Here is a 120,564-nt window from a genome sequence, read left to right as displayed (position 1 = left end):
ACCGTACACACAAACCTAACTCGCTGGACTGTTGTGAGGACCCATAAGGGAAGCATGTGACTCATGGAAGCAACAAAATATTAGCTCCCTTCTCACTCGCCCCTCTCACCTCTGCTGGAATATCCCCACCCCCACCCACCACCATTAAGGAAAACCTACAATTTTGCAAGAAGCCTTTGTGTCTCATTTGCTGTGGTTAGAAAATTCCACTGCAAGTGGTGAGGAAATTTCCTACCTGGAGCTACCCCTTGGGACTCCCAACCTTTTTGGAGCTCCCAACCTTTTCCTCTTCCCCCTCTACCTCCCCTTTTCTCTACACCCCCCACCCCCACCCCCACCGCCGCCTTTTCCCAGCTCACTCTGTCGCCCAGACTGGAGTGCAGTGGCTTGATTTCGGCTCACTGCAACCTCCACCTCCTGGGCTCGAGCAATTCTCCCATCTCAGGCTCCCAAGTAGCTGGGACTACAGGCGCATGCCAACACGCCCGGCTAATTTTTGTTTGTTTTTGCAGAGACGGGGTTTCACCATGTCGCCCAGGCTGGTCTCAAATTCCTGGGTTCAGGAGATCCTCCCACCTGGGCCTCCCAAAGTGCTGGGATCACAGGCGTGAACCACTGCGCCCGGCCCTGGGAGATTTCTTAGCTGTGACCCCTGCACCACATTCCAAAGCCCTCTGGGCCTCCACTTCTTCATCTGCGAAATGCAGGACAATAACAGTATCTTCCTAGCAGGTCAGTGTTAGAATTGATGGAGTTCACGCACCCGAAAGCCTGAGCAGAGAACTCGGCCTGAACTAAGCGCTTCATCCTCAGGGGCTAACTCTCAGGCAGACGTCGAGGCTGGAACCCTTAGAGCCTGGAGCTTTGTGGGAGACCCGCAGCGGCACCGGTTGAGCCGAGCTAAAGCCCAACATTCTTCCTACCTCCCGCGGCGAGCCACTCCCTGGGGGGCTATTATGCCTAAACACTGAGTAAACCGCGCGGCCCTCGGGGCGGTCGTTTCCAGCGCCCGGCGCCGCCGCGTGGCGAGTCCTGACCACCGCCTCCTCTCCTTCCCGGGCCCGAGGACACCCCGGGGGCATGGCGCAGGATCTGGGAACGCACGCTTGGGAGGAAAGGGGCCGCGATGGACCGATCCCCCAGGAAAAAGAGGACTGAGCACATGAAGCGAATCCTTTGGGCAGAGCCTTCTCTACCTCCGCCTTAGCATCGCCCAAAAGAGAGGCCTGGACTAGGGCCGAGGAAGGCTGGCGATTAGACTCTGGGAAGAACTTCCGCTCAGCGAGTCAGCAGCGCGGTCTTAGCCCGAGGCCCCGGGGAGGCCAGGTCCCTTCGTCCCCGAGGGCCGGGACAGGGAGGGCGCGTTCTGCCCCGAGGCCTGGCGTGCCCTGCCTGGCTCAGGCTGAAAAGAAAGAAAGCGCGGAGTCAGCCTGGGCTGCGGCGGGCGCGGGGTGCGCGCCTCAGCACTTTCTGTTGTCTTCCCCGCGGGCTGGGGCCACAGCGGCGGCTGCGGGAGAGGCCTCGGCTCCCCAGCGGAGACCAGAGCCGACCGCAGCCTGCCTGCTGACTCAGCGACCCCACCCCCGAGGGAAAGGGTGCGGGCAGGGGGACAAGGCCCAGGTATAAAGCTCGGCCCGCCCGGCCGCGCGCAGCCTCGCAGCCCGTCCATTTCCCTCGCGTGCCGCGCTCACCCACCCGGTGAATGCCCGCTGCTGGGGTGGGGAAGGGAGGGGAGCACGGGAAGACTGCGAGCCCCTGGCAGCCGGGTCCAGAGCTAGGCCGGGTCCAGCCCCCGCGTTCTTCATCCGCTACCCAGGTTGGGCAGGCTGTGTGTGGCTCGAAACGGGGCTCTTGAGACGCTGAGCGCGTGGTTCCACCCTTCCTGTCCGCAGCGGCATGAGCAGCGCCACCGCGCCGGGCCCGGCGCTCGCTAGCCTCACGCTCTGGGACGAGGAGGACTTCCAGGGCCGTCGCTGTCGGCTGCTAAGCGACTGTGCGAACGTCTGCGAGCGCGGAGGCCTGCCCAGGGTGCGCTCGGTCAAGGTGGAAAACGGCGTGTGAGTGATTGCCTGGCCGCGGCTGGGCTGGGTTGAGGGGCACTGGGCTCCACCGGCCTAGGCTCAGAGCCTCAGCCCCCTGTCCTGTGAGCCCTGGAGAGACCTGCCAACATGGGAAACCCCATAGCCTCCCCAAAATTCCCCACCCATCGCAAGATAAATCATGGGAAACTGTGTATTTTTGTGCTAGCTAAAGAGACACAGGCGAGAAGCGACCCCTTGAGGGTTCCTATGGGACCCCACCGTGAAGGGGTTTCTAGTGTACTTACACCCTTCCCAGAGTTTTTCTCTGTGCAAAATTAGAAGGCTCTGCACTTGGCTTAACAAAAGAAACCCAATCCCTTTCCCTGGCCCCACCCTGGTCTCCCAGAGCCCAGCTTTTCCCACCCTGCCGCCCCCTATCCCTGCCCCAGCTGAGGTCCCAGTTTCTGCTATGATATTCAGGAGGGGTCCTCCAATGTGTCCCCATGCAAAGGCCTAAACCCTTGAGGCAGGAGCACTGGGTCGGGAGATCTTCATAACCAGGAAAACTCTTTCCCAACCTGGGGTCCTTGAGGGGGAAGCCTGGGCGCCTCAAACCCCAGAAAGCAGCAGGTTTTGGACCTTTAGTTCCGAGAGGGGCTGGATTGTCATACAATGGGGGTGTCAGGGGAAGAGTTTGGGGTTGGAGAAAAACATTGTGCTTCTCAGTCTTTTCAATCATGGCCGGCAAGGGGGAGGGCAGAGAGGGTGCGGCTGCGGCAGATACCTCCCAGCTCTTCTCCTTTTCCAGTTGGGTGGCCTTTGAGTACCCCGACTTCCAGGGACAGCAGTTCATTCTGGAGAAGGGAGACTATCCTCGCTGGAGCGCCTGGAGTGGCAGCAGCAGCCACAACAGCAACCAGCTGCTGTCCTTCCGGCCAGTGCTCTGCGCGGTGAGCACAGCCCACTTCTCCTCCCCTGCCTCCTAGCTCCAGGCCCTGGCCTCACCATGGCACCTAGAAAGGCTGTTCAAGCCCTGCATGGGGGGTGTGTAAACAAACTCCGAGATGGGTGGTAGTAGCATTATTTCTCAGAATCAGAAGGGTGTCTTCAAGACAGTTGGGATTGTGGGCGTAGGCCCGGAGCCCAGAAATCATCACCACGGACAGCGCTGAGGCCATCCCAGTCCTGAGCGCCCAGGGTTCCCCCACATTCCATCGTCCACACGTGTGAGTGAGTGCCTCTGTCGTCACACAGCCATGTGAGGTCAGGGTGACTGCTGTTAGCCCCATACACAGGTGTGGAAACGGGGCTCAAAGGGACAAAGTGGCTTGCCCAGGGTCACTGAAAAGAGTCAGTCTCAGTGTGTTTGTGTGTGTGTTATTGTGTGTGTAAGCGTGTTGTTAATGAATCAAATACACCGAAAGAGAGGACCTCATTTTCCATTTGTGCCGACCTGGTTACTAGTAGGGCTGGGAAGTGGAGAGCAGAGGACCCAGCCCAGGCCAGCCCAATTCTTCTGTTCCAAGAGGCTGAAGAACCCTGCGGTGGGAAGGCCGGAGCCAAGATGCAATCAGTATTGATGCCCTGACATGTCTATTCTGATTCTACCACCCAGTACCTCTTAGCTGGGCACTAATCTGTGAGAGGCTGTGCGAAGGGGCTGGGCAAGGGATTGGGTAGTTAGTCAATGAGGACCTCAGGGAACTGTTTTGGTGAATGGGACAGATTTCTCTAAGGACCTCTGATTTTTCTCCTGCAAAATGGGCCCATGTCACAAGATGCTCTCTAGTCCTGACCTGAAAGGGTCTCTGGAAATCCTATCCCCCAATCACCTCCTTATCTCAAAGTCATGGGAGGGGCCAGGTTTGGGGGAGCCTCTGAGCGATCCATTTCCCAGACTGCCAGGGAGCTGATGGGGTGAGCTCTGGGAGTGCCTGTGGGTCCTAGACAGCTTCACAGCTTGTGTGGTGCAGTGGGTGGGGGAAGTGAGGCAGATGATGTATCCGTTAACCCTTTGGAAGCCCTGATCTTTCTGTCCTGACCTTGCTGTGCCTCAGAACCACAATGACAGCCGTGTGACACTGTTTGAGGGGGACAACTTCCAAGGCTGCAAGTTTGACCTCGTTGATGACTACCCATCCCTGCCCTCCATGGGCTGGGCCAGCAAGGATGTGGGTTCCCTCAAAGTCAGCTCTGGAGCGTGAGTTCTAGAACTGGAACCAGGGAGACAGAAGAGCAGGGAGGCAATGGGGACCAAGGAAGAGGGTGGAGAAAAGCGATGTGGAGAGGGCGCTAAGAGAGATATTGGGGACTTGGAGGCAAGGGGAGGTGAGATGATGGAGTCAGACTGGAAGGGAGGAAATGTGGAGGTCCTAGGAGAATGGGGGGCAGCGGGCAATATGGGCACAGATGAAGGGCTGGAAAACCTGAGGGGGTGGAGGAAATAGGGGGTGGATATAGAAGACTGGATGAGAACAGTGATAGAAAGACTGGAAGCACTGGGCAGGGGAGGGAGAGAGCCACGTAGAGAAAGTTGAAGCAATGATTTTGGAATTGGGGGTTGGGAGCTACAAAAGGGGGGCTGCTGGTGGAGAACATAGGGTGGGGGTGGGGTCAGAGCTTACTCCCCGCCTCTGTACCCTCACTGGCCTAGGTGGGTGGCCTACCAGTACCCAGGCTACCGAGGCTACCAGTATGTGTTGGAGCGGGACCGGCACAGCGGAGAGTTCTGTACTTACAGTGAGCTCGGCACACAGGCCCACACTGGGCAGCTGCAGTCCATCCGGAGAGTCCAGCACTAGGCTCCATGGCCCCAGACACCTTCCCTGAGGACACTCAATAAAGGTTCCTGAATCTTCCTGCCCCTCTTGCCTCCTTGGTGTCTTGCTTTGTGATCTCCATCCTCATCTTTCTGAAGGTCCCTCCCTGCCAAGCTGACCCTCCCCACAGTCTCCAGCATCCTTGGCTACGAAGCGTAAGCTGGCTGAGGTTGTGTGTGGGTAGGCTCTGGTGGGGCTGACAGCAAAGTGCTGGTAAGAATCTTAGCAATTCTGGCTGGGCGCAGTGGCTCATTCCTGCAATCCCAGCACTTTGGGAGGCCGAGACAGGTGGCTCACAAGGTCAAGAGATTGAAACCATCCTGGTCAACATGGTGAAACCCCGTCTCTACTAAAAATACCAAAATTAGCTGGGTGTGGTGGTGCACACCTGTAATCCCAGCTACTTGGGAGGCTGAGGCAGGAGAATTGCTTGAACTTGGGAGGCGGAGGCTGCAGTGAGCCGAGATCGTGCCACTGCACTCCAGCCTGGCGACAGAGCAAGACTCCGAAACAAACAAACAAAAACAACAACAACAAAAAAAACCTTAGCAATTCTGTTAAATGGCACCAGTCCCAAACCTCTCCTTGGTAAGGTCCACCACTATGGGCCCAGGGTACTGCTAGCTCAGATGGCACCTTTGCCACCTTGTGGGTGGGGTGGACACACCCCAGCAACAGGGCTCATAGCTGGATTGCAGCTTCCACACATCTCCTGGCCCAGGTACCATCATGCAGGGCAGAACTTCCTTACCATGCACTGAAGTTCTGGGCTTCCTCTGTAACCCCAGAGCATTTTCAACCTTTATCTTCACCCAGTTCCCTGCCCAGTCAGGGAAGCCTGAGCCTCCTGCGTTGTCCCATTTCCTCCATTCGCAGGAGGGGAGTTAGTGGGAAACCCCACTGCTTCCCAGGGCCTTCAAAGGGGGGACTTCCACCCTCTGAGCCCAGCCCCCAGACCCTTTGAACAATGACAATCCCTTGCAGTGGTGTTGAACTCCAGCATTTACAAAGCATCTTCGTATCCCCGCTCTCAGCTGCTCCATACCACCCCCTCTTCACTCTTCCTTTCCCTCCCTACCCTTCAGAAAACTGGTGAGCTGTAGAAGTCACCCCTCAGTTGCTAAGCCTGGGTTCTGGGCAAGTGGCAGGTGCCCATAGGCATGGCAGGGCTGAGTATGGTGGCAGCCATTAGAGCCTCTGGCACTAGTATGGGTTTTTTCCCAGTTCCCTCTTCGGTCCAGTTGGTGATGCCCCCCCAACCCCCACACAGACAGAGCCTCTCAAGATTCTTGGGACTGCCTTCATCCTGTCCTTCAGGGATTCTTGTGTTTTCAAGTCCCCAGTGGACCTATCAGTGGGGAAGGGTGGCTCTAATTATTGCCCCAGGCCAGGCAGGGCAGGACAATGCCAGGGAGCAGTCAGACTTGGGCCTGAAATCCCCAGAGGTTCAGCTGTGCAAAGTCAGGCAGCTGCTCCTTTGGGAAGAGCTCTGGACCATAAGTCAGAACACCTGGGACCCAATTCCCTCACCTTGTAAACTGGGGCTATTGGCCACTGTCCTGCCTGTCTCACAGGGGCTGTTGGGAGGATTCCATGAGAAACCCCTGCAAATGTTTGTGGTGTTATGGAAAAGCACTGGGGTAGTCAATGTAGGGACCTCCTTCCCCTACTTCCCCACTATGGATCCTAGGGTTGGGTCAGGGAACCAAGGGAGTGAGCTTTGGGTGGCGTATAAATTTTGCTTTACACTCGAATGGGCTCTAGAGTCCATGGCCCTTGTTGCATTCAATCCTCCTAATACTCTCCAATTTCATCTATTTTACCAAACTGGGGGTCCAAGGAGAAGCTTTGATGACATCACCCACTTAATTGGTGGCAAAACCAGGATTTGAACACAGAGTTCTTGGCCCTAAATCCAGGCTGTTAGGTGGAGGCTGAACTGAGCTGTGGCTAAAAGCCACAGGCCTCAGCAGAGCCCCAAACTTCTGTGGGCCCCAGAGGAACCTGGGGTTCCTGGCTGGTCATGGGCACCTCCCCATCCCCTTGTGGAATGGCAATATTTACAATAGCTACATGTATAGAATCTGTTCTAAGCCCTTCACATGTGTTATCTCATATAAACCTCATCATTCTGTATGGCAGGTACTATCATACCCATTTTATTTTTATTTATTTTTATTTTTATTTTGAGACGGAGTCTCGCTCTGTTGCCCAGGATGGAGTGCGTTGGCACGATCTCAGCTCATTGCAACCTCCACCTCCTGGGTTCAAGCAATTCTTCCACCTCAGCCCCTGAGTAACTGGGATTACAGGCACCTGCCATCATGCCAGGCTAATTTTTGTATTTTTGTAGAGATGGGGTTTCACCTTGTTGGCCAGGCTGGTCTTGAACTCCTGACCTCAGGTGATCCACCCTCCTTGGCCTCCCAAAGTGCTGGGATTACAGGCATGAGCCACTGCGCTGGTCCATACCCATTTTACAAATGAGGAGATGCAAGTACAGTACAGAGGCTATGTTACTTCCCCCAAAGTCACATAACCAGGAAATGGGAGAGTCAGGAGTTGAAACTAGAACCCAGGCAAACTGGCTTCAGAGCCCAGCAGGCCACTTCCCCACTGCTTGCTTTGGGGAGCAGGCAATGAGCAAAGGGAGATCTGGAATCTGCCCTTGACTGAGCTGCTCTCCCTACAGGGGTATCTGTGGTTGCTGGGAAGAATCAGCAAGATGGCTTCAGGAACTAGAAGTATGACTCTGAACTGGGCTCAGGTCTCTGGGTCTCCGTTTCCCCATCTGTGCAATGCAGAAGTCAGGGGAGCTAATATTTGCTGCAGCCTTTGCCAGCATGGACCTTCTAGGTTTTCTGGACCTAGAGGTCATGTTCTGCTCCCTACATCCATCTACAGCTAAGGAGTGGGGGTCGCAGAGGCAGTCTAAACTCGAATGCTTTCACCTTCTGGTCCTCCATTCATTCTGGGCAGGCTGGCCATCTGCAGAACCACATGGCACCAGCGCTCAGCAGGGTAGGGAGGGGATGAAGGGGAAACTGCCAAGGACTCTCCTGTTGGCTTCCCTAGCTGTACTTGCAGAAGGAGAGGATGGAGAAGATCAAGACTCAGGTGGGTGGAGATGACTGCCCCCCATGCACACATTTCCTGGTGCTCCACCCCCTCAGCAAATGACTTCTGGGTAAGACTGAGGGATAAAGCCTGTACTGTTGATCCTTGCCCAGCTCACAGCTGGGATATTTGGGTAGACCTCACTAGGACCCTCTCCTTTACACCTTAGCCTCCCACTGAGAGCATTAAGTGGGTGAATTTTGATGCCTCCCAGCTTTCCCAGCTCTTACCTCCTGCCCCTGGCTATTTTCTGTTCTTACCTCCTGCTCCTTGTTTTCTGTCCATAGTGGGTGGGGGAAGCAGAAAGAGGAATGAGAAGGAGAGGGATTGGGATCTTGATCCCAACTTCAAGGCCCTCACCTTCTGCGGAGCCCTGAGTTTGGTCCACAGGGAACATTCCAACCTCTAGTCTTTGCTCCCACCAGATTCCAGGTCCACATCCTGAAGGCTTCATCCCTGTCCCAGTAGGATCCTCCCAGGTCCTGGGATCCCTCTTTTTCCCTCCACACTCTGCCTCCCACTCTTCTCCCTGGCTCCTTTGCACCCTCCACGAGCAAAGATGAACACTCCAGAAGTTGCAGCAAATGAGGGTGAACATGGGCCCTGTAGAACCCCAGAAGTAGGAGTTTCCAGCCATCCTCAATCAGGCATCCCAGGACCAGGCACTTAGCAGGAGACCTGCCCATTCCCAGGCCTCCTCCACCCCTGGGCTCAAGCAATGAGAGAGGACTTTGAGAATACCAGTTTTGACAGTACCCGTTCCATACTGCAAGGCTGCAGAAGGTGGGCTTCTGGGCTGGAGCCTCATCTTCAGCCAGCATCCTCCTTAGCCTGCCTCTCCAGAGCCAGGAAGCCCCATAGGTACCCAGAGAGACTCCAGGCCACTTGGGAACCACATCAACATCTTTGCATGAGTTAGAAATAGGAATCCTTTTCTTGGAGTGGATTCCAGCCTTGTACAGTGCACAACCCTGTCTTAACCCCTCCACCTCTCCAGCCTCGTTCAGGGATAGCCAGAATGGGAGTAGTGGTGAGGGTGGGTGGCAGACTGGGAGGACAGGGGATGGGGAAGGATGGGAGTGGAATAGTTGTACAGGGAAGTAGCAGGGGGCTCAGGAACCCATCAGGGAAAGCCAGGACAGATTCTCAACATCTTTAGAGGCCTTCAGCAGTCCAGGCCACTACTAATTTGTGGGGACTGAATGAATGAGAAAAGGAAGGGAGGGAGAAGGATGAGAGGGAGAGAGAAGGCTGGAGGGGAAATGAGAGTCGGAGAGAAAAGCCTAGAATAGCCGGTAAAGAGAGACCTAGAAGGGGGCGGGGAGGACGGAAGAGGGGGCCACCCATCATAAGTTGCCAGGAGAGATGGCCCAGCACCAGGCCTGAGGCTTGGGGGCCCTAGAAAGGCAGGAAACGGGCCAAAGCAAGAAGGAGATAGGGAAGGGGTTCGGGTCTCTAGGGAAGAGCAGAGAGTGGGAGAAGAGGAGGAGGGAGCGGGGGTGCGGGCAGAGATAAAGGGAGCAACGGCTGCAGGGCCGGGCGCGCAGCGACAGGCGAGAGGGAGGGAAGCGGAAATTTAAAAGTGAAGATGCAGATAACGCAGCCTGGAGACGGGAACCCGGGTGGGGATAGAGGGAGGGAGGGGGAGGAGAGTGAGCGGCGAGTGGAGCGGGAGCCGACTGGAAGAAGGGCACTAGGGAGGGGGCTGTGGCTGCTGGGGTCCGAGGTGGGGCCGGGTACACCAGCCCCATCACTATTTGCAGAGAGTCAGGGAGGCGGAAAAGACACGCGCTCTAGGCTCCCATCAGGGCACATGGCCCGGGCCCATCCCCCGCGCGTCTCCCCGGCTGCGGGGCGCGGGGGGCTGCCGTGTGCGCTTGGCTGTGGCGCGGCGCGTTGGAGACTTTATTGCGATGGGACGATAAGAGGGGCGGGGGCGGGGTCCTGGGGGCCGAGGCGGCAGCGCTTTAATTAAAACGGAAATTGCGGCCCCTGGCCGCGCGGGGGCCGGAGGGTTCCAAGCGGCCCCTTAGCTGGAAGCGTTTCTCCAGGACCCCCCCGCAACCCCCGCCACGCCCGGGCTGCCCCCTCCCGCCAGGCCCTGCCGGACCCGGCGCCGTCTTCTCCTCCTTGTCACCCGCGGTCGCTTCGGGCGGGGATCGGTGCCACCGAGCGCAAAGCCTGCCTCGCCCCCCTTCCCCGTCCCCCCCATCTCCCACCGCCCAGTCCCCGGCGGCGATGAGACAGAGCGGCGCCTCCCAGCCCCTGCTGATCAACATGTACCTGCCAGGTACCAGGGACCAGCCGGAGGCTGGTGGCACCGGAACCTGGGGCGGGAAGTCTAGGCTCAGGCATGGGAAGAGAGTGCTGGGGTCCAGGGGAAGGAGAAGTGTCCGGAGATTCGGGTTGCATGGAGGGCCGATTGTAATTCAGGGCACTGGGGAGACCTAAAGGCAGATAGAGAGCTCTGGGTTTCAGTGCAGGGTCTAGAGGAGTTGAAATGAGCAGATTGGGAGCCTGGGGGCCAAGAGCCGGGACTCAGGGACCCGAAAGAGCCTGAGAGGGGAAGCAGGGGTCTCTGGCGTGGTGGAGTACTCTGTGGCCGAGCCGTACCAGAAGGCTGTGGTCCGCGGGCGTCGCCCCTGCGCTCTCACGGCTCCTCACCTTGCTGCTAAGAGCTTCAGGCCGGCCCTCCAGGCACCCTCCTCTTCTCTCCGCGCTCCAGCTCGGCTGGCGCAGTTCCCCGCTCGGCTTTATAAGGCTCCAGCCGGCCCCTTCGGAAAGCGGATTTCCTTTTTCCTGGACGCGTTTCCTGACTTGGGCTCTATGGAGGGGCTCCGCGCAGCGCGCCTGGACCAGGCTCCGGGAGGAGGAGCCGGGTGGCCCGGGCGCCCAGCCTCGCGCCTGGGGACCACAGCACCCCCCTTGAGCCTTGGCCCGGGGCCCTTTTGTCAAGCCCACAACTTCCGCCCGGGGTTCTCCTGATTCTTTTCTTCTGCTGCTTGCAGATCCCGTCGGAGATGGTCTCTTCAAGGACGGGAAGAACCCGAGCTGGGGGCCGCTGAGCCCCGCGGTTCAGAAAGGTGAGATGGCCGGCGCGCTGGGCGGCGGAGGCGAGGTTGGTTGGGGTCAGGGCACAGGCGGACAGTAGGTGGGAGCAGTGTGGACCTAGGGTTCACACTGAAGCCCGGAGTCCTGGCCTGATTGTGGGGAGGCCTTGGGAAGACAGTCACTTGGTTTTTGGCTCCTGCATCTCCTGAGCACCAGGAAAAGAGTTGCAGGCCAAGGCAGATGGAGAGGATCCCAGCCCCAGGCCCTTTTGCTGCTGTGTATGGTTTTCCAGGCTTTGGGGCAGGGGCTGGGACACTTAGCGTCCTTTCCCTGCTGGTAGTAGGAGCTCAAGGCCGCAGCACCAGCCGGCAATGGAACCGGGGGAATTACTCCCCAAACACAGCGGGCTTCCCAATCACTAGATCCTGGCTACTGCCACCTGCTTCACCCTCCGGCGCTGACTCACGCCGGCTGATCTCTGCTGGCCAGCTCTGCCAGACGATTGCAATTGATTCCCAGGTTCACCACCAGCGCTCCACGGGTAGTCGCTAAATTACCCTTTTGACGGCTGGCTCTTCAAGCAGCGTCTCCCCACAGTCCCCATCTCAGTCGTTACCCTAGATCTCACCAAGAGACAGAAACCACAAAAACGAGGTTGGCGACTCTTTTATCCAGAAGGAAACTATGCCCAACAGGAACGGTCATCCAAGCCGCTGAGGTTGCTCCGCCTTTGGTGCCAGCTGCACCTTTGTACCCAAACCTTCCCTTGCTTCTGACCCTAAAACTTAACTCTGGGGACCAGAAACCAGGAAGCTCTTTGCTGGGCTGGCTTGAAGGGATTGGGATTGAAATTATGGGGGAGGGTAGCGTCTGGATTCTAAGCCAGTGGCTGAAAAAGTAAGAGGGGTTCAAAAGACTACATTTGAGGCAGTAAGCAGACCACTTTGAGGAAAATCCGTTTTATTCTAAAAGGGAGTGGGGGTAATTGTATCGGGATTTTTCTCTGCCTGTCTGCTTGAGGCTCCAAGACAGGGGAGCAGGAATTCTGGGACCCCACTCTCTAACTACTCGCATATCCTGGAAAAACCTCCTTGCTGCCTCCAGCAACCGAATTCGGAGGGAGATCACACAAAGACAGGAGGAGGTTGGTAGCCAAGCACAACAGCTGCTCGGTCCGTTCCCCTCCTCAGAGTTGTTCATCAGGCCCCGAGAACGATGGCACCTTCGTAGGCAGGGAATCCCGCCTGTTCCGAAAATAAGAGGCCAAATTCTCAGGGCCAGCGCAGAGGCCTGCGCACCCGAAGGTGGCTAGGATAGTGAGCCCATGAGAGCTTGCCCCTCCTGTCACGTATAGGGGGCCATTGTTCCTACTCCTGTCGGATGTGGTGTCCCAGGGGAGCCAGCCACCACTCCACCTCAGGAGTAGCCTGTCCAACTACGTCTTTGGGGACTCGGGACTAGCTGGGCCTTGTCCAGCAGTGGTTGGGGTCGTCCTGCTGCACGCCTGTCCCTTCCCACCCCTGGATGTGGTCCAGCTGGGATGGGGCAGTCCAATCATTCTGCCCAAGGCCGCCCTGTACGGTTGTGCGGCTTTTCCCTAAATAAGGGCGCCCGGCTGAGATGGAGAGTGGCGGCGGATATCTGTCCTTGCTCGCCTTGGAAAGCCAAGTGCCTTGGTGCGCCGCTGCGCTCACGTGGGGGAGGCAATGTTTCCCCTTCCCCCCAACCCCCAAGTTCCACAAAACCGTGCATCCGGAAAGCTACGTGCTCTTCAGTGGAAGCCGCATTTCCATTGTGCAAAAGCGCGGTAAAGGCTACAGACCACTCTGCTGATCAGCCCCTCCCGGGCCGGCCTCTCCCGCCGAAAGCAGCTGCAGTTTGACTTGCACTTTTCCTCCCCCAGTGCCGGTTCCTGCCGGGGTGGGTCGGTTTCCCGCCAGCACTCTTCCCCAGTTCCCGCCTCCCCGCTCCCGCCTGTGGCTGACCGCCCCCCTCCCCACAGGCAGCGGACAGATCCAGCTGTGGCAGTTTCTGCTGGAGCTGCTGGCTGACCGCGCGAACGCCGGCTGCATCGCGTGGGAGGGCGGTCACGGCGAGTTCAAGCTCACGGACCCGGACGAGGTGGCGCGGCGGTGGGGCGAGCGCAAGAGCAAGCCCAACATGAACTACGACAAGCTGAGCCGCGCCCTGCGCTACTACTACGACAAGAACATCATGAGCAAGGTGCATGGCAAGCGCTACGCCTACCGCTTCGACTTCCAGGGCCTGGCACAGGCCTGCCAGCCGCCGCCCGCGCACGCCCATGCCGCCGCCGCAGCTGCTGCCGCCGCCGCGGCCGCCCAGGACGGCGCGCTCTACAAGCTGCCCGCCGGCCTCGCCCCGCTGCCCTTCCCTGGCCTCTCCAAACTCAACCTCATGGCCGCCTCGGCCGGGGTCGCGCCCGCCGGCTTCTCCTACTGGCCGGGCCCGGGCCCCGCCGCCACCGCTGCCGCCGCCACCGCCGCGCTCTACCCCAGTCCCAGCTTGCAGCCCCCGCCCGGGCCCTTCGGGGCCGTGGCCGCAGCCTCGCACTTGGGGGGCCATTACCACTAGACGGGGCGGTCGGGTGCCTGCGGCGTCGCCCGCACGCCTAGAGTCTCGCCCGATCCCATCTGCATCCCGGGGAGGGCCCGGGAGCCTCCGTCAACCGTCCTCTAATCCAGAGTTTACTCCACCTGTCGCACTTAGCAGGGGGACGGGACCGGAGCTCCCTCAATCCTTGTCTGGTACTAGATTTGCTCCTGTCCCACCCCGCAGTCCCCTGAGGAGGGCGATGTGCGCCCTCTTTCACTTTTTTTCTTCTAGGTCTCCAGGTCCCGGAGGGGATTTGTGGACCTCTCTTGTCTCCCCACCACTCCAGTGCATTTCCGCCTGGCTCCTAGAAGCCCCATTCAATATCACTTCTCTTTAACGAGTGCCAAATCTTTTCCCACTTTTGCTCTTCCCCAAGGAACTGCTCCCACCTCAGCACGTGGAGGCCTCTCACGGTCCTCCTTCCTGGGACCTGAGCAGGTTTGGTGAAAGCCACCGTCCTCCGTGACACACGGCCCCCTTCCTCCTGTCCCCACACTCCCAGGAGAAACTCCCAGTGTGTTTCTGACCCTTTCAGCCCCATTAAAGCTCCTGAGCTCTCCGCTGCCTCTTCTCTCTCTGTTCTTTGCTGCGCCAGAACCCGTGGTTAGGGGAAAGCAGGGAGAGGCTCATCTCGGGCCTGAGCAGAGAACTGCCAAGGAAAACGTCCCGAGAAGGAGGGTGGCGCGGGCTTGGGCGCCGCCCGCAGGCAGCGAGAGTCCTGGTTGGTGGGCTCAGCCCGAGGGAGTCGCCTTGCCTCATACCCACCCTGCCAGGCGACCCCAGCTCACCTCACTCCCGTCCAGTTGCCCTTCACCCCACTCTATCCCTACTTCCGTCCCAGCAGACACCTGCACCCCACCCTCCCCATCTCACTCACCCTTCCACCCACCCCTCACCCCACCCCATCCCAATAGGCACCCAACCCCCACTCCCACCCCACCCAACCCTCCCCATCTCACCCACCCTTCCACCCGCCCCTCACCCCACCCCATCCTAACAGGCACCCACATCACATCTTCCCCCTCTCACCCATCCTTCCACCCTCCCCTCACCCCATCTTATCCCAATAGGCACGCGCACCCCACCCCCTCATCTCACCCATCCTTCCACCCGCCCCTCACCCCACCCCATCCTAATAGGCACCCACATCACATCTTCCCCGTCTCGCCCATCCTTTCACCCGCCCCTCACCTCATCCCAACCTTCATCCCTCCTGGCTGAGCTTCACCCCACCTCAGCCTTCCCTCAGCCACCCTATTTCATCCCCTTCCCCAACCACCCTCCCCTCCTCATCCTACTCTCACTTAGACTTTCTCTCCCTATCCTTCACAAACCGTCCCCTCCCCCCAACATCTGTCGCCGTCTTTCTTCTGCTCGGCCTCCTCATTTGCAGAAGAAGGGGTCTCTCTCCCACCCGGCTCCTGCGCTAGCGGCTCGCAGCCTCCCCTCCGAGTCTAGCTCCTGCACCTCCTTCTCGCGGGCGGTGCGCGCCCTCTGCTGGTCGGAGGAGGGTACGCTGGGGAGAGCTTTGCACCTAAGCCGGGGAGGATTTTGTGCACCGCGCAGTGCAAACCGCACGTGCCTGGCCAGACTGAGGACTGCAGGACCCAGTCGTCTCCAGGTCTCCTTTGGCCTTCAGAGAGGAGGGTGAAAAGGGGAACGCTGCATCCCAGGTCTGACCTCTGGAAGCCTGGGAAGCGGGTCGAGTGAATTATTCTCCTGGCTGGGCCCCTTTCCTCACCACCTAGAGGCCCTTCTGAATACTGCGCCCTCCCACCAGGGCCACTGCCCTTAAGTTCTATTCGTTTTTAAACGCCTTCGCTTAGAGGAAAACAACACTGGGGAAGGTGCCTAAAGGGACAGTCCCCAACCTCAAGGCAACTGCTCCTCAAGGCAAGCCCCTGGCTCTCCTTTCCCCCTCTGTCCTGGCTGTTCTTTTCCACGCGCACACCTCTTCTTGGGCACAGGAAGGGGCAATGCAGGCGGGAGGCTGAGCAGTTGGGGGTGTGGGGTGGGCCTGACGCCCCTTCCCAAAGAATTTAGCCAGGGAAAGAGTCTTTATTCATTTTCATTTTATTTTTCGCTTTATTTTTTCTAGTTTTCCAAAGAACACACACTCAGCATAGAAAATTTGGAAACACACACCTAAGGCCTCCATGAACTATTGGTTGGATGAAGCGTGTAAAGACGCATGAAGGGGCCAGGCGCGGTGGCTCACGCCTGTAATCTCAGCACTTTGGGAGGCCGAGGCAGGCGGATCAGGAGGTCAAGAGATAGAGACCCTCCTGGCTAACACGGTGAAACCCCGTCTCTACTAAGAATACAAAAAATTAGCCGAGCGTGGTGGCGGGCGCCTGTAGTCCCAGCTACTTGGGAGGCTGAGGCAGGAGAATCGCTTGAACCGGGAGGCAGAGTTTGCAGTGAGCCGAGATCGCACCACTGCACTCCAGCCTGGGCGACAGAGCAAGATTCCATCAAAAATAAATAAATAAATAAATAAAAAGCCAAACCTATAGTCCTGTTACACAGACGCCACTGTTACTATTGATAATTTTTTGTCAAAATCCTCCCTTCCTCCCTTTCTTTTCTCAATGCCTTTTATTTATTTTTTTTTTTTTGAGGCAGTGTCTCTCTCTGTTGCCCAGGCTGCCAGGCCGAGTGCAGTGGTGGGATTTCAGCTCACTGCAACCTCCGCCTCTCGGACTGAAGTGATCCTTCCACTTCAACTTCCCGAGAAACTGAGACTACAGGCCTGTGCCACCATCCCCGGCTAATTTTTGTGTGTTTTGCAGAGGGGACGGGGTTTTGCCATGTTGCCCAGGCTGGTCTTGAACTCCTGGGCTCAAGCGATCCACCCACTTTGGCCTCCCAAAGTGCCTGGTTTTACAGGTATGTGCCACGGTGCCTGGCCGATGCCTTTTAAAATTTGATAATACCCTGCTTTCGTAGCTGAATAGAAAACAAGTATGTTCCACATCATTATGCCTGACAGGCCTCCCGGGATGGGAGAGTGGGCTGGTGCATTCATCAAGCAGTTGAGCCAGTCTGGCCTGGTGGTCCTCTGTGATTTGCACGGTGGCAATGAGGGAGGGAGTGCAGCATCAGAGAGCCTCTTTACAGCCCTATTTGCAGGGGTCAGGAAGCTGGGAGGAAGAAGAAACACACTGAGAAGATACAGCCAGGATCCAGAAAGATCTGGGTTGCTAAAAATTGTGGGCTGAATGTAGCAAAGTAAAATTTCTGGGTTTTGTTGTTGTTGTTTTGTTTTGTTTTTTGTTTGTTTGTTTGTTTGTTTGTTTGTTTGTTTGTTTTGAGATGGAGTCTCACTCTGTTGCCCAGGCTGGAGTGCAGTGATCTCGGCTCACTGCAACCTCTGCCTCCCGGGCTCAAGCGATTCTCCTGCCTCAACCTGCCGAGTAGCTGGGATATAGGTGCTTGCCACCACAGCCGGCTAATTTTTGTATTTTTAGTAGAGGTGGGGTTTCATCATGATGGCCAGGCTGGTCTCGAACTCCTGACCTCAAGTCATCCACCTGACTTGGCCTCCCAAAGTGCTGGAATTACAGGTGTGAGCCACTGCACCCAGCCACAAAGTAAAATTCCTTAGGAAGGACTGTGAGGCCCTGTTCTTACATCTTTAAATGAAACAACAGAAGTCAGAGTCTTGGCAAAGATGGGGCTCAGCAGAGCCTGTGTGTAAATGAGTAATGTCCTAGCCAATGTTAACGTTAAATCGGAACCTGTAGGGTGAAGTGCAGAAAAATCATTGTGATTTGAGGATGCATTGATGGAGCTGTGACACCTAAGATGAAGGAAGTGGTCCACTTGGTTTAATAAGTCTGCCCCCAGGAACATTGTGCACAGTGTTGCTTTCAGGAAGAGACCAAGTGGAGGACACACAGTGTAGTAGGCCCAGAAAGTGAAGAGGAAAAATGGTGGAAAGCCAACAACAATATGAGATGTTTCTGGAAAGTCAACTGGGAGAAAGGGGGATGGGAGCTGTCCTCATTTATTCAAAGTGCTGTCCTGAGAGAGAGGACCTGGATGCCTGTGACTAAGGGCAGTATTGGGACACGTGGTTGGAAGCTCCAGTAAAACAGATGTCACCTTGATCTAATGAAAAGCCTCTGCCATGGAACATGTTGGGTGAGTTCTCTGTCACCAGAGTGTTCAGCAGACCCTTCTGTGAGAAGCAGAGAGGGGAGGTGGACTAGGCGACTTCTCTAACCTTGAGATTCTTGGAATCCTGTGAAGGAGTCAATAAAGGGGGGATTTTAGTCATTGTTGGGGAGCTGGGGGAGATATTGTTAGATTAAGGGATCTTCTTACCTATGAAATTGCATCCTTAAAGCTCACCCCATTACTCTGTTCTTTCCTGTCCACATAGCCAGTTTGGGAGGCTAAGATATAGAACTGGGAACCAGAAATTCTGAGTTCCAGTTGCAGCTTGGCAACTAACTTGCTGTGTGACCTTCACATAATCACATCTCTTTTCTGGGATTTCATTCTCCTCTCATTTAAATAATAAGGCTAAACCAGAGATTTGCAAACTCTGCTCTGTGGAACTTTAAGGGTCAATTAGGTTCTCTCTGTTCCAAAAAAAAAAAAAAAAAAAGAAGAGCTGGAAAACGTCTATCCAAGATGACCTACAAGGTCGAACCCAATCTCAGAATGCAGTAGATGGGTATCCTCTTCTCCAGATTATCTCAGCTCTGGGAGCCCCTGGCTTTGTGATGTCTCCAAGCCCTGAGTTACTGTGGTCTTGGCAGGACTGTACTCCACCCAATCCCTGAAGAAGCCACAGTCTTACCACACTCAGCTTCCTGATGATCCAGGCCTGTCCTCATGGACCCTTAACCCCTTGGTCCTTGGCCCTCCAAGGTATTGATCCCACCATTGCTTTCCTCTGCCAATCCAGGGTCAAGCCCCTCTTGCATTTTCTGAAGTTCTGAGCCTTTTCTTTATCACCTCATTCAAGTCGCTAGTGAAAGTATGGTTCACTCCCCTGCCGTATGCTTGCACTACAGTTTACAAAATGCTTTCACACCCATGACTTTTTTGACCCCTCCAAGGTTAGGAAGACAGGGCAGGTATTGCTTTATCTGCTGGGAGGATAAATAAACGAAGGCCCCAGATGTTAAATGACTTGGTTGAAGTCCCAGGGCTTGTTCTAAGACCTGTATCTTCTTATTCCTCTGCCAGACCTTTTCCCACTGCTCCAGGTGACTTTTCCACAGTCCTGAGCAGTCACTGATCACTTTGTTTTTAGGATCATTCCCATGCAGGATGACACAGACCCATATCTCCTCCAGTAACATGCGCTCTGTGCGACTAAGCTCCACACACTATCACTTGCAGATGGAATTAGAAGCCCTGCTAACATGCAGCTTGAGGACATTCATGTCCATACTGTTTGGGACCTGCACAGTCACAGTGCAATGATGCCACTGAAGGCACTGAGACTCACAGAGCACTCTCCTATGCCAGCTCACGTGACCATAGACAGACATCATAATGGGCCACTGTGATGCACTTTTCTCAGAGCCTTCTGCTCTTCTGGCCTTCACCTTTCCTTTAATATGTCTTTGAAATGCACCAAAATGAACTTGTTTCTTTAGCTATTTATAATCCATGTCAAGTGGATCTGCTGATGATAAAAGTATGCCTTACCACTCATTGAACATGACTCTGCCAGGCTCTGCCCTATGCTAATGTTTTACAGGTGGTATTTCCTTTGACCTGGCTACAACCTTACCAGATGGGGATGGTTATCTCTGTTTTCAAATGAGGGAACCAAGTCTTGGAGAAGTGAAGTGGCTGGGCCAGCCCATGACCTGACAACTGAAATCCTTACCATCCCACTAGATCCCCTCTTGCTGGCCTTCCTGGATAGCTTCTTCCTCATGTAAACATGACCTGCTGCTTGCCCAGTACAGGTGCACACCGCCTACAATTGGTTATAAAGGACAAACTGACAGCTTGCCTTATGAGTGTCCTTGGTTAGGTCTCTGTTTGATAAGGAAGTACATTTTGTCCCTGATAAGAAATAGAGACTGTTTTGTTGCCCCAATGCCTTTTGCAAGCTTTCACTTTCCTAACTGAGGCGCTACAGGCTTGGAGAAGATCACTGTACTCTGAGGTGGGGTGGGGCTCTGATTATATATTGACTTGAGTGGCATTTCCTACTTTTGTTTGGTCAGCAGGATTTCTCCATGACACTCCTCCATCTTGGGATGATGCATGTCATGTCTAGAGGTGAATGGTTCAATGTCCCATTGACTGTGATGTTTCCTATTTCTTTTGTTTTCTTTGTTTAGAGATAGAGTCTCACTCTGTTGCCCAGGCTGGAGGACAGTGACATGATCATAGCTCACTGCAGCCTTGAACTCCTGGGCTCAAGAGATCTTCCCATCTCAGCCTCCCATGTAGCTGAGACTACAGGCACGCACCACCATGCCCAGCTTGTTTTAATCTTATTTTGCTTTTGTAGAGATAGGGGTCTCACTGTGTTGCCCTGGCTGGCCTCAAACTCCTGGCTGCAGATGATTCTCCCACCTTGGCCTCTCAAAGTGCTTGGATTACAGGCATGAGACACTGTGCCTGGATGAATCTTTCTTTCTTTCTTTCTTTCTTTTTTTTGAGACAGAGCCTTGCTCTGTCATCCAGGCTAGTGCAATCTTGGCTCTCAGCAACCTCCACCTCCCGGGTTCAAGTGATTCTCCTGCCTCAGCCTCCCATGTAGCTGGGATTACAGGCACCTATCACCACGCCCAGCTAATTTTTGTATTTTTAGTAGAGATGGGTTTTCACCATGTCGGCCAGGCTTGTCTTGAACTCCTGAACTCAAATGATCCTCCCACCTTGACCTCCCAAATTGCTGGGATTACAGGCATGAGCCACTGTGCCTGGCCCCAGCTAACTTTTTCTGTTTCTGAGAATTCTCTCCCACTGGATCCTGTTTGCTGTTTCTTTCCTAGCATACCCTTCTTTGAAAACAAAAGACAACATAGCTTAGTGGTTTGGAGCTTTGGGCTGGACTTCCAGGGTTTAAAAGCTCTGACACTTGCAAGCTATGTGACGTTATTCAAGTTACTTTACTTCTTTGTGCTTCAATTACCTCATCTGTAAAATGATAATATCCATTTAACCTACCTCATAGAGTTGCTATAAAGATTAAATAACGATTTAAGTACCTTGCTACATATATCAGTGCTTTCTATTAAACAAGCAGACAAAACAATCCAAAACAAAGCAAGCACCTGCCTCCTCTCCCTCTCATCCCCATCGGATGCCCTCCACATGCCCTGGAAAGGAACCTGGGCTTACTTTTCCATGCCAGCCCAGTCCTTGTCCTGGGCCCACATGGTGAACTTCACCAAGAACAAGCCTCTTGACTGGCTATGGCTCTGCAAACACTATCACATGAGTTGGACTCCTATACTCAGAACATCCTCCATTTCTTTATGAAGTAACAAAAGAGTGTATTAAATTTCAAATTATAAGATCTCAGCTAGCTACTAGCTATGTGACTTTAGGAATATGTCTACACCATTCTGACACTTAGTTTTCTCCTCTAAAATGTAGATAATAGTAATGCTTACTTCCCATGATTCTATGTAGACTATTACATGAAATTTGGAAGTGGGAAGTTTTCTTGTTACAGCAACTAACATTACCATAACTGATACCCATATTATATTTGATCTTTACAATAATACCCTGAAGTACACATTATTATTTTCTTCATTTTATAGATTACAAAACTGAGCCACAGAGGGATTAAGAAACTAGTCTAAAGTCACACAGTGAGAAAGGGCAGTGCAGGATGTGGACCTAGTTTGATTTCAGTGGCAGTGAATTCTCTTAACCACTAAGGATGTGAAAGAGGTTTATATGCTCAAGCCTCCTAGAAGTAATAATAATAAGGGCTGATACTTATTGAACCTTTATGTGCCAGGCACTATTCAAAGAGCTTTACATTCATTTAATTCTTACAACCCTCTGGAGTTGGCTCTAGTGTTATTCCCATTCTAGAAATTAGGAAAACTGAGGCACAAAATGTCAAATAACTTGCATGGGATCGCAGAGCTGCCAAGTGGTAGAGATGCATTTCAAGCCCGGGCAGCCCAGTTTTCACTCTATCCCCACCCCTTATTCTCTGATCTTCACTACTGGAAGAATGAGCAGATTCTGAGATTCTGAGAGGCCAAGGAAGTAGCAGAACTATATGCCCAAACCCCAGCTAAACCTCAAGCCAGGTGCTCTATTCCAGCATTCACCAGGGGTTCCAGACAAATAGCAAAGTGAGAAATGCATTTTAGAAGTCTTGTGGTCTACAGTGACCCTTGCAAATATCTCGAACAGCATGATGGAGTAGAAGGAACCCAGATGGGCGTGGCTTCAGACTCATCCTCTGCCTATTCCCTGTGAGACTGAGAAGGCTGCTTACTCTCTGTGAGGCTCAGTGACCTCATAAAATGGCAACACTGATCATACCTGCCTTGTTGGTTTGCTGCAAGGACAGAGCCTGTGCCTAGAGAGTCCAGCACAGAAAGCTGCTCTGTAACTGTCATCCCCCACACTGATTAGCCCAGAAGCAAAGACCCGCCTTGCAAGTTCATCCCATTTCCCACCAGTCTAATCCTCCAATTCTACACCCAGTTCTCCCTCCATGAGGCAGAGATGCTCTTTCCTTGAGATTCCTTCCTTCCTTGAGGTCAGAGAAGAAGGAAGTAACTAAAGGAGGCTGGAAGGCCAGACCTTGAGCATTAGGTTCCTTTTTTGGAAGAGGAGGTCAAGTTGCTTAGCAACACAGCAGGAGGTTGTCAGGGAGGCTTCAGGCAGCACTGTCCGTTTTTATCCTGCAGTATGGAGAGATCTGGAGCAACACAAGATAGGGAGATGGTTGGGAAAAGTGACAAAAGATCCCAGGCTCCGATGATAACCTCTTGGATTCAGCCTCCTTTCCTATGATCACCTTCCCAATCCCCCAACCTTTCCCCCTGGTTTTCTACTTTTGACACACAGTTCTAGGGCATCTTGCACACACATTTGTGCAATGGCCATGTCTATGATCATGAACATGAGGGCCAGACTCAGGACCACCTTGTATTTATTATATGCTTTACAACTTACAGATCACATCATAGACACAATTTCAGATGATACTTGCAGCAGCCTCATTAATCGTGGGAAAAGGCGAGGCATATGGCTCATGCCTATAATCCCAGCACTTTGGGGGACCAAGGTGGGCAGATAACCTGAGGTCAGAAGTTCGAGACTAGCCTGGCCAACATGGCAAAACCCTGTCTCTACTAAAAATACAAAAATTAGCTGGGCATGGTGGTGGGTGCCTGTAATTCCAGTTACTTGGGAGGCTGAGGCAGGGGAATCGCTTGAACCCGGAAGGCGGAGGTTGCAGTGAGCCCAGATCATGCCACTGCACTCCAGCCTGAACAACAGAGCAAGACTCCATCTCAAAAAATATATATAATATATATTCTTTTATATAATATATTACTATTATATATTCTTATATATAATATATTACTATTATATATTCTTATATATAATATATTACTATTATATATTCTTATATAATATATTACTATTATATATTAATATATAATATATTACTATTATATATTAATATATAATATATTACTATTATATATTAATATATAATATATTACTATTATATATTAATATATAATGTATTACTATTATATATTAATATATAATGTATTACTATTATATATTAATATATAATGTATTACTATTATATATTAATATATAATGTATTACTATTATATATTAATATATTATATATTACTATTATATATTAATATATAATATATTACTATTATATATTAATATATTATATATTACTATTATATATTAATATATAATATATTACTATTATTAATATACAATATATTACTATTATTAATATACAATATATTACTATTATTAATATACAATATATTACTATTATTAATATACAATATATTACTATTATTAATATACAATATATTACTATTATTAATATACAATATATTACTATTATTAATATACAATATATTACTATTATTAATATACAATATATTACTATTATTAATATACAATATATTACTATTATTAATATACAATATATTACTATTATTAATATACAATATATTAATATTATTAATATACAATATATTAATATTATTAATATACAATATATTAATATTATTAATATACAATATATTAATATTATTAATATACAATATATTAATATTATATATACAATATATTAATATTATATACACAATATATTAATATTATATACACAATATATTAATATTATATACACAATATATTACTATTATATACACACAATATATTACTATTATATACACACAATATATTACTATTATATACACACAATATATTACTATTATATACACACAATATATTAATATTATATACACACAATATATTAATATTATATACACACAATATATTACTATTATATACACACAATCTATTACTATTATATACACACAATCTATTACTATTATATACACACAATCTATTAATATTATATACACACAATCTATTAATATTATATACACACAATATATTAATATTATATACACACAATATATTAATATTATATACACACAATATATTAATATTATATACACACAATCTATTAATATATACACACAATCTATTAATATTATATACACACAATCTATTAATATTATATACACACAATCTATTAATATTATATACACACAATATATTAATATTATATACACACATTATATTAATATTATATACACACAATATATTAATATTATATACACACAATATATTAATATTATATATACACAATATATTAATATTATATACACACAATATATTAATATTATATATACACAATATATTAATATTATATACACACAATCTATTAATATTATATACACACAATCTATTAATATTATATACACACAATCTATTAATATTATATATACACAATCTATTAATATTATATACACACAATATATTAATATTATATACACACAATCTATTAATATTATATATACACAATCTATTAATATTATATATACACAATCTATTAATATTATATATACACAATATATTAATATTATATATACACAATCTATTAATATTATATATACACAATATATTAATATTATATATACACAATCTATTAATATTATATATACACAATCTATTAATATTATATATACAATATATTAATATTATATATATACAATATATTAATATTATATATATACAATATATTAATATTATATATACACAATATATTAATATTATATATACACAATATATTAATATTATATATATACAATATATTAATATTATATATATACAATATATTAATATTATATATATACAATATATTAATATTATATATATACAATATATTAATATTATATATATACAATATATTAATATTATATATATACAATATATTAATATTATATATATACAATATATTAATATTATATATATACAATATATTAATATTATATATATACAATATATTAATATTATATATATACAATATATTAATATTATATATATACAATATATTAATATTATATATTATATATATATATATGTAGTGGGAAGATGATCATGATTCCTATATAACAGATGAGGAAAACAAAGTCCCAAGATCCCACAGTGAGGAAATAGCAGAGTCCAGATTTGCTGCAAATCTCAGGATAGTTCTACTATACCCTGATGCATGGACATTAGTGCAGTCATTAGCAACGTGTGTGCATGCCATTCTTAGGGCCTAGTGTCCCAAGATGCATCTCCTCTCACTCCTGATCAGCAGGGGAATTGTGAAGGAAGGACTCAGCTGTTCTTCTCTGTTGGTTCCAACCAGCCTGGGGGGATCCCTGGAGTGGGAAGTCCCAAAAGGGGCCTGGCCTGCTGGCCCAAAGACCTAGACTCAAGAATGTTGCTATGTTAGGCCAGGCTGGCAAAAGTATCTACATACTGACAGCAGAAGCAAGTCCTCTGGCTGGCATTCTAAAGAGAGGCACGTGGGTCACACTGGGACCAAGGCCTGGCAGTAAGGAGTAAACACAGTCATCCAGGTCACAGGATAGCTCATGGGAGGCCCAGGCCTTCAGGGCTCCCCACTATCTCAGGGGCCAGCAAAGCTGGTTAGAGCACCCCAGGGCCCCATTCTGGACTCTGTCCCTGTCCTGGTCATTGTTTAGTCCCTGTTAATAGTTATTAATAGTGCTGACTACTATAGCAATAGTTCTTACCCTAACAACAGTAATATGTCATTCCTATCATAGGCACCTGATAGACACTAACCCAAGATCTTGTTCCGATCTGATAGATGAGAAAACTGAAATTCAAAGAGATTGAATTGCTGTCTTCGATTAGTAGCTAATATATGGTAGAGGAGAGACTCAAACCTCTGACTCATAGTCTTTTGTTCCGTGCATCACATCACACTAACTTTAAATGTCAGGGAGGAGAAAGGACCCCCAGGGGAACATTCAGCCACCTCCCACTCCTATATCCCCAAACTGCACATGCTCAGGACCATGTAGTCCAGCATGGCTCAGTTGGTGCTCTCTACAGGACAGGTAATTTGAATAATTATTTTGATTAAAATTGTATCAACTTCCAGAAAATGATTTTACATGACTTACCATATTAAAATGTACATAAAAGAAGATATTCAAATTTAAAAGACAAATTTAAAAAGCCATTGGTAAAATATGAGAAGTATTCTTATAAAAGGGAAAGGAAAGATGTCTTTTTTATCCCTTTTAATTTTGTCATCACTGCTACCACTGAACATTGTACTGGAGAGCCTAGACAATGCAACAAGACAGGAAAAGATATATGCTGTGTGTAAATATTGAGATGGAAGATATTAAAATTTCCTTGTTTACAGATGATATGACTGCCTACCTATAAAATCCAAGAGATTCAACTAGAACACGATTAGGACTAATAAAATTCCAGTAAGGTATAAGATCAACATACCAAAAATAAATAAATAAATAAATATGGCTCACCTATAACCCTGTAAAAAGAAGAAAAGGAATTGAGAATTGCAAGCTTACAACAGCAATACAGATATGCTCCCAGATCAACCTAATGAAAACATGAGAAACATCTAAATAAAGAAAGCTATAAATATTCACTAAGGAACTGAAGTAAGAAGACCTGAGTAAATGAAGAGACTGAGCACGTTCCTGGGTGGAATGACTCAATATTGCAAAATTGCCATATCTCCAAATTGATCTATCAAAGTGATGCAGTCCCAATTCAAGTCACAAAGGGATTTTATGGAAATTGACAGGCTTGGTTCTCAAGTTCTTCTGTACTGTGATTAAGAATAGACAAGACACGACCAGGTACTGTGGCTCATGCCTGTAATCCCAGCTTTTGGGAGGCTGAGGTGGGTGGATCATTTGAGGTCAGGAGTTCGAGACCAGACTGGCCTACATGGTGAAACCCTGTCTTTACTAAAAATACAAAAATTAACTAGGCACAGTGGTGCATGCCTGTAGTTCCAGTACTCGGGAGGCTGAGGCAGGACAATCACTTGTACCCGGGAGGTGGAAGTTGCACTGAGCCAAGATTGCATCACTGCACTCCAGCCTGGGTGACAAAGTGAGACTCCATCTCAAAAAAAAAAAAAAAAAAAAAAAAAAGACAAGACAATTTTAGCAAAAGAATAATGAGCATGCTGCAAAACTAGTTATTAAAGAAGTGGTTTGAAACAGCAGTAGTTAAGCAGATTAATGGAACAGAGTAAAGCCTCGAAATAGATTCATATGTGTGGGAATTTCATAAATAATAAGATGGTATTTACTGGGGGTAAAGGAAGACTGTTCAAAGATTGGCACAACTTAGTAGTCATTTGGGGAAAATAATTATATCTCTACCTCTCGCCACATACAAAGTTGAATTCCAAAATAGATTAAAGAATGAAATGAAGACACTATAAAAGCACCAGAATAAAATTCAAAGTGTTTTAAAATGCAAAGTAAAGCCAACCAAAAACCTAGCACAAATCAAGAACAATTGAAAAGAGAAGAGAGGCCAGGAGAGGTGGCTCACACCTGTAATCCCAGCACTTTGGGAGGCTGAGGCAGGCAGATCACCTGAGGTCAGGAGTTTGAGACCATCCTGGCTAACATGGTGAAACCCTGTCTCTACTAAAAAATACAAAAAGTTAGCCGGGCGTGGTGGCGGGCGCCTGTAGTCCCAGCTACTCGGGAGGCTGAGGCAGGAGAATGGTGTGAACCCAGGAGGCAGAGCTTGCAGTAAGCCAAGATCGCGCTACTGCACTCCAGCCTGGGCGACAGAGCGAGACTCCATCTCAAAAAAAAAAAAAAAAGAAAAGAAAAGATAAAACATCTAGGAGAAGTTAGTTACCATAGGTGTGTTCTAAAAATGTGTATTTGGTGGCACGCTTATTGGCAACCAAAGGTAAACATGCAGACTGTCACCCCTTTTAGTCCATTTATTCTTTTATTCTTTGTTCTAAGGAGGTAAGTGGGCAAAGACGTGACACACAAATGCTTATCATAACATTTATCATAATAAAAAAATGGCTATTACCTGAATAAACATCAGCTCTTATTTACTGAGAGCCTACCTCATGCCAGGCACTGTGCTAATTCTCGTTATTCAAAGGATATGAACAAGTTAGTGTGAAGAGAAAAATTTCCCCTAGCTTTATTATTTGAATAAAGGACAGTGGATCTTCTATGGCACTTATGAAAAAGATAGAGAAGTGTTTTTTAAATGCTCTTGGATGGATCCTTGTAAGAGTGTGCACATATGTGTGTCCATGCTCTGTGTGTGGGCATGCACCTTATATGTGCTTTGTGTGTAATAGACGCGGCTGCCAGGCTGGACAGGAGCTTAACTCCCCTTATCCAGCAAAGGACATTGTTAAACCCTAGGGATTTGGAAACAGCTTGGGGTTGGGGGAAGGAGCAAAGGGACTTTGGTGATGTGTGAGAGGGGAGTGGGGGACTTGGCTGCAGAAATGTGTTTCTCCTTTTCCAGACACTGTCCAGTGTCACTTTTTTTCCTGTTCCTCCTTCCTTATCTCTTTCTTTCCCTCTTCCTTCTCTCTCTCTTTCTCTCTCTCTCTCTTGCTCCCTCTCTATTTTTCTCTTTTTCTTTCTTTCCTTATAATTTTCTTCTTTTTTAGGTCATAATAATATATTTTCAGGAAGATAAATGCTATGAAGAAAATAAATTAGGGGCATGTGATTGAGGGTAACTGTGGGACAGATTGAGATGAATTCAGGAGATGATGATGAGAAGGAGGAGTCTATTAAGTCAAGATCTAAATAACAAGAAGGAGACCGCTGTTTAAATCTCTCTCTCAGAAATGGGATGATATGACAATGTTTTCAATCTCCTATTTCCATTTCATCGTGCCATTTTTGTCATGTTGATAAATGTATATTGATGTACAATTTTTTTTTTTTTGAGACAGTCTCACTCTGCTGCCCAGGCTGGAGTGTAGTGTGGCTCAATCTTAGCTCACTGCAAACTTCACTTCCCGGGCTCAAGTGATCCTCCCTCCTCAGCCCCCCAGTAGCTGGGACTACAGGCACAGCCACCATGCTCAACTAATTTTTGTATTTTTAGTAGAGACGAGGTTTCACCATGAGGCTCGTCTCAAACTCCTGAGCTCAGGTGATACACCTGCCTCGGCTTCCCAAAGTGCTGGGATTGCAGGTGTGAGCCACCGTGTCCTGACTGATGTACAATTTTTTTTTTTTTTTGAGACGGAGTCTTGCTCTGTGGCCAGGCTGGAGTGCAGTGGTGTGATCTCGGCTCACTGCAACCTCCGCTTTCCGAGTTCAAGCGACTCCTCTGCCTCAGCCTCCCGAGTAGCTGGGACTACAGGCATGCACCACCACGACCGGCTAATTTTTTGTATTTTAGTAGAGATGGGGTTTCACCATGTTGGCCAGGATGATGTTGATCTCCTGACCTCGTGATCCGCCTGCCTCGGCCTCCCAAAGTGCTGGGATTACAGGCTTGAGCCACCACGCCCGGCCTGATGTACAATTTTTAATGGTCCATAATATCCCAGTGAATATCACTTTATCACAATTTACTTAATCTCCTTCTAATGTTCATTTAGGTTGTATCCAATTTTTTATTATGATAAACAATAGTATGACAGGCATCTATGCATCAGATCTTTTCCCACTTATCTCCTTAGGGCAAATTTCTGGAAATGTGGTAGCTAGATCAAAGAGCATGCTGCCTTTCACGTTTTGATCCAGACAATCTCCCCGAAAGGCTAATTAGCATGTTCATTTTCCCATGCTTTCCCTATGGTTGGAATTTTCCATTTTGATAATCTGTGTCAGTGTAAGAGATGTAATATCTCATTGCTGCTTTGACTTGAATTTCTTTGGTCAATAGTAAAGGTAAGTATCTTTTTATTTGTTTATCATTTGCTTACATTTCTTTTCTTTCTGACTTTCTTTCTTTTTTTTTTTTTTTTTTTTTCCTGAGACGGAGTCTTGCTCTGTCACCCAGGCTGGAGTGCAGTGGCGCAATCTCAGCTCACTGCAGCTCCCAGGTTCAAGCAGTTCTCCTGCTTCAGCCTCCCAAGTATCTGGGATTACAGGCACACACCACGAAGCCCAGCCAATTTTTTGTATATGTGTGTGTGTGTGTGTGTGTGTGTGTGTGTGTGTGTGTGTGTATATATATATATAATATATATATATATATATATATTTTTTTTTTTTTTGAGATGGAGTCTCGCTCTGTCACCCAGACTGGAGTGCAGTGGCGCAATCTCGGCTCACTGCAAGCTCCGCCTCCTGAGTTCACACCATTCTTCTGCCTCAGCCTCCCGAGTAGCTGGGACTACAGGCGCCCGCCACTATGCCGGGCTAATTTTTTTTTGTGTGTGTGTTTTTAGTAGAGACGGGGTTTCACCATGTTGGCCAGGCTGGTCTTGAACTCCTGACCTTTTGATCTGCCCACCTTGGCCTCTCAAAGTGCTGGGATTACAGGCATGAGCCCCCACACCTGGCCTGCTTACGTTTCTTTTTGTGAATTAGTTGTCTCCAGTTTTAGCTATTTTTCTATGGAAAAATATATTGTGTTGCAAATACATTCTCTCCATTTGTCACTGGTGTTTCAACCTTGTTTTTATTGAAAGGATACAAAATAAGTCAATAACAAAAAAATTATCAGGTGGGAACAAATGCTATGAAGAAAATAAATTGGGTTATGTGATGAACTTTTTTCTTTTTCTTCTCTATGTCTCTGACATTCAAAAGCTTAAATGGAGTCTCAGATGAATCAGTCTGTTCCTTTAAGGTCTTTTTACTGCTAAAAAGACATTCTCCACCCACCCCAAGATACAATATAATAATAATAATAACAATAAATAATCCATATTTTCTCCAGGTGTTTTGTTTCCTCTTTTGGAATTAGGGTCTCACTCTGTCACCAAGCCTGGAGTGCCGTTGTGTGATCATAGCTCACTACAGCCTCAAATTCCTGGGCTCAAGTGATCCTCCCGCCTCAGCCTGCCAAGTAGTTAGGACTACAGATGTGTGCCACCATGCTTAGCTAATTGTTTATTTTTTGCATTTATTTATTTATTTATTTACTTATTTATTTATTGTTTTGAGATTGAGTCTTGCTCTGTTGCCCAGGCTTGAGTGCAGTGGTGTGATCTCGGCTCACTGCGACCTCCACCTCCCAGGTTCAAGTGATTCTCCTGCCTTAGCCTCCCGAGTAGCTGGGATTACAGGCATGTGCCACCACACCTGGCTAATTTTCATATTTTTAGTAGAGACGGGGTTTTACCATGTTGGCCAAGCTGGTCTCAAACTCCTGACTTCAAGTGATCTGCCCACCTTGGTCTACCAAAGTGTTGGGATTACAGGCATGAGCCACCGCGCCCGGCCAACTAGGCAACTTTTGTACCTCTCATCTACACTCCTATCCTGTGTGTGTAGATATGACCTTCTTTGTAGGTTTTGTGGCAAATGCTGAGAGGGAAGCTCATACTTTTTTTTTTTTTTTTTTTGACAGGGTCTCATTCTGTTTCCCAGGCTGGAGTGCAGTGGCGTGATCCCAGCTCACTGCACCCTCCACCTCCCTGGTTTAAGAGACTCTCCTGCCTCAACCTCCTGAGTCCCGAGTAGCTGGGAGTACAGGCACGCAACACCATACCCAGCTAATTTTTGTATTTTTAGTAGAGACAGGGTTTCACCATGTTGGCCAGGCTAGTCTCAAACTCCTGGCCTCAAGTGATCCACCCGCCTCGGCCTCCCAAACTGCTGGGATTACAGGTGTGAACCACCACTCCCACTCAGGTCATGTTCTTAAATAAGGGCCTTTGAAGTGTTAATCCTGCTGTCTTGAAGCCACTCACAGCAAACGTCTATATTTAAAGAGATCAGAAGTGCTACTTAAAGTGAGGTACCTAAAGAAGATCAGGCCCATACACCTGGCTTCCAGCTGTCCCTGATCATGATGATGTGACTGGAGGGGCTTCTTCAGCAGCCTCTGTTGCAGACATCTTCAAAAGGTGCCCATCTGGTTGCCTGGGGTAGGATCCCAGTAAGTGGAGACCACAGGATGTCCTCTTGAATACTGTTAGATGCTCTGGTTGCTGGGCACCCCGCCTGGCAGGCAAAGCAGTTACCATGACAACTCCCCCCACATGTCTGTGATTTTTTGCATTTCTGCTTTTCTAATAAGTAGCGAGGTATTCCAGGGACAGGGGAACATGGCTCCAAAACAGAATGTCCTCTGTTCCAGGAAGGGGGACAGGGAGGAAAGGAGTAGAGGTGTGTATATGTTATGATTCACCAGTATAAATGCATTTGTGTCCACTTCTGGGTTAAAATGTGTGCCTTTGGTTATGCGTCAGTGTACGCATCAACATGTGTCATGTGAAGGGGTGAATTACCGGTTATCTGTCCATTTGCTTTCCTGCCCTCACAGCTGCTCCTGTGCTGGGAGAGTCACTCCAGCCCTTTGCTTAGGGGAAGTGCTGAGTCATTGCTCCAGCTGGGTTTCTGTCTCCTTTCCTCCACCTCCATCTTTTCCTTAGTCCACCCCTCTTCCTTTCTGGTTTCTCTCTAAAATTCTGGTCCCCCTGCACCACCTTATCAGCAGCTTGGACTCACTTTCCCCAGGTTAACTCAGCGTCAGGAAAGAAGGTACCTTATTCTGTTTCTGCACTTACTCCCTCCTCCCCTTGCCTTCTCAGAAGACTGTTCTGGGTCTTTCTCCTTACAACTTCTCCCACTCAATCCCTGAGAAAACAGGACTCCCATAAGTCTGACCCAGGAGGCTAATTCTTCCATGTATTCTTGTTGATCCTTCTCTAGTCCCTCCCCTCCTAATAGGATTATGGCAGTGTTTCATGCCTTGGGGCATGTCAAAAGTGAGATTTAACTAAATGTTACTCACTGTGGCCTTTTTCTCATTCTACGTCTCCAGGTGCCAGACCACAAGTTCCTGGAGGGGTGTGTGTGTGTGCAGTAAAGGGTGGGTGCTGTGTCTAAGAGTTCAGGGGCAGTATCCGAAGGCAGGATGTTTGTTGGGGGTTGAGGGGGGCGTCTCTGTAGGGTCTCTGCTCTCTTTCCCATCCCCTTTAGGCTCCTCTAATTCAGAAATTCTAATCAAATAGCTAGTCTCACTAGCTAGTTCCAAATAAGGTGGACCAGGATTGTTTCCCCAGCCAGAGGTGGGAGAGTAGAGCGGCTGCCCAGCCCGCTCAGTCTGGTTGCTATGGCGACAGCCGACAGCCGCGGGGTGACCCAAGTGATCCTCCCTCCCTCCTCCCAAACCAAGAGAGATGACGGCACCGCGCTGACTGCGCCAAATTCCAGCCAATGGGCGGCTGCTCCCGCCTTCCGTTCCGCCAGCTCTCCCCCTCCCTCCGGGAACTCAATTCACAAATCTGGACTGGGGATTTCCGGCTCCAGGCTGGTTACAAGGGCGCTGGGCTGAGGCCAGGGGAATCGAGTCCTGTCGTCCCGGGAGGGCAAGTGGGGACCGACATTTTTGGGTTCTGGAGCCAGACTTCTGTAACTCGCCGCCAGAATAGATGACACCCTATTCCCAAATTATCCGGAAGACCTAGTTGAGGCCGAGTCTGCAACTCTTCCTGCCCCTACAAGCCCCGACCCCGCCCGAGCGCGCCATTCAGCACCACGGACAGCGAACCCGGGCCTCGTCTTGGCAGGTCCCCCCGGGTTCTTTCCGGATCTTCTCGGCCACGGCCAGACTAGGGTCGGAGCCGCGGGCACTCTGTTGAAGCCAGGCCTCTTTGGGCCAATGAAACAGTGAACAGGGCGCTTAGCCACGTGGCTAAGAAGGCAATGGGGACCGAGCAGGGATCTCAGGCTAAACAGCGCATTTTCCTTCCTGTTTCAATCCCAGAGAATGGCTTCCTTCTCCCCAGCTGCCCTTGTTTGCCCCTTCTTGGGGATAAAGGGCAAGGGTCTGAGTCTCAAGCAGAGATGGACCTCCCAAGACTCCTGAGTGGGCGTGCGACCAGGGCATCGTCGAAGCAGCCCCATGGTGGTTGGGGGATGAGGAGAAAAGTGTGGCAGACAGGCCCCACTTGGGAGTGGTGAACACAGACTTAGGCCCGACTGTACTCTTGACCGATATATGGTAGGGAGAGATGGGGAGGAAGGGAAAAATAGCAATAAGGACTAGCTAGTTCTGCCTCAATGGGTCTCATCACAGAAAGGGCACAACTCCGCTGTCCCCATCATTCGGTCTCTAAGTGGCCCGGGCATTAATGAGGAGCTAGGTCAGACAAGATGGAGGTGGAAGTGGGGGGATGGATTCAGCCTTATCACCAGGCCTCACCCTCAGCTGCCTCGCTTTGCTCTTTACTCTCTGTAAAATGGAAGCCAATGGCGGGGGTGGGGATGGGGAGGAGGAGAAGCTCTCAGGTACTTGATCTCCCCTACTAGAGCCCCATCTCTTGCCTTTCTGCTCTGTCTGTGACAGTTCCACTACCACTCCCACTCCCTCCCTCCCGGGGCCCAAAGAAAGACCGGCGCAAAACCATCTGCAGGCGCTTCCAGCGCTTTATAGTTCTTTCCGGGACAGACGGACAGACAGACAGTGCGGCCCGCTCTGTCGGCCCGCATCATTGGCACCTTGGACACGGCCCCAGGCCCAACCCAGTCCCTGGTACCCTACCGGGAGGATTCCGGTCCCGCCCCAGCTCAGCACCTCGGACAGTTCCCGGCCCAGCCTACCCCCCCTCCCCCCTCCCTCCGCAAACAACCAAATAAATTAAAAGGGGCAGTGGGGAGGGGCAACAAAAAAGCTAAGGATAAGGAAGCGGGATGTCCCTCCTCCAAGGTAAGAAGTTTTCTTTTCCTCCCACCTGTCCACTGAGGCGCCGCGGCCGGGGTGGTCTCCCAGGTTGATTTTGCCTCCAAACCTCAGCCTCCTGAAAGAAGCCGGCAGCCCCTTCCCCCACACCCCCCAGCTCCCAGCATGCAACACGTTGGAAAAGGTGGGGAGAGGCGGTGGGGGTGGGGCGAGGGACCATCCTGGTGGCTGTCTGGATGCCTGGGACTGCAGTTTCTCCTGGCACCTCAGTCGATCCAAATTAAAAACTAATATTCCCTTTGATCAGGGGAGAGGGGTGTGGTGACTCAGTCAGGAATAAAAAAATGCAAGTTGACACAAGTGGAGGAAGAAGGCAGACAGGAGAGAAGATGGTGACACATGACAGGAGCAACAAGAAGGGCAGATGGGGACACAGGTGCAGGAGGAGAAACAGGGGTCTACGGGGTACAGTCAGGCAAGGGGTAAGATGGAGATGCAGACACACAAACCCAAGGAACGGAAAATGGAAAGGCAGGGAGAGGGAGGAAGAAAGAGAGGAACAGGAGAGAGAGGGAGAGAGAGAGAGGAATGCAGACAGGAGGAAAAATGAAGACTAAAAAAGGAGGCAAGGAAATGGATAAAACCGAGGGGGAATGGACTGAAGGGAAGGGGAAGACCCGGGCAGAAATGGAGAAATGGGGGCGCAGACAGACGGGAAGAGTGAGGTTGGAGTGCCTTTCCCGCGCTCATCTTCCGTCCCCACTCCACGCCCAGCAAATCCAAACACCGCGGCCTCTGGTGTCCCGGTCTCCACTTTCCCCTGAGGGGCATGGGCGTCTCCTCCTCCGCCCAGCCGGGGCGCTGAGCGGCGGTAACAGCGGCGGTGGCTTTGTGGTCCCGGGGGGTCCGAGTGTGTGTCAGGGGCTGGGGCGGGGGATGGGCGCGGCCCCTGGGTATCCCTAGCGGTCCAGGTTCATAGTCCAGTGCTTGGTTCCGGCCGCGCAGCTGTCCCTGGCGGCCGAGGATGCGGCGGGCGCGCCCCCGCTCGGTGGGCCCCCGCCGCTGGCGGCGGCCTCGCCCTCGTTCTTGAGGTCTTGAAAGACCTGCGTGAAGAAGTGGGGGTCGGCGTTGAGCCGCAGCATCTGCGGGCTGAGCCGCTGGATGAGGCGCAGGCAGCGCTGCCAGAAGCGCTCCTTGTCGGGCTCCACGAGGAAGGGCTTGAGTGGGTAGGAGATCTCGTTGCCCATGTAGGAGTAGGCGAGGTAGAGGCAGGTGAGGAAGGCGGCCTGCAGCTCGGCGGCCGACGCCAGCTCGTCCCCACGCAGCGACTCGCGGCACAGCAGGTACACGAACACCAGGTTTGCAGGCGTAATGAAGGCCTGGTCTTGCCAGCCCTGCAGCAGCAGCGAGCGGTCCACACCGCGGAACCAGCCCACCAGCTCGCCCGGGCTCAGCTCCTTGAGGCGGTAGCAGCGTCGGCACACGAAGTCGCCCAGACAGCGCAGCAGCTCGCCGGTGGACGCCTGCACGATGACCCGCCGCGGCGAGCCGCCAGGCACCGGCGGCGCCGCCTGCGGGGCTGGGGGAGGCGGCGGCGGAGGCTTTCCCCCGCCCGAGCCCGGCGGCTGAGCGGCCGCGCTGCCCCCCGACGGTGGCTCGCAGGTGGCGGCGGCCGCGGGCACGGTGGGCACTGGCACCGCCAGGGGCTTGGCGGTACCGCCGCCGTCGGGGGGATCCCGGCCCTTGCGGAGAAGGTTCTCGCGGTTGCGTTGCTGGACCAGGGGGTCGGGGCCCGTGGATGCCGGCTTGGGTGTCACCTTCTTGCTGCCTTTCTTCTTCTTGGCGGACGCGGCCACCAGGCGCTTCCAGGTGAGCGCCGAGATGAGCACGGACGGCCGCTTGAGTCGGCTCTCGCCTTTGCCGCCCTTGCCCACTGGCGGCGCACCGTAGCCCCCCAGCGCCTCGTCCCCCGCGGGCGGCGCCTTCTTCTTCTCCTCGGGCAGCCCGCCGGGCCTCCGGCCCTTGGCCGAGGAGGCAGGCGAAAGAGACAGCACCGTGCCCATCCTGCAGAGCGGGGCCGGCGCCCAGGCCCCAGCGGGAGCCGCGGGCGGCGCCGCTGCTACTGCAGCCCCGGGGGACCCGGCGGTGGGGGGCCTAGCCCCGGCCCGGGCGCGCGGACTGGCGGGGGAAGGTGGCTGCTAGGCGGCTCCGCTGCTCTGAGCCTGAGCTGCGCCAGCTGCAGCGTCAGCCCCACCCCTTGGGCCCCTTTTTTCGCCGCGCCGTGCCCCGCCTCACGCGGCCAATCCGCTCCCGAGTTGCACTCCTGATGGGCAGCTCCAATGACCAATAGACTCTCGCACTTCTATTTCAAGTCCCGCCCCAATCCCCACCCTCTGCCCTGAGTCTTTTCCCTTCCCCCGAGCGGAGGAAGGGGAAGGCGGTGGTCGTCGTTCGAGTGGCCTCCTCAGGGTCAGAGTTGAGAAGGGGTGGTGGCTGCTCCTACCTCCTCCGGATCCTAGGGCCTCGACCAGCTCGTTCTGATGCACTGGGTCGCGGTAGCAGATAAACCATGGGAACAGCTCTCCTTCCCTCTGCCTTTGAATTTGTGTGGGGGGCCAGTGTGAGCAGTGAGTGCCCTCACCGGATGCCCAGGTCCCAGATGGGTCGCGTTGCACTGGCTCCTCCAATGTGACTGTCAGGTCTGTTTCCTCTTCGCGACCCCACCTCGCCCCCCACCCCCCAGGTCGCTATGGGGGCTGCAGCAGGCACATTTCTGCCCTGCCTGTTTGGGAGTCCTGGCAGAGCCTTCTTGCAGGTCACAACCCGCCTCCTTGGGAGTTCCAGCTTGAGGGGGAGACGGGGAGCAGCAAGGTCTCAAATATGCCCCTGAGGCTTCTGCTTGCCGTCCTGATTCTCTGCAACTGAGCCTGTGGGGCAGACCCTTGGCTCTGGTCCCTGGGAAGCTCCTCTCTGTTGGTTGTCCCCACTAACACACACAGATCTCATACTTGGGTGGATGATGGATAAGGTCGGTCCCTGGAGAAACGCTAGAAATTGGATCACTTGGTCTACCCAGTCTTGGATAGTGAACGGAGCCTCCTGTGTGGACGGAAGCCCAAGAGGTTTGGACCAACCTCCAGCCCAGCCCTGGGTCCAGGTTGAGGTGGGTTTCATCATTAAATGCTTCCTGCAGGTAAGGTTCCAGCTGTCCCCACTCCCAGGAGCAAGCTGTTAGGCTGGGTCCTGTCCACTTCTCTCTGGGTCTGTCTGTTCCCTCCTGAGTACCCATCAGCCCTTTGCCCTGGATTTTGGACTCCCCAGGCCTTACCTGCAGGTCTTGAGCACAGCTAGTTCTGGACCTATTCTGTCTGCCTTGTTAGATCATGTCCACCCTTCTTGGAGCCTGCTCTCTGTGGCTCCCCCAGCACAAGAGCCTTCAGGCTTCTTAAGTAAGTGGACCTTGTAGGTGCATATGGGTTCCATGTGGAGCCAAACCCCTGCCTATGTATTTCAGTAAATTCTAAGGATTGCCCTTGGAGTCACCTCCATGCTCCTCACAGACCACAAACATAGCTCCAAGGATCCACTGCTCTCAGGGTTGGTTTGTGCATATATGTGTGTGTGTGTGTCACTGCAGATAGGCTGTTCTAGAATCCACTTGGGCTGCAGTTCCAGCTACCAGAGGTACAGCATTTCCCAGCCATTCCACAGCCCCTGGTCACTCACACCCTCCTGGAGGCCTGTGGTCTGCCTGTCTCCATTCCCCTCCTCTTTACCACTGTGCACATGCAGCCTTGTACCTTCTCCCTAACTCAGCACCCAATATGCACTTTTTCAACAGGGTATCTCTGCTCCCTAGGATCTGATATTTATTTTCTTGCAGCCCAAGCTGACCTTCCCAAACTCATTCTCCTCATAGTTGTTGAAAGTGTTCCCTCTTTTCAGCTCCTGTAATTGGCCCCACTTCCTCCTACAAGGTGTTCTGAGTCACTCTTTATCTGCCAACCAAGGAATAGTCAGTTCACCTGTAGTTAAGGACAAGCCCTGTAGAGACTGAGTTGCACTGGCAGAAACACTGGGCATGTGGATCTAAATGGCACATGAGTCCTTCCAGCGCTGCTCCCAGGAGTCCCTCACTGGCATAAGGCCTATTGTTAAGGTCATTTAGGACCACGTCTTCTAAGCAGCACCCACAGAGTGTCACCACTGTGGTACCCTATTCCCGGCCCAGCTCTGACCTCCTATTGTCCTCTTGGTCAGAACCAAGAATTTCCTCCTCTGCTTCAGGGACCCCAAAGCAGGTGCCTCAGAGGGTCCTACTCCCCTTCCTCACTTTCCACCTTGCTCTGCCTCCAACCCTGTTTCTGGCTCACATGCTCCCCACCCTCCTGCTCTGGTTATCTCTCCGGAATCTCTGAGCTCCTTCCACTGGGCCAGAACCCTCTCTCAGAATGTCAAGCTCTTGAACTCCCACCTCCTCCAAGAAGCTTTTTTGATAGATTGGAAGGGACCTAATACTCTTTCTGACTTCAGCCTTTCCAGCCTCTTCCCATCAGCAACAGTGGCTACATAACAACTTGGATAAGGGCTGGGCTCTGGGTCTAAGATGTGCAAGATGGATATGGATGGAATTTTAAAGACAAGCAGACAAGCTAATCAAAGAGATCCAGAAAGAGTAACAACATTGCTGTTGTATATAAGCCGGTGGCATTGAGAGCTGAGAGGGAGGGTTATTATGTTTCTGCAGGGGAGACCAAGGGGAATAAGCCTACTGAAACCAGAAAGACTTCATGGAGGAGGTGGGCTTCATAGAAGGTTGGTGGCTTTCCCACATTTGCAAGTGTACTCTTCTGGTTAGGTTATGTTTGGGTTCATATTCTGAGATTCATCTATCTTCATTATAATAGTATCTCTGTGTTGCTTCTCATCTGTCCATCTCCCTTATGTTCCTCTGGGGCAGTGCTGGTTGTATCAGACTTCCTTAGATGGGAAAGCCCCTGAGGCCAGGCTCCTTGTCTGTCTTCATTGCTCTGTAGGTTACCTAGAACAGTGCCTATTCAGATAACTGGTTATTCCTGAAGGTTCTTTAAGGCAAATACTCTAGGCCCAGACCAAGAACTGGAGGGCCTAGACTGAGGTTTTAGCCTGGATAGGATCTGGCCTTATTGATGAGTGCATCCCATCAGATTCACCAGAGATGCTCCTCTCACTCACCCCACCTGGGCAGGTGGGCCCCATCTTTTAAGAGAACATCTCCGGACAATGCTGCTCATACTTTGCCTCCCTTTTGCTCTTCTTATCTCCCTTCTGAGAAGCCATAGTCTGGGAGGCAGGACACGGGAGTCCTAGTCTATGGCTGCCAGTTGTATGACCTTGGGGAAGTAATTTCAGCTCTCTGGGACTCGGTTTCATCATATTAAAATGCAAGGGTTCTATGGATTTGACTCTTATTATCAGATAAAAATGAATATTAAAAGAACAAGATAACATTTTAGGAAATGGACTAGAGGAGGATTCCTAAAGCCTCTTTCAACTCCACAGTTCTGATTCTAAACAAAATCTGTCCTGTGAATCTGTTTCACTCTCCAGCTCCAGCCCTGTCTGCTTCTCCCTAATCTGTTTCTGTCTGATGGGCTCAGTCTTTGTGTGCACAGCATCCATGTGAGGCCTGCACTTCTGCGGTTCACCCCAGGAGATGAAGGGGAGGAGAGCTTAGGCTCTCAGCAATGTAAATCTCCCTAGGTCCCTCCAAGCTTTAGAGGGGCCCCTGAAAGGTGAGAAGGCAAAGAAGAGGAGGGCAAGATGGCTGAGGCCCAGGATATCCCCAGTAAACATCAAAGGCCCCAGAAACCAAGGTCATTGCACCTCCCTGTAGGGGCCCCTACGAAGAGGCTAATGATGACACAGGTTCTTAAAACAGCCAGGATGGAGACCCAGCCTGGGCATCTGAGTGCCTGGATCCTGCTGCCCCCCCCCACCCTGGCACCCCCAACTCCCTTGCCCATCAGTCTCAGCTCCTGAGGTGTGCAGAGGGGGTGGGTATGCACGAGCCCAGACTTCTCTCCCTCTCCTGAGGACCTTACCCCAGGGGAGAAGTGGGTGGCTAAAACAAAGGAGGGGAGCAGAACCCCTCTACAGATAACAGTGGAGGGGGGAGGGGGTAAGCAGAGAGAAGAGAGGAATTGACAGAGGAGGTGCTGCTAGCTGTCAGGAGGGAGACCCAAATTCTCATGTCTTCCCATTTCGCAGGCTGTTTGCTAGAAGGACTTAATTAAGGAGCCCAAATATAGTTTCTTTTGAACAGTGAATAGGGCTGGGAGCACAGATGAGGAATGTGATGCTCTGGGGTGGGGAGAGAAGGGACCAACGCTGAGATGCTGGAGGGCCCAGAGTGAAGGGGACAGAGAGGACAGGGGTGAGCTGGTGACTCCTTTTCCCTGCCATAAGCTCTGCTGCTTTCCTTGATGGAAGGGGGGCCACTTCTTCCTTTCCCATCCTCTGTCCTGATCTCCCTCCAACTCCCTGGCTCCTGCCTTCACCTCCTTTACTGTCCCCTGAGAACAGCTCTCTCTGTCCAGTCCTCCCAGCACTCACCAGAAGCTTTAAGTCTTGGTTCACCTTCTGCCTCCACCAAGCCCCCTTTTTGCCTCCTCCCTTTCGTCCCCCACTCCTTCTCCTCCCAGGCCCCGCTGGCGCCCAGCATAGCACTACAGATGTAGGAGCAGATCAAGAAGGGTGGGGGTGGTAGCTGTTGCTTTTCTGGGATATTCTTAGCCTGTCTGGGGGCTGGAGCTGGAATCAGCGTTTCCATCTCAACCAGGCAGGTGGCTGCCAGAAACTGCCACTGTGACTGGGTCTTCATCTAGTTCCATATCCCTTATCCTGTCCCTTCCTCCTCTATATTGATTTCATCTATGAACACAGACCCTCTGAGAGTCCAGCCTTCCCACCCTTGTGCCCTGGATGGAATGTTTCCTCTGCCTATCAGGCATAGCCCCAGGAAGGTGTGCAAACCTCACTGGAGGCTCTGGGGGGAAAGAAGGGCCTTCGAGAACTCTAGCTCAGATGCTCCCTAGAGCAGAACACAGCCCTCTCCTCTCTGCCCCCAGGCCCTCTTCTTTCATCTGCCCCCAACAACCCCTGCATGGTACTCAGTCCCCAGACTGTATTCACCACCATGAAGGCCTTTCTTATCTTGATTTACAGGAGTCACTCAGGGGCCCTAGAGTTTCAGAAGCTGCCTCCTGAAAGCGGCTGAACCCTGGAGTCCAGGCCTCCTTTGGGCCAGAACAAGGGGCTCACTGACCCAGATCTCTCCCCACATCTTTTTTTTTTTTTTTTGAGACAAAGTCTCACTCTTTTGCCCAGGCTAGAGTGCAGTGGCATGATCTTCACTCATTCCTGGGCTCAAGGGATCCTCCCACCTCAGCCTCCCAAGTAGTTGGGACCACAGGCATGCATCACCAGGCCTGGCTAATTTTTGTACTTTTTGTAGAGATGGAGTTTCACCATGCTGCCCAGGCTGGTCTCTAACTCCTGGGCTCAAGCAGTCTGCCCACCTCAGCCTCAAAGTGTTAGGATTACAGGCATGAGCCACCTCACCCAGCCTTCTCAGATGCCTTTATCAGCAGAGGGAGGGGCAAAGAAGAAATCTCACTCATTCACAAATCGCACAAAAAATGTTTGTCACCTTAAGAGGGACAGACAGTGCATGGTCTCCTATGTGGGTTCTGAGGTCATTCGGTCTATGTTCAAATCCAGCCCCTCCACTTATGACCTGGGGCCCTTGGGGCAAGTTTCTTAATTCTTCTGAGGTCTATAAAAGTGGACCATCCAAGGTGCAGTAGGAAGAGATCACCATCCACAGCCGGGCTGAGGCTGAGAGCACGTACCAGATCAAGTATGAGGAGCTGCAGACGCTGGCTGGGAAGCATGGGGATGACCTGCGTTGTACAAAGACAGATCTCCCAGATGAACCGGAACATCAGCAGGCTCCAGGCTGAGACTGAGGGCCTCAAAGGCCAGAGGGCTTCCCTGGAGGCCGCCATCGCAGATGCTGAGCAGTGGGGGGAGCTGGCCATTAAAGATGCCAACACCAAGCTGTCTGAGCTGGAGGCCGCCATGCAGCGGGCCAAGCAGGACATGGCGTGCAGCTGGGTGAGTACCAGAAGCTGGCCCTGGACATCGAGATCGCCACCTATGGGAAGCTGCTGGAGGGCAAGGAGAGCCGTCTGGAGTCTGGGATGCAGAACGTGAGTATCCATAAGAAGACCACCAGTGGCTATGCAGGTGGTCTGAGCTCAGCCTACGGGGGCCTCACAAGCCCTTGGCCTCAGCTACAGCCTGGGCTCCAGCTTTGGCTCTGGTGCCGGCTCCAGCTCCTTCAGCTGCACCAGCTCCACCAGGGCCGTGGTTAGGGAGATCGAGACCCGCAATGGGAAATGGGAAGCTGGTGTCCGAGTCCTCTGGCGTCCTGCCCAAGTGAACAGCTGTGGCAGCCCCTCCCAGCCTGCCCCTTCTGCGGCTGCCCCGGAGTCCGGGAAGGAGGCCACTGTGCAGGGGAGCACAGGGAATGGGAGACCCACCTGAGGCTCAGCCCTAGCCCTCAGCCCACCTGCAGGGGAGTTTACTGCCTGGGGCATCTCCTTTGCCCATATCTCCAGCTACAAAACAATTCCGTTTTTTCCCCCCAAAATAAAACTTCAGCTAGTTCTACCAACTGGCCAAAAAAAAAGAAAATGGACTATCATCATAAGGTTGTAAGATTTTATTTAATCATGCAATGCTCAACAATGCTTGTATATCACATGTGCATGGTGTTCATAAATGTTAACAAATTATACTGTCATCATTATTTTTACAGAGCAGGAAAGCTTTGCCTGACCTGTGCCATTAGCATTTTTTTTTCTTATTAGAACATTTTTCATTAAAGGGCCAGGGTGGTACTATCATTTCTTTTTGTTTGGTTTCTGAAACCCAAATTTATATCTGTGATTTCCTCTCAGATACTGTGCTCATACCCACTGCTACTCAGACTGTTCCTGGGGGTGGTTTGATTTGCTTCCTAGGGTCATGAAGACCGACAGCATATTAGGCACTGGTCCCCTTTTCTGGTCCTGCTGCAGGCCACATTAATTTTCTGAAGCTCTGAGTATCAATTCTGGGCCAGGTTCCATGCTGGCCCCAAGTCCTGACCGTGCTTTCTGGGAGCTGTACTCTGGCTACTCATTCCACACCCCATGGTCTCCCCAAAGCTCCAGAGACTCTATGGAGAGTCAGTTCTGCTTTTCAAGGGCTTTGAGGAAAATGTTCAATAAGATTATTAAACCACATGAGCAGATACTATTTGAGAAACTGTAGCCTACACAGTACTGGGCTAGGTGGTGGAAACACAAAAAGGTGTGAGGTAGGGCTCCAGCCTTCAAAGAATGTACAGCATAGGTGGCAGAGATATGAAAAATAGTGAGAAATAGCAATAAAATGATGTGTCCTAGGGCCAGTTACAGATAATGGGATTTGATGACTCGGCTAATCCTGCCCACCCACCTCCACCTTCCACCATCACAGCTAATCCATCTCCAGCTTGTCCTAAATTCATATGCACACAGAGTTAGAATCCATTTTTTTTTTTTTTTTTTTTTTCTTTGAGATGTAGTTTCGCTCTTGTTGGTCAGGCTGGAATGCTATGGCACGATCTCGGCTCACCGCAACCTCCACTTCCCAGGTTCTAGCGATTCTCCTGCCTCGGCCTCCCGAGTAGCTGGGATTACAGGTATGTGCCACCATGCCTGGCTAACTTATTGTATTTTTAGTAGAGATGGGGTTTTACCGTGTTAGCCAGGATGGTCTCGATCTTCCGACCTCAGGTGATCTGCCTGCCTTGGCCTCCCAAAGTGTTGGGATTACAGACGTGAGCCACCGTGTCCGGCCAGAATTCATTTTTAACTGGGGTCTGGTTCCTGCACCTGGAACTGTGTTTGCTCCAGTGCATGGCCTTCCTTGTCCAACCCCAGGCTGTGATGATAAGCACTGTTCCCAAGGTAGAACCAGGCCTCAGCAACCCCCTGCTCACAGTGACAAAGGGTCCTACCCCCTCTGCATGATGAGGGTTAATGAGTAACTTCTGTGTGAAGATCGTGGTAGGTCTGCTTACTGCTCCGACGTCTTAGACAGGGGCCTTTTGTTGACTTCCTATTTGTCCAGAATTGGGGGCGGGTGGGGGATGGGCTTCAAAGCAGGTTCATTAATTTACACTTGCCTCTGTCTGGTTCCTAAATATAAAGACAATTCTTTATGTTGACCTCCTTTGAGTAAAAAGACATTCCTAATTTATAAGCTAGAGCCCCACATATACTTGCTTTTGAGTAGGGAGCAGAGGCGGGTAAGGTCATCCACTAGATTACTGGGTCCTAAACTACTCTGCCCAGCAGAACCACCTGGGGAATTTTGTAAACATATAATTTCCGGGCTCTACCTCAGACCTATGGAATCATAATTTCTTTTTTTTTTTTTTTTAGGCGGAGTTTGATTCTTGTTGCCCAGGCTGGAGTGCAATGGCGCGATCTTGGCTCACCACAACCTCTGCCTCCCGGGTTCAAGCGATTCTCCTGCCTCAGCCTCCCAAGTAGCTGGGATTACTGGCGCAGGCCACCATGCCCAGCTTATTTTGTATTTTTAGTAGAGACAGGGTTTCTCCATTTTGGTCAGGCTGGTCTCGAACTCCTGACCTCGTGATCAACCCGCCTCAGCCTCCCAAAGTGCTGGAATTACAGGCGTGAGCCACCGCGCCTGGCCTGGAATCATAATTTCTTTGAGTGGGCTCAAGATGAAATCCCTGTAAGAAAAAAATTAAAAGGGAGGAGAAAACTCTAGGAAATGGCTGGGTCCCACCTGTTCTTTCTGGAGAGCACCACTGTTGTCTCTGGCCAAGCCTCCCGCCCCACCACTCCATGGTAGGAATACCCTAACTTCCTCCTGGGAAACCACTTCTCCCACATTCTCAATCCATGTGGCTTACATGGGGCTAAGCCCTCCACAAGACATAGATTAAAGACATAGACTTTGCCAGCTCCCATCCTAGTGACAAGGGTTCAGGGAGGGGCTGGTAACCCAAATCAGGCCAATGAGACTCAATTCTTGGAGTTTTAGAGAAACTGTTGGGAAAGAGAGGCTTTCCTTCCTCTGAGGTTGTCAAGCTGGTGGAATGAAAGCCTTGAGCTGCTGGTGACTCTCTTGTCCCCACATGGAGAAAGGCCACCTGAAGTCATGCACAGGAAAGCAGAGTCAACAGATGGGGGGGACAGATTCCTGACATAATTTTAGCCCCTAGATCCAGCTAAACCTGATACAGTTGTATGACGCCATAAATCCACACTGCCCCCACCCCCTGACCTTTTATCTAATCTTAAGGTAATTTGAGTTGCAAATCTAATTCTTGCAAGCAAAAATATCCTGATGAATGGAACTTCCTGCCTGGAGATTTTCCTTGTGGAAATTTGTAACTTCAGGGGCGTACGTTTGGTCTGAATAAATGAGGAAGGCAGTCCCTAATATCTGGTTGTCAGTTAATGACAAAATCTGGAAGAGGCACTGTGGACCACAACCCAGGTTCTGATCCTCTCAAACCTCCCAGTCCAAACCATAGCTGGTGTTTGGAGTTCATCAGGTTCCAAGGACCCTTCCTTAAAGGAAAAGTCGTTTCCCTGAGGCCTGCACAATTGTCAAGTCTTTCGGGGCTGCTGCAAGACTGCATTCCTTAGGTATCAGCTTCCTGCTCAAATAAGAAATTTGATGCTTTACCGTCCATCATGCTTCTGAATCACATTTGTCCACAACAAGTGTAATAGGCAGCTGTAGCCACACAGAGCCGCTTGTTATCATCAGGGCTATTAGCACAGTGTCTCTGGGGAAATGGGGACAGAGGTGGGTTTGAGCTTTAAGCTGCCTGAGTTCTTGTTGGCTAAGACTACAGGACCTCTTGTCTGGACTGCCTTTGGGGAGCTTTCTCAAAGGAGTGATTGGGGCTCTGATCAAACCACAATTACCTGGTTACAGCATGGTTCACACCTGCCTTTTAAAGAAACTCCAAGGCTATTTTCAAGTAGTTTGTGTATTATTCTGCAATGGGACAATGTTTTTCTATCCCGCCTGGTGGAATTCAATGGGTAATTGAACATCCAGTCATAATTCATCTTTTCATTTTTTCCATTCATTCATTTAATCCGTACAAATTTGTACGAGGAAGTGTCTTAACTTTTTTTTTTAATTAAATCTGACTTTTAGACGAATCCTATTGCAGGTGGAGGGATATGCTGTCTTAGTTGGTATGGAGACTTTGTTCTCCCTCCAGACTATACATTTCCAGAAAATGGACATTTCCAGAAAATTTCCTATTTTAAGGCCAACCGATTAATAACTTTAATTACATCTGCAACAATCTCTTTCATCATATAATGTAACATAATTATGGGAGTATCGTGGGGCAAAAAAAAACATGGAGGCCACCTTAGAATTCCAGCTGTCACTGTCTCTATCTCTTTACCTATCAATTAGGAGAAAATTCTTCATTTTGTTGTTGTTGTTTGTTTTCAGACGAAGTCTGTCACCCAGGCTGGAGTGCGGTGGCATAATGTCAGCTCACTGCAAGCTTTGCCTCCCGGGTTTAAGCGATTATCCTGCCTCAGCCTCCCAAGTAGCTGGGATTACAGTAGCTCACCACCACACCCAGCTGATTTTTGTATTTTTAGTAAAGACGGGATTTCACCATTTTGTCCAGGCTGGGCTCAAACTCCTGACCTCAGTTGATCCACCCGCCTTGGCCTCCCAAAGTTCTGGGATTACAGGTGTGAGCCACTGTGCCTGGCCTGTTGTTGTTTTTGAGGCAGGGTCTCAAAAACCTGTTGCCCAGGCTGTAGTGCAGTGGTGCAATCACGGCTCATTGCAGCCTTGATCTCCTGGACTCAAGCAATCCTCCCGCCTCCGCCTCCAAGGTGCTGGGACCACAGATGTGTGTGCCACCATGCTTGGCTAATTTTTTAAACTTTTGTAGAGATGGGGTCTCTATGTTGCCCAGCATGGTCTTGAATTTCTGGGCTCAGGCTATCCTCCCACCTCGGCCTCCCAAAGTGCTGGGATTACAAGCATGAGCCACCACACCTGGCCAGTTGTTCATACTTTATGTAAGTGAGACCATACTATATTAATCTAATACTTGCTTTTTTTTTTTTTTTTTGCTTTACATTAAGTTTGTAAGATTTATTTTTGTTGATAACCTTGTTGATTTTTATTTTTCCTGCTGCATAACATTTCACTGTATGAGTGTAGTAAGTTTTACTTATTTGTTCTCTTGGTGATGGATAATTAGTTTGCTTTCAATTTTTTATTATTACAAACAATTGTGTTATAAATATTATTTTACATGTCTATGTCTCTGGTGCACATGTACAATCATTTCTCTAGGAATATGCCCAGTGGAGTTGCTGGGTTATTGGGTATACATATTCAACTTTACTAGATCTTGCTAAATTGTTCTCCTAAGGTGTTGTACCAACTTACACCCTACAATACATACAAGTTTCTTTTTTCTTTCTTTCATTTTTTTTTTTTTTTTTTGAGATGGAGTTTTTGCCCTTGTCACTTGTCACCGAGGCTGGATTGCAATGGTGCGATCTCGGCTCGCAGCAACCTCTGCCTCCCGGGTTCAAGAGATTCTCCGGCCTCAGCCTCTGGAATAGCTGGGATTACAGGCACGTGCCACTACACCCAGCTAATTTTTTTATATTTTTAGTAGAGACGGGGTTTCCCCACGTTGGCCAGGCTGGTCTGGAACTCCTGACCTCAGGTGATCCACCCACCTCAGCCTCCCAAAGTGCTGGAATTACAGGCAGGAGCCACGGTGCCCGGCCTGTGCATGCAAGTTTCTATGGCTCCGTATCTCCACCAACTTGTGATATTGTCAGGTTTAAAATTTTGGTCATTCTGATATATGGGCAATAATTCACTGTAGTGATATATAAATTTTACTTATTCAACAAATAAATATTTATCAAGTGCCTCTACATGCCAGGCAGTGAACAAAATAGACAAAGTCCCTGCCCTGTAGAGTCGGAAAGGCCAACAAATATATATTTTTAGATATTGATATAAGTATTATATAAAAGTATTAATATTATAATTAATATTTATATATATTAATCGCATGTGGCTTTTCCACTGGCTTACAAGACCCAGAATGATCTTCCCTCTGCCCTTACCACTTCAACCCCACCCCTTACTCTGTCCCCACCACACTGGCCTCCCATTTTGGCTTTGCACTGGCTGTCTTTGTCTACTTGGAACACCCTCTCCCAGTTACAGGCAAGGCTTACTTCCTCACCTCATGCAACTCTTTGGTCAAAAGCCATCATCTTAATGAGGTCTACCCTAATCAGTCTGCTGTGGACTATTCGTGGCCCCCAAAATTCATTTGTTGAGGCCTAACACCCAATGTGATGATAATGTGATGATATTTGGGGCCTTTAGGGGGTAATTAGGTTTAGATGAGGTCCTGAGGGTGGGGCCCTCTGATGGGTTTAGTGTCCCAAGAGAGCTTGCTGTCTGTCTGCCAGGTGAGTACACACAAAGCAGGCAAGCCTGGAAGAGATCCCCCACCAGAATCCTGCCATCCTGGCATCCTGACCTCAGACTTCCAGCCTCCACAACTGTAAGAAATAAATGTATGTCGTTTCAGCTACCCAGTCTATAGTATTTTGTTGTGGCAGCCTGAGCTAACTAAGACACAAATTGCATCCTGCCCCTGGCCCCGCCAGTCTCTCATCTCAATCTCCTGTCCCCTGCTCCATTTTTTTCTCTGGAATTTGTGATCTGCTAAACTACTAGATAATTTTATTCATTTATTATGTTTGTTTCACCACATACATACTAGAATATGAGATCCAGAATATTTGTCTTTTTTGTTCATAAATGTATTCTAAGTGCCTAGAATTCAGCGAATACTTGCTGAAGGAATAAATGCTGTGGAGGAGGCAGCATTCTATTTCATATAGCATCTGGGAAGGCCTCTTTGATAAGGTAGACATTTCCCAACTGTTACTGGAATTGAGCTTTTTTTTTTTTGGACAGAGTTTCACTCTTGTTGCCCAGGCTGGAGTACAATGGCACAATCTCAGCTCACCACAACCTCCACTTCTTGGGTTCAAGCAATTCTCCTGACTCAGCCTCCCAAGTAGCTGGGATTACAGGCATGCACCACCATGCCTGGCTAATTTTGTATTTTTAGTAGAGATGGGGTTTCTCCATGTTGGTCAGGCTGGTCTCGAACTATGACCTCAGGTGATTCACCTGCCTCGGCCACCCAAAGTGCTGGGATTACAGGCGTGAATCACTTCGCCCGGCTAGTATTGAGCATCTTTTTGTGGTATTTCTTCCTTTTGTGACCATCTGGGATTTCCTCTTTTATTAACTACCTGTTCATCTCTTTCGATTTTTTTTTTTTTTTTTTTTGAGACAGAGTCTCGCTCTATTGCCCAGGCTGGAGTGCAGTGGCGCGATCTCCGCTCACTGCAAGCTCCACCTCCCGGGTTCATGCCATTCTCCTGCCTCAGCCTCCCCGAGTAGCTGGGACTACAGGCACCCACCACAACACCCGGCTAATTTTTTGTATTTTTAGTAGAGCCAGGGTTTCACCGTGTTAGCCAGGATGGTCTTGATCTCCTGACCTCGTAATCCGCACACCTTGGCCTCCCAAAGTGCTGGGATTACAGGCGTGACCCACCATGCCCAGCCCTCTTGCTTATTTTCTATTGATTGGTTTATCTTCTCTTTTAACTTGTAGATTTTTTAAAAATAAATCTTGAATGCCAGTCCCTTGTTAATTACATGTAGTTTATATCTTCTCCTAGGCTACATGTTACTTTTTTAAAAAATGGTGTCTTTTTGCCTGTAATCCAGCACTTTGGGAGGCCGAGACGGGCAGATCACCTGAGGTTGGGAGTTCGAGACCAGCCTGACCAACATGGAGAAACCCCGTCTTTACTAAAATACAAAATTAGCTGGGCATGGTGGCACATGCCTGTAATCCCAGCTACTCAGGAGGCTGAGGCAGGAGAATTGCTTGAACCTGGGAGGCAGAGGTTGCCGTAAGCTGAGATCACGCCGTTATACTCCAGCCTGGGCAACAAGAGTGAAATTCTGTCTCCAAAAAAAAAAAAAAAGAGTGTCTTTTGATGAGTGGAAGTTTTTTACGTGTTATGTATCTTTTCCTTTAAGGTTTGCATATCTAATTTTAGAAGTCCTTCCCTCATTTGAAATCAATATTCTCCTAAACCTAGAACTTTAAAAGGTTTTTAAAAGTTTTAAGGCTTACATTTGTTTATTGAAGCTATGTGTTTTTATTTGAGTGTGAATTAGGGATTTTTTCTTCTTAAACAATGGAAAGCCTCTTTTCCCAGCACCATTTATGGATTAGCCCTTTTTCCCACTGATTTTCAGTGCCACCTCTCTCATGAATACATTTTCCACATTTGTGTGGTCTATTTCTGAGCTCTTTTCTCTTAGACTTGTCTATTTATCTAATCAGTACAGAACTTTTTACTAAGGCTGGGAACCCCAAGGGGTCAAGTCTGGTCTGGGTGACTCTTTGTGTAGCCTTCTTCCTAGATAAGAGCCACACTCACTCTCTCTCTCTCTTTTTTTTCTTTTTTGAGACAGTCTTGCTGAGGCTGGAATGCAGTGGTGTGATAATGGCTCACTACAGCCTCAACCTCCTGGACTCAAGTGATCCTCCCACCTCAGCCTCCTGTGCAGCTGGGACCACAGGCACACACCACCATGCCCAGCTAATTTAGAGCCACTCTCCTGATGCTCATTAGCAAGCCAGCCTCTGGCCCCTCCTAGGCTTGGTGTTATCACCCCTCACCTGTCGCAGCTCCTGCCTCTCTCTTCCCAAAAACCTCTGCAGCTTTCACTTCCCCAGCATGATCTTAATTAGTTTAGGCTTTCACAAAAGACTGGAAGAGCAGTGGCCTGGAAGCAACATCTGAAATATCAACTTTTTTGTGACCAGAGACACCAAGGGGGATTGGCAAGAGGAAAAGATGGAGTCGGAGGCTCCAGGCTCAGTCCTTGGAGCTCTTCTCTCTGTATCCTCTTTCTAGGTGAAATTCACCCATATGTTGATGACATTCAAATTTACGTCTCCAACCTGGATCTCTCTTTTAAACACCAGACCTACTTGAGATCTCCACTTGGATGTATTATAGGCATTTCAACATGGCCAAAACCAACTCCTGATACTCCCTCCCCACTTGCTCCTGCTGCTGCTCCCATCTCCGTTAACAGTAATTCTAGTTTACTAAATCTCAGATGAATGTTTTGGAGTTATCTTTGACTCCTCTTTTTATTTCACACCCACATTTAATGCATCAGCAAATCTGTATGGTTCTGCCTGCAAAATATATCCAGAATTCAACCACTGCTCACTACCTCCTTTGCCTCCACCCTGGCCCAAGCCACCACTATCTCTTGCTTGGTTTATTGCAATAGCCCCCTAACGGTTCTTCCTACTTCTTCCCTACCTGCAGTGCTTTCTCAAAATGGTAGATAGAGTGGTCCTGTTAAAATGAAAGCCAGATCATGTCACTCTTCTATTTAACACCCTCCAACGGCTCCCATCTCTGATAGAGGAAAATCCCAAGTCTTTACTATGACCTACAAGGGCCTATTGGTAGATTAAAGATAGTCACAAATTATTTGACACTCTTCCCATTGAAAGGTATATTGCTATCTCCCCTTCCATGACTTCTTTGACCAATGAAATATGGCAGAAGTGGCCAGTCGCGGTAGCTCATGTCTGTAATTCCAGCATTTTGGGAGGCCAAGGCAGGTGGATCTCTGAGGTCAGGAGTTCGAGACCAGCCTGGCCAACGTGGTGAAACCCCGTCTCTACTAGAAATATGGCAGAAGTGCCACTGTGTCTGTTTCTGTGTCCAGGCCTTAGAAGACTGGCATTTTCTATTTCCTGTCTCTTGAAACACTTGCTCTTGGAACCTTGAGACACCATGTAAGAAATCCAGCTATTCTAATAGAGACCACATGGAGAGGCCCTGAGACTACATGGAGAGGAAGAGGGGCCTAGCTGAACCCAGCCTTCCAGCTATCTCCCCCAGGCACCAAACATGAGAGTGAAACCAAGTGGAATCCTACAGACCAACCCATCTGCCAGTGAACATCAGAGTGACCTTATTTGATGCTAGTAGAGCAGAAAAAAATGCCCAGTTGAATTTTGTCCAAATTCCTGATCCACCAATTGTGAGATACAAAAAGGTGGTTGTTTTAAGCCACAAAACTTGAGATAGTTTCTTATGCAGAAATAGAGAACCAAACCAGCTAATCCGACCTTGCCCCCTTCCATCATCTTCATGACCTCATTTACTGCCTTTTTTTTCCCTCATGCCTCTCTAGTCGTTGCTGCTTCCTTGCAGTTCCTCAAATCCTCCAGACCAGCTTCTGCCCAGGACTTTTGCATGTGCTGTTCCCAGTGTACATTCTTCCACCTGCACATAAATAAAGCAGTGTAAACTGTAATTACTGTTTTGAACCCTACTTTTTTCAGTTTATATAAATCTTTCTGTTGGAATAGTCTACTAAAACATTTTTTTTTGAGACAGTGTCTTGCTCTGTTGCCCAGGCTGGAGTACAGTGACACAATCATGGCTCACTGCAACCTCACCTCCTGAGCTCAAATAATCCTCCCTCTTTAGCCTCCTGAGTAACTGGGACTACAGGGGCGCATCACCACGTCCAGTGAATTTTTAAAATTTTTTTGTAGACACAGGGTCTCACTATGTTGCCCAGGCTGGTCTCAAACTTCTGGGCTCAAGCAGTCCTCCCACCTTAGCCTCCCAAAGTGCTGGAATTATAGTTGTGAGCCACTGTACGTGGCCTAAAACATTTTTTAGTGGATGCACAGTGTTCATTTGTGTGGCTATTTGTTTTACCAACATTTAATTATGAAAACTTTCAAATATACAGAAAAATTGAGAGATTTGTACAGTGAAAACACATCTATTTGCCACCTCAAGTCTATAATCAACCTTTTACTATATTTGCTTTATCACATATCTATTCCTCTATCCAACTTGCTCTTTTAAATACATTTCATCCTATTCAACATAGTACTGGAAGTCCTAGCCAGAGTAATCAGTCAAGAGAAAGGGAAAAAAGGCATCCAAATAGGAGGAGAGGAAGTCAAGCTATCTCTCTTTGCAGATGATTTTATACCTAGAAAACCCCATAGTCTCTGCCCAAAAGCTCCTAGATCTATAAACATCTTCAGCAAAGTTTCAGTATACAAAGTCAATGTACAAAAATCAGTAGCATTTCTATACACCAACAACAGTCAAGCTGAGAGCCAAATCATGAATGCAATCCTATTCACAATAACCACAAAAAATACCTATTAATACAGCTAACCAAGGAGGTAAAAAATCTGTCCAACAAGATAACACCGCTGAAAGAAATCAGAGATGACACAAACAAATGGAAAAATATTCCATGCTCATGGACTGGAAGAATCAATAGTGTTAAAATGCTCATACTGCCCAAAGCAATTTGCAGATTCAATGCTATTCCCATCAAACTACCAAGCACATTTTCACAGAATTAGAAAAAAAAATTCTAAAATTCATATGGAACCAAAAAGAGACCAAATAGCCAACGCAATCCTAAGCAAAAAGAACAAAGCTGAAGGCATCATACTACCTGGCTTCTAACTATACCATAAGGTTACAGTAACCAAAATAGCATGGTAACAAAAACAGACACACAGACCAATGGAACAGGCTTAAGAACCCAGAAATAAAGCCACACACCTACAATTGTCTATCTTCAACAAAGTCAACAAAAGCAATGGGGAAAGTACTCCCTATTCAATAAATGTTGCTGGGATAACTGGCTAGCCATGATTGAAACTGGATCCCTTCCTTTCACTATATACAAACATCAACTCAAGATGGATTAAAGACTTAAATGTAAAACCTAAAACTATAAAAACTCTAGAAGAAAACATAGGAAATACATTCTGGACATAGGCCCTGGAAAAGATTTTATGAGAAGACACCAAAAACAATTGTAACAACATCAAACATTGATAAATGGGAACTAATTAAACTAAACAGCTCCTGTACAGCAAAAGAAGCTATCAAAAGAGTAAACAGATAACCTAGAGAATGGGAGAAATATTTGCCAACTATACATCCACAAAAGCATAATATCCATAATCTATAAGGAGCTTAAATCAATAAGCAAAAACAAACAACCCAATTAAAAATGGGCAAAGGACATGAACAGACGCATCTTAAAAGAAGACATACATGTGGAAAAACCATATGAAAAAATGTTCAACATCATTAATCACTAGAGAAATGCAAATCAAAATAATAATGAAATACCATCTCACATCCATCAGAATGGCTATTAAAAAGTCACTGGGTACAGAGGCTCATGCCTGTAATACCAGCACTTTGGTGGTTGAGATGGGAGGAGTTCAAGACCAGACTAGGCAACACAGTGAGACCCCATCTCTACAAAAAAAAATTTTTTTTAACTTAGCTAGGTGTGGTAGCATGCACCTGTGGTCCCAGCTACTTGGGAGGCTGAGGTGGGAGGATCACTTGAACCTAGGAGGCAGAGGTTGCAGTGAGCTGCAATCATGCCATTGGACTCCAGCCTGGGTGACAGTGAGACCCTATCTCAAAAAAAAAAAAAAAAAAGTCAAAAAATAACAGATGCTAATGATGTTGTGGAGAAAAGGAAATATTTATACACTGGTGAGAATGTAAACTAATTCAGCCACTGTGAAAAGCAATTTGGAGATTTCTCAAAGAACTTAAAACAGAGCTACCATTGTAACCAGCAATTTCATTATTGGGCATATACCCAAAGGATATAAGTTGTTCTGCTATAAAGTCACATAAATTCATATGTTCATTGCAGCACTATTCACAATATCAAAGACATGGAATCAACCTAAATGCCCATCAACAGTGGGCTGGATAAAGAAAATGTGGTACATATACACCATGGAATACTATGCAGCCATAAAAAGAATGGGATCATGTACTTTGCAGCAACATGGATGGAGCTGGAAGCATTATCCTAAGTGAATATACACAGAAATAGAGAGCTAAATGCCACATATTCTCACTTATAAGTGGGAGATAAACACTGAATACATGTGGACACAAAGAAGAGAACAACAGACACTTGTTGAATAAATAATAAAGTGGTTAAGTTATCTTGAGTGCATACCATGGGGCATATACTGTTCTTTGTGTGTGACATAGATAGATAGATACATAGATAGATAGATAGATAGATAGATAGATATACAATGTGCCTTATGTGTATCATGTTACTTCACCAGGTAAACAACCCTATGAGGCAGATAGTGCTACTGCCATTTATATTTTACGAAGGAAGAAATTGGGGCGCAGAAAGGCTAAGTAACTTCTCTCAAGTCAACAGCTAGATAGTTGCGAAATTGGGATTTGAACCCAGGGTGTCTGGCTCCAGAGCTTGTCTTTGCAACACTACACTGCTTCCTACACCGAGGCAGCTCTTCTGTAAAATGTATTAAACATAAGCTTCAGGGACTCTCCCTTGGCCGGGCCCCTTCTAAGGTCCTGGAAGGGGCCCTAGTCATGTGTTCAGAGGTTGTGTGCTTTTTCTAAAATTTGCAAGACCAGTATTTTTGTCCAGACTGGTTCAGACTGCTGTCTGTTTCCACACCAGCTTCCCCTGTTACAATTCTCTTATGCTAGAGGGTGTTGAAACACTACAGCCATTTCTGGTATCAAGCAAAAATTGGGATAATATTTAATTTGGATTTACTGGGTGATGTTTCCTACGGTTGCCATAACAAATTACCACAAACTTGATGGCTTAAAACAATAGAAATTTCTCTCTCACAGTCCAGAATCACAGTGTTGACAGGGTTAGTTCTTTCTGGAAGCTCTAAGGGAAAATCTGTTCCATGCCACTCTCCTAGATCCTGGTGGCTGGCAGCAACCATTGGTATTTCTTGGCTTGTAGATGGATCACTCCAATCCCTGCTTCTGTCTTCACATCACTTTCTCCTCTGTGGCTCTCTTGCCTGTCTCTAAAAAAAATTATTTTTTATTAAAAAAAGATTTTTAAAGACAACTGTCACTAGATTTAGAGCCCACTCTAAATCCAGGATGATCATTATCTCAAGATAATTAAATCTACAAAAATCTTTTACCAAGTTGGGTCACATTTGCAGGTTCTACAGGTTAGGACACAAATGTATCCTTTTGGGAGGCCACCATTCAATCTATATAGTGAGCTCTAGTTGTATATTCTGCAAATGTTCCTATGTGTAGTTAATTATTGCTTGATATACTGGTATGAGACTGTCTTCTAGGGATATGACCAGTGCCTACTCGCTTTGCCACCTGACCCAGCATCATGAAGCAAAGTAGGATAAGAGGTTGTGTTGCAAAATGGGTATGTCCTACAATGCCCAGCACCAGAAGTGTCTGAGTAAGGAAGGCAAACAAGGTTTGAAATGTGTGGCGCCAGACACTTATCTGTGGAAGGCTCCTTTAATTATTGGGTGCGTAAAATTGTACATGGAGAATTCAGTTCTCATACAAAAAAATGGAACTTCTTACTTGTCAGGAATATAGTCGGTTATGTCTTTAAGTCATACAGCTCATATATGGAAGAAACTTGGTAGCAGTTTCCCAAACTAGATAACAATCTTAAACATTTATGTAACATTATCAATGAGTTTTTGAAACCAAAGCAAATTTTTTAAAGCTATGAATAATAATTTTTTAAAACAAATTTTGATTGCCCATGCTAGAGGAAAGACTGAATTGTATTTTTAGTTTAAGATGCTGATATTATCAAATTGATATCATATGAAGATGTAATCACAGAGTATGAAGCCAAGAAATGTGTTTAAAAAAAAGTGTTACAGATCAGGTACAGTGGCTCATACCTGTAATTTCAATACTTTGGGAGGCCAAGGCAGGAGGATCATATGAGCCCAGGAGTTGAAGACCAGCCTGAGCAACATAGTGAGGCCCTATCTCTACAAAAAAATTAAAAAATTATCCAGGTATGGTGGTGCACACCTGCAGTCCTAGCTTCTCAGGAGGCTCAGATAGGAGGATTGCATTAGCCCAGAAAGTCGAGGCTGGAGTGGTCTGTTATCCCACCACTGCACTCCAGGCTGGGCCAAAGAGCAAGATCCTGTCTCAAAAAAAATGAAAACCCAAAAAGTATTATAGAGGGATAGGCTAAGCAGTTAACCAATCAAAGAGGGTTTTTTTTAATGGATTTTGTGGTGTTTGCAATATTTGTGAGCTTTATAGAAGTTATAATTTGACATGATTTCTTTTCTTGTCCTAAATAAATAATCATTTTACTGCCTAATATTATACTCGTAATTTTATAATCTCTTTCTTAAGAAGAGCCCTCCTGAATGTATAACCTTCAGGCCCCACAAAGCCTATTCTTTCACCTTTAAATAACACAGGCCCTACCCTCAAGGAATTCAGTTAGAGCCTGCACAGATTACAGTAAAAGCATCATTCTGGGTAAGACTTCATTCCTCCAGGAAGTAATGCAGCCCTCCCTGCTTCATGCACCAGCACATCCGATAAACATTCTCCCAAGTCCAGAATAATTATATCTTTCCTTTTTTTTTTAAACAGTATAAAGAACATTTTTGCTTAACCTGTTTGAGGATAAGTTGTCAACATGATGCCTCATTATTCATGAATATTTTAGAATGCATTTCCTACCACAAAGAATGTCTTAGTTCATTCAAGCTGCTATAACAAACTAGCATAAATTGGGTGGCTTATAAATAACAGAAATTTGTTTCTCAAAATTCTGGAGGCTGGGAAGTCCAAGATCAAGGTCCTGGCAGCTTTCTTGTCTGCTGAGGGCCCAATTCCTCACAGACAGCTATCTTTCCATTGTAACCTTATTCACCTCCCAAAGGCCCCACTTTCTAATATCATCATCTTGGGGGTTAGGATTTCAACAAATGAATTTGGGGGCCGGGGGAACATAAACATTCAGTGCATTGCAAGGACTTTTTCCTGCCAACCACAATGTAACTAATGATCAAAACAAGAAACTGACTTTGAAATATTACTGCTAAATAGTCTACACATCTATTCAAATTTCACCAACTGTCCCACTAATGTTATTTTTCAGTTCCTTGAACCAATCCAGGATCCCACATTGCACTTAGCTGTTATGTCTCTTCATTGGTGATTTTAACCTTGATCACTTGATGAAGATGGTATCTGCTAGCTTCTCCACTGTAAAGTCACACTTTTTCCCTTGGCAAGATGCTTTGAAACTAAGTAAAATTACTCATAAAATTTTGAATTAATTTATTTATTTTTATCAAATGGATTCGTGGATTCCCATTTTATTTAATGTGTTATAATCTCTTACTATCCTTATTTCAATGCTCAAATTGTCCCAGATTTGGCCAATGGGAGCTCCTTCAAGCTGGTTTCTATGTCTCTTTGACAGAATAGATATTATTCTTTCAGCATTTCTTCATTCTCTGGCACAGTAAAGTATTCTAGGTTTATCTTGTATTTTTCCTTCCTTCAGGCCTAGAACCAACCATTTCTCTAAGGAACCCTGGTTCCTGTTAGGAAAGAAAGGTGTTTAGAAACTAAGATCTGGATGCTAGATATGCTCATTGCTATTGGGGTGTTGCTCTTCCTAGCCCCACTCAGTGGACAGACCTAAGAAATATACTCCACACACACACTTCTATATCCATCTATGTATACTGAAAACTTTAAGTTCACACTGATACCTCTAATTCTAATCCAATACTCCAGCATTCACTCTAGTTTCATCTCTTTCCATTTTGGTGGTGGAGGGGGTGGATTGTTTTTTGAAGCAGGGGTTCTCTCTGTCATCCAAACTGGAGTGCAGTAGCATGAACATGAATCACTGCAGCCTTGATATCCTGGACTCGAGCCATCCTCCCACCTCAGCCTCCCAGGTAGCTGGGACTACAGGCATCTGCCATCCCACCCAGCTTATTTTTATTTTTTGTAAAGATGGGGTTTCACCATGTTGCCCAGGCTGTTCTTGAACTCCCGGGCTCAAGTGATCCTACCTCAGCTTCCCAAAGTGCTGGGATTATGGGGATTAAGACGTGAGCCACTGTGACTGGCCCATATTTTTAACTTCTTTCTCCAATAGTGAGAAACCTGGTTCCCATTTTCTTCAATCCATTTACTCACTATATAAATCCCTTTGCATGTTACCAATATCCTGTCACTGCCACATTCCCTCCTTCCCAAAACTTCTATAAATGTTCTTCTAATTCCACTTGGGTTCTGACACCCTCTGCTGGGTCATCCCTGATGTCAAAGCTCTCCTCACTCCTTTGGTGCCTGACACCTGTGTCACATACGAACATCTTCTTTCCCTCTTGGTGCATCAACATACCACCCAAGACCACCTAACATGTAGATGTCCTTGTCCATCATTCTGGGCTCTGACACCCTGTCCTGGATCGCCCTTCCATGGAGATGACCTCCTCACCCCATTCAGGCTCCTACATCCTGTGCAGATGCTCTTCCCACCCCTACTCAGGCTCGGACACCCTCCACATCAAGCATCATAATAGTAATAAGGTATTGTAAGATATCCCCCTGATATTAGGACCAAGTCAAGAATGTCACTATCATTACTTCTGTTTGACATTATACTGGGATCTGAACTGAAAAGAAATAAAAGGTATAAGTACGGGAAGGAGAAAATGAAACTGTTCATTATTAAGAGACTACATGACTGTGCATGCAGAAAGTAAAAAGTACTGGACAGAAAGAACAAATGAGTTTAGCAAGGTCACTAGATACAAGGGTCAGTATTTTAATGATTAATTGTATTCTATATATGAGCAATAACAATTGGAATTGAAATTTTAAAATATTACTGATATAGCATCAAAAAAATCAAATACCCAGGAATAAATCCAGTGAAAGATATTCAAGATTCTACACATGAAACCAGCAAACATTACTGAGAAAAATTAAAGAAAATCTGAATAAATGGAGAAAAAAAAACCGTGTTAGTGAATTATAAAACTCAAGAGTGTTAATTTTTCCCTAATTTATTACTACATTAAATGTAATCCTAACCAAAATCTTAGTAGATGTTTCAATGGAAATTGACAGGCTGATTCTAAAATTTATATGGGGCTGGGCGCAGTGGCTCATGCCAGCACTTTGGGAAGTAATCGCAGCACTTTGGGAAGCCGAGGCAGACGGATCACTTAAGTCCAGGAGTTTGAGACCAGCTTGGCCAACATGGTAAAACCTTATCTCTACTAAAAATACAAAAATTAGCCAGGCATGGTGGTACATGCCTGTAATTCCAGCTACTAGGGAGGCTGAGGCACGAGACTTGCTTGAACTTGGGAGGTGGAGGCTGCAGTGAACCAAGATGATGCCACTGCACTCCAGCCTGGGCGACAGAGCAAGACCCTATCTCAAAAAAAGAAAAGAAAAGAAAACAAATTATGTGGAAATAAAAAAATTATGTGGAAATCAAAGAGTCACAATAACAAAGACAATCTTGAAGAAAAATCAGCTGGAAGCCTTATTTACTAGATATCAAGGCTTATTATACATCTGCTATAATTAAAACAATATGGTATTGGTCCAAGGATAGACAAGTAGAGCAGAAGAGAGAGTCTACGAATAGATCTCCAAACTTATGGGCACTTGATTTATGATAAAGGTATGTTCCAATGCCCCCAGGAAAGGATGATTTTCTTCCTTTTCAATAAATAGTGCTGGAGTGGCCAGGCGCAGTGGCTCATGCCTGTAATCCCAGCACTTTGGGAGGCTGAGGCAGGCGGATCACCTGAGGCCAGGAGTTCGAGACCAGCCTGGCTAACATGGTGAAACCCCGTCTCTATAAAAATACAAAATTAGCCAGGTGCAGTGGCAGGTACCTGTAATCCCAACTACTTGGGAGGCTGAGGCGAAGGTTGCAGTGAGCCGAGATCGCACCACTGCACTCCAGCCCAGGCAACAAGAGTGAAACTGCGTTTCCAAAAACAAACAAACAAACAAAAAACAGTACTGGAGTAATTGTAAATTGTCATCTCTAGCTCATTCCATACACAAAAATCCATTCTATATGGATCATAGACCTAATAAAGCTTCTCAAGGATACCATAGGAGAGTATTTTCATGACTTGGCGTAGGCAAAAATTTCTTAAACAGATCATAAATCACCAGCCATCTCAAAAACAATTGATAAACTAGGCTGGGTGCTGTGGCTCACGCCTGTAATCTCTACACTCTGGGAGGCCAAGGTGGGCAGATCACCTGAGGTGAGGAGTTCGAGTTCGAGACCAGCCTGGCCAACATGGCGAAACCCCATCTCTACTAAAAATACAAAAATTAGCCGGGCGTGGTGGGTGCCTGTAATCCCAGGTACTTGGGAGGCTGAGGCAGGAGAATCACTTGAACCCAAGAGGTGGAGCTTGCACCGAGCTGAGATTGTGCCATTGCACTCCAGCCTGGGTGACAAGAGTGAAACTCCATCTCCAGAAAAAAAAAGAAAAGAAAAGAAAAACAAAAAACAATTGATAAACTGGACTACATTAAAATGAACTGTTTACCAAAAGCCACAATTTAGGAGTAAAAACGAAACCCAAAGAGTGGGAGAAGAAATTTTATATATAAGCTGGGTGCGGTGGCTCACGCCTGTAATCCCAGCACTTTGGGAGGCTGAGGTGGGCAGATCACTTGAGGTCAGGAGCTCAAGACCAACTTGGCCAACATGGTGAAGCCCCGTCTCTACTTAAAAATACATAAATTAGCTAGGCATGGTGGTGCACGCCTGTAAGCCCAGCTACTTGGGAGGCTGAAGCAGGAGAATCGCTTGAGCCCGGGAGGTGGAGGTTGCAGTGAGCCAAGATCACACCACGGCACTCCAGCCTGGGTGACAGGGCAAGACTCTGTCTCAACAACAACAACAAAAAAAAAAAAAAAAAGAGAAAGAAAAAGAAATATATATACTAAAGGACTGGCTCCAGAATATGAAAAGAATTCCAGAATTATAAAAAGAATAGATCCATTAGAAAAAGACAGATAACTCAATTTTTAAAATGGGTAAAGGGCTTTAACAAATGTTTTTTAAATGGAGATGTATAAATGGCCATTGAGCTTTTGAAAAGGTACTAAACCTCATTAAACCTCAGGAGAAATGTAAATTAAATCCATGATACAATTCCACTACAACCCATCAAAATGGCCAAAATGAAAAAGACAGAAAATATCAAGTGTTGGTGAGAGTATGAGCAATCTTATACTCTGCTGGTGAGGGTGGGAACTGATACCAACCCTGTGGAAAAGACTCTTTTGCAGCGTCTACTAGGGCTGAACATGTATATATCCTGTGATCCAGCATTTTCACTCCTAGGTTTATACCCAACAGAAACGCACACATATTCATCATAAGACACATATTAGGATGTGTTTAGCAGGGATATTTGAAAAGGTCTCATACTGGAAGTTTCCTTAGTGCTAATTTTATTAGTTATCTATTGCTGTGTTAAAAATCAAAAACAAAAACAAAAAACAAAAAAATACTCCAAAATGTAGTGACTTCAAATGCTAAACATTATTAATCTGATAGCCTCTGAAATCAGGAATTTGGGAGTAGCGTAGTTGAATGGCTCTGGCTCAGGGACCTTCATGAGGTTACAAAAGGGCTATAATGAAGGGATCACAGTCATTTAAAGACTTGGCTGGGGCTGGCATACCCACAGGCAAACCTCTTCTGGGGGACTGTTGGCAGGAGGCCTCAGTTCCCTACTGATTGGAGGGTCTGGGGACTCAGTGCCTCACCACACAGGCCTCCCCATGGTATTCAGGCTGTTCCCTTGTTTTGATTTTCCCCTTCAGGGATTTCCATTTACTGTGTGCTGAGTCTTACTTTCCTGTGGTGGTGAATATTAGGTGTCAACTTGATGAGATGGATGCCTAGATAGCTGGTAAAGTATTGTTTCTGGGTGTGTCTGTGAAAGTGTTGCCAGAGGAGACTGACATTTGAGTCAGTGGACTGGGAAAGAAAGTCCCACCCTCAATGTGGGTGGGCACCATCCAATCCGCTGCCCGGTGGCTGGAACAAAGCAGTGGGAAGAAGGTGGGATAAGCTGGCTTGCTGAGTCTTCTGGCTTTCATCTTTCTCCTGTGCTAGATGCTTCTGTTCAGTCCTCCCCTGCCCTTAGACATCGGACTCCAGGTTCCTTGGCCTTTAAACTCTTGGATTTACACCAATGGTTTGCTGGGGGCTCTAGGGCCTTCGGCCACAGACTGAAGCCTGCACTGTCAGCTTCCCTGCTTTTGAGGCTTTTGGACTCAGACTGAGCCGCTACTGGCTTCTTTCTCCCCGAGCTTGCAGACGGCCTATCATGAGACTTCGCCGTGTGATGGTGTGTGCCAATTCTCCCTAGTAAACTCCTTTTCATATATATATATGTCCCCTGGAGAACCCTCTGGAGAACCCTAATACATTGCCTATCTTCATAAAATTACAAATATTTGTAATTTTCTCTTTCAATTTTTTTCATCTCTTTTAAAATTTCATTTCAATTTTTCATAATTTCCTCCTTTTCACCTTCTATTTCTCTTAAGGCATCTGCTGTGTTAAGTCACTCCAGTGTTCTTTTAATTTAGTCTTCCTTTTTGAAATTACTTTTCCTTCCATTTCTAAATTTTTTCTGAATCCTGTCAAATCACATTTCAGAGTTTTTCTAACTCTGATTTATGGTTCTCCCATGTCTTGCATTATTTTTGATGTGTTTTATCTTTTTTTTTTTTTTTTGAGATGGAGTTTTGCTCTGTCGCCAGGCTGGAGTGCAGTGGCATGACCTCGGCTCACTGCAACCTCCGCCTCCCGGGTTCAAGTGATTCTCCTGCCTCAGCCTCCTGAGTAGCTGGGACTACAGGCGCCCGCCACCATGCCCAGCTAATTTTTGTATTTTTAGTAGAGACAGGGTTTCACCATGTTGACCAGGATGGTCTTGATCTCTTGACTTCATGATCCACCCGCCTCAGCTTCCCAAAGTGCTGGGTTTACAGGCGTGAGCCACCACACCCGCTCTTTTTAAATAGTTATGGTTCCAGAGGTTTTTTTTTTCTTCTTCTTTTTTGAGACCGGGTCTCTCTCTGTTGCCCAGGCTGGAGTGAAGGTGTGCCATCATAACTCACTGAAGGCTTGATCTCTTGGGCTCAAGCAATCCTCCCACCTCAGGCTCCCAAGTAGCTGAGATCACAGGCGCATGCCACCATGCCTGGCTATTTTTTTCAAATTTTTCAAAAAAATAGGATCTCGCTATGTTGCCCAGGCTGGTCTTGAACTCCTGACCTCAGGTGATCTGCCCGCCTTTGCCTGCCAGGTGTGAGCCACTGCACCCAGCCAATGTAGGGATTTAGAGTAACACATTACACCACTGCTATAACTTTCTTCACAGAATTCTAATATTCTAGATATTCTTGTAAATGGTGGTTGTGTTCACTTTGTAAAGGTTCACTGAGCTGTGCCCTTCATGTGTGTGCAGTTTGTTCTATGTATATAAATTAATAGGAAGTTAACCCCCATGTTAGTCAAGATTCTCCAGAAACACAGAATCAATAGGATGTGTAAATGTGTATGTATCATATTTGGAAAGAGAGATTTATTTTAAGGGATTGGCTCATGTAATTACAGAGGCTGGCAAGTCCACAATCTCCAGAGCAGACCATCAGCCTGGGGACCCATGAAAAAGCCAGTGTTGGAGTTTGTCTGAAGGCCATCTCAAAATTAGTCATCACACCCCCAAAAAAGAACCTTAATTTGGGTTTATAAATGAGACTTAGAGATGCTTAGTAACTTGCTCAAGGTCACTCAGCGAAAAGGTAATGAACCCAAAAGCAGAACTTGGCTCTCACTGAGGCCAGAGTTTGTGCTATTTCCACTATATGAGGCAAAGGATGTTCTAATGGGGTCCTGTCCCATCTTCATGGCTACTTTGCAGCTAGGTTCAAGGCACCATCCTCCTCAATGGGTAGCAGCAATAGCTCCAGATTGAGCCTACTGCTTTTACCCTCCATACAGCAGCTAGAAGTGTATCAGTTTGTCACATGTGGTCTGAGTTTAATAGTCCAGGGCTGCAATGACTGTTCCATGGTGAGGGGATCCAGTTTCCCTCTATTTTGTTGCCTTGCCATCCTCAACATATGGCTTCCATCTCCTGGCCTAGGATGGCTCCTCCAGCCCCCACCATCATGTCCGCATTGGAGCCAGTGAGAGGAGAATAGGAGGAAATGGAAGCCTGCACTTACTTCTCACAGCCCATTGGCCAGAGCAATTGGCTAGGTTGTTTTGGTCACATGGAAAAGCTTATATGCAAAGGAGTCTGGGAAGTGATTTTTAATTGGATAGCCGCATGCTGAGCCTAAACTTAGGGGTTCCAATATTAAAGGAATAAAGGGGGGAAATGAATATTGGGGGACAACTGACACTCTGTACCACAAATGATTTTCTGTTGCTCTTACAGAAATACTTTCTATCTCCTCCGTGGCTTTGCCCTGCCTGGCGCCTGCTTGCTGCTCCAGCCTCCCCTCCCAGCACACTCCCCCTACTCTCTGCCCTCCAACCACATGGTGACCTTTCAGTTCCTTGAGTGTTCCATGCTCCCTCCCACCCCAGGGCCTTTGCATGAAACATTCCTTCTGCCTGGAACGCTCTTCTCCTGTATCACCTAGTTAACTCCTACTCATTCTTCAGATGTCAGCTCAGCTGTCATTTTCTCTGGCAGGGCTTCTCTGATTCCATTCTAATGTATGTATTTTTTTTAGCCTCTGATCTGCCATGAATCTTTCCTCTATAACATTCCACTCAGTTATAATTGTATACCTATTTAATAACCATTTAACTAATTACCATCTCTTTCTCTAGACAGTAAGTCAATAAAGGACAGATCATCTTGGTTTTGCTCATTGTTGTATCCCTAGCACCTAGCAGAGTGCTGGGGACAAATATTTGTTTTTCTTGAATGAATGGACAAAGACTCCTTAAAATTGTCTGGATTATACTGACAGGACAATTTCAGCTATGTGGACAAGGTCTCAGACTACATGGCTTGATCCAGAGATCTGTTTTTAGTCACTGTAGAGACTCTGGGCTATCTAGGGCCTCCTGTGGACAGAGCGAGTTGTTCAAGTTCCACCTCATAAGGCTTGATTCTAACATTCATTGCATTGCACTCTTGCTCCCTGACTGCAAATAGATTCTGCCAGGCTTTTAGCTTGTTGCTCTGATGAGGTTGTATTTACAAAAAAAGAAGTCAGGCAGGTTGAATCCTGCCAAATTGCATCTCTACAGAGAAAGCCCCACGGCTGCATCATGTGAATGCCTGGCTGCTCTGCAGTTCAGGGCTTGGAATTTCTAGAGGGGAAAGCACTTGAGAGTGCCCACTAGAGTTAATACGGAGTACACTGGGGAATTTCTGTAAGTCAAAGATTTACCTCCTGCCTCTGCATTTTTCTAGGTCCAAACACAAAGGCCTCCCGACCTTAGAGTTCTGTGTCTGGATGTTTTTGGCTACAAAACCAGAAAACTCCTTCTCAACTGGCTTAAACAGTGAGTTTTGCATCACACATCACAAGGAGGCTGGAGGTAGGGCAACCCAGGGACTTTTAATTGAGCAGTTTGCATACTCCATGGAGGACTTGAATTCTTTCCATCCCTGTTTTATATGTGTGGTTCTGCCCTTGCTTTTTTCATTTGACAATGTATCCTTGAAATCATTTCCAACAGGACGGAAAGAGCTACCTTATTGTTTTTAGATTGAATAGTGTTCCATTTTAAAGAGATATCATAATTTACTGAACCAATTCCCTTGTAATGAGCACTTACTTTTTTTCCAATCTTTTGCTGTTACAATCATGTGATGAATACTCGTACATAAGTTATTTTACATGTGACTGAGTGCATCCAAGGATAAATTCCTAGAAGTGAACTTGCTGGGTCACAAGCTATATGCCTTTGTAATTCTGGCAGATGTTGCCAATCTGCCTTCCACAGGGGTTGTACCAATATACTCCCCTCCCCAAATGTGTACAGGAGCACTTCAAGTCTTTTTGACACCTTAACTTAAACATAGGCTAGAAAAAATATGGCAGGTGTCTGGGTGATTTCTGCTTAGAGAAACAAAGGTGGGTTGTTTATCAACTCAGTCTTTTTAGCTGGCACCAACACAAGCCTCAGTGCTTTTTCAATAAATTAGTAATCTCTGTGGACTCCCCTGCCCTCACAATTGTGAGGGTACTAGGCTGTCCATGCACAGTCCACATTTCAGAACTTAGTATCTGCAATTAGATCATTCTGTCCACAAACTACTCCTCTCTAGAGGTCTTTTCTCCCCATCTCCACCTGGCAATCTCCTAGTCCTCCCTCAGGCCCAGTTGAGATGCCCCCTTCCTCCATTAAACATTATCTGACACCCCTAGGCAGAATTAGTCACTCTTCTTTGCTCCCGTGGAATTTTGTTCACACCTCAATCATGGCACGAATCACTTGTAATGTAATTATCCACTTACCTGTTCATCTCCCACATCGCATGCCTTAAGGATAGAAACTTCATCTTCATCTCTGGGCCAGCGCTTCTACACATGGTGCCTGGCACATAAACACTTCACAGTAAAGCTTGCTGAAATGAAATCAGGCAAGGGCGCAGTTTTGTGGTGCCTGGTGGCAAAATCAAACAGTATTTATTTTTTCCCTTTTCTGGTAGTATCAATGAAAAGGTAAAAAATATGGCACTTCTGAGTATTTCTTTCTATCTTTTTGTGTTCCTGGACTTCTCCTTCTCCTGGAATCTGTCCTGTTCTCAGTGCCTAGAACAATGCCTGGGAAACAACAGGCATTTCATAAATAAATGTTGGATGAATGGGTATCTTTGATCAGAGGAAGCTTCCAAAATGCAGCTGATTTTTTTTTTTTTTTTTTTTTTTTTTTTTTTTGCCTGCTTGATGTGCCCAAAGGGTATTTCCAAGTCTTTCCAAACCCTCAAGCATGGACCCTCATTTGCCAGTTCTGTGTATTTGGGTTTTATTTCACCTCGAGTTAATGCATGTAAAAGTGCTTAGAACAATGCCAGCCACTTAGTAAGCATTCAATAAATGCTGACTATTATTTTTTATTATTATTCCCACTAGCCCAAACATGCTCCCATCAGTCCACCCCTTGTGCTGGGCTCTTCATTTCTCTCCCCACCAGTTAATGCGGCCTCAATCCCTGGAAAACATCCATGTAAGCACTCAGGTTTCAATTTACCAACTGTGTGACCTTGAGCCAGTTACTTAATCTCTTGGAGGCTCAGTTTCTTCATTTGAAAAATAGGCATTATCTTAATATCTACCTCTAGATAGACATTAGATAGACATTGTTATGAGGATTAAAGAGCCAATCCATAGACACTGCTTACCATCATGCAGGGCTCAGAGTCGGCATTTAGCCAGCATCATGATCATGATCATGATCATCATCATCATCATCACTGCAGATGCCAAACACCTTCCATCTCTTCTTTCTGGGAGGCTCATTCCCACAGCTCTTCTGGCTGATGGTAAACCTTTAACTGGTTCTGAAGTTTGGGGCATCACCAAGAAGCTTGTGTTGACCATGTGATATGGTTTGGCTCTGCATCCCCACCCAAATCTCATCTTGAATTTTAATCCCCACATGTCAGGGGAGGGGTCTGGTGAGAGGTGATTGAATCATGGGCACGGACTTCCCCATTCCTGTTCTTGACTGTGAGTGAATTCTCATGCGATCTGGTTGTTTGAAAGTGTGTGGCACTTCCCCTTCACTCTTTCTCTCTCCTGCTCTGCCATGGTAAGACATGCTTGCTTCCCCTTTAAGTTCTGCCATGACTGTAAGTTTCCTGAGGCTTTCCAGCCATGCTTCCTGTTAAGCCTGCAGAACTGTGAGTGAATTAAACCTCTTTTCTTCACAAATTACTCAGTCTCAGGCAGCTCTTTATAGCAGTGTGAAAATGGACTATACAGAAAATTATTTATAACAGCTATAAAGATATCTGAAAATGTGGAAGCAACTTTGGAACTGGGTAACAGGCAGAGGTTGGAACAGTTCGGAAAGCTCAGAAGAAGACAGGAAGACGTGGGAAAGTTTGGAACTTCATGAAGATTTGTTCAATTGTTTTGATGAGAATGCTGATAGTGATATGGACAATGAAGTCCAGACTCAAGTGGTCTCAGATGGAGATGAGGAACTTATTGAGAACTAGAGTAAAGGTCACTCTTGCTATGCTTTAGCAAAGATACTGGTGGCATTTTTTCCCCTGCCCTAGAGATCTGTGGAACTTTGAACTTGAGAGAGATGATTTAGGGTATCTGCTGGAAGAAATTTCTAAGCAGCAAAGCATTCAGGAGGTAAACTGGCTGTTTCTAAAAGTGTATGCTCATATGCATGAACAAAGAGATGATCTGAAACTGGAACTTATATTTAAAAGGGAAGTACAGCATGTAAGTTTAGAAAATTTGCAGCCTGGCCATGTGGTAGAAAAGAAAAATCCATTTTCTGGGGAGAAATTCAAGCCTGCTGCAGAAGTTTGCATAAGTAAAGAAGAGTTAAATAGCCAAGACAATGGGGAAAATGTCTCCTGGGCATTTCAGAGACCACTGAGGCAGCCCCTCCCATCACAAGCCCAGAGACCTAGAAGGAAAAAATGGTTTCATGGCCCAGGCCCAGGCCCCAGCAGCTCTGTGCAGCCTTGGGACGTGATGCCCTGGATCCCAGCCACTCCAGCTCTAGCCATGGCTAAAAGGGGCCAAGGTACAGCTCGGGCCATTGCTTCAGAGATTGCAAGCCCTAAGTCTTTGGCAGCTTCCATGTGATGTTGGGCCTGCAGGTGTGCAGATGGCAAGAGTTGAGGTTTTGGAATCTCCACCTAGATTTCAGAGGATGTATGGCAATGCCTGGATGTCCAGGCAGAAGTCAGCTGCAGGGGCAGAGCCCTCATGGGCAGTGCAGCGGGGAAGTGTGGGATTGGAGCCCTGACACAGAGTCCCCACCGGGGCACTGCCTAGTGGAACCATGAGAAGAGGGCCACCATCCTCCAAACCCCAGAATGGTACATCCACTGACAGCTTGCACCATGTGCCCAGAAAAGCCACAGGCACTCAATGCCAGCCCATGAAAGCAGCTATGGGGGCTGTACCCTGCAGAGCCACAGAGGCAAAACTTCCCAAGGCCTTGGGAGCCCACCTCTTGCATCAGCATGCCCTGGATGTGAGACATGGAGTCAAAGGAGATTATTTTGGAGGTTTAAGATTTAATGACTTCCAGCCAGGGACAGTGGCTCACGCCTGTAATCCTAGTACTTTGGGAGGCCGAGATGGGTGGATTGCCTGAGTTCAGGAGTTCAAGAACAGCCTGGGTAACACGGTGAAACCCTGTCTCTAATAAAATACAAAAAATTAGCTGGGCATGGCAGTATGTGCCTGTAGTCCCAGCTACTCGGGAGGCTAAGGCAGGAGAATTGCTTGAACCCAGAAGGTGGAGGTTGCAGTGAGCTAGGATAGCACCACTGCACTCCACCCTGGGTGACACTCTGTCTCCAAAAAAAAAAAAAAAAAAAAAAGATTTAATGACTTCCTTGCCAGGTTTTGAACTTGCATAGGACCTGTAGTCCCTTGGTTTTGGCCAATTTCCCCCTTTGCAATGGGAGCATTTACCTAATTCCTGTATTTCCATTGTATCTTGGAAGTTACTAACTTGTTTTTTATTTTACAGGCTCATAGGCGGAAGGGGCTTGCCTTGTCTCAGATGAGACTTTGGACTTAGACTTTTGAGTTAATGCTGGAATGAGTTAAGACTTTGGGGGACTGTTGGGAAGGCATGCTTGGCTTTGAAATGTGATGACATGAGATTTTGGAGGGGCCAGGGGTGGAATGATATGGTTTGGCTCTGTCCTCACCCAAATCTCATTTCGAATTGTAATCCCCACATGTGGGGGGAGGGGCCTGGTGGCAGGTGATTGAATCATTGGGATGGAGTTCCCCCTTGCTATTCTTGTGAGAGTGAGTTCTCACAAGATCTGGTTGTTCAAAAGTGTGTGGCAGTTCCCTCTTCACTCTCGCTCTTTCCTGCTCCACCACGGTAAGACATGCTTGATTCCCCTAACCCTTCCACCACAATTGTAAGTTACCAGCCATGCTTCCTGTTAAGCCTGTGGAAATGTGAGGAAATTAAACCTCTTTTCTTCATAAATTACTCAGTCTCAGGTAGTTCTTTATAGTTAAAATGGATTAATATATCATGTGTTGATGAAGTTCCTGTTATTCCCTCCTTACCCTCCTACGTGGATTATCTAAAGATATTTATTTCACTCCCACAAAAATGTTTTGTTCTCACCCATTCCCGAGAGCTGAAAGTAGGCTGTGGGAACTTGAGTGAGAAAATAAGAGCAGCCTACTCCCCCTGACCATATTCCTGCCTGATGGCCAGTATTTGGGTGACACTTCACCCTGCCACCAATTTTTTGAGTCCTATTTCCCACAGACTCGGTGTTAGTCCATTCTTGTGCTGCTATAAAGAAATACCTGAGACTAGGTAATTTATAAAGAAAACAGGCTTTGATTTGGCTCACGTTTCTGCAGGCTGTACAGGAAGCATGGTGCCAGCATCAGCTTCTTGTGAAGGCCTCAGGAAGCTTTCAATCATGGCACAAAGTGAAGGGGAGCCAGCACATCACATGGTAAAGACAGGGCGCAAAAGAGAGAAGGGGGAGGTCTCAGATTCTTTTAAACAACCAGTTCTCATGTGAACTAACTGGGAGAGAACATCACCAAGAAATGGTGCTAAGCCATTTGTGAAGGATCCACCCCCATGATCAAATCACCTCCCACCAAGTCTCACCTCTAACAGTGACGGTTACATTTCAACATGAGATTTGAAGAGGACAAACACCCCAAACATAACAGACTCACTTGTGACTTTGCCCTATAAACTTTCAGGGAAAATGAGGTCACTTCTGACCCAGAGACTCTGTCATCTTACCCTCTCCTGGGGGTCTTCATCTAAAGAAGTGTAAATTCCTTACTGATCCAGTTTTGTATGTGTATGTGTGTGTATACACAAAATTTACTATATAGAAAGTAAATTCTTCTACTATATATATGCATTATATACACATTATAATGTATATATAATGTATATATAAATATATATAATTGTGTGTGTGTGTGTGTATATATATATATACAGTAGAAGAATTCAGAGGTGTTAGAAATTATGAAGAGGGGCCAGGCACGGTGGCTCACGCCTGTAATCCCAGCACTTTGGGAGGCCGAGGCGGGCGGATCACGAGGTCAGGAGATCGAGACCATCCTGGCTAACGCGGTGAAACCCAGTCTCTACTAAAAATACAAATATTAGCCAGGCGTGGTGGCGGGTGCCTGTAGTCCCAGCTACTCGGGAGGTTGAGGCAGGAGAATGGCATGAACCCAGGAGGCGGAGCTTGCAGTGAGCCGAGATCGTGCCACTGCACTCCAGCCTGGGCGACAGAGCGAGACTCCATCTGAAAAAAAAAAAAAATTATGAAGAGGACTATAAGATAACTACCACAGAAGGCAGGTGGAAGTGGTCTCTGTGGAGAAGGAAGAATTGGGGAAGAGCCCACAGGGAACACACGAGACCATCGTTATATTTGTTTCTCAGCCTGAGTAGTGGGTACATAGGCGTTCACTGGACTATTAATCTTTAAAATGTACATGTACATTTAACACATGGAAGTGTACATGATGGATTTCATAATTTTTTTAAAGTAAAATATTGTGAAAGGGAAGGGAAGGAAGGAAAGGAAGGCAAATGAAAGGAAAAGAAAGGAAGAAAGAAAGAAGGAGGGAGGATGGGAGGAAGAAAGAAAACTGGATTTGTTAATAGGAAAGAATATATCAATGTCAAATCCCCATTCTGGGCCAGCATTATTCAGCATCCAGAAGGATCATCTCAACAATTACTCAGTGGATCAGCTTATTTAACTGATGACTGTACAGTTAATTCATGCTCAAAAATCAAACATTCTAAGCTTCTTTCTATGAGTATCTTCCAGATCAAGATTATTCATCTCATGGTTTTAAAGGACAGAATTTCCTGGAGCATGTTGGTCCTCTTGTAGGTGCTACTGCAGCAAAGTTGAAACAATCATACATCAGACCAAAATACAAGTCAGTTCTTCAGTTTTCACCAATTAAAATTAACTCTGTCTAAATAAATCAACTCTTACCACCTTCAGGATTCATATCTCAAGTAAGAGACATTCTTACTGACCAATAACACAAAATATCCCACCCTCAGCACTAGGATCCTCAGTTTTGAATTCTTTCAACCATTTTTGTCAAAAGCCTTGCTGTAGCCAGGTGTGGTGGCACATTCCTGTAATCTCAGCTACTCGGGAGGCTGAGGAGGGCAGATCCCTTGTCCCTAGGAGTTGAAGGCCAGCCTGGGCAACATAGCAAGACTCTGTCTCAAAAAAAAAAAAATACATGACAACAATAACATGAAAGCCAGGAGAATGCTAAAATGAATTAAAGTGTCTTAAGGTCCCTAGAGTTATTTAGAAAAGGGTGAAAGTACTAATTCAAGGGTGACCTAATTAAGCCAAGGATGCATGCTATAATATGTGGGTAATAAAATAACAATAATAGCAAACACGTGACTACTAATTTATAGAGGATGAAAATGAAATAATTAGGAAAATATTGATTGATCCAAAAGAAGGCAAGAAAGAGGTAAAAAGAAACAAAAAACAGATGTGAAAAATGGAAAAAAATGGCAAAATGGTATACCTTAAACCCTACAGTATCAGTAATTACCATAATATAAATCAATTAAAGGCAAAGATTTTCAGACTGGACAAGAAAAAAAAAAACCAACTATATGCTGTTATAGAAGACACACCTTAAACATAAGGATGCATAAAGGTTGGAAATAAAGGGATTTTTGGCCAGGTGTGGTGGCTCATGCCTGTAATCCTAGCACTTTGGGAGGCTGAGGTGGGTGGATCACCTGAGGTTAAGAGTTCAAGACCAGCCTGGCCAACATGGTGAAACCCCATCTCTACTAAGTATACGAAAATTAGCCAGGTGTGGTGGCACACGCCTGTTATCCTAGCTACTTGGGAGGCTGAGGCATGAGAAACACTTGAACCCGGGAGGTGGAGGTTGCAGTGAGCTGAGATTGTGCCACTGCACTCCAGCCTGGGCAACAGAGCGAGACTCTGGAAAGAAAGAAAAGAAGGAAGGGGAGGGGAGGGGAGGGGAAGGGGAGGGGAAGGGAAGGGGAAGGGGAAGGGGAAGGGGAAAGGGAAGAGAGAGAGAAAGAGAAAGAAGGAAAGAAAGGAAAGAAATAAAGAAAAAAGAAAGAAAGAAAGAAAGAAAGAAAGAAAGAAAGAAAGAAAGAAAGAAAGAAAGAAAGGAAGGAAAGGGATTTTTTTAAAAAAAGAAAAAAATAATAAGTCATGAAAACACCAAAAGGAAGCTGGTGTATCTGTACTGGTATCATAAACATAAGGAAAAAAGTATTGCTAGAGATGATGAGAGACATTTCATAATAACGAAAGGGAAATTTTAATAGGAAAATATAAAATCCTAACTATATATGCAATTAAAAACAGCCTCAAAACATAAAAGTAATAACTGACAGGTCTAAAAGGAAAAAGAGAAACCCATAATAATAGTTGGAGATTTTTTAACATATAGCTCTCAATAACTGGTAGAATAAGTAGACAAGAAATCAACATTAGGATATAGGAAATTTTGAATAACATGATTAACAAAACTGATCTAGATGACATATAATTATCATACCCAATAGCTGCAGAATGCCATCTTTTCCAATATACATTGAACAACGATCAAAATACCTCCACAGGTTTTTTTTCTTTTCCTTGTAAGCATTTTCAATGAACTCACAATTTTGATATGCCATTTCTCTGTTATCATTTAGTTTTAAACATTGTCTTATTTCCACTGTGATTTCTTCTTTGGCCCATGAGAACATTTTTAGCAAGTGTGTTGCTTAACTTCCAAATATTTTGTAATCTTCTAGTTGTTTTTTGTTATTGATTTCTAGTTCAATTTGTCAGAGATTTCAATCCTGTAAAATTTGCTGAGATTTCCTTTATAGCCCAGCTTAAAACAAAACTCAAAAGGATCAAACCATTTCCAAGTAACTGCGTCCCAGAACAAAGTTCAAACATAATTAAAGGAATACAAAATAATCTAGCACCCAACAAAGTAAAATTTACAATGTTTGGCACCTGATCAAAGATTACCTGGCTTACAAAGAAGCAGAAAAATATCACCTATAAGGAGGAGAAAAATAAATCAATGGAAGCCAACCTAGAACTGACATAGGTGTTAGGATTATCAGACAAGGACAGTAAAACAATTGTTACAACTATATTTTGTATGTTCAAAAGTTAAGTAGACACTTAGAAGGTGTATAAAATTAAAAACCTAAATTGATCATCCAGAGATGAAAGCTACAATGTGTGAGATGAATTATACACTGAAAGGGATTAGCAGATTAGATTTTAAAGAAAAAATGATTAGTGAACTTGAATACATAGACTATGATAAATTTAAGATGTATGCTATAAACCATACAGCAACCACTAAAATAATGAAATTAAGAGTTACAGGCCAGGTGTGGTAGCTCACTCCTATAATCCCAGCACTTTGGGAAGCCAAGGCAGGAGGATCACTGGTGGCCAAGAGTTCAAGACCAGCCTGGGCAACAGAGCTAGATCCTGTCTCTAAAGTAATTTAAAAATTAGCAAGGTATGGTGGAGCATACTTGTAATCCCAGCTACTGGGGAAACTGAGGTGGGAGGATTGCTTGAGACCAGGAGTTGGAGGCTGCAGTGAAATGTGATCACGCTGCTGCGCTCCAGTCTGGGCAAGAGAGCAAGACCCTGTCAAAAAAAAAAAAAAGAGTTATAGCAAAAAGCCAATTAAGAAAATAAAGCAGAATTTTTTAAAAATACAAAAATAGTCAACCCAAAAGCAGGTGGAAAAGGAAACAAAGAATAGATAGGACAAATAGAAAACAAATAGCAAGGTGCTGACACACCTAATCATATCTTTAAAATCACATTAAATGTAATTTCATTAATTAAATGGCACAGATTGTCAGTTTGGATTTTTTTTTAAAAAGACCCAACTACATGCTGCCTAAAAGAAACACACTTTAAATATAAAGAAACAAATAGGTTAAAAGACATATGATGCCAATACTAAAAGAAATTCACAGTGACTATATTAATATCAGATAAAATAGATTGCAGAGAAAATAAAGAAGGTCATCTTACAATGATACAAGGGTCAACTCACCAAGAGAACATAATAGTCCTAAATGTTTATGCACCTAAAACCAGTTTCAAGACTGGTTTTGAAAAACTGAGAGAACTGTATGGAGAAATAGACAAATCTACAATTATATTCAGAGGTTTCAATATCTCTCCCAATAATTGACAGAACACATAGACAGAAACTCATGAGACTATAGAAAATATGAACAACACTGTCAACCAACTTGACCTCATTGACATTTATGGGACACTCCATTCACAACAGCAGCATACACATTCTTTTCAAGTGCACACGGAACAATTACCAAGATAGGCCATTTTGGGGGCATAAAACAATTAAAATTATTGTTACAATTATTCAAGACACACAATGTATATTCTCTAAACTCAATGAAATTAAATTAGAAATCGTTAACAGAAAGCTCTCTGGAAACTTCCCAAATATTTGGAAATTAAATAACATACTCCTAAATAACTTATGGATCAAGTAAGATATAAAAAAGTTAGAAAGTATTTTGAACTGAATAAAAATAAAAATCCAGAACAGTGAAGTTTGTGGGGTGCTACTAAAAGCAGTACTTAGAAATGCATAGCACTAAGAACCTGTATTAGAAAAGAAGAAAGGAGACCAGGCATGGTGGCTCACGCCTGTAATCCCAGCACTTTGGGAGGCCGAGTTGAGTGGATCACCTGATATCAGGAGTTCGAGACCATTCTGGCCAACATGGCGGAACCCTGTCTCTACTAAAATACAAAAATTAGCCAGGCATGGTGGCGGGCACCTGTAGTCCCAGCTACTCGAGAGGCTGAGGCAGAATTGCTTGAAACCTGGGAGGTGGAGGTTGCAGTGGGTGAGATCGTGCCACTGCACTCCAGCCTGGGCGACAGAGTAAGACTCCATTTCAAAAAACAAAGGTCCAAAATCCATGATCTCAGTTTCCAACTTAAGAAACTGGAAAAAGAAGAGTAAGTAAAACTGAAAGTAAGTAGATAAAAAGGAAATAATAAATATCAAAGCAGAAATCAATACATTTTTTAAATGGGAAGTTTAAAAAATTCAAAACAGACACCATGGATTCAATCATGCTCATTTCAGCAGCACATATACTAAAACTGGAATGATACAGAGATTAGCACGGTCCCTGCACAAGGATGACATGCAAATTTGTGAAGTGTCCCATATTAAAAAAAATAAAGTAATTCTAAATTAAATAGAATAATTTATTTTTATTTATTTAGAGATGGATCTTGCTCACTCTGTTGCCCAGGCTGGAGTGCAGTGGCATAATCTTGGCTCACTGCAACCTCCGCCTCCTGGATTCAAGCAATTCTTGTGCCTCAGCCTCTCAAGTAGCTGAGATTACAGGAATGTGCCACCATGCCTGGCTAATTTTTGTATTTTAGTAGAGACAGGGTTTCACCATGTTGGCCAGTCTGGTCTTGAACTCCTGACCTCAAGTGATCCACCTGCTTCAGACTCCCAAAGTGTTGAGATTACAGGCGTGAGGCATCATGCCTGGCTAAATTCAACAGAATAATTTAAAAAGCAATAGAGAAAACCAATGAAACTAAATCTTGTTTCTTTGAGAAATATCAATGAAATTGATAAACTTCTAGCCAGAATGATCAGGAAAAAAAGAGGGAAGACACAAATTACCAATGTCAGAAATAAAACAAATGACATCACAACAGACTTTAAAGATATTTAAAAGTTTAAAAAGGAATTTTGTGAATAACTTTGTGGCAATAAATTTGACAATTTAGATAAAATGAACACATTCTTTGTGTGTTTCTAGTAGAATGTCGTATAGATTCCTAAAATGCAACGTGGCCACAGCCTTTATCTTTCCTTACCCACAATTCCAATCCTGCTTAACCTTCTATTTCAGCCTGTTGCCCCAAACCCGAAATCTAGGCATTGCCACACATTCTTTGGGTTCATTTACCAAAAATCTCAAGAAACAGAGAATCAAAGTAACTGGATAGCTATCAAAGGGATTGAATGTGTAGCTAAAAATCTTCTCACGAAGGACACTTCAGGTCCAGTTGGCTTCCCTAGTGAATTCTACTAAACATTTAACAAAGAAATAATACCAATTCTACACAAACTCTTCCAGACAATTGGAATGGAGTCAGGGCAGGTTCCAAGTGTTCCCATGCGGCATTAGGCCAAGTACCTCTGCGGAGCTTGGCCTAAAACTGCACTCTTGGTTGACTTTTACCTCCATGTTTTGTCCTGCTTCTCCCCTGGGAGTACTCCCTTGACAAATCACTTGCATACTAATCTTCATCTCAGGGTCTATTTCTGGGGAAACTGATCTAAGACAGACAATGCCTGGATTTTGGGTTTAGGGCAACAGGTTGAGATAGAAGGTTAAGCAGGATTGGGATTGGGGGTAAGGAAAGATAAAGGCTGTGACCACGTTGCATTTTAGGAATCTATATGACATTCTACTAGAGGCATCCAGTAGGTAGTTGGATATGCAGCTTAGGAAAGCCATCTAGGTAGGAAACAAATTTGAGAGTCATTAGTCTAAAAATGGTCATTAAAGCTCTGGTAGTGGAAGCAAAGAGTGTGAAGGGTAAAAGGAGAGGAGGGCCTGTGCCCAATCCCAATCCTACTTAACCTCTGTCTCAACCTGCTGGATAAATAAATGAAAGGGAACCAGCAGACAGACTGAGGAGCAGCTGAAGAAGTAGGAGGAAAAGCAGGACGTGGGTATTCTCAAGGCCAAATAAAGAGCATTTTGGCCAGGCACGGTGGCTCACACCTGTAATCCCAGCACTTTGGGAGGCCAAGGTGGGCAGATCACCTGAGGTCAGGAGTTCAAGACCATCCTGGCCAACATGGTGAAACCCCATCTCTACTAAAAATATGAAAAATTAGCCAGGCGTGGTGTTGGGTGCCTGTAATCACAGCTACTCGGGAGGCTAGGGCAGGAGAATCACTTGAACACAGGAGGCAGAGGTTGCAGTGAGCCAAGATCATGTCACTGCACTCCAGCCTGGGCAGCAGAGCAAGACTCTGTCTCAAAAAAAAAAAAAAAAAAAAAAAAAGCATTTCATGGAGGAAATGGTCCACAGAGTCAACTCAGCATTTATTCATTTATTCATTCAGCAATTCTGAGCACCTGCTCTGCTACCAAGCCATCACTGTGCTGGGAGATAGGGACAGAATGGGAAGACAGACACCTGACTCGGACCCTACTCTCTTGGAATTTACAGTCCAGAGGAGAGGACAACTAAACAAATCTCACTCAAAAAAATTTATAATTGCAAAGAGAGTTTGCATATATTAAAGAAATGAAATCTTCCCCGAGGAAGTGGCATTTGAGCTAGAGCAAGACAGAAGGGGACTAGATACAACAGCAAAACAAGCAATAAAGTTATAAAATAGATAAATTGGACTTCATCAAAATTAAAAACTTTTATGCTTCAAAGGACACCATCAAGAAAGTGAAAACAGGGCTGGGCTCATTGGTTCAAGCCTATAATCCCAATAATTTGGGAGGCTGAGGTGGGAAGATTGCTTGAAGCCAGGAGTTCAAGACCAGGCTGGGCAACATAGTGAGACTCCATCTCTTAAAAAAAAAAAATTAGCCAGGCCTGGTGGCACACCCCTGTAGTCCTAGCTACTCAGGAGGCTGAGGCAGGAGGATTCCTGAGCCCAGGAGTTTGCAACCTCAGTGAGCTCAGTGAGCCATGATAGTACCACTGCACTCCACCCTGGGTGACAGAGGAAGACCCTGTCTCTAAAACAAAAAAAGAAAGTGAAAAGATACCTGAGCATAGGAGAAAATGTTTGCAAAACATATATCTAATAAGGGACTTCTATCTAGACTACATCAAGAACTCCTAAAATTCAATAGTAAAAAGACAACCCAATTTTTTTAAATAAGCAAAGGATTTGAATAGACATTTATCAGAAGATACATAAATGGTTAATAAGCACATGAAAGCATGCTTAACATCATTTGCATAGGGAAGTGCCAATCAAAATCAAATGAGATACCACTTCACACCCAGTGGGATGGTTATAACTACAAAAATGGAAAATAACAAGTGTCAGAGAGTGTATCAGTTTGCTAAAGCTGCCATAACAAAGTACCACAAACTGAGTGACTTAAACAACAGAAATTTGTTGTCTCATGTTCTGGAGGCAAGAAGTCCAAGACCAAGTTATCAGAGGGCCACGCTCCCTCTGAAGGCCCCAAAGAAGGATTTGTTCCAGGTTTCTCTCCTAGCTTCTGGTAGGTCCTTGGCTATGGCAGTATAATTCCAGTCTTCACGTGCCATTCTCCCTGTGTGCGTGTCTGTGTCCACATTTCCCATTTTTATAAAAGACACCAGTAATATTGGATAAGGGGCCCAACCTACTCCAATAAGACCTCAACTCAGCCTCACTAATTGCATCTATAATGACTCTATTAATATAATGACTCCAAATGACTCCAAATAATTTCACATTATGAGGTACTGGGGATTAAGACTTCGACACATGAATTTTGGGGAGCCACAATTCAACCTATAATAGCAAGGATGTAGAGAAACTGGAATTCTCATATACTATTGGTAGGAAGGTAAAATGGTACGGCCACTTTGTAAAAATCTGGCAGTTTCTCAAAAAGTTGAACATAAAGCTACCATAGGATCCAGCAATTCCACTCCTATGTTTATACCCGAGAAAATGAAGACGTATGTTCATACAAAAAATTGTACATGAATGTTCATAGCAGCATTATTCATAATAGCCAAAGAGTGGAAATAACCCAAATGTCCTTCCACGAATGAACAGATAAACAAAATGTGATCTATCACAACGGAATATTACCTGGCAATAAAATTGAAGTACTGATACATGCTACGGCATGGCAGCGTGGACGAAGCTTGAAAACATTATGCCAAGTGAAAGAAGCCAGTCACGAAAGACCACATGATTCTATTTATATGAAATGTACAAAACTGGCAAATCCATAGAGATAGAAAGTAGACTGGCTGTCTAGGCTGAGGAGTTGGGGGCAGTGACTACTAATGGGTTTAAGGTTTCTTTCTGGGGTGATAAAACAATTTCAAAATTGATTGTGGTGATGGTAGAATCAATATTCACAACTCTGAATATTCTTTTTTTTTTTTTTTTTTTGAGACCAAGTCTCACTCTGTCATCCAGGCTAGAGTACAGTGGCGCGATCTCGGCTCACTGCAACCTTCGCCTCCAGGGTTCAAGCAATTCTCCTGCCTTAACCTCCCAAGTAGCTGGGTTACAGGCACCCGCCACCATACCTGGCTAATTTTTTTGTATTTTTAGTAGAGACGGGGTTTCACCATGTTGGCTAGGCTGGTTTCGAACTCCTGACCTCAAGTGATCTACCCACCTCGGCCTCCCAAAGTGCCAGGATTACAGGTGTGAGCCACCACGCCTGGCCTACAACTCTGAATATCCTAAATTGAACTGCACATTTTAAATGGGTGAATTTTATGAGTTTTAATGTGTGTGCATTATATCTCAATAAAGCTGTTATTCTAAAATAAATAAATAAATCCTAAACTCCCTATGAAAAAACAAACACAAAAACACAAAAACAAAACAAAACAAAAAGGTCAAGAACATTCCAACCAAAAAGCAACCACGAGAAAGTGAGCTCTAGAATGGCAGGAATGTTTGCCTGCTTTGTTCACTGTCATATCCCCAGCACCAAAACAATGTCTGGAAATAGCAGGTATAAATAAAAGGACCATGTGCAAAAGCCTTGTGTCAGGGAGGTGGATGGCCCATGGGAGAAATGAAAGATCAATATGAGTGACTGGGACTACACTGGAGATGACTGGGTTCAACTGAGTCTTTATCCTAAAAGCAATGAGCAGCAATGATGAATTTTTAAGTGGAGGTGGATCAGATTTACATTTGAAAAGACCACTGGTAGGCCAGGTGCAGTGGCTTACTTGTAATACCAGTACTTTGGGAGGCTGAGGTGGGAGGATCACTTGAGCTCAGGAGTTCAAGACCAGCCAGGGCAACATAGCGAAACCCCTGTCTCTACAAAAAATACAAAAAATTAGCCGGACATGGTGGCACGAGCCTGCGGTTCCAGCTACTAGGAAGGCTGAGGCGGAAGGATCGCTTGAGCCTGGGAGGCAGAGGTTGCAGTGAACTGAGATTGTGCCACTGCACTCCAGCCTGGGTGCAGAACACCCGCAGCAGGGGAGAGCTGATTAAAGATAAAGACTGAAATGTTCGATTTAACAAAAAGAAGTTGTTAGTGACCTTGGAAAAATCAGTCCAAGTGGAGAGATGGGGTGACTAATTTGGGGAATTGGAAAGGAAGTAGAGCTGGCAAAATTATACTACACTTGGTAAGGCCTCTCCCTATTCCCTATAAGTCTCCAGGGAAACAGACCAAAAATACACTTGGCTTGAGAAATAACAAAGACATGTTCCCATGCATATTCACGCACAGCCGGTTCACCAGCGGATTCTGTTTCTGTTCAAGGATTCCATACTTCCCACCCTGATACAGAGAGAGGTCTCATGGCTGAAGTTCATCAGCGGTTGTCTCCTACCAGATGCTAGCCTTCTTTCATTGCTGGGGGAGAGGTGGGTGGGAGAACACAGAGCGGGCTGCCATCATCTGAGATTTGGGAGGCACTTTAGAAACACAATTCGTTCCCTTTTAGCTTCATTGCGCTAGGTACAATCCAGAACCCAAAGGCAGGCCAAGTAGACACACTTCAACTCCACTCCCTGAAGATGGCGAAATGTTTTAGATTAGGACATTTCTCTGGTGTGACCAGACGTCTGAACTGAACCAAAAGAGCTGGGTTCTAGTTCTAGTTCTGCTGGTCTCAGTAGCAAAGCCTTGGGCAAGAGACTTGACCTCTCTGGGCTTCCATCTCCTCATCTCAAAAATTAGGAGAATAAACACATGCCCTGCCCTGAGCAGAGTGGTTAGGAGGGAATAACAACCATGCAAGGGCAGATGTAGATCTGGGGGCCTGAGCTTATATAATCTCATGGTATTCGTTAAGAAAAAGAATAGAAAATTTAAAATACAAAAGTAGGTACAAATATAAATATTTAAAATGAGAAAAGAAATTACATCACTCTACAAAATTGAAAAAGCTCATACCAAAAACATCACACATAAAAAATTGAAAAAACACTATTTGTTAAATTAACTGCCTGGCATATCGCTAAGCACTTTCTCACTACATTTTTTGGCTGTGTATTCTTTCATGGCCTCTTTAACAACATTTTTGTCATTCTATGGAGAGAAAAGGAAGATAATTGAGTCATTCCTCTCTCTAATGGTGGATCAAAATTTGTTATGGCTGCTAGCTTAGAAAAGATCCAGTTGTCCAACTCCTTATTTTAGGATGACTGTCAAACTTGGGAAACTACCAAGCCTTTTGTTATGAGCCATAAGCGATCAAGAAACTTCACATTACCTTGTACTGTGACAAATATATCTCCCCATTTTTTTGATGCTGGACATCTATGACCAAAAGACTTCTGACACACTCAGGTCACTGTGCTTGTAATTCAGCACAGTGGGGACTAGGGGTATTCCTGGAAGGCTAGCAAAAACGTAAGTATACACACGAGCCATATAAACTCAAACTCAGTGTATTCCCTACTCCAAAATGCCTAAAAATGCTCACAGCCACTCCAATGCCTCCAGATAGGCAAAGTCACAGTGGAAAAAGACAGTGGTCTCTTTAAACCTGTTAAGAGTTAAAATCTTTAAATCTGTTAACAGATTTGGTTTAAAATATCTTAGTTTTGCTACTTATATATATTTTTTAAACTGTGATCGTGTGAACACGTCGCTAAGACCTCTTGCATGTCCATAGAAGAGGCCTGGGTAAGTTTGAGGGCCCAGAAGAGGAAGCTCTCCTAAGCGTCGGGGTTATTTACCGTAAAGGTCCTTTAAAAGGCGGAGCCAAAGGGAGGTTGCCGAGAGGCTGGGGCTGAGCTGAATTTCTCGGGTGAAGGAGCACGGTGGAGGCAGGGGAGCGTCGCCAGTCCGGCTCACGGCGCGTGGCCGGCCCAGGGTAGCTTCCCAAAGATGAAACTGTGGCCTCTCTCAGCCGAACCCCACTCAGAGGTCCCCGCTGACCCATCCCCGCCCTCCTGCGACCCCTGCTTGGTTCCCAGAAAGGACAGCGACCTCCAACCAGCCCTCGCCCTCCGCAGGTCTCCGTCTCAGGTTTCAAAAGGAGCGCGCCCCCTTAGGCCCGCCCCTCACTTCCGGCCTGTAAACGCGTGGGTCCCACCGATCTCGCGATAGCGCGTCTTCTCGCCGCTGGCGCTCACCCTGGGCAGCCTCGCCTACGTGTTGGTTGAGGTTGGCTGAGGTCGGCTGCTCTGTTGGCGCTTGGGATCGGGGCTTTCCCCCGGGCCCATTATGTGGCAGCATCGACTGGACTCTTAAGGCCACCGGCTCCTTTAAGTCCACCCGTCCCTGAAGGTTCCTATCGAGAGGCTAGGCGTAGGGAACCGCCTTCAACCCTGTGCCCACGGTCGTGTTGTGCTGCGCACGAGTGATAAGGACTCAGACATCCTAATGACTGTTCCAGGCTCTCACTGGGTGCCGGACACCGGGCTCCACACACGTCTTCTCAATGAATACCCACAATAACCCTGAGAGAAAGGCGTGGTTTTTTACCCTCGTTATACAATTGGGGAAACTGAGGCTCAAAAGAGTGAAGGAACCTGCTGAGGGTCACAGAAAAGGATGCGGCCGAAACTCGAAATCAGTCTGGCTGCAGCTCTAAGGCCTCTTTACTGTCGTAGAGCAGTTTGTCAAGAGGTCCTTCGGTTCCTAGATTTCTAGAGGACGCTGGAGTTCATTGTGAAGTGCCGGGGCTTTGGGTCCACACAGATACAGGTGCATATGAAAATCCAGGAACCTTCTTTGTTCTGTGACTTTAAATGACTTGCTTAACCTTTCTGGGTCTCATTTTTCTTCAACTGATAGATGGGGTTAATAATAATACTTCATAGAATTATCGTGAGTGTTCAGTGCCTACTCCATAGTAAGCTCTCAATAAATGGAAACTGCTACTATTAATAATCTTTTATCCTCTCACGTGTTGTACAGTGTTCAAAGTGCAGGAGGTGCTTAATAAACCAGAGTGAATGGTGAATGAATGGAGGAAGAAATGTAAAGTCTGGCCAGACACCATGTGGTCCTTGCCTCCAGCCCCCTAATCTTATTTATTTATTTTTGAGACAAAGTTTTCACTCTTATTGCCCAGGCTGGAGTGCAGTGGCGTGATCTCGGCTTACTGCAACCTCTGCCTGCCGGGTTCAGGCGATTCTCCTGCCCCAGCCTCCTGGGTAGATGGGATTACAGGCACATACCACCATACCCAGCTACATTTTTTGTATTTTTTTTACTAGAAATGGGGTTTCACCATGTTGGCCAGGCTGGTCTCGAACTCCTGACCTCAGGTGATCCGCCCACCTCGGCCTCCCAAAAAGTGTTGGGATTACAGGCATTAGCCACCGCACCTAGCCAGCCCCCTAATCTCTTACCCACTTCACTATGTGGTGCCACTTCAAAGGGCTTGAACTGGGAAATGATTGTTTCTCTTCTTCCCAAAACGGCTGTGTGTGTGTGCATGTGCACGTGTTTTAACTTGGGTTTGTTTGGTTTTTTTTTTAGGCAGAGTCTTGCTCTGTCACCCAGGCTGGAGTGCAGTGGCACAATCTCGGCTCACTGCAAGCTCCGCCTTCTGGGTTCACACCATTCTCCTGTCTCAGCCTCCCGAGTAGCTGGAACTACAGGCGCCCGCCACCACGCCCGGCTAATTTTTTGTATTTTTAGTGGAGATGGGGTTGCACCGTGTTAGCCAGGATGGTCTCGATCTCCTGACCTCGTGATCCACCCGCCTTGGCCTCCCAAAGTGCTGGGATTACAGCCACCACACCCAGACTTAACTTGTTATTGAAGTAAAGTACAGAAAAATACACAAATCCTACGTGCACTTAACTTTTAACACAATGAACAAAGTAGTGTAATCAGGTCCCTGAGGAAGAAACAAATCATTACCAGCTCCCCAAACCCTTCTCCTGTTTCCCTCTATTCACTGCATCTCCTACAGGGATAACCACTATCATGCCTTTTTATTTCATTTTATTTATTTTATTTTATTTATTTTATTTTTTGGAGATGGGGTCTCACTTTGTCACCCAAGCTTAAGTGCAGTGGCATGATCATAGCTCACTGTAGCTTCGACCTCCTGGGTTGGGATTACAGGCCACTATACTGCCTTCCAACTGCATAAGTTAACTTTGCCTGTTTTTGCAGCTGCCACTGGGATCATACAGTGTGCTCTCATCTGGAACTTCCCACATCTCCACGTGCCCTCACCTTCAGTGAGAGTCTGAGAAGAAGCCGGGTGGGGTTGCTGCCCACATGGTCGGGGCTGCTGCCAATTCCACTCATCTCACCGTCACTTGCTGCCTCTCTGCCTGCCCCCTGGTCCATGGTTCTCTGACATCTCTCTCTCCTTGAGGTGGGGAAGCATGTTCTGTTTCTCATTCTCAGCTCTTTCATAAGGAGTTCCCACAGCAGAGATGTCTGTGCCCTAGTGAGCCCGTTCTTGCCCTATACCCCAAATGTTTCCCTTTCCACCAGGAAGGCCCTGAGGCCTGAGGGAGTGAGGGTAGAGGTGCACCGAGCCCCAGTGGTCATGCCCAGCCTCACAACATTCCAAATAGCACTCCTCCCTCTGCCCTGTTCGGCGGACCCCTTCCCTGTCCAGTGAAACCTTTTTCTCACTCAGGGTGATGAGCTCTCCGGCCTCTGTTGTTCCTCCCCTGCAGTCTGCCATCCACTACAGACCCCCAGCCCACCAGACACTGGGGAACCCCAACTGTGGCCATGGTTTACTTCCTCTTCCAAGGATTTCTGATGCCATGCCGGTTAAGGGACATGGCTTAAGGGTCTAGGTATGTTACATATGAGGAGAGTAAGGCTCAGAGAAATTTAAGGAATTTTCCAAAACCATATAATTTATAAGTGATGAGAATTAGACCTCAGAAGTGCCATCTGATGCAAGGCTAGAAGGCTAAGTGTCTGCTAAAGGCCACCATTCAGTGAGACTAAAATGGGTGAGACGTCTAGGTACTTTACATATATTACATCTAGTCCTCAAAACAACTTCAGCAGATGAGTGTTTTTATTTCAATATAGCAGATACAGAAACTGAGGTCCAGAGAACTTAATGACTTTGCCTTAGGTCACAGGGATAGTGAGAGACTAAACTAGGATTCAATCCCTCCCGCCGCACAGGCTGACCCCAAAGCCTGGCTCTTTCCTCTGCACTGTGCCATGCTCACTGGAAGGATTTTGACAAGAGCAGATATGAGTGGACATGGAGCTAAGGCAGGACAGTTGGGGTACATTCCAGAGAGAGGGAAACATGGACCACAGAGGGGCTGTTTCCATTTTCTATTACTGAGTAACAAACCGCTCCAAAATTCAGTGGCTTAAAAATAACCATTTACATCCCACAGTCCTGTGGGTTGACTACAGTCAGCTGGGCAATTCTCACGTGGGGTCTCTCAAGCAGTTCAGTTAGATGGTGGCTAAGGCTGGAGTCATCTGAAGGCTCAACTTGGCTGGATATCCAAGATGACTTTTTAAAAATTTATTTATTTATTTATTTATTTTTGAAGACACAGCCTCACTTCGTCACCCAGGCTGGACTGTAGTGGCACAATCTCACTCACTGCAACCTCCACCTCCCAGGTTCAAGTGATTCTCATGCCTCAGCCTCCCGAGAAGCTGGGACTATAGGCATGTGCCACTATGTCTGGCTAATTTTTTTGTATTTTTAGTAGAGACGGGGTTTCGCCATGTTGGCCAGGATGGTCTTGAACTCCTGGCCTCAAGTTATCCGCCTGCCTCGGCCTCCCAAAGTGCTGAGATTACAGGTGTGAACCACTGAGCCAGCCCCAAGATGACTTTTTAAAGTCACATGTCTGGCACCTCATCTGAATTGGCTGGAACTGAAGGGGCCTGCCCAGGCATTACTCTCTCTATACAGCCTTCCCATGTGGCTTGTTTCGGGTTCCTCATAGCATGGTAGTCTCAGGGTAGACAGACCTCATACACGGTGACTGGCTTGCCCCAGAGTGAACATTCCGAGCGACTGAGGCAAAAACTGCAAAGCTTCCTATTCCCTCTCTTCAGCAGTCATGCAGCTTCACCTCCACAGCACACTCAGTGAAAAGGAAGCATGGACTGGCCCTTTCAAGGGGAAGGGACAATACACAGGTGTGAAGCATGATTCAAGGCGGACCATCTTTGGGGCCCAGCTATTACAGGAGCTGAGGCAGGAAGGGACTGCTCAGGGAACTGCACACAGTCATGCTTCAGTGGAACATGGTGTGCAAGTGAGAAAAAACTGGAGATGATCGTTTGTGGCAGATGGTGGAGGGCTTCAATGCTCAGGAACCTGCATATGGATACACACTGGAGTCTTTAGCTGCCCAGCATCTGAGCCCCCTTCATATGTTCGTGGAGCCTCCCTAATGTGAGTCTTAGTGAGAAGTCAGATACTTGCTCACCTGGCCCCTAGCAGGAAGATCACAGCCAAATCAATGCTCCCAGTCAGGACTCTAAATCTTCAACAGTGACCCAAGGAGGAAGAGGACTGTTTATAATTCATCCCAGAGGTGGCAGCAGCAAGTGCTCAGGGTGGTGGTAGCCATGTGGGAAGCAGCCCCCAAGCCCCTTAATCAGGCTGCACTTGGGACAGGATTTAGCTAAAGTTCTAGCTGCCTAGCTTCTCTTGGCTCCTGCTTGCTTCCTGAGCCTGATTCTTGAGGCTTCCTGTCAATTCTTTGAGTTCCCTGATGTCATCCCAGTAAATTCCTCTTCTACTAAGTGAACCAGAGTCTGTTTCTGTTGTTTGCAATTAAGAACCCAAATTGGTACAAAGATCCATTGAGAGCTTTAGTCAGAGGAAATGACATGATCAGAGCACTTCGTGGGAGAGAAAAACAGAACAATAGGATAGGGATGGATTGAAGAGGAAGAAAGAGGAATGACAGAGGCTACTTGGAAGGCCGTTGTGATGTTTGAGGAGTGTGGTGAACTAGGATATTGACCGTGTGAATGAAGTGGAAGAATAAGCAGATCTTGGCCACTCATTGAATATAGAAAAGAGAAGAGAAGGTGAGAGTCCAAGTTTACACCAGTTTTGAGGTTCAGTGACTAAGAAAATGATGATGTGACAAAGAGAAACAAGCAAGTTAAGGAGAACTTGTTTGGAGGGGAAAGTCATTCATTCACTTATTCAACAAATATTAAATGCCTGGTCTATGCCAAGCACTGTGCTAGGCATTGAGAAAAGAACAGTAAACAAAACAAAGTCTCAGCCCTTAGCAAATACATACATAAGATAATGAATCTGCATTAATAAAGCTTGAGCCGGGCATGGTGGCTCACGCCTGTAATCCCAGCACTTTGGGAGGCTGAGGTAGGTGGATCACTTGGGGTCAGAAGTTCAAGACCAGCCTGGACAACATAGTGAAACCCCATCTCTACTAAAAATACAAAAAATGAGCTGGGTGTGGTGGCAGGCACCTGTAATCCCAGCCACTCAGGAGGCTGATGCAGGAGAATTGCTTGAACCTGGGAGGCAGAGGAGTCGGAGGTTGCTGTGAGCTGAGATGGCGCCATTGCACTCCAGCCTGGGCGACAGAGCAGGACTCTGTCTCAAAAATAAAATAAAATAAAATAAAATAAAATAAAATAAAATAAAATAAAGCTTGAGTGGGTGGTATCACAGACATACAGCAAAACATGTCTAGCTGGCAGCTGGAACTTCAAGAAAGATCACAGGAGACCAGGTGTGGTGGCTCACGCCTATAATCCCAGCACTTTGGGAGGCCAAGATGGGTGGATCACCTGAGGTCAGGAATTCAAGACCAGCCTGGCCAACATGGCGAAACCCTGTCTCTACTAAAATACAAAAATTAGCCCGGCATGGTGGTGCACGCCTGTAATACCAGCTACTCAGGAGGCTAAGGCAGGAGAATTGCTTGAACCCAGGAGGCAGAGGTTGCAGTAAGCTGAAATCACACCACTGCATTCCAGCTTGGGTGACAGAGCGAGACTTGTCTCAAAAGAAAAAAAAAGAAAGATCATAGGAAGGAAGTTTGGGCCTGAAGACAGAAGTTAGTAGTGATTTCTGTAGACATTTATTTATTTATTCATTCATTCACTTATATTTATTGAGTTCCTACTATGTATTTAATACCATTCTTGGCATTAGAAATACAGCAAAAAACAACAGAGTCTCAGTTCTCATAGAGTTTCCATTATAGAGTGTGGAGGCAGAGCATAAAGAAATACACAAATATGGTCAAATATGTGATCTATACTATAAAGAAAAATAAAGCAAGGTAAAGGTAAGAGGAAGTTTGCTATGTTATACAGGATGTTCTGCCAAGGCTCCTCTTTTCTATGTTTATTTTGTGTGGGTTTTTTTTTTTCTTTTTTGAGACAGGGTCTTGCCCTGTCAATCAGGCTGGAGTACAATGGCTTGATCATAGCTCAATGTAGACTTGAACTCCTGGGATCAAGTGATCCTCCCACCTCAGTCTTTCAAAGCACTGGGATTCCAGGCATGAGGCACCATACAAGGCCCCTCTCATAAGGAGATATTTCAGTGAGGTCCTGAATGAAGGAAGACAACATTCATGTGGTTATCTGGAGGAAACCGATTTCAGGCAGAGGGAGGAGGTGCAAAGGCCCTGAGGCAAGACAGTGTTTGGATTGCTCAAGGAATTTGCAGGAGGCCAGTGTGGCTAAAGTAAAGTGGATGAGAGAGAGTTGGAGGAGAAAATGAGGTGAAAGAGGTAGCAGGGAGCCAATCCTATCAGGCCTTGTAAGTCATGGTGACCTGTAAGTCTCAGCTCACTGCAACCTCCCCCTCCCGGGTTCAAGAGATTCTCCTGCCTCAGCCTCCCGAGTAGCTGGGACTCGGGAGGTGCACATCACCACGCCCAGCTAATTTGTACTTAGTACTTTGGCTCCTGTCCTGTGTAAGATAGGAAGACTTTAGAGACTTTTGAGCAGAGGAGGCACATCACATGACTGACACTTTAGAAGGATCACTTGGGCTGCTGGGTATAGAATAGACTGGGGTTGTGTAATGGCAGAATCAAGGGGAGCAACTAGGAGACATTTGTAGTCAATTAAGCCAAGAGATGATGATAGCATGGACCAGGAAGGAATGATGGAGGAAGTGACATGTGATCAGACTTTAAATAGAAACTGATGGGGAACTAACACGATCTGCCAATGGGTTTGATGACTCTAGGATTTTTTTAACGGGGATAGCTGGAAAAGCATTTGCCATTTACTGAATAGAGAAGATTAAGAAGTACATCTAAAGCTCCAAGAATGGCCAGGCGCGGTGGCTCATGCCTGTAATCCCAGCACATTGGAAGGCTGAGGTGGGTGGATCACTAGAGCTCAGGAGTTCAAGACCAGCCTGGGAAACATAGTGAAACAGCCATCTCTATAAAAAATACAAAAATTAGCCAGGGGTGATGGTGCACACCTGTAGTCTCAGCTACTTGGGGGACTAAGGCAGGAGAATTTCTTGAACCCAGGAAGTCAAGGGTGCAGTGAGCTGTGTTTGCAATAAATGCACTCCAGGCTGGGCAAAAAGTGAGACCCTGTCTTAAAATAAATAAATAAATAAATAAATAAATAAAGCTCCAAGAATAGTGAAACTGTTTCCAGCCTTCCTGCCTGCCTGCTGGTCTTTCTTTTTGAATAATTTCACTCAAAAGCCATAACATAGAGCCAAGCAAGACAAGGCACCCATGCAGGGGCAGAGGGGACATTGGGCTGGCATAGGTTATGAGAGCCCAAGATGGAAGAAGACAGTGTCTGCAAGAGGAGTGGAGGGAGCAGCAGCAGTGACGATGAACCAGTTACTTACAAAGGATTAATCCAATAAGAAGAAAGAGAGAAGTTACAAAAATCGAAAAGGAGAAAACAAAAATAAGCCCTGTGGTGTTTGATTGGAATCAAAGGTGAACTCATTGTTTTTTACATGGAAAGATCAATAGATAGATAGATGATAGATAGATAGATAGATAGATAGATAGATAGATAGATAGATGATAGATACATAGATACATAGTAGACATAAATGTGTGTATAATAATACATATATTTCCTAGGACTGTCCACTGAGAGGTCTGGAAACAATGACACTCCAGGAACAATGACACTCCAGAAACAATGACACTCCAGGAACAATGAGCACATCTAGCACCCAGATCTTGGCTTCTACACATCATTCTCTATTAAAAGAAAGAAGCATCCCTTGGAGCAATGGCTGATTCCAGAGCTGTGGCAGAGAAATTACAAGATAAGCCTGGAACATCTCGCTGTGACAGAAAGTAAGCAAGTGCTCAAAGAATTATGGCAATAGAAACCAGCTTGGCAACTGGACAAAATCTGGGAAATTGAGCATCAAAATAAATACTGAGGTAATGAGGAAAACACTCAACATCTGTAATATTGCTGTCAAAGTTGCATAACCTACATCTAATCATGAGGAAACAACAAATAAGCCAAAATTAAGGGCCATTCTACAATAGCACTGTACTATGCTTCTAAATTGTCCTGGTCATGAAAGCAAAGGAAAGGCTTAGGAATCATCTCAGACAGAAGGAGACTGGAAAGACGTGGCAACTAAATGCAATGAATAATCCTAGACTGGATCCTTTGGTTATAAAGGACAGCATTGGCCCAATTGATGAAAGTCCAGTAAGGTCTGGGGGTTATATTGAACTAATGTATCAATGTTCATTTCCTGATTGTGAGCCTTGTGTTAGATTATGAAGGAGGATGTCCTCATTTGTAGGAAATATATATTAAAATATTAGGGAGTGGCCGGGCTCGGTGGCTCACGCTTGTAATCCCAGCACTTTGGGAGGCCGAAGTGGGTGGATCACGAGGTCAGGAGATCGAGACCATCCTGGCTAACACGGTGAAACCCCGTCTCTACTAAAAACATTAAAAAAAAATTAGCCGGGTGTGGTGGCGGGTGCCTGTAGTCCCAGCTACTCAGGAGGTTGAGGCAGGAGAATGGCGTGAACCCGGGAGGTGGAGCTTGCAGTGAGCCAAGATCGCACCACTGCACTCTAGCCTGGGAGACAGAGAGAGACTCCGTCTCAAATAAAATAAAATAAAATAAAAATAATAAAATAAAATAAAATAAAATATTAGGGAGTAATGAGGCATCATGGAGGCAACTTACTCATAAGTGGTTCAGGAAAGGGGGAAATTCTTTGTATATCATTGTAACTTTTCTATACCATTGAAATTATTTCAAAAGAAAAAGACAAGGAAGGAGTGAATGAAATCCCTGAGGCAGTGGAGAATGAGAGGAGGTTGAGGCAGTGCAATATCAACCACTGACACCAAAGGGTTCCATATGTGTAAGGAGAGGGCAGCTAATAATGTGTAATATTGCAAAAAGACAAGAGAATTTTTAAAAAGGTATTAAACTATTTACAAATTTTCTGCATTATTAATCACGGCAGCATCTTCATACATGTGCAATGCAATGGAAAATAAACCCATTATTCATTCACAGACAATACTGAATGTGCATATGGATTTGGCTTCTGCATGGAAGCAATTAACAACTTCTTGACTTCCCTGGGCCCTGGGATTCAGAGATTGGAAACCTGTTCTCACTACAAACCATTACAGTTTTAAAAAGAAAATCACAATGACATAATTATATTAGCTCTTGTCAGGAGGCTAGGTCCCCCAATTCCTAGTTTTAAACGGGATCTTTTAAAAAATTTAGTGTGTTCTGGCCAGGGGCAGTGGCTCAGTCTCTGTAACCCCAGCACTTTGGGAATTGGAGGCGGGAGGATAACTTGAGCCCAGGAGTTCAGAGACCAGCTTAAAATACAAAGCGAGACTCCGCCTCTAAAAAAAAAAAAAAGACGGTCGTGGTGGCATGCGTCTGTAGTCCTGTAGTCCCAACTACTCGGGAGGCTGAGGTGGGAGAATCGCTTGAGCTCTGGATGTCGAGGCTGCAGCAAGCCTTGATTGCACCACTGCACTCCAGCCTAGGCGGCAGGGCGAGACCCTGTCCCAAACAAAATTACATAAATTGAGTTAAATAAAATTTAGTGTAATCTAATGATATAATTTGATGCTCACATTTTGGGAGAAAATAATCTGTATATAGAATTATTAATGTGCCCAAGTAACACACGTTCCTTATAGACAAATGGAAAATGCAGACAAACAGAGAACAAATTTTAAGCCACCTATACACCCACCATCCAAAAATAATTTGTTAGCATTTTGATGTCTATTTTAGACTTCTAAAATGCAAATCGCATGTATAATTTTTTGCCATTAAAGAGGGACCCTGCCTTGTGCTATTTTGTGTCTTGCATCTTCTCCTCCACCCCCTATCCATTTAGAGCAAACACGGTCTCAGGAACTAAATATACTTCAAACGCCTCATTTTTAAGGACGCGGCGAGGAATTCCATTGAGCAAATGGGCGGTGACTTATGTAATCATGTTCCTATTTAAGGACTTTTACGTTGGGCGCGGAGAGATAGTGCCGCAGAACCTGCGGGACGAAGCTGAGACAACTGGAAAAATGGGAGGTTGGTGGACAGCTAGCTAGGTCGCTGAGCTGGGTTTTAAGCACACAGGGACGGAGGAAAGAGGGCCAGCAAGGCCGCGGCCGGCGGAAAGCAATGGGCCCGTGAAGTCGGATTTGGGCGCCGTGCGAGGCAGAGGGCGGGTGGTTCCCAAGTCAAAGGGCAGCGGATGAGTTGAACCCGAGACCCACCGAATTAACGGGCTACGCGCCCCAAGGCCCGAAAGCTGATGCGCCGCCGCCTCTTACCAACAGAGGGCGCTGTGTCCTCAGTAGTTCGCGGTGGGCGGCTCCCAGCTGCTGGCCAGATGTAGACAGCTGGACCGCGGGAGGCGCGAAGCCCTACCCGAGCCCCTGCAGACCCGCAGGCGGAGGAGGGATGGGCGAAGAAAGGACTGCAGGGGGCAAGGGTGGTGGCAGAGCACTCCACTGTCGCTGCTCTGCAGACTCCCGGATTGCCTTCCCCTGTAGGGCAGAAGAGGGGCGCCTCCCACCCAGGCGGGACGTTTTCTGATACCCACCAAAGTGCAGTCTGGGCTGCCCGCGGCCCTAGGCTGCCTCAGCATGACCGAGAGGGGTCCACAGTGCGGGGCGCAGGGCCAGGAGAGACCCACGCGGCAGTCTGCAGCGGGAAAGAGAGCTGGACTTTAAGGCCTTGAACTTGTGGAGAATCCAGCCCTTGACTCCAGATGTTCTAACATCCACACATACACACAGACCGTCTCTGAGCTCTTTCTGCTCTGGGTGCGGTGTGCAGTGGAGGAGTGAGAAACTGAGGCACAGCAGGATGGAGTACTGAGCAGACCCCTTCTCCCCATATTGTCTGGGGCGGAGAAGCTGCACTAGAGTCAGAAGCTCCAGTGAAGGACCCCGGGGCCAGGGACAACCCCAGGGACCCTGCCCCCTTGACCTGCCCGCTGTCCCCACCCCTGGCCGCTCCCCAGGCTCCGGCAGGGGTAATCAGCTGCTGCGTGCTGCTGTAATTGGCGGCGCAGACCCGGCCTGGCGGAGGACGGGCGGGCGGCGCAGGGGCGGGCGAGGGGCTTAATTGCAGGGCTTTGGCCAGCAGTCTGGGCTGCAACTCCACTGGGGGGAAGGGAGCGGGCCCCTTAGCTCTTCAGGCCCGGCTTTGGAGGAAGCCAAAGGCCTTTGGGTAGGTAGCCGGGGATCCCTTCCCCGGAAACTGGGGTTTCGTGGGTTGGGGGGAGGTTGAACCCCAGCGAGGGTGAAAGGAGGAGGAGCGGGATGCCTCGGGAGAGCTGCGGGGGTGGTGGGGGCAGATTCCAAACTCCCCACCCAAACCCCAGAAGCCCTGGTTAGTCTAGTCCGAGACTCCTCCCTCATTCTGACCCCTCCTCCCCTTTCTGCTGCCTCGGTTACCCCCCTTCTTGTATCCCCAGGGCGCTCCCACCCTGGGGAAGAATGTGCCCTCCTTGCGCACCCTTGCCATGGTAACGGCACACCCCCACCCCCGCGCACCGCAGCGGCCCGGCCTGGCCCCGCGGGCGGCGAAAAAAGGGGGGGGGGCGCCTCCCAGCCCCGAGGACACACCTCGGCTGCCCTGGTTACCACAGTAACCGGGGGCATTCCAAAGTGCGCAGCCGCGAAGTGGCAAAGGGCTTCCTCACCATCCTATACCCCCCAACCCACCAGCAGGGGTTAGCCGCTCCAGGGAGAGACCTCCTATGCGCCAACCCTAACTTCAAGGACAAGGTCTAGAGAGGAATCATGGGGTGTCCCATCTTCCATACACCGCGAGCCTAGGGGGCAAAAGCATCTGGGGCCCCTGAAAGCCTGGCACCTGAAAAGGGATACCCCAGTCGCCAGCTTGTCCTCCTCCCCAACCGGAGCCCGAGGGAGGCGCTGGCAGCAGGAAGCCGGGGAAGGGCCCGGAGGAGCGCAGGCCCCACAGCCGAGCGGTGATTACAGGGACCTGTCCCTCCCGCCCCCAGCTCTCACTCTCATTAAGTCATTTTTTCCCCTGTTGGAAAGTCCCTGTGCCTTGAGCGCAGGGGCTGGGGCGACCGCAGGCAGCTGCCGGCAACCACATGAGAAGTGGGGGGAGGAGGAGAGAAGGGGGCTGTGACTAGAGCCTGGCCACACTCCAACGTGGAAGGCCCCCTGCCGGGGGCTAGCTGGGGGCACATTAATTTGGGGGAAGTAGGGGGAGCTCCGGGATGACCCTGACCTTGTTTCTCACCCGCCGGGGCACTCCTACAACTCCAAGTCTACCTTTGAGTGCCTCTACCCTGGACCCTGAGTGACTGCAAAGCGGGATGCCTGCGTTCTGATCTCACCCCAGCCTGGCTGCCTCTCCCTGACCCTTAACCCCACCACTGCCTTCTAATCTGTCCACCACCCTCATTCTGTTAGTTCCCTTCCTCCTCCTACTTTTCCCTCCTGCAAGGAGGTAACCTAGCATCCATCAGGTGACAGTTGTTGGTGGCAGGGGAGGTCCTCTCCTTCTCTGAATGATCTCTACCCACCTTCTGTTCTCATTTCCAAGTCTCACCTCTGATCCTTCCCAGGCTGTTGGCAAGTTCTTCCTCCCGTCTAAACTGCACCCTCCCACTTTATTCCAGCCCATTTCCCCTATTTCCTGTCAGTTTATTGATCCCTGCCACACCCTTCATCCAGCATGCATAAGCTCAGTGCCATTTGGGCCCCATTTTCCCACCCTCCATCACCTCCACATTTTCCTAATTTAGGTCCCTTATCAAGTCCCATACACCCCCTTTCAACCGTGGGCGTCACCTTTGGTCCCAGAACTCGTCAGCTTCTGGGCTTCACAAGTTAGGCTAACACATATCAGATCACCTTGACTTATGTCATTAAAACATGTCTCCTCCCTACAACTCTGGGTCCAGCCCCCTGCCCCACCCAACCACCCACCCCTCTCTCTGCATTCAACACATGCTCTGCAGCATGGCTGCTCCCACCTTCTTATCCCAGTCCTGATCCTCTACCTCTCATCTTCAGTCTCCCCTCCCCCAGCTCGGTCGTCCTCCTTAAGCCTCGAAGGCAGAGGAGGGTTAGGCCAAGGCTAATGTTGCAGTGGACACTGCTGGGCATGGCAGCACCCCCTCAACTCCAGGCCTCCATTTCCCCCACCTCTTCTCTCCTCCTCCCTGGGATGGGAGGGAGGAAGGGGGTGGAAAACCCAGCCCCCACAGCTCTCTCCTAGGTGATCAAGAGGAAAGGAATGAGGCAGGTGTGTCTGGCTGCTCCTGCCTACCCCTCCTCCTGGGGGGACTCTCACCCGCCCGCCTGTGGGGCTGTCTTTTGGGGGATGGGGAAAGAAACCCTGTGCTCCAGAGAAGCAGCAGAACTGAGCATTCGGAAGCCCCTCTGCCACAGGCATGCCTGCGAGCTGCTGGCATTTGGAGGGGAAGGAGATGAGGGGCAAGCTCATGGAGGCAAATCTTCCAGCTGGTGGGCTTACTGGGGTGTATCACTAAGAGGCCCCCATTTCCTTCTCACTTCTACTCAGGGGTAGGGAGACATGGATCAGGGGTGGAAAGTATGGAGGATTTGTGCTGGCTGATCACTGGGGAAAGGAACAAGTCTTCATCCTTGCCTGATTCATCAAGAGGGGTGCTATTCTAGGGTAAATTGAGGCAGCCAGCGGGATCCTCAAGTGTGAGCAGCAAGAGGCCTGGATGCAGTAGGTAAAGTGTTCTTTCCCTGAAATCCTGACCTCACTCCCCTCTCCACCGCCCTCCTCCTTGAGGGTCTGTTCCAGAAAAACATCAGATCCCAGAGCGAAGGAGAGTGCAACACTGGACCCAAACTGCTCAACAGTGTCCTCATAGGGACATGAGGGTGGGGAAGGATTGCTGACCTGCTAAGGAGCACCCTGATATGGGGATCTGGGAGCACAAGAGGCCCAGGAAGAATGTGCCCCCTGCACCTTACTTACATACCCTGCCTGGACTCAGAGAGACCAGAATCCAGACAGTGAGTCTCCGGGCCCTCCTCCGCCACCCTTTTCCCAGCCGCGCCTCCTGGCCCCACCTGCTCCCCGGGGCGCTGGGCTGGGCTGAGCTGGGTCTTGCCCAGGATTACTCCTCTGAGTGCCTCCTGTCTCTGCAGACAGTTGCTGCTGGGCACGGCCACTCGTCCTGGCTTGTGGCAGAGGGCTCAGGCACAAGGTGGGCGGTTAGAGCTCTGGCACCAGAGCCCTTCTCGACATCCCCACTGCTTCCAACCAGTCCAAGCCCCATCTCTGACTTAGAAGATGGTTGTTATTCCTCACTGGCTTACCAGCTGTCACCTCATCCCCCTTCAGCCAGTTCTCCATCAGCGATCCATGTGAGACTTGGACCAGGACACTCCCCTGCTTAAGGATCTCAAGGTTCCCATTCCTCTTTAATAAAACCCCAACTCCTTACTTTGGCTTAGAAAGACACACGATGTGACCTTTGCCCACCCTCTGAACACCTCTCCTGCTAGTCTGTCCCTTGATTTCTTCACTGCAATCACAATGGCCCCTTTGCTGTTTCTCCAGCAGGCAGAGATCTTTCTCAGCTCACACTTTCTGCCTTCACATGGCCTCTGCCTGGAATGCCCTTACCCATACTCTTTGCATGGCTTATGGTGCAGGTCCCAGCATGGGTATCACAACCCACAGAGGCCTTCCCTGAAAAAACAGTGGCTTTGTCTGAGGAGCCCCACTCCCCATAAATCCCCCTACACCCAGCAGCCTGCACACAGCATTGTCTGAAATGACCTTGTTTGTATATTTACTTGTTTATTGCCCATGCCTCCCCCCAGCAAGAATGTAACCTCCAAGAGGACAAGTGTTGTGTCTCGCTTACTCACATCTGTGGCCTCAGTGCCTCGCATTGCCACCCCCACGCACCCCACCGCCCCCAGAGTGCCGCAAAGAGTGTGCAAAATAAATATTTGTTAAATGAATGATGAAGGGAATGGTGGAGGAGGCTGTCTGGGCCCTTTATGGAATTACTTCAGCTCAGTTATGTCTATTTCTTTTTTTTAATCCTCCTCTCTCTGCCCGTCAGCTTCCATTCATTCCCCACCTCCCATCTCCAGGGAAGGGTGAAAGGATGGAGACAGACTGAGGGGTTGCCTGGCTGAGGCTTGTTTTAGGGTGTGGAGCAACCCCCAGCCCAACTGAACTGTCTGGGCTTGGGGGAGGGAGGAAGAACCCAGTCAGTCCTAGAGCCCACAGAAGTGAGTGGTGGGGTTCAGACAGGCCTGGACTGTCCGGCGATCACAGACCTCAGAGCTGAGGGGTTCCTATAAGATCATGTGGTCCAATCTCCTCTCCCAAGAGCCAAGGCGATGCTGCCTTGCCAAGACCGTAAGCCTCAGAGGGCCAGGCTCCAGGAGGGGACCTCGATCAGGGCCCAGGGGACCCCGGGCCGCTCACTTGCAGACGCTGACCCACTCGGTGATGCGGCACTCTTCGCAGACCACGAAACAGCACCAGTGGAAGCGGCAGTGGCAGCGCTCGCTGCGCGTCTGGCGCAGGATGTTGTGGCCGCGGCCGCAGCACATGCTGCCGCAGCCATCCGAGCCGGCGCTGCTCTTGTTGCACAGGCGGCCCACGGTGCCCGCCGAGTCCAGGCGCGGCTCGCGCTCGCAGAAGTCGGGAGACTTTTCGAAGTAGACCAGGTCGGCGGGGCTGGCCCGTCGGCGCGGCCCGGGAGCGCCCGGAGCCGGCGAGGGTGCCCCCGCTGGGCCCGGCTCCAGCTGGCCGCCGTTGCGGTTGTGCGGCCGGATGAGCGTGGCGCGGTGGAAGCGGCTGCGCAGCAGCGCCCCCACGGTGCGGAACTCGGGCGTCACCTGCCAGCACGTCTTGAGCTGGCAGCTGCCTGACGTGCCGTGGCACTTGCACTTCCGCCGCATGTTCTCCATCACTGCCTGCGGAGGGAGGCACCGTGAGGGGTGACACGACGCGCAGCCCCACTCCCCTCCCAGCGCTTAGCCTGGCCTGCTTCTGAAACCCACTCCCATTATACAGAGGCAAACGCTGAGGCCGGGAGCGAGGGTCCCACAACCAGGCAGTCAGAAGAACTTCTGTACCTGCTCTTCTGCCTGTGCCTCTGCCTCTCCCACCCACCTCCCACCAGGCCAGGCCCCGGGGGAATTCCCACCTTCCGGCTCCCCTCCTCTCCTGCCCGCCTTTCCAGCAGCTGCAGGGGGCCCTTGGGGCTGGAGGCTCTTGCTTCCTGAAGGGGGATCCCAAATAGGCAGGGAAATTCCCTCTCCTGCCACCCCTGGGGTAGGGGCCAGGAGCAGGAGGGTGCTGGCCCCGCTGTATCTCGCTCCAGGCCGTGTGTGTGTGTGTGTGTGTGTGTGTGTGTGTGTGTGTGTGGTGGGGTGGGTGGGGGGTGTTCAGTGAGTTTCAGAAAGTCTTGGTCCCCCTCTCAGTCCTTCCCCCTCCAGCTCCCCCTACATCTCTTTGTAGAGAGCCAAAGGAGGGGGACAAGTGCTGGGGAAACTGTCCCCGATTATGCTGCCTGGGGCTCATTCTGCACTATGCTGAGACCCATGGTTCGTCCTAGGAAAAGTCAGCGCCACCAGGGGCCAAAGCTCTACCTAATACAGAACGGAACCGGAGAGAGCCAGGCTCTCCAGCTCAGTGAAAGTGGAGAAGCTCTCAGGCCTCCAAGGGAGGTGGTTATGGGAACACAACCCAGCCGCCCCCAACCCAGCTCACAACCTGCTCTAGAGTCTCCTTACTAAGAACCCTTTGACATTTTCACCAGAAACCCCGTAAGAAGTTGGCCACATCCCCTCCTTTCCCTCAGTCCACTCCGAAAACACACCCTGAGACAGGGACGGCAATGATCCAGGGCCCTTAAACTTGGGCAGTAGGGCCATAAGAGAGGGCGCCTTCCCCTCGAGGTCTGAAAGGGCTCCACAGCGTGCATGCGCAACCTGTTCTGTCAGCACCACGTGGGAACCAGACCAATGCCTCCCCAGGCCAACAGCTCCAGAACATCTGCTTCCCACGGGCAGCAGCCATTAATTAACCAGTTTAACGAGGAGGAGGAGGAGGAGGCACCGTTGGTATGGGCTGGGATGGCGGTGAGGCTTGGGAAAAGAGCTGTACAGGGCAGGCTGGGTGGGAGCTGGACATGACCCAAGGGTAAGTGTGCCTCAGTTTACCCCGCCTCTAAGTCAAGATGGGAATTGCTGAATCAGCTTTGTGCAGGAAGATGACCCATCGTGGGCTAAGAGGCCAAGAGAAAGAAGAGTGAGATGGAGAAGGTGCCAGCCAGGGTGAGAGGAAGCCAGGTAAAAGGCCTCAACAGGCTGAGCAGAGTCAAGAGAAGGGATGATGGAGATGGAATGCTCAGGAAAGGACAGTGCTGAGCTACCATGACAGCCAACAGGGCATCAGAATGTGGACTCAACGCTGTAGAACAAAAGAGAACAGGCTCAAAGGTCAACTGCCTAGGGATGAATCCTGCCTGGACCACCTTCTCACTAGTTGCATCATTTTGGGCAAGCTTCTTGGTCAATCCATGCCTCAGTTTCCATATCTCAACATAAGGTTAATAACAGTGCCCACTTCATAGGTAGTTGTAAGGATTAAATAGGTTAATATGTAGGAAAGTGCTCAAGACAGTGCCTAACACATAGTAAGCACTCAATAAATGCAGGCTATTACCACTTTCCTTTCTTCTGCTGCTTTTTTATGTATGTGTGTATGTATTTAATTTATTTTTAATGAATGACCCTTGAGGTAGTAGGAGCATTTGAGGACAGAGGATAAAGGAGGAAGGCACCATAACACAGTTCCCCAGCGGCCCCTAGGAACTTCACTTACACCCCTTACTTTGCAGGAATCCCTCATTCTAGACTGCACAGAAAGGCTGGGAGAGATCACTGGATCATGGAACATTAGCATTGGGGGGAACCTTAGGGATGATCTAGTTCAACCTTGTCACTCTATAGGGGAGGAGTCAGATGGGAGCTCCAGGCCTAGACTCCTGAAGTCCTGACTGCACCCCTGTCCTTTCTCCTGGGTGATCACCGGAGGAAGTAGGAGAAGCAGGTTGTTCAGCAGGTGGTATGCTGATCCAGGGCAACAGGGCTTGTTTCAGCCCTGTATCCCCAGGCCTAGTCCAGTGCCTGGTGCACAGTGCATACTCAGTGCATGTTTGTTGAATTAGACAGGGTCAACGAGAAGATTGCCAAGGCGTGACGTGGGAGCAACGTGGTCCTCAGAAGAGAGGTAGGCCAGGGCAAGGGGTAGGCCCTAGGCAAAGAGATTTGAAGCAGACCCGGGGGTGGGGCTCTCACCTGCCTCCCAACTCGGTTGTTGTGAAGCCTCATTCTCGCGTGGATGTCTCTGTGAGGCTCCCGGGAGTCCAGAAAGTCCTTAGAAAAGCGCTCCCCGAAGCCCATGTCAGGGCTGCAGCCGCCCCACTCCCAGGAGTCCTGCAGGCCTGGGCTGGCTGTGGGCAGGGCTGGGTGTTCCGGGACCCCATGGCTCAGGCCCTTACCACGCTGCAGTGCATCCAGTTGTAAGCGGTGCAGCTTCCTACGGAAGGCCTCCTCGTCCCCTCGCCGGGACGCATCACAGCCACAGGCCTTCAGTTTGCCCAGGGCACACGCATTGGACACGGCGTGCACCACGCCAGCTGCTGCGATGGCGTAGGCAAAAGCGCTCTCTCGGAAACCTGTGGTTAAAGACCCAGAACACATGGACTCTGGAGGGGCCTTGACACCCCATTCTCCAGCCCACCTTTCTCATCATTCCAAGGAGAAACTGAAGCCCAGTATGCAGGAGAGTCTGGCACAAGGAAACAGAGTCAAAGAAGGGCAGAAATCACGCCAGAAGCCAGTTCTTCTGCAAACAGAACCTGGTGGGGTGGGAGGGAGGCTTCCCAATAGCCCTCTGCTTTTTGTACGCCCTTCTCCTGTTCTTTAACATCACCTTTAGCAAACTCAGAATTTGTGTGTCTACATCTCTACTGTAGAGCAGAAAGTATCTGGTAAACACATTCTTTTTACAATCAGGGACTTAATCTATTACCTCTCACAGTGGTATCTGCAATTTTAAAATAAGCCCACAGAATGAGGGCAACATTTAAGCTAAAGAATTCATTGCCAGTGATGTTGCTGGTGGGAATGTAAACTAGTACAACCACTATGGAAAACAGTGTGGAGACTCCTCAAAGAACTGAAAGTAGAGCTACCATTTGATCCAGTAATCCCACTACTGGGTATCTACCCAGAGGAAAAGAAGTCATTATACGAAAAAGATACTTGCACACGCATGTTTATAGCAGTACAATTTGTAATTGCAAAAATATGGTACCAGCCCAAATGCCCATCAACCAACAAGTGGATAAAGAAATTGCAGTATACATATGCCATGGAATACTCCTCAGCCATAAAAAGGAACAAAATAATGGCATTCACAGCAACCTGGATGGAATTTGAGACTATTATTGTAAGTGAAGTAACTCAGGAATGGAAAACCAAACATCGTATGTTCTCACTTATAAGTGGAAGCTAAGCCATGAGGATGCAAAGGCATAAGAATGACACAATGGACTTTGGGGACTTGGGGAAAGGGTGGGTGTGAGGTGACAGATCAAAGACTACACATTGGGTGCAGTGTACACTGCTTGGGTGATGGGTGCCCCAAAATCTCAGAAATCACCACGAAAGAACTTATTCATGTAACCAAACACCATCTGTTCCCCAAAAACCTATTGAAATAAATAAATAAATAAATAAAATGATATTTCATAAAATAAAATGTACACAATTTTGAAAAAAAAAAAGAATAAATTGTCAATGATGAAATTCCAGGCCTTAGGAGATGTCAGTGGGCAGCAGAGTAAGTAAGAGGAGACGGTCAGCTCCTAATGCTCCCTGCCCCAAGATAGCCTGCTGGGTGCGTGCCCATCTTAGGCACAGCATAGGATCCTCCCTAATGACCAGACTCCAGAGGCAAAGAAATGGGTCACCAGAGCTTCCCCTTGCTTGTCCACAGGACATCCCTGAAAGCCACTCAGAAATGGGCGCTACCCAGCCACCTTGCCTGTGACCCACCCAGGTCAGCTGCAGAGGCTGTTGGAGGTACGCTAGAGGGAAGCCCAGGGTCCTGCATGGGGTCTGGCATGTAGTAGTGTTGAGCATGGAGAAGGAAGGGCAAGCTGAGGCAGATACCTTCCACCAGATGTTCAGGAGGCACAGATTTTCCCTGACCAAGCCACTCTTGGGGGCCGCGGCTAGGCCGGCCTGGCCACTGGCTTGTCCACACTGCCTTCCTTCTTGGTGCTCCAACCTGAGCCATTCTCTGGGAACACCTGGACCTGTGGCAGGGGGAGGCCTACTTGCAAAGGAGGGTCCCATTCTCAGACATGCAAGCTATCTTTTGCTTATTCTGCATCTGAGAATGGACCAGCCAGGAACAAGTTCTGGTACAAGTCTCCAACCAGCCTCCGCACACCAGAGAGGGGGCAGGCAGCAAGAGAAGCCAGAGGCCTAGGCCAATCCCACCTTAATCCTCACCCACTGCATCACAGAGCCCTGTCCTCCCCTTCCTGCCAAAACAAACAAAAAAAAACAAAACAAAAAACAAACGAACAAACAAAAAATAACAGAAAGAAACAGAACAAGCTGTTTAGTAGTTAAGAACTAATTCCTGAAACCAGTTTACTTCAAATCTTGGCTCTTCCACTTACTAGCTGCTAATAGCTATGTGACCTTGGCCAAGTGACTTAACCTCCCTGTGCCTCAGTTTCCTCATCTATAAAATAGAGCTATTATCTGCCTCATTGTTGTTCCAAGGATTAAATGAACTGGTAAATTTAAAGTGCTTAGAATAGTGCCTTACTAATCGAGGAAGTATTACTCAAACATTAGCTATTATTGAGAAGTTCTTTCTGCTATCTGACCTCACTCACTCCTGCTGCATTTTTTGGGCCATTGTTTTTTGTTTCACCCTGATCAGGGACAAAGCCCAGCAGCTCATGACCCACTTTAGAATAGGTCACTTGGGCCACCAGATGCCTATGAAGCAGACTGTCCCTCTCTCTTTCCAGCTCATGGCATCTCAGTACATTTTTGCATAAGGAGCTCAGCTATGAGCAGAGAAGAGGGGCTGGGGATGGGGCTGGAACCTTCTATGGGGATGCTGGGAATTAGCAGGAGCTGCAGAGGAGTAGAAACTGCCCTGGGGAAGTGGAACCTAAGGGGAAGGAGGATGGAACCAAGCTCCTGGGAAGCACACCCTGCATTTATCCCTTGCCTTTTATCTGTGGAACTTCGAGCATTTCTCTTATTGCCGGGGAGTCATCAGCCTGCTCCTAGGACACAATGGCAATACTCAGACCTCCAGAGGCAGCCCAGGCCTCAGAAATCACCCACACACACACACTGCCACCACTACCAAACACATACACATTATGCAAAAGGAGAAAACACAGGTCACAGAAGTTATGGAGCTGCATCCAGACCCAGCTCTCCCAGCTCCCAGGTCTGGCATCTTTCTATTGTAGGACATGTGACTCAAAAGGGAGTCCTGCTGCTGAGAAAGAAACCCAGGTAGCTCAGTTTCTAGTTCCTATCGACTTGTCTGTGCATGGCACCAGGAAAGAGGATGAGGCTGGTCCAGGGATGTGTACAGTGCCAACCACCATCTTCTAGGCCCTGTCACATTTAAGGGTAAGCCTGGGGAAACTGGAGAAACGTACCCCACCGCGGCAGAAAACACCCCTACCCCATGCAGCTAAAGACACCTTCCCTACACCACCCTGTGGCCTCTGACAGCTGTCATAGCCACGTGCAGAGGTGACAAGGCAGGGCCTGTGTGGCCACCCTCTGCTGCAAGTATCCAGGCCTCATAGAAGCCCAGCCCACTGGGTCTGCACCCAGCTCCTGTTCAGGGCCCCAGTTTCGGTTCTGGCCCCAACTGTCTGGGGCAGACACAGGCACTGTGCCATCTGGCCAGCTGGAGGGGGAGCGGGTGGGGCCATGGCCAGCTGGGCTGCCCGGAGCAGGGAGGCGGCGGTGGGGGGGGGGGGGCGGCTCGTTAAGACACACAATTAGCCGCCCTGCCTTTGATCTGGGACAGGGACTGCCAGCATCTAAGTGGAGTCAGCTGCTGCTACAGGCCACAGCAGCCAACGGCTGGGAAGGGGCTGGGGGAGGAGGTTTGGAGAGTAGGGGAGGGTGGAGGAGAGAGGATTCAGGAGCCAATGGGAACTAGAAGGGGTTAGAGAAGCTTGAGCCCTACCCATTCAAGTCAAAGAGGGGGGGAAGGGGAGAGGTCTGGTCTCCATTCTCTCCATGCAAATAATCTGTGCATTGCTCATGTGCCTGGGCAGAGAGAGAGAGACTAGTGTGCATGTGGGAACACTTAGGCGTGACAACGAATGGAGCCACACATATGCAAAAACAGGAGTAGGTGTTTGGTGTGTGTGTGTGTGTGTGTGTGTGTGTGCGCGTGCGTGCACGTATGCATATCAGTTTCATTTCTTGGCATGCTCCCCCATTGCACCAGCTCACCTCTCTGGGTACACAGCAGGACTTAGTGTTGGCCTTCCAACTTGGGAGATAGTATAGAAGGGGATTGGGTGCAAACTTTAAAGTCAGCTGGCCTGCATTTGACTCCTAGATCTATGGCTCACTTTTAAGCTGTGTGACTAATGGCAAGTTACCCAGCTTCTCTTAGCTTCATTTGTACAATAATAATAATAGGACCTACCACATGGGGACTGTTTGAGGGTCCTAAGGCATGGATAAAATGCTGTAGAGCAGTGCCTAACACACAGCAGGTGCTTAGTATATGTTGGCTAATTAATTGGGTATCATTAGAATAATTGAACCTTAGGTGATCCTGGGATACGAGTGCCCATGCCTTGGTTTCCCCATCTGAGCACCACCCCAATCCCTGGAGGCCTAGGCATAAAACCAAGAGGATAAATGTAAAAAGGAGGTGGGAGAAAAATGGGCCAGGGCTGTGGAGAGCAGAGCCTGGAAACCCACACTACTGGCTTCCCCTGGGCTGGGAGCATGGCTGCAGGGCCTCATGCCCTCTCTTTCCCTCCATTCCAGATGGGTCTGGGCCTTAGGGAAGACAGTACCTAAACTGTGTGGGAGTTCCCAGGGCTTGCTGTGTGAATCTACCACATTTCCCTCCATCAAGCCTCTCCCTGACCTCTCCTCCCCTCTTACTCCAGTGCTGAGCCCAGCTCCCAGCAGCCCCCTCCTCAAATTTCCCTCCTGTCCTCATGTCCACAGTGAGAGAAGAAGGGGTTCTCTGTTCCTCACAGTGATCCACTCCCCTCTACCAGATGTTCTGCCCAGTACCCAGCCCAGGAACCAACCATCTAGGTTCTTAGCACAAAAAGCTGGGGCTACCAGTGCCATTGGCACTAAGGTCATTACTGCTCCCGGACTAGGTGAAGCAGCTAGCATGGGCTTGGTGCCCTCCCACAGCTTTTTCTGACTCTCTCTATTCCCACGGGAGGCCCCTGTCCCTGTCCCCCATGGCCTAGGCTCCAGCACCCCCTCATCCCCTCTCCTTGGCTGGGCAAAGCCCTATTGCATGCCTCACCTTTTCAGGCTTGTCCACTTCAGATGCTCAAGCCCTCTTCTCCCTCCCTTTATCAAAACCCCATCCCTCCAGCCCAGCTCATTACAGAGAAGGTGTCAGGACAATTAGATGATAGTAACAGCATTAAAGAAGGCCCAAGGGACCTGGGACCCCAACCCAATCAGTGTCTGAAGTTTAAACATGGCAGAATCCACACTTAAGAGGATCCTAACCCATTGATAACATGGGTCAGAAAAGGGGTCAGCACCCAGATATTCCACTTGGAGGAAACGGAGGTCACCTGACCCCACACAATGGACATCCATAACTTGGAAAGAAAGGAGATTCCTGGTGGAAGGAAGTAGACCAGGGGCTGGTTGACACTGTGAGTGGCTTCATGGGATTCCAATTTAGCTAGTCCTACAGAAGATGGGCCAAGATGGACTGGGAAGTGACTGCCCCCCAGGAGGATGAACCTGCAGGTGGAGTCAGGGGTGCAGTGGTGGCCAGTGGAGGAGAGGATTGGCAGATTTATTTCCAGAAGCACAGAGTCCCTTCTGAGAAGTAGAAGGTAGAAGGTAGAAGTAGAGGTAGAAATGAGGTGTGAGGTGTGGCAATGAGGGGCGTTGATAGGGAGCTGCGGAGCGGAAGCCACAGAGGTAGGCCAGTGTCCTGAGGCCAAGGGAAAGTGCCCAGCCACTGTCCCACTCCCTCCCCATGCTGAGTGCCTCCCTGCCCTGGCTAGCCCCGGCAAGTCGTCCCCCTCCAGCCCTAACCTCCCCCCTCCACCCGTCCCCCCAGCTCACCTCGAGCTTATTAAACTGCAGGTGAACCCGGGAGCGCCTGGCACCCAGCCAGCCCTGCGCTGTTCTGCCGCTCTGAACTCTCCCCCAGGCTTCAAAGACCCCAAGGTCCTCCAGCAGGCCGCGCGGGCCTGACCCAGCGAGCCACTCAGGGCACCTGGATTCACTCGGTCTAGAGGGAACAGGAGGACAGAGGGGACACCAAGGCCGAGGAGAGGGATGCAGAGCTTGCCTTGCCTCACCCGAAGCGGCAGAAGTGAGAACCTCCACGCCTATCCCAGTCCCCGGCGGGCAGAAACCAAAGCCAGGGCTACGGAGTCTTCATGGGGTACCCGAGGGCCCCGAAGGGAAACGCGGCTGCGGGGAGCGCGGGCGACCTAGAATCCCGAGGGTAGGAGCGGGCGCGCGGCGGCGGTGAGCGCCGGCCCGGCCCAGCCGGGGCATGAATGGTGCAGAGGCCCGTCACTTCGTGTCGGCGCGCAGGCGGCGGGACAGGGAGGAGCGTGCGGCCCGAGCTGGGCAGGACCCGGGGGTCCCGGGCAGCCGCTTCTGGACGGCTGGAGGGGCCCGGGCGGCGGTGGGGCGGGAGGGGGCGGGAGAGCGGGGCAGGGAGGGGGTTGCCCTCTGAGAGCGGCGCGGCTGGGGCCGGGAGCCGTCTGCCGCGGCCCGCGGGGATTAGTTCGCGGCTGCATGCCGCCACACGCGTCGGGCTGGGCTCGGCCGGGTAGAAACAGCGCCCGGGGCGCGCGGGGGAGGGAGGAGGGAGCGCGCGGGGGCGGGGCGGGGCGGGGCGGGGCGGGGCGGGAGGCCTGGGGCTGGGCTGGTGGAGGCTGGGGTGGCCCCTGACTTGGGGGCCCAGGGGATGCAAGCAGGGGTCCTGGTGAAAAGGGAAGGGCCGCGGCTTTCTGAGTTTTCCGAATTTGAGGTACAGCCTGACTCCCCAAGAAGCCTCAAGACCCAAGGCTACAAGGTGTATGTGTACCTCTCCCACTCCACCTCCACTGAAAATTGGACAAGACCTAAGGAGCTAGGACTATGGGGTGCCCACAATGTCCCACACAATCCACTGAGAAGAGAGATAGATACCCAGCTAGGCCCATCCCAGAGGCAGGGCCCCCATCCTTCCCAAAAGATATGAGTCAAGGCCTGAGATACCAGGCCAGGAGGTGGGTGTGAGCAGAAGTGAGTGACAAAACCTCCTGCCATCCCCAGCCCAAGCCACTCTGGGATTGTCAGGGTGGGTCACCCAGAAGTCGGAGAGGGAGGACAGGGAATGGACTGCAGCTTCTCTGAGCTGTTAGGGGAAGAGGAGTTGACAGGACTACCAGGCCTGCTGGCAGGAGCCACTGCACACAGGCACACACACACCCAGCCCTCTGATTCAGAGAGGGTTTTCCAGAGGCAGCAGGGATGACACACAGGCTGGTGGTGTCCCCCGCCGGGAAGAGCTTCTGCAGAAGGGCAGACTTTTTACCTGTCCAGGCTGCCTCCATCTGCATGATTAGGCCAAGTCCTCAACCCCTCCTCATGCTGATTCTGGGTTCTTCCTCACGGGTTCCCCATCCTAAATGTGGTTTACTAAGTAGAGGGTAAGTAGAGGCAAGCGACAGGTACAGATATTTCCTGGGTTTGAGATATGCAGTGTCAGTGATAGGGCAGGATGACCCAGGAGTCCAGTTCTCAGGCATGGAACCTGCCACCCTCAGCCTACACAGCCCAGTCTGGAGACACATTTGCCCAATTTCTCTGCCCCCATGGCCTGAGATCAGAAAGAGGAAGGAGAGCAGCAGGGCCAACAGATGGGCGTGTGGCGATGGGAGGATGCCAGCTTGAGGCAGTGGGTTAGAAATGGCTGGGAATAGATTCTGAGGTGGAGATGCTGGATGGGGCAGGCAGGGGCAGGGGTGAGGGGCAGCTACCTCTGCTGAAGATGGGACTCTCATAGGGGATCTTGTTGCGAGTCTCCAGGCTTGAGCAGTTCCAGCGCTGGTCCCTGAATTGGTGTTGGCATTCGTGGATGGCGATCTGGATGCCCTGTATGGCTGAGGCTGCCACATCAGGGTGACGCACACACACCTCCATCTGCCGCCGGCTCAGGCCTGGCAATGTTAGGCACACTGTGTTGGCATTGAGCACGGGCTCCGGGGGAAGGCGGAGGTCCAGTATGTCATTGGGTGCTGACCTGCAGACATATAGGGTGGAGTGGGTACGTGTTTTGGGGGGACCAGGAGAGCCCCATCTAACAACACACACTCTGTCCCAAAGGCCATAATCACTCCCTCTTCCAACCTCTGCTTCTGAAGGTTGGGCCCATCAGTACACTCCTACACATTCCTCTCTCCTTGACCTCCTCACAATCATCCTGCCCAATGCAACTCACTCAGCTAGCTGCACACCCACACAGGTAAACGTGCAAATGCACACACATCCACCATGCTTGTGGCCACAGTATTTCCTATGCACATCCCCAGGAATAGATGCCCATACACACATGGTTCCCCAGGAGCCCACTCCCGCAGATATGTTTCAGTCACATTCACATAGACACACTTCTGCACACATTGTGGTGGACACACAAACCCAACCCCAGCACACTTACGCACATGCACACTTCATCAGACATAGTTACAGACACACACACAAAGACACTCCCATTTACACCTGTGTTCATCTTAACATACATTGACCCATGAGCTCTCACATGCACACATGGGCACACATACAAACTGCTGTTTACCAACACAGTTTGCTGGGATCCTGGGCTCGATTGAACACACACACACGCGCGTGCACACACACACACACACAGCTCTTGCAGCTGCAGTCTCTCACTGACCCCACCTGGGCTACCCCTTCCAGCCTCCCAACCCCTGCCCCTACCTGGGGCTGAGCTGCAGGAAGGAGTGAGGCAGCTTGTGCTTACTCCTGGGGTGGGGGTGCATTCCCCCAACAGGGCAGGAACTCCAGACTGGCACTTGCTCCCCCCCCACACACACCTCCCCTCCTAGTTGCCATCATGCTCCTGGGCACTGCCTTGTCTCCCTGGACTGCCCATATCCTGTCACCAGTCCAACCCCCTCCTATGAGGGAGCTCACTGCCTTTGGTTGGGCACCAGCACTTTCCTATGACCCTGTCCCTCCCTTCTTCCAGGGTCCTCTACCCCAGCAAGAGCATCAGAGGCCCCTGCGGGCCGGGGTCCCAACTCTCTAGGAGGGCGGAGCATGAGGTGAGGGCTCACCTGGGCATGGCAGCAGCCAGCAGCAGTAGGAAGAACAGGAGCACCCAGAGCGCTGGCCGCGGCTGGGGCTGGGGTCGGAGCCGCAGCCAGGGGCGAGGGTGGGCGCTGCCCATGGCGCGCAGGCCCTGACGGGCTGGGAGTTGGGGGCTCACAGCCCAGTGGGACTGGAGAGCCAGGGGCGCCGGCGCATGATCGGCGGGGGGTCGGGGCGGCTGCGACACACAGCTCCGACTCGGGTCAGGGCTCCCGGAGCAGACGGCGCCCGCCTCCCCGCTCCATGGGGCAGCACCCCCGGGCACCGCCCTCGGGGGGGGCGGGGGGTGAAGAGCGGGCGAACCGGGCACCTCCTGGCACAGGGGTCCGGGGAATTTCCCGAGGCCCCCCCGCGACAACTCCCGGTGCCTCTCAAGGGTAAGGGGGGCCCGGAGGTGCAGCGGGCTGGGGACGGGAGGCTGGGGTGCCGGGGAACCCTCCAGCGCAGCGCCGGGAGCCTGCGCTTCCGAGGGCGTGCGAGGCTGGCTGGCGGGGGCGGCTCTGTCTGTGTCGGGCCCCACTGCCTGTAGAGTAAGTGACTGTCCCGGCTCGGGGAGCTCTGCCGCCTTCCCTTTCCTCCCCCCACCCCCACCCCCCCATTTAGTGTCTCAGGGCTCTACCCCACGTGACGTCACGCGGCGGGGCGTGGAGGCGTGTACGAGTCCCGAGGCCACTGCGTCCGCTGGGGACTGGGGGTGGGAGCGTCCCTGCTGAGGGCAACAGAGGGAAAGGTGTTGGGGTCTGTGCGCGCGTGCACAGGAAGATGCCTGTGTGTGGAGCGCGCTGGGTTGTGTGGGGGATATGTGTTACCGCGAGGTGTGTGTGCCTGGCAGAGACGCAGCTGCTGGGGAGCGCCCCCATCCCACCCCAACACACACACCTGCAGGGGCTGGAGGGGAGGGGCTGGCCTCTGTGTTTCGCCTCCTCCGCCAGAGGAGGGACTTCCCCCAGGCCTGCCTGGTGTGAGGCAGGTGTGGGCTCCTGCAGAGGAGTTTGGCAGCCTCTGGCTTCTTCTCCCCTTTGCTGTGTGACCTTAAACAGGTGCCTCCTGCTCCTGCTCACGGAGACCTCCTCTGCCCCTTTGCGGAATGCGGCTCATGGGGACCACCTTGTCTCCTCAGTGAGCCCGGGGAGGCAGCAGTGTCAGGCCCCCAGAAAATGCTTGCGTAGGAGCGCCCGGGGTGGCACGCCCTGGGAGGAGGCGTTAGAGAGACTTTTAACCCTAGAAGTGGCCGTTGAGATAGTTTATTTAGCTCCCCTTTATTTCACAAGAAAATATCGAGGCTCAAAGAGGTCACACAGCAAATTAGCGGAAGAGCGAGAACCGAACGCAGCTCTTCTGACTCCCAGCGCAGCAGCTGCCGCCCCAACACTGAGTGTTGCCTGCCTGTGCCCGCAGATACTCCCAGTCTTGTCCTGGCCCTCCCTGGCCCCACCTGCACATGGTCCTCTAGGAGCTGCCTAATACCAGCCTCCTGGCTCAGGTCTACTTCTCGCTGAGATCTTCCTGTCCCTCCACCCCAACTGAACACTGGGCCCCTCCTCGATATAGTGCAAGTGTGCTGGGCCCAAGCAAGGGCCTGAGAGCCAGAGGGCGGGGAAAGGCAGCTCTGCCGTCTGTTTCTGGTGCTAGCCTGGGCCCTGATAGTGGATCATGCTCCTGCCCTGTGCCCTCGGCATCCTCCTCTGTAAAATGGGCACAAGCCTTTACACAAACATGCCCCTCTCTCTGAAGAGAGCCCCTGCTGGCTTAGGAACAAAACTATGGGAGCCTCTGGGCTCAGAGACAAAAAAGGCCCATTCCTGGAATTGCCCATCCCTGGGGAACTGAAGGAGGGGGTGGGGCCCTCCTTGTCCCCAGACTGTCAGGTGGTGGGGGCGGCCTGAGCAACAGCAGGCTGACGGCATACTCCCCCCTCCTTTCCCCCTCATCTCTGCCGGCAGCCACCGCAGCTGTCAGGAATTAAGGGCTTGAGGCTGCTGGGGGTGGGGGTGGGGCAGTTGGGGGGGGAGCAGTCTGGCTGGACTGCAGGAAAACAGCCAGGGGCAGCAAGCAGACTGCGTCAGCTAGAGCCTTATTTGACCCCAACTGCCCCCTGCCCTCCCCACTCTCCCTACCATGCTGCAGAAACGGGGACAGCTTGGGACTAGCATTTGGGAAGGGTAAGCGGTAAGGGTAAGGGTGGGACCAGACTCAAGACAGGAGACAGGCACCAGCCCAGGATGAGAGAGGACACCAGCAAGCTGGAAAGTCATGTTCTTATTGGCTGTTGTGGAAACTGAGGCCCAGAAAGAATTAGGAACGTGACACAGGGAAGGGACTCATAATCAGCTTACAGATGTCCTTATTCCCCATCATGCGCTCACACTAGCATTTCCCACACTTGATGCAGCACAAGTATCCCCTGGGGTGGGCCATTGTGGGAATGCAGATTCCAGGCCCCATGAAGTTGAATCAGCCTTTCCAGGGAAAGGCCTGGGTGTCTGTCTTTCTAGCTAGCATCCCCAGTGATTCTGGTGGGGACTCCTTTTGGGAAACGCTGCTGACCTGGTTGAGGAGCTGATTTAGTTTCCTTTGGCATCTCTCTGATGAGGGGGTCTCTTTGCTTCCCCACCTCCACTGTCTGTGAAATACAGAGGTGCAAAGGAGACAGAGAAAACCCTTTCTTAAAAAAAAAAAAACAAAAAAAAACAAAAAAACCTCAGGAGGCAAATAGTGATACTGAGGCTTGCACTCAGGCGTGGCTCTGCCCTGGTGTCAGGAGGGTCTAGGAGTGCCCAAGTCAGAGCACTTCTCAATGAAGGGAGGGGAGAGTCTGTGTCGGTCCAGAGCCTTGGCATGTATGTAGGTGAGGCCCAGAGACTGTCTGCCCCTGGGGTCCCAGCCCCAAATGACCCACACCATGGCCAAGCCCCTATCAGCACCCCCTAGTCCCCACCCTGGCCCTGCCCTGGGCCCTGGCCCTCAGCCCAGCCCCAGCCCCCGCAGCCGCCGCCTAAGACCACAATTACAGGGGCCACTGGGGGGCGGGGGAGCACTGGGGATGAAAGGCAGCTTGGAGAATGGTTCCAGCTGTGGCAGCTCTGGAGAAGGTCACAGGGAGGAAGGGCCGGGGAAGCATGGGGGTGAGAACAGGTGGGACCCTCACGGCCCCAGCCTAGCCCAGTCCAGCCCCAGCCCAGTCCTGGTGCCCAGCTGGAGAAGTTTGTCTTGCTGAAGAAGAACGCCAAGGAGCCACAGACCAATAAGGAGGCTCTTCATCCCATTGTCCAGGCCTCAGGGGCCACCAACCCTCAGCAAGGTAAGGGGGAATGGCTTGCTGCTGCAGTCTCCCCAAACTCCCAATGTGTTTGGTCATTGAAAGGGAAGGGAAATGTTCCCCGAGCCCGTGGCCTCAGGCTGATCCTAGGCCTTCCACTCGGCCTCCTCACCCATCTGCCTGTGTTCCGCCTGTTCCTGATGTGGTCACACACACATCTGGGGTGCCTCTGTGCACTTCCCCCATCTCCCCAGTTCCACATGTCCCCTGCCATTCAGCCAGCAGGGGACTTTGATGCCTCAGACTGCCTGAGGCTGAGCAGCTGGATGAGGAGGGGTGGGTGGTGGTGGGAGCTCTACTTCCGGCCCCTTCCCAGGCAGCAGGGCAACAGCACAGATCTATCTCTGGGCTCAAAGAAGATAAGGCTAGAAGTCCCAATGGTGCCTTCTGGTAATCACTCCCACCCTTCATAGAAGGCAGTGCCCAGACGCCTTCAGGGCTTGGTCACAGAAGATGGACCAGTAACATGTGGCCAGCAGTTTAAAGATGGAAGTGCATTCTCACAATGTGCTAAAAAGCAATCAGGGACCCCTATTAGGTGATAGGAAGTGCTCAGATAGGTTAACTGACTTGACCAAGGTCAAGCTAGCAAACAAGGCATTTTTCATTGTACCATACTACTTCCTCTGAATTCCTTTTAACCTGCCTAGAATGGTGCCAGTTCATACCACTTCCCCAGCTTCCCTCCCTGGCATTGTGGAGGAAGATGTCCAGCATCTTCCACCCTATCTCACCCCCTGCAGGACCCAGCAGTGGTAGAGTCTGGGAGGCTGGCATCCCAGCCCTAGGTCTGGGCCAGCCCAGACATCCCAGACAGTCCGGAACCCTAGAAGCTTGACCCAAGCTGTCTGTAGGTCTTCTTGCTTCCTTTCAGTCCTATCCTCTCCTGCCCACCACGCTCTGAGTTTCCCAGATGTCCTGCAGGTCCTGTCTGTCGCTCCCTGTTAATAGAGAAGCTGGGCTCCGCATGCCCTCTGGTGGTCTCTGAGAGAAGTGCAGGAGTTTGGGTTTTGGGCTTGTTTGGTTTTTTTGTTTGTTTGAAGAGCAGAGCAGAGCTTTGGGGAAGGCAGATCTGTGAATATAAACCTTGCCCTCAGGGAGCTTCATTTCTCCTCTATGTGGACCATAATGTATTTCCACTGTCTCCTTTGGTAAGTTAACAGAGTTTCCTTTGGTGGAGGAGTTCTAAGTCCAAATTCTCCATGACTTCCCTGAGGCCCAGACATTTGACCCAAGGGAGCCAAGAGGAGGCAGAAAGGAAAACCCTGGTGCCTCAACCTTCCCACTGCAGCCTGACACCCCTCCCCACCATGAGCCTTGAGGATTGAAGCAGGCTAGGTCACCGAGTGAATGCAGGGGCATTGCGGGGGAAGGACAGGGGTCCTGGAAGCCACGGTGAGGGTCTGTCACATCCAGAACGAGCTCCCTTTCCTTCTGTTTCATTTGAAGAACTGTGCTTTGCTCCCTGTGCCTGCCCCACCCCCCTGTGGTTCTAGAGAGGCTGTCAATCCCAGGCATGGTAGTACATCTCCCTAGACACCATTATTGGTTCAGGAATAGGCAAATGACCAAGCTGAACTAAGCAAGGTCTTCCTTGGGACTTCTGTTGGAGTCAACTGGGAAAGTCATTCTTCTGCTTTTGGATCTAAGACTGCATATAGAGCTGTCATGGAGAAAGTCTGCAGAAGGAGACAATGAGGACAGTATGCCAAGAGAGGCAGAGATAAGCAGAAACAATAGATGCAGAGGCGAGGGAGAGGGAAGGAGACGAGAAAGAAGCCTGTGACACCATGTGAGCCCCTGGGTTCAGCTGTACCTGAATTCAGACTAACCTCTGGACTTCCCTGGTATAAAAGCCATTCATTATTTCTGTTTGGCCTCAGCTAAAAGTCAGGTATCTTCATTTGCAATCAGGGCCTGCCCAATATCTGCAAAGCATCATATGTCTGTCCCCATTCTCACAGTAACTATCATTTACTAAACATATGTTTGACAAATTATGTGTCACGAGCTATGCTAAAGGCTTTCATATCTCAAAAAAAAAATTCTCCCAACAATCCTGTGAGGGTGTGGGACAGATTATGATGGCTGCAAATTATTTGCCACTCCTCCCATTGAGAGGTGGAATTAATTTTCCCTCCCTTTGAATTTTGCCTAGCTCTGTGAACTGTTTTGACCAATACACAGTTACAGTGATGCTATGTAACTTCCAAAGCTGGACTTGAGAAGACACTTACAGCTTCTGCCTTCAAGTTTGGTACACTTTCCTTTGAAAGTCAGTTTTGGCCGGGCGCGGTGGCTCATGCCTGTAGTCCCAGCACTTTGGGAGGCCAAGGCAGGCGGATCACGAGGTCAGGAGATCAAGACCATCTTGGCTAACACGGTGAAACCCCATCTCTACTAAAAATACAAAAAAACGTATCCAAGTGTGGTGGTGGGCGCCTGTAGTCCCAGCTACTTGGGAGGCTGAGGCAGGAGAATGGCATGAACCCAGGAGGCAGAACTTGCAGTGAGCTGAGATCACGCCACTGCACTCCAGCCTGGGCAACAGAGCAAGACTCCATCTCAAAAAAAAAAAAAAAAGAAAGAAAGAAAGAAAGAAAGTCAGTCTTATGTAAGAAGTCTGACTATCCTAAGGCTAACATGCAGCGAGGAAGCCCAGGTTAGCCACATGGAGAGAATGAGAGCACAAGAGAAGCTCTGTGCCCTAGACATGTGAGTGGGGGCTTCTTGGACTGTCCAGCACAGCACAGTGGAGACTCCAGCAGAATGCAGCCATGTGAACCCAAGCCAATGGTTCTGCTATATAGAGCAGACCTACCAAGCTGAGTTCTGACCAATCATGACCTCAAAAATCCTGAGAAGTGATTACTTTGGGGTTGTTTGTTATGTAGCAATGGATAACTGAAACAGAGCGAAATCCCTTTGTATAAAGAAAATGAGGCTAATTTGGCCTCTGTTGTAAAGTTCTAAGCAGCAGCACCAACTGCAAACCCAGAGTGTTTGACCCCAAAGCTCATTTTTTGTCCTCCATACCTTGATGGGGGAGTCATTCCCCATTGCAGTATTTGGACTGGAGGAAAGTTGGAGGCTCTGGGTCCTGGAATTTGGGCTATGCCCTCCCTCTTTCTCTCTGGAGGAAGATGAGAGCTCAAGCTTCAGCTATGGAGAATCCAGAACTGCCCTCTGTCTCCTCACTTTCACCAGTAGCTTCCCAAGAGGAACCAGAAGGAAGGAAATATTGTTGGGTGCCAAGAGAAATGTTGGGACAAACTTGCTTCCTCTCCCTCTAAGTGTTATTAGAAATGCTGTTCTGGGCAGTCTTTTCAATGTGAATGGGAGTGAAGTTAGTTTTGATGGTAACAAAACCTGGTGAAGCTAATAACATGTGTTCATCACATTCTACAGTTTATAAAGTGCTTTAATCCCATGGGCTTAGGCATCCCCAAAAGTCTACCCAGAAATTCCCCAGGGGTCA

The 120,564-nt window shown here is 48.4% G+C and overlaps 4 protein-coding genes, 3 long non-coding RNA genes and 1 other non-coding gene across 14 annotated transcripts; 4 read left to right on the top strand and 4 right to left on the bottom strand.

Annotated features, from left to right (window-relative positions):
- The first annotated feature begins 1,007 nt into the window (after positions 1–1,007).
- On the top strand, positions 1,008–4,883 carry CRYBA2 (crystallin beta A2). Its single transcript, XM_016950532.4, has 5 exons — positions 1,008–1,698; positions 1,893–2,057; positions 2,830–2,971; positions 4,079–4,221; positions 4,675–4,883. The coding sequence occupies exons 2-5, from the start codon at positions 1,897–1,899 to the stop codon at positions 4,820–4,822; spliced, it is 594 nt and encodes a 197-aa protein (XP_016806021.1). The 5' UTR covers positions 1,008–1,698; positions 1,893–1,896; the 3' UTR covers positions 4,823–4,883.
- A 5,297-nt stretch (positions 4,884–10,180) lies between these two features.
- FEV (FEV transcription factor, ETS family member) lies at positions 10,181–14,150 on the top strand. Its single transcript, XM_003309482.6, has 3 exons — positions 10,181–10,247; positions 10,966–11,040; positions 13,011–14,150. The coding sequence occupies exons 1-3, from the start codon at positions 10,196–10,198 to the stop codon at positions 13,598–13,600; spliced, it is 717 nt and encodes a 238-aa protein (XP_003309530.3). The 5' UTR covers positions 10,181–10,195; the 3' UTR covers positions 13,601–14,150.
- Positions 14,151–17,429: 3,279 nt separating this feature from the next.
- Positions 17,430–37,233, bottom strand: CDK5R2 (cyclin dependent kinase 5 regulatory subunit 2). Of its 4 annotated transcripts, XM_063790780.1 has the most exons (4): positions 32,619–37,233; positions 32,130–32,331; positions 22,382–22,499; positions 17,430–17,867 (listed from the first exon to the last, which is right to left on the bottom strand). In XM_063790780.1, the coding sequence occupies exon 1, from the start codon at positions 37,075–37,077 to the stop codon at positions 35,974–35,976; it is 1,104 nt and encodes a 367-aa protein (XP_063646850.1). In that variant the 5' UTR covers positions 37,078–37,233; the 3' UTR covers positions 17,430–17,867; positions 22,382–22,499; positions 32,130–32,331; positions 32,619–35,973. The 4 variants fall into 4 exon arrangements, 2 of the variants coding, with proteins under 2 accessions (XP_063646850.1, XP_063646849.1); XM_063790779.1 differs by having other exon boundaries at positions 32,130–37,233; XR_010149884.1 differs by lacking the exons at positions 22,382–22,499; positions 32,130–32,331; positions 32,619–37,233 and adding an exon at positions 17,951–19,554.
- A 76-nt stretch (positions 37,234–37,309) lies between these two features.
- LOC134808013 (uncharacterized) lies at positions 37,310–45,890 on the top strand. Its single transcript, XR_010149885.1, has 3 exons — positions 37,310–43,266; positions 44,670–44,786; positions 45,532–45,890. It is a non-coding gene; the product is annotated as an uncharacterized LOC134808013 (long non-coding RNA).
- A 10,974-nt stretch (positions 45,891–56,864) lies between these two features.
- On the bottom strand, positions 56,865–85,830 carry LOC107973934 (uncharacterized). 3 transcript variants are annotated; one of them, XR_010149886.1, is made up of 3 exons: positions 85,399–85,830; positions 68,689–68,836; positions 56,865–57,170 (listed from the first exon to the last, which is right to left on the bottom strand). It is a non-coding gene; the product is annotated as an uncharacterized LOC107973934 (long non-coding RNA). The 3 variants fall into 3 exon arrangements; XR_001716470.3 differs by having other exon boundaries at positions 68,689–68,798; positions 85,399–85,824; XR_010149887.1 differs by lacking the exon at positions 85,399–85,830 and adding an exon at positions 69,576–73,346 and having other exon boundaries at positions 68,689–68,798.
- On the top strand, positions 78,570–78,673 carry LOC112208433 (U6 spliceosomal RNA). Its single transcript, XR_002942918.1, has one exon. It is a non-coding gene; the product is annotated as a U6 spliceosomal RNA (small nuclear RNA).
- Positions 85,831–95,015: 9,185 nt separating the features above from the next.
- LOC134808012 (uncharacterized) lies at positions 95,016–98,085 on the bottom strand. The gene is made up of 3 exons (XR_010149883.1): positions 97,962–98,085; positions 96,410–96,782; positions 95,016–95,630 (listed from the first exon to the last, which is right to left on the bottom strand). It is a non-coding gene; the product is annotated as an uncharacterized LOC134808012 (long non-coding RNA).
- Positions 98,086–100,893: 2,808 nt separating this feature from the next.
- Positions 100,894–114,600, bottom strand: WNT10A (Wnt family member 10A). Of its 2 annotated transcripts, none has more exons than XM_516098.8 (4): positions 113,734–114,600; positions 112,414–112,676; positions 104,438–104,817; positions 100,894–102,046 (listed from the first exon to the last, which is right to left on the bottom strand). In XM_516098.8, the coding sequence occupies exons 1-4, from the start codon at positions 113,844–113,846 to the stop codon at positions 101,549–101,551; spliced, it is 1,254 nt and encodes a 417-aa protein (XP_516098.2). In that variant the 5' UTR covers positions 113,847–114,600; the 3' UTR covers positions 100,894–101,548. The 2 variants fall into 2 exon arrangements, with proteins under 2 accessions (XP_516098.2, XP_063646848.1); XM_063790778.1 differs by lacking the exon at positions 113,734–114,600 and adding an exon at positions 106,319–106,464 and having other exon boundaries at positions 110,498–112,593.
- Between the last annotated feature and the right edge of the window lie 5,964 nt (positions 114,601–120,564).

The sequence above is a fragment of the Pan troglodytes genome, chromosome 13 (assembly GCF_028858775.2).
Source record: "Pan troglodytes isolate AG18354 chromosome 13, NHGRI_mPanTro3-v2.0_pri, whole genome shotgun sequence".
NCBI classification, from domain to species: Eukaryota; Metazoa; Chordata; class Mammalia; order Primates; family Hominidae; genus Pan; species Pan troglodytes.
The sequence above is the reverse complement of the archived record's forward strand: the minus strand, read 5'-3'. Positions and strand labels throughout refer to the sequence as shown.

Coding starts and splice junctions, on each gene's coding strand:
- CRYBA2 (XM_016950532.4), top strand. CDS start 1,897: ATGAGCAGCGCCACCGCGCCGGGCCCGGCGCTCGCTAGCCTCACGCTC. Junction 2,058..2,829: donor GTCAAGGTGGAAAACGGCGT/GTGAGTGATTGC, acceptor CTCCTTTTCCAG/TTGGGTGGCCTTTGAGTACC. Junction 4,222..4,674: donor CTCAAAGTCAGCTCTGGAGC/GTGAGTTCTAGA, acceptor TCACTGGCCTAG/GTGGGTGGCCTACCAGTACC.
- FEV (XM_003309482.6), top strand. CDS start 10,196: ATGAGACAGAGCGGCGCCTCCCAGCCCCTGCTGATCAACATGTACCTG. Junction 10,248..10,965: donor GATCAACATGTACCTGCCAG/GTACCAGGGACC, acceptor TGCTGCTTGCAG/ATCCCGTCGGAGATGGTCTC. Junction 11,041..13,010: donor GAGCCCCGCGGTTCAGAAAG/GTGAGATGGCCG, acceptor CCCTCCCCACAG/GCAGCGGACAGATCCAGCTG.
- CDK5R2 (XM_063790779.1), bottom strand. CDS start 37,077: ATGGGCACGGTGCTGTCTCTTTCGCCTGCCTCCTCGGCCAAGGGCCGG.
- WNT10A (XM_516098.8), bottom strand. CDS start 113,846: ATGGGCAGCGCCCACCCTCGCCCCTGGCTGCGGCTCCGACCCCAGCCC. Junction 112,677..113,733: donor CTGGCTGCTGCCATGCCCAG/GTGAGCCCTCAC, acceptor ATATGTCTGCAG/GTCAGCACCCAATGACATAC. Junction 102,047..104,437: donor ACAACCGAGTTGGGAGGCAG/GTGAGAGCCCCA, acceptor CTCCCTCCGCAG/GCAGTGATGGAGAACATGCG.